The sequence below is a fragment of the Microcaecilia unicolor genome, chromosome 5 (assembly GCF_901765095.1).
Source record: "Microcaecilia unicolor chromosome 5, aMicUni1.1, whole genome shotgun sequence".
NCBI classification, from domain to species: domain Eukaryota; kingdom Metazoa; phylum Chordata; class Amphibia; order Gymnophiona; family Siphonopidae; genus Microcaecilia; species Microcaecilia unicolor.
The window spans coordinates 348,687,884-348,832,062 of NC_044035.1; the positions used below are offsets into that span (position 1 = coordinate 348,687,884).

Sequence of the window (144,179 nt, forward strand, 5' to 3'; positions counted from 1 at the left end):
TTCAGTGGCACTTTCTGTGGCAATGCCACTAAATACCAGCTCCTACCAGTGCAGCATTCTTTGGTTATTGCCGGGGTGGTCCGTGGGTAGAGCCAGCACTTAACTATTCATCAGTGTTGTTCAGTCTGCTAACCGGTTGAAGTTAGGACAGCAAAAAGACTGTCTCAACTTTATTTTCAGAACTGACCGGCCACCGATCTAAATATCACCTGGTTCCCAGTTCACTTCTGAGCGACCATGCTAACCTGGATGTTCAGTGCTGGAGCCCAGACATGGCCTGAGATTAATTCAGTTTAAAGACTGCTGACTGCCACGGGATGAGTATTATCCTGAATAATAACAATATAGCTGACCTTTATTATAATAAACCAAATTAGTATGTTATAAATGAAATCTTAAAGTACACTATAAGCAAGCATATCTCTCCGTATTTCTCTTAAACTGAGGAAAAGACTTCAGACACTCGGTACCTGTTGCTAATTTTTAGCTTAGCGGTCCGATTCGCTCAACGCACTAAATATATGCATTTCGCGAGTATCGTCACACGTCTAAAAAACCTCAATTTGATTTCTTTTTATTTTTGTGTTAAAGTATTCAACAAAACTGGTTCTTAGCTGCGGTCCATTCTGTGATTGCTGGGTACACCCAACAGCGAGCTCCTGTTTCGCTAGGTGCTTCGTAAGGAGCTGAACCCGAAGACTTTATCACAGGAATCTGAAAAACAGTACACAGTCTGTAGTATCATAAGAGATTAGAAAGTTATTGGGGAAAAATTCCCCTTAGATTTTTTTTCTCACCTATTACCACCGTTAGCTTTCTGATACGTGAATTCTCAAAATGGCGGCAGCTTTTTAAAGTTACCCTTACGTCAGAGAGCCAATCAGAGTGAGTCTATGATTTAAAGAGACCGATCTATACTATGCTCTTAGGAAAAACCTACACCTTGTTATTAAACTTCACAAAAAGGCTTTCCATTCGACTCGATTGTTTCATCCATTAGGTGTCAAGGATTTTAATCTGTAGATCCACCTTTGTTCCTTTTGAATTAAATATCTATCCCTATCGCCCCCTCTTATCAGTTCCGGAACATGGTCAATCACCACACATTAAAAGTCTTCAAACTTGTGTGATTTTTTCAATGCTATGTGTAACCACTGGTGCTTCCACTCGAGAGTATTTCAAATTATGTTTGTGGTCACTAAGTCTGTTCTTTAGGGAACGTGACGTCTTCCCAACATATATTTTAGGGCAGGAGCATATTAAGATGTATACTCGCGAAACGCATATATTTTCAAGAAAGAAACTTTTCTAATGTGCGTTGAGCGAATCGGACCGCTAAGCTAAAAATTAGCAACAGGTACCGAGTGTCTGAAGTCTTTTCCTCAGTTTAAGAGAAATATGGAGAGATGTGCTTGCTTATAGTGTAAGATTTCCTTTACTCATGCAAGTACCAAGTATGTTATAAATGAGGAATATTAATATTATTATCTCTTCCTGTTAGCAAAGATAGTGATATCAAATGAAGACACTATGTAATTAAAAAAACTAAAAATATTTATAATATAAAGTATGTCCTAAATATCATGCAAAATATTAAGATTTCAAAATAATGTTAACTGTAGGTGCTCACTTTTCAACTGTGATGTCAGCTAATGTTGCTCATAAGCGCTAAAGAGACTGATGACCCCTCATTCAATCATTGCACCAGCTATGGTTCTTAAATTTATATATATATACGTCAGTAAATGCCACTTATCTGATTGAGGAGCTTGTAAACACTTCAGCTGTTACGTAGATGTTTTGAAGAGACCACTATAATCAAAAATTCTCCATAAAGTGAAGAGAGTGCTTGAAAAATGTGCCTAGAAATAAATGTCCCCACTAAATCCATTAAAAATCTTAAGACTGAAGCCACAAAATAATATTAAAAAAAACATTGCTTGAAGAATCCTCAGAACGAGGATGTAGGAAAGTTTGTTGCAGACAGAGTGGGCATTCCACAGAGCACATGAAAAGGGCAGAGAAGAAGGGGAGAGGAGAGGAACAGCAATTAAATTGGAGACATCACAGTGTGACCTGCATGAATAGGATGAGAGCTGATGTGGAAGACCAGGATTGGGATTGATATCCCCAGTGGAGAGCAGGAGAAGAAGCAAGAGAGTACAGAGAAGAGTAGGAGATGCATGATGTCGGCAACGAAGATGAGACATACTCAGACAGAATGGAGATGGTTGAATGAAAGGAAGGAAATGTTGAAGGTTGAGAGATGAGAAGAAGGGAGAAGACAAAAGAGATGGTGAGATGATGAAAGGCGAAGATGGACAATGTGTTCCTGCAGTATACAGTGGTTTCAAATGGAAAAAGAGATTAGGAAGGGAAAGTATGAAGAACAGAAACTGTACTGGAGCCAAAAGAAATAGCAGAGAGAAAATACAAGGAGTTTAGAGAAGATGTAATGCTGCTTAGTAAACAGGGCCCTTAGTTTACACTGTCATAGTCGCCGTGAGGGGGGTAGGGGGGGCCCGGAGCTGCAGCCCCACCCGCCCTCCATCGTCGACCGTCTGCCACCGGGCCGGGCCCCCTGCATTGAAATCACAGTGCCTCTCACCTCTGTGAAAGTGCTGCAGGCAGCAGGGCAGCAGATTGCCTCCCTTCGGCCCTCCTTCCCTCCCTGTGTCCCACCCTCGTCTGACGTAACTTCCGCAAGGGTGGGATACAAGGAGGGAAGGAGGGCCAAAGGGAGGTGATCTGCTGCCTGCAGCGCTTTCACAGAGAGGTGAGAGGTGCTGTGATTTCAATGCGGGGGGCCCAGCCCGGTGGCGGACAGAGGGGGTCGGGGGGAGAGGTGGCGGCGACCCCTGAGGGGCGTCCTTACCCCAGGCCCAGCCCAGTCTCTCGGCGGCCCTGTGCACTGTCACTCCTGTAGCTAGAACAGGTGCACTTTTCACCTCCTCTAGAGGTGTGCTAATTGTGAACAGTCTTAACTTGTGATAAAAGAACTTTTCAGCACAGCAACTGCAGAGGACATACTGGACATAGCCTTTGCACAATACTCTCTGGTAATGTCTGCTATTTAAAAAATAATAACAGCAAGAACGTACTGTAATTTAATAAAAGGGCCACTTAGATAAGTAATCACACTCTAATCTTCTGTACTGCAGATCCATGTTCATTATATTTGTTGTTAATCGACATAGGGTGAAAGTTTGGAGAGTAGGTTGTAGGATATTTTGTTCGTGTTCATTTTCTGGACATATAGTTGTGTTTATGTTCTAGTTGGTGGATATGGAGCAAAATTTTAGAAATGTGTTTTTCATGGATCAGGTCATCTTTTATTTTCATTATTCTACTCTGATGTCTGTGAAAATTTCCTTTATCACGTCAAGTTGTGCTAAAAAACAATCTACCTGTAGATGGCGCCATTGTCTTTTTTAAATGAGCATATTATTAATATTTATTAACCTGTAATAGACTGCAGTAATGATGGGCTTTTTGTTATACACACCCACATTTTGTAAATATAGTAGCAGATCCCTTACTCAAATAAAAACAGGAACAAATTTTGTAATACATTGGATTGGGTCAACAGAGAGGTTGGTGGGCTGTTTTGGGAGAGGATTTAGTTTTACAAGACTCATTCATTACATGGACAGTTTTTCAGTAAGATTATACATGTGAGGCATTAGGGAGATTTTAACTACTTTAATTAAAGGGACTAGAAGGAACTTGGGTTCTAGCCAGGTGGCAGCATAGTGACAGAGGGACTGAGAGATGGAAGATCACACTTAGGTCTGGCAAAGCTGATTTAAGTGTGAATATGAAGAAAAATAACCATGAAATACAGGCCAAACTTAGGGACTTTATAAGTCAGAAATCAGCCTGTAGCTAAAATATTCAAATTAAGCTGGTTCTGTGCTAAAGAAATGTGTATTGTGACCACACCTCGAATATTGTGTTCAATTCTGGTTGCCACATCTCAAAAAAAGATATAGTGGAATTAGAAAAGGTACAGAGAAGGGCGACGAAAATGATAAAGGGGATGGGACAACTTCCCTATGATGAAAGGCTGAAGCGGCTAGGGCTCTTCAGCTTGGAGAAAAGACGGCTGAGGGGAGATACAATAGAGGACTATAAAATAATGAGTAGAGTGGAATGGGTAGATGTAAATTGTTTGTTTACTCTTTCCAAAAATACTAGCAATGAAGCTACAAAGTAGTAAATTTAAAACGAGTCAGAGAAAATATTTCTTCACTCAACGTGTAATTAAACTCTGGAATTCGTTGCCAGAGAATGTGGTAAAGGCAGTTAGCTTAGCGGGGTTTTAAAAAAGGTTTGGATGGCTTCCTAAAGGAAAAGTCCATAGACCATTATTAAATTGGACTTGAGGAAAATCCAATGCTTATTTCTGGGATAAGCAGCATAAAATGTATTGAGTTTTTTGGGGGGGGATCTTGCCAGGTATTTGTGACCTGGATTGGCCACTGGTGGAAACAGGATGCTGGGTTTGATGGACCTTTGGTCTGTCCCAGTGTGGCAATACTTTTGCACTTATAGATAGTCATTTAGATCCTCTGAAAGACAGACTCAGACTTATTTTAAGGTAGGGTTCTCTACCCAGACCTCAGGACATATTTGGCCAGTCAAATTTTCAGAATACCCACAATGAATACGTATGAAGTAGATTTCTATACAATGAATGTAGTGCATACAAATTTCCTCTTGCATATTCGTTGTGGAACTCCTGAACATCTGGCTGGCTGAATGTGTCCTGAGGACTTGGTCAAGACCCTCCGGTCTAGAATAACACCAGAGTATCTTACTTCACTGTAAACTGTTTAAGTGATAACAGACTCTTTCTGGGAAGCTAAATGCTGTCTTGTCTATTTTAAAGTGGTGGTTTTATTTATGTATTTAACACCTATTTGCATTCTATCATTTTCCAGGCATTGAATGAAAACGTTCAAAAGTTTAATTTTATAATGAAAAATTGGAAACTATAGGTATGTTCTAATATAATGCTTATTCCTGAATAACCCCAACACTGAATTTATCTAGCACGAGTTTTCTTTAGCATTCCATAAAGTTAAGAATATTGAAATGTTGACTAATTAATCTCAGTCTCCTGCTCCCCCTGCCTTCTACTAAAGAAAAAGAAATACATAAATAAAACAAATAAAGGAATATTGTTTATTGCAACTGGCCGTATCGGTCTTCCAATGCATGAAAACAAATTTAAAAGAAGTCACCAATTAAATAGCAGGTTGTCTCATTAAGACAGTGTCAAATTTCAGTGGGAAGCTGAAGCTATTCATGTGTACTGTCCCTTTAATGACAGGAAGCAGAATCTATTACCCCAGACAACATTCCACTAATAAAGGAGGACAGAGTCTGCACCAGACCGGAATTGAGGAAGGGAGAAGGGGGCATATTGGCCTTCTGAGATAAGCAGTCACAACCTGGACAGATATCAGGGACCACTTTGCACCCTGATTCCGAGCATTGAGGACATAACAGAATAAAGAAGACATTTGTAATCTTAATTGAGTCTTACACGTGATACACCGCTAAATTCCTCTAATGGGTCCAAAGCAATGTGCAATAAAATTACTCAAGTATACAACTGAATAATCATACATACAAAAAACATAATAAAATAAAAAAAATTGTCTGTATGACATTTAAAACTAGATATTTGTGGAATTGTAATGTTTTCAGGTTTTTATGAAATAAAAAACCTTTGTGGGTCTTTTACTAAGAAGCGCTGGCATTTTTAGTGTGCACTAAATTTATTTTTTTATTTTTGTTACACTTGTATCCTGCGCTTTCCCACTCATGGCAGGCTCAATGTGGCTTTCATGGGGTAATGGAGGGTTACGTGACTTGCCCAGAGTCACAAGGAGCTGCCTGTGCCTGAAGTGGAAATCGAACTCAGTTTCTCAGGACCAAAGTCCACCACCCTAACCACTAGGCCACTTCTCCACTGTTGCTACTATTTGAGATTCTACATGGAATGTTGCTATTCCACTAGCAACATTCCATGTAGAAGTCGGCCCTTGCAGATCACCAATGTGACCACGCAGGCTTCTGCTTCTGTGAGTCTGACGTCCTGCACGTACGTGCAGGACGTCAGACTCACAGAAGCAGAAGCCTGCACAGCCTTCTACATGGAATGTTGCTAGTGGAATAGCAACATTCCATGTAGAATCTCCAATAGTAGCAACATTCCATGTAGAATCTCCAATTGTATCTATTTTATTTTTGTTACATTTGTACCCTGCGCTTTCCCACTCATGGCAGGCTCAATGCGGCTTACATGGGGCAATGGAGGGTTAAGTGACTTGCCCAGAGTCACAAGGAGCTGCTTGTGCCTGAAGTGGGAATCGAACTCAGTTCCTCAGGACCAAAGTCCGCCACCCTAACCACTAGGCCACTCCTCCAAGTTGGGTCAGTGGGGTATGCCTTTTTGAACAAGATGGTCTTCAGTGATTTCCGGAAGCTAAGGTGGTCATGCATTGTCTTCACAGCTTTTGGGAGGCCATTCCATAGTTGTGCACTTACGTAGGAGAAGCCGGCTGCGTAAGTTGTTTTGTATTTCAAGCCTTTGCAATTTGGGTAGTGTAGGTTTAGGTATGATCTAGGAGAATCGACTCTGTTTCTTGTTGGTAGATCTATGAGATCCTGTTAAGCCAATTTAAGTTACACACATTTTTTACAGACTATGCCTAGATTTTGACGCAGATCTCTTAGTGACCTATATGCAATCTGGGGGATAGTAAATGTCGGCAGATAAAAGACCTTCGTGCTCCATCCAGTCTGCCCATCGAGGTTGCAAGAGTGGAGTCTGGCACTCTGCACAGGTTTCACTTCTTTGTGATTAAATACTGGTGTACTTTATCTCTGTCTCTCCCTGCCAGTTTTGGGGTAGAGACCGTAGAAGTCTGCCTGGCACCGGTCCTACTTCTCTACCACTGGAGTATGTCTGCCTCAGGGCTGAAGTTTAAATCCTGGTTTGAACTAGCTGAATGCTAGCAGCTGACAGTTTATTTCGTGAGCGAGGCATTTCTGTTAATCCACAAATAAAGTTGTGTGATTGCCCTGTTAGTCCACTTGAATGCAGGAGAAATAATGCCTTTTCTGGGACTAACTTGCTGTTTCATCTCCCAACTAGCTTTCAGGAGTTTATGCTCCCTTCCTCAAACCCATGGCAGCCACTCTGATCCAACAGTGCCTCATACAGTGTGTTTATCTTCTTCCCACTTTAGGACAGGGTCGTCACTATCTACTGTACTGGGTTACTCTGCAGTTCCTTGTGACCCTGGGCAAGTCATTCGACCCTCCAGTCCCCAGGTACAAAATTAGGTTAGGGATAGAGAAAGTGCCTGTTCAGAACTTAGTACAAGAAGAGTGCTGGGCAGACATCTACGGTCTGCGCCCTGAGAAAGGCAAGGACAAATCAAACTTGGGTATACATATAAAGTATCGCATACCATGCAAAATGAGTTTATCTTGTTGGGCAGACTGGATGGGTCATACAGGTCTTTATCTGCTGTCATTTACTATGTTACTCTTTGGGGTTCTACGTGGAATGTTGCTACTAATTGGGATTCCGGAATCTTGTAACTCTTTAGGATTCCAGAATCTTCAGAACGTTTAGTACAAGAACAGTGCTGGGCAGACTTCTACGGTCTGTGCCCTGAGAAAGGCAAGGACAAATCAAACTCGGGTATACATATAAAGTATCACATACCATGTAAAATGAGTTTATCTTGTTGGGCAGACTGGATGGACCGTACAGGTCTTTATCTGCCGTCATTTACTATGTTACTATGTATATGTAAACCGCTTTGGTTGTATTACAGAAAGGTGGTATATTTCAAATCCATAAAATTTAAATTTTAAATTTATAGTAGCATAGTAAATGATAGCAGAGCTGAAAGGTCCATCCAGCCTGCCCAACAGTTACACTCATTATCAATTCATGATTAAAACAACAGTGAGTGTGATATATAATATTTGGCAAAACCAAAGAAGTGGAAGTAAGCCAACCAAAATGTTCAGGACGACCAAAGTTTATTCTTCAAAAAACTGCTGATAGAACAACCCAACACGGGCCTTGTTTCGACAAACACAGTCTTCGTCAGGGGACTCTGCCAAATCAGTCAACAGTATGTTGACATATCAGAGTTGCCATAACAACATTCTCCTAATGGCCTCAACTTTTTGATGTCCAGCTACTTGTTCACGCAGCTGCCTCCCCAACTTGGCTGCAACAAAAAGGAAGCCGTGCACGGAGCCTTACATTCCAACTACTGGAGTTGCCTTCAAAGCCCACTCTGGCCTATCCGAGTCCATCTTGTCATTTGTGGGACACACAACTGTAAAAGTCTGCCTGGCATTATCCTCATTTCCAGCTGCTGGAGCTTACCAGGTACAGCACTGTCTGTTCTTACCTTTAAAAAAAGAGGTACTTTGAGAAAACTCTCTTGGACCAAGCCCTCATTAATTCAGTAATGCATAAATCGGTGGCTTGCGTTCTTTGGGTTGTGTAGAATCGAGTGCTAAGGAGACCATGTGCAAATGTTTCCTGTACTGTACAAAGTTGTATAATATGTTCCCTCCCCCCCCCCCCCCCCCCCCCCCCCCCCCCCAGCATTCTGAACAGGCACATGGAAATGAGTGTTTACTTCTCAGGATGAGAGGAAAACAAAGGCAGACAGCAGGAAATGGTCACCCATAGATACAGAGAAACAGACAACAAAGAGAAGGGAAGGCAGAAAAAGAACAGATATGAGGAGAACTCAGGGGGGTCTTTAAAAAGGCGTGCTAGCGTTTTTAGTGCAACTAATGATTAGCACGCGCTAAACACTAGAGACGTCCATAGGAATATATGGGCATCCAGTGGCGTAGCTACGTGGGGCCTGGGCCCCCATAGATTTGACCCTGGACCCCCCTGCTGATGACCCTCTGGATCCCCCCCTCCCGCCGTCACCTGCCTTCGCTGGCAGGGGACTCCAACCCCCGCCAGCCGAGGTCCTCTTCTTCTCGCAAAAGGCTTCCTTCTGTTTCTGACGTCCTGCACGTTGATGTCAGAAACAGAAGGAAGCCTTTTGCGAGAAGAAGAGGACCTCGGCTGGCAGGGGTTGGGGTCCCCCGCCAGCAAAGGTAGGCGACGGCGGGTTGGCGGCGGGAGGGGGGTCGAGAGAGTTGGCGGCAGAGGGGGCAAAGTTGGCAATGGCGGGGGGGGGGGGGGGGGTCGGCGGCTAAAATGTGCCCCCTCACCTCGGGCTCTGGACACCCCTCCTGCCGAAGTCTGGCTACGCCCCTGTGGGCATCGCTAACATTTAGCACATGCTTATTTTTACCACGCAGTAAAAACGCTAGTGCGCCTTTGTAAAAGAGGTCCTTAGTTATTAATTTGATTGCCCCTCATTGAACACATGTTCTGACAATGGTAAGACTGACTCCTTTCTCTCATTTCAGTGTCTTGTAGGACTCTTTACACCCTTGCACAAATCCTTGCTCAAAGCCCACCTCTTCAATGTCGCTTTCGGCACCTAACCATTGTACCTCTATCCAGGAGATCTAGACTGCCTCAATCTTGATTGACTGCACTTTTTGTCCTGTAGATTGTAAGCTCCTTTGAGCAGGGACTGTCCTTTGTTAATTGTACAGCGCTGCGCAACCCTGGTAGTGCTTTAGAAATGTTAAATAGTAGTAGTAGTAGTAGTAGTAGTTTTCACATTCTGCTGTCTAAAAATTACAATTAAAAATGTGTTGAATTAGAAGTTCATCTTTTACAGTGGTCTATAGAATATTGAGTGGAGTAGAACGGGTAGATGCGAATCGTTTGTTTACTCTTTCCAAAAATACTAGGACTAGGGGGCATGCGATGAAGCTACAAAGTAGTAAATTTAATATGAATCGGAGAAACTTTTTCTTCACTCAACCTGTAATTAAACTCTGGAATTCATTGCCAGAGAATGTTGTAAAGTGGTTAGTTTAGCAGAGTTTTTAAAAGGTCTGGACAGCTTCCTAAAGGAAAAGTCCATAGACCATTATTAAATTGACTTGGGGAAAATCCACTACTTATTTCTGGGATAAGCAGCATAAAATGTATTGAACTTTTTCAGGATCTTGCCAGGTATTTGTGACCTGTATTGGCCCCTGTTGGGAAGAGGAAGCTGGGCATGATGGACCTTTGGTCTGTCCCAGTTTGGCAATACTTATGTACTTATGTACACAACCTACTTGCAACAGGAAAGAGCTGATCCTTGGAGAGAGCTTGCATTTTAAAGGACATCCATAGCCCACCCGCCTCTACCCACCCCTATCTGGCGGGTTCCTGGGCAAGTTGCTTTCCTTCAAATATGCCCAGTAGCAGCTGCTCAGAACCCACTGGACCTGTTGCCCTCCTTTCTGGTCATTAGCCTCTTCCCGAGCCTGCTCAAACAGGCCCAGCCCTCATTTAAGTGGACCCATTGAGACAGGCTCTCGGACTTGTCTTTTCCTGGGGAGGGGGGGGGGGGGAGCTAAAATATTACCAACTGGGTGCTTAACCACTCTAAGCTAATAATACCATAAATTGTAAGTCATTATCTGTCTAAGTACATTTGTAGCTGACTTATTTTATTTTTGTTACATTTGTACCCTGCACTTTCCCACTCATGGCAGGCTCAATGTGGCTTACATGGGACAAGGGAGGGTTAAGTGACTTGCCCGGAGTCACAAAGAGCTGCCTGTGCCTGAAGTGGGAATTGAACTCAGTTCCTCAGGACCAAAGTCCACCACCCTAACCACTAGGCCACTCCTCCACTGTTGCTACTGTTTGAGATTCTACATGGAATGTTGCTATTCCACTAGCAACATTCCATGTAAAAGTCGGCCCTTGCAGATCACCAATGTGGCCACACAGGCTTCTGCTTCTGTGAGTCTGACGTCCTGCACGTACATGCAGGACGTCAGGCTCACAGAAACAGAAGCCTGCGCAGCCTTCTACATGGAATGTTGCTAGTGGAATAGTAACATTCCATGTAGAATCTCCAATAGTATCTATTTTATTTTTGTTACATTTGTACCCTGCGCTTTCCCACTGATGGCAGGCTCAATGTGGCTTACATGGGGCAATGCAGGGTTAAGTGACTTGCCCAGAGTCACAAGGAGCTGCCTGTGCCTGAAGTGGGAATCAAACTCAGTTCCCCAGGACCAAAAACCACTAGGCCACTCCTCCACTGTTGCTACTATTTGAGATTCTACATGGAATGTTGCTATTCCACTAGCAACATTCCATGTAAAAGTCGGCCCTTGCAGATCACCAATGTGGCCACGCAGGCTTCTGCTTCTGTGAGTCTGACGTCCTGCACGTACGTTCAGGACGTCAGACTCACAGAAACAGAAGCCTGCGCAGCCTTCTACATGGAATGTTGCTAGTGGAATAGCAACATTCCATGTAGAATCTCCAATAGTAGCAACATTCCATGTAGAAGTCGGCCCTTGCAGATCACCAATGTGGCTGCGCAGGCTTCTGCTTCTGTGAGTCTGACGTCCTGCACATACGTGCAGGACGTCAGACTCACAGAAACAGAAGCTTGTGCAGCCTTCTACATGGAATGTTGCTAGTGGAATAGCAACATTCCATATAGAATCTCCAATAGTAGCAACATTCCATGTAGAACCTCCAATAGTAGCAACATTCCATGTAGAATCTCCAATAGTATCTATTTTATTTTTGTGACATTTGTACCCCGCGCTTTCCCACTCATGGCAGGCTCAATGCGGCTTACATGGGGCAATGGAGGGTTAAGTGACTTGCCCAGAGTCACAAGGAGCTGCCTGTGCCTGAAGTGGGAATCAAACTCAGTTCCCCAGGACCAAAGTCCACCACCCTAACCACTAGGCCACTCCTCCACTTTTGCTACAATTTGAGATTCTACATGGAATGTTGCTATTCCACTAGTAACATTCCATGTAGAAGTCGGCCCTTGCAGATCACCAATGTGGCCGCGCAGGCTTCTGCTTCTGTGAGTCTGACGTCCTGCACGTACGTTCAGGACGTCAGACTCACAGAAACAGAAGCCTGCGCAGCCTTCTACATGGAATGTTGCTAGTGGAATAGCAACATTCCATGTAGAATCTCCAATAGTAGCAACATTCCATGTAGAAGTCGGCCCTTGCAGATCACCAATGTGGCTGCGCAGGCTTCTGCTTCTGTGAGTCTGACGTCCTGCACATACGTGCAGGACGTCAGACTCACAGAAACAGAAGCTTGTGCAGCCTTCTACATGGAATGTTGCTAGTGGAATAGCAACATTCCATGTAGAATCTCCAATAGTAGCAACATTCCATGTAAAAGTCGGCCCTTGCAGATCACCAATGTGGCCACGCAGGCTTCTGCTTCTGTGAGTCTGACGTCCTGCACGTACGTGCAGGACGTCAGACTCACAGAAACAGAAGCCTGCGCAGCCTTCTACATGGAATGTTGCTAGTGGAATAGTAACATTCCATGTAGAATCTCCAATAGTAGCAACATTCCATGTAGAACCTCCAATAGTATCTATTTTATTTTTGTTACATTTGTACCCTGCGCTTTCCCACTCATGGCAGGCTCAATGCGGCTTACATGGGGCAATGGAGGGTTAAGTGACTTGCCCAGAGTCACAAGGAGCTGCCTGTGCCTGAAGTGGGAATCGAACTCAGTTCCTCAGTTCCCCAGGACCAAATGTGGTAGTTGTGTTCGTGCACTTTAGATTTAGGAAATTTGTAATTCTGGAAATTCATTTGTAGGCAACTTTTGCCTGTGTGTGTTTTGTTTTGTTTTTTAAATACAAGTGTAACAGTGTTTCCCAGTGGGTATCTCAATACCGTGCTGTATGAATAAATCTGTACCCTCAAAGGCGAGGATCTGTAAACAGAGAGATCTTTTGATTCCTTGTGAAATGAGACTTAAAGATGCATGTAATATAAGTTTTTAAAGACTGCTGCAAGGAAAATCCCAGACGGGTGGCATTTCTTGTGCAGAAACAGTTTGCTAACAGATGACAGAAATAGTCATCAGTAATGTCAGGAAATGTTTTGGTTATAGGTTTTCAGCAGCATGAGATGACAGGTATGCAGGTCTTCAGCATGGTCCCCTCCAGTTCCTCTTCCCTTCAGGCAGAGCTGATGCAAAGCTATTTTGATTTAGCTCACATCTTTTTCAGTAGTAGATCAAGGTGAGTTACATTCAGGTACAGTAGATATCCCACTATCCCTTGAGGGTTCACAGTCTAAGATTGAACCTTAGGCAATGGAGGGTTAAGTGACTTAGGCCCAAACCTAAGAAACCTACGTCAGACGGGGGCGGGCCCAGGTCAGGGAAGACGAAGGAGAGACACGTCCTGAAGACTACGGCGATCTGATGGTCTTCTTGCCCGTGCAGCTCCTTCATACAGAGGTGAGAGGCGCTGCACGGGCCCGGTAATGCGGAGGGGGGGCCCGGTGGAGGGAGGGATCGGCAGCGACGACCTCAGGGGGGTGGCGGGGCACGGAGGTGGAGGATGGCGGGAGGCGGGGCTGTGTGGAGAAAGAGTTGAGAGACAGGAAGGGAGGGGGGCTGGGGCTCCTAAAGCTTTGATTTTTGTTTTGTTTTTTAATTTAATGCTGAGGGAGGAAGCGGGGAGCAGCGGCGAACACGGGCGGGGGGGGGGGAGCAAGGCCGTACATACAGGACGCTCCTGACGAGCGCCTTTGCCCCCTCCCGATCCACGTGTTTGTGTTTTGGGTTTTCTTTTTTTGTTTTTTTGACGTTTGTGGAATGCGCAGAGCAGCCAGCATAAGGCTTGGCTGCTCTGCGCATGCTTTAGGGGCCGATTACCAACGTGGATTCCACCAGTTTGATGCATTGTACTTTCAAATACCGCACCGAACATGTGCGACTTGTCTTTTTGGTGCATTGTTCGTTTTTTTAAATTCGTTAAGGACTTTACGTTTTTGATTTTTTAACGTTTGGTTGATGCATCTGGGCCTGAGTCAAGATAACAAGCAGCAGGATTTGAACCAGGCTTTCTAAACACACACGCATACACACACACAGGCAGCAACTAATTAGCATCAATATGGGTGGGCATTGTATTCTCAGCGCTTATTACCCACGAGACATTCTTCACCTTGTGACGTATTTTGCCTGTTGTAGGCTTCTTCATGAGTACATAAGTATTGCCATACTGGGACAGACCGAAGATCCATCGAGCCCAGTATCCTGTTTCCAACAATGGCCAATCCGGGTCACAAGTATCTCGCAAGATCCCAAAACAGTACAATACATTTTATGCTTCTTATCCTAAAAATAAGCAGCGGATTTTCCCCAAGTCCATTTTAATAATGGTCTATGAACTTTTCCTTTAGGAAACTAGCCAAATGTTGTTTAACCCCGCTAAGCTAACCACTTTTGCTACATTCTCTGGCAATGAAATCCAGAGTTTAATTACATGTTGAGTGAAGGAATATTTTCTCCGATTCTTTTTAAATTTACTACTTTCTAGCTTCATTGCCTGCCCCCTAGTCTAGTATTTTTGGAAAGAGTAAATAAGCAATTCACGCCTACCCGTTCAACTCCACTCATTATTTTATAGACCTCTATCATATCTCCCCTCAGCCGTCTTTTCTCCAAGCTGAAGAGCCCTAGCTGCTTTAGCCTTTCCTCATAGGGAAGACATCCCATCCCCTTTATCATTTTCGTCGCCCTTCTCTGTACCTTTTCTAATTCCACTATACCTTTTTTGAGATGCGGTGACCAGAATTGAACACAATATTTGAGGTGCAGTCGCACCATGGAGCAATACAAAGGCATCATAATGTTCTCATTTTTGTTTTCCATTCCTTTCCTAATAATACCTAACATTCTATTTGGTTTCTTAGCTGTCACCGCACACTGAGCAGAGGGTTTCAACGTATCATTAACAATGACGCCTAGATCCTTTTCCCAGTCGGTGTCTCCTAATGTGGAACCTTCCATTACATAACTATAATTCGGGTTCCTCTTTCCGACATGCATCACTTTGCACTTGCTCACATTAAACATCTTCTGCCATTTGAATGCCCAGTCTCATAAGATTCTCTTGTAATTTTTCACAATCCTCTTGTGATTTAACAAATTTTAATAAGTTTATGTCGTCAGCAAATTTAACTAACTCATTAGTTACTCCCATCTCTAGATCATTTATAAATATGTTAAAAAGCAGCGGTCCCAACACGTGGAAGGGCATAATCGAACGAAAACGTCTATCTCCATGGGCGTTTATCTCCGAGAACGGGTCCGTGAAGGGGCGGACCGAACCGTATTTTCAAAAAAAATAGACGTCCATGTTTTATTCGACAATTTGTGAGCTGGGCGTTTTTGTTTTTCAGCGATAATGGAAAATGAAAGCGCCCAGCTCAAAAATGAATAAATCCAAGGCATTTGTTCATGGGAGGGGCCAGGATTCGTAGTGCACTGGTCCCCCTCACATGCCAGGACACCAACCGGGCACCCTAGGGGGCACTTTTACAAAAACAACAAAAAAGGTCAAAGAGCTCCCAGGTGCATAGCACTCTTCCCTTTTGTGTTGAGCCCCCCAAATCCCCCTCAAAACCCACTGCCCACAAGTCTACACCATTACTATAGCCCTAAGGGGTGAAGGGGGGCACCTACATGTGGGTACAGTGGGTTTGGGGGGGGGTTGGACGACTAAGCATTAAGCAGCACAATTGTAACAGGTAGGGGGAGATGGGCCTGGGTCCACCTGCCTGAAGTCCACTGCACCCCCTAACAACTGCTCCAGGGACCTGCATACTGCTGCCAGGGAGGTGGGTATGACATTTGAGGGTGAAAATAAAAAGTTGTGAAACATCATGTTTTGTGGTGGGAGGGGGTTAGTGACCACTGGGGGAGTCAGGGGAGGTCATCCCCGATTCCCTCTGGTGGTAATCTGGTCATTTAGAGCACTTTTTGGGGCCTTATTCGTGAAAAAACAGGGTCCAGGAAAAGTGCCCTAAATTCTAGCTACAAACGCATACTTTTTTTCCATTATCGGCGAAAGGCGCCCATCTCTGTTCGGGTGATAACCATGCCCCAGTCCCGCCTTCACCACGCCTCCGACACGTCCCCGTCAACTTTGTACGCTTCCGCGATGGAGTGCAGTTGAAAAGTCCAAGTTCGGTTTTCGATTATACCGCGTTATTCGTTTTTGTGAGATAAACGTCCATCTCCCGATTTAGGTTGGAACTTGGGCGTTTTTCTCATTCAATTATAAGCAGGATAGTAACATAGTAACATGGAGGGGCATAATGGAACAGAAACGCCTATCTCCATGGGCGTTAATCTCCGAGAACGGGTCCGTGAAGGGGCGGACCGAACCGTATTATCGATAAAAAATAGACGCCCATGTTTTATTCGCCAATGTGTGAGCTGGGCGTTTTTGCTTTTCAGCGATAATGGAAAAGGAAAGTGCCCAGCTCAAAAACGAATAAATCCAAGGCATTTGTTCGTGGGAGGGGCCAGGATTCGTAGTGCACTGGTCCCCCTCACATGCCAGGACACCAACCGGGCACCCTAGGGGGCACTTTTACAAAAACAAAAAAACAGGTAAAAGAGCTCCCAGGTGCATAGCACCCTTCCATTGTGTGTTGAGCCCCCCAAATCCCCCTCAAAACCCACTGCCCACAAGTCTACACCATTACTATAGCCCTAAGGGGTGAAGAGGGGCACCTACATGTGGGTACAGTGGGTTTGGGGGGGTTGGACGACTAATAAGCATTAAGCAGCACAATTGTAACAGGTAGGGGGGATGGGCCTGGGTCCACCTGCCTGACGTCCACTGCACCCCCTAACAACTGCTCCAGGGACCTGCATACTGCTGCCTGGGAGGAGGGTATGACATTTGAGGGTGAAAATAAAAAGTTGTGAAACATCATTTTTTTGTGGTGGGAGGGGGTTAGTGACCACTGGGGGAGTCAGGGGAGGTCATCCCCGATTCCCTCTGGGGGTAATCTGGTCATTTAGGGCACTTTTTGGGGCCTTATTCGTGAAAAAACAGGGTCCAGGAAAAGTGCCCTAAATTCTAGCTACAAACGCATCCATTATCGGCGAAGGGCGCCCATCTCTGTTCGGGTGATAACCACGCCCCAGTTCCGCCTTCGACACGCCTTCGACACGCCCCCGTCCACTTTGTCCGCATCCGCGACGGAGTGCAGTTGAAAGCGTCCCAAATTCGGCTTTTGATTATACCGCGTTATTCGTTTTTGTGAGATAAACGCCCATCTCCCGATTTAGGTCGGAACTTGGGCGTTTTTCTCGTTCGATTATAAGCTGGATAGTAGATGATGGCAGAAAAAGACCTGCACAGTCCATCCAGTCTGCCCAACAAGATAACTCATATGTGCTACTTTTTGTGTATACCCTACTTTGATTTGTACCTGTGCTCTTCAGGGCACAGACCGTATAAGTCTGCCCAGCATTATCCCCGCCTCCCAACCACCAGCCCCGCCTCCCAACCACTGGCTCTGGCACAGACCGTATAAGTCTGCCCAGCTCTATCCTCGCCTCCCAACACAGACCCCTGCGGAACCCCACTATCTACCCTTCTCCATTGAGAATACTGACCATTTAACCCTAATCTCTGTTTTCTATCTTTGAACCAGTTTTTAATCCACAATAGGACCCTACCTTCTATCTCATGACTTTCCACATTGGGGTTGATTGGGGTTAATGTTTTTGAGCGGCATTTTGTGTGGCTTGTTTTGCTGCTCTATGAATGGACGACTTGGTACCACCTACTGCTCAGGTGTCACTGGACCTTTGTTTGGGACAAGTTTGGTTGTCGGCAGACATGGTCTGCATACAATGGCCAGATTTAAGGCAGATCAGTGTGGCAAGTGCCAGGATCTGGGTTTTGCACAGTTATGCTGGTCTGGGGATTTATCCTTAGCTTATCGTTCCTGGTTATGTGGGCCACTAACTTCTTGCCCCTTGTCCTTTGTTGGTGCGGGGGGACTGCTCACTGCTCTCCAGATACCAACTGCTGCCATGCTCCGTGGTGCTGTTTAATCTGTATGCTTTGATTCCCTGTGCTTTCTCACCACTCCTTGCCGGAGTGCCAAGGGATCGGGTGAAATGGCACATTGGCAGATCAAAGTCTGTCGCTTACCTGAGTCTGTCTGGGTGCAGTCAGCGATTTCTGGGTGCTTTAATCCTTTCTAGTATGAGGACAACATATTTTGGCTTTCGCTTCCTGTGTTTCTTATGTTCTTTCTTTCCTGCTGCAGGTCCGGAGGGCGGCCATATTTGGTTTGGATCCTGGGCACTTCTTCATACCTTGGCAGCTTGCAGGGCTATGGACAGACCGCTTGGGTTGCACCTGGAATTGCTGACCGGGAACTCATCCTTCCTTGATGGGGTATTTCAGGATAGAAGATGAAGCTCCAGCACTTTTGGTTCCACACCGTAGTGGGAGTGAGGAGTTGGTGCTCCCTTGCAAGCCTCTACTTCCCTTGGTCATGGGAGAGTTGGGGATTCTGTTGGACTGGGTCCCTTGTCCTATGTTTTGTGGTTGGTCATTGCCCCTCACTCCAAGATGTTCCAGATCGATTGGGACCGGGGTGTCAACGATGAATTGGCTTATAGTGTGATGGTTTACTGAATACGGTGGCCATCAGTTGAAGCACCCATGGGCTGTTGTCACATTCCCTGGTTTGTATGGGCGTGATAGTGTCCATTGTTTGATGTGGTGGAACTACTGTTTGGTACATTTGAATATATGAAGCTAGTTCTTTGGCCTGTAGCCTTGTTTTCTGGTGGGGGTGGACTGCCTTTCGGGTGTTCTCCCCAGCAGGGGGTACCCGAGCTGGAGCCAGTGCAGGAGGAGGTCCATCTGGACAGGGCCTAAATGTTCTCCTGGCAATGTACGTTGGGCCACAGTCATTGCACATGTGGAGGTCCATGTCTTGAGGGTTTAGCTGATATGGCGGGTTAAGGCATTGCTGTTAATACAGGGCCTAAATGTTCACCCAGCGGTAGACATTGGGCTCCAGATCAATACAGACATTGTGGTCTATGTCTTGAAGGTTTAGTCTTGCTGATATGTGGTTAAGGAAATTTAGTTTATAATTATTTGGATAAATAATGATACTTGTTTTATAGCTCAGATTCTCTATTTCACCAATAAGCAAAGCTGCGGCCTGTTTTATACCAAGCAAAATTCTGGCCTCAATTATTGATGTATTGGGTAGTATATATTTTTTTTTCTTACACTTGTACCCCGCGCTTTCCCACTCATAGCAGGTTCAATGTGGCTTACATATTATATACAGGTACTTATTTGTACCTGGGGCAATGGAGGGTTAAGTGACTTGCCCAGAGTCACAAGGAGCTGCCTGTGCCTGAAGTGGGAATTGAACTCAGTTCCTCAGGACAAAGTCCACCACCCTAACCACTAGGCCACTCCTCCACTGTTGCTACTATTGGAGATTCTACATGGAATGTTGCTATTCCACTAGCAACATACCATGTAGAAGTCAGCCCTTGCAGATCACCAATGGGCCGCGCAGGCTTCTGCTTCTGTGAGTCTGACGTCCTGCACGTCAGACTCACAGAAACAGAAGCCTGCGCAGCCTTCTACATGGAATGCTGCTTGGAATAGCAACATTCCATGTAGAATCTCCAATAGTATCTATTTTATTTTTGTTACATTTATACCCTGCGCTTTCCCACTCATGGCAGGCTCAATGCGGCTTACATGGGGCAATGGAGGGTTAAGTAACTTGCCCAGAGTCACAAGGAGCTGCCTGTGCCTGTAGTGGGAATCAAACCCAGTTCCGCAGGACCAAAGTCCACCACTCTAACCACTAGGCCACTACTCCACTTGCATGTCATAATTATGTGTGAAGGAAAGGGGGGGTGATTGGTCTCATATCCCCCGTTAGTACTTAGGGCAAACGGCAAGTACAGAGCCTGACCTTAATGGGGGGGAGGGGGGGAGAAGCCAACCCACCTTTTCTGGTGCTCTAGGCCTTCCGGTGGCAGGCAGGGAGGTGAGCCTTCACCGGGGCTGTGCCCGAGCGTAGGGACATGGTTATGTTTTAAAAATTTTGCCAGTGGCAATCAACTGCCAATGGGAGGTGGGTGCCTCCCAGAGGTGAGAGGGTAATATAAGGACAGCCACCTCCGAGGACCAGGATCCTTCCTGCTCCATGGAGGCGGCTTGCTCTCCTGCCCTTCCCACCCTTATTTGCTTTTCCGTGTGCCTGTAAGGCAGATAGTAATCAATACGGACGTCCAGGTCCACATCTTGCTGATATGTGGTTAAGTAATTTTAGGTTATAATTATTTGGATAAATAATGTTACTTATTTTACAACTCAGGCTCTATATTTCACCAATAAACAAAGCCGCAGCCTGTTTTATACCAAGCAAACTTCCGGTGTCAATTATTGATGTATTGGTGCTATATTTATCTGCATGTTATAATTATGTATGAATAGGTCTCATATCCCCTGTTAATAATTATTGCTATTTTGAAAATTGAAGTTTAGATGTGTTAAGTTCTTAAATGCCTCAACCCTGCAACACTTCACTATCAAAGATCGTACTGGACATTAACAAACCCTTTTACCTCAAACCGAACTTGATTGAATCTTATCGTCCCTATCCCACTATAACATTTTTTGTACTTATCCCCTACCGGACTTGGCGAATGCCTTTACGTTATTATAACGGAGTTCAAACATGCGTGGGATATGCATAGAGGACTCCTGTGCAGAAGGAATGGATCCTCAGAAGCTTAGCTGAAATTGGGTGGCGGAGCAGGTGGGGGGAAGAGGGGGTGGTGGTTGGGAGGCGGGAAATACTGCTGGGCAGACTTATATGGTCTGTGCCCTGAAAAGGACAGGTACAAATTCAAGGTAAGGTATACACATATGAGTTTGTCTTGGGCAGACTGGATGGACCATGCAGGTCTTTTTCTGCCGTCATCTACTATGTTACTATGTTTTACTATGTATTATGTAAGCCACATTGAGCCTGCAAATTGGTGGGAAAATGTGGGATACAAATGTAACAAACAAACAAATATATAAATAGCATAAGGATTCTTGGCCAGACCTATTTTCAGAAAAGATAGGTGCAAGAGCTATTTGATGACTTTATTAAATTAAAAAACTAACATCTTACCTTTAAAATATTATCTTTAAAAGCCCTGATGATCCCAATGTTTTGGGGGTTTAAACTGGAATCCACTCTGACTTATCAAATAGGGGGTTATCAGTGTCACTCTAATATGATCGAATTTACCAGCAGCAGTGCACATCAAGGAGAAACAGATTCCTTTACGAACACCATACCTGTGCTCTTTAAGACTCTGAAACTTTATACTCCATCACCCTTACTTGACAGCTAAGAGCAAACTGTGTCCATCAAACTAGCACAGCAGGCCGGAGGGGCAATGAAAGTGGTGATCTTGATCTTTTGCAGGGATCAATCAAGTCATCCTTTGCCTTCAGCAGTTCACAACCTCAACACACCTTAACACAAGAATCACATAACATACTGCACAATTACAAAATACACACATCCTATTCCCCCATTCTTAAAAGGAGTGGGTCCAAGAGAAAAGGATGTGCTTTTTTTTAATTATATGAATGCTTATTTTCCCTGTCCAAAATGTTTTTTTATTGTACATATCACCACTCATATCTTTTCTGTCATACAAAATCACTTCCGAGCACAAAAGGAACTATCCCACCGGATTCTATATAGCGTGGCGAAATCTAGGCGTATTCTATAACAGCGCACATAACTGAAATTGACTTATCAAGCTAATCAGCGTTAATAACAGCACTTAACAAGCAATAATGAGCACTAATTGGCAATAATCAGAATTTTACTCACACAACTCACTAAGCGTATTCTGTAATGAACTGCGCCTAAATTCTAACGCGCGCAGTTCAAAAGGGGCACAGCTATGGGCAGGGAAAAGGGTGTTTCATAGGCATTCCAGAATTTAGGCGTTCACTTATAGAATATGACCCAGTGTGCGTAAATCAATTCCGCGGGATTTATGCCGCATTTTCGCTGGCCTAAATGAACGTGATTTTCACCTGAGCGTATTCTACACACCGCATCTAAATCTAGGCGCCGCTTACAGAATACGCTTAGGCAGAAATCTTTACTGCGCAGACTTTTTCGACGCCATGTATAGTATCTGGCGCTATGTTGCTTCAGAAGTAGTGCTGTTTATGACAGAAAATATGTCAGTGATGATCTTTAAGGTTGATGCGCTGTGTGAAGGAGGGATATGAGTGACATTTGTGTATGTTAGCTTGTATGATAGAAAATGAATTTTATGTGATAGTATTGTACCATCATAAGTCATCACGAGTGAATGTTTTCTAATGTAGTATTGATTTATAACAACATTGATCTTCCCACAGCTCTGAGAATGTTTGCTGTGTGACAGACAAGAAAGGAGTGTATGTGAGAAAGTGTTTTTGCATGGATCTAGTAGATACAACGCAAGTATGAGTGCCTAGAGTCGAGAATAAATGTGTGAGGGGGGGGGGGAGGGTGGAAAACTCAACGAAAATGAAGCTTAGGTAGGATAAACAAGATCCTGTCAATACCGCCATTGGTGGTGATATAGATATGAGGGAGACAAGGAGAGTAATTACCCTCTCCAGTTGGAAAATATCATTGATATTTTGTTTTTATAGCGGCTTTGCACAGGAGCGGTTAAAATATTAACAGAGTGGCTATGTTTTAATATGATTATTTCAAAGGCTAAAAAAAAAAAAGTTTTAGATGGTTGGATTTTCAATAGGAGCTAAATGGGAGCTGAATGATGGCAGCATATCCCAGCCTTACTTGTTATTATTATTATTTGTAGCATTTGTATCCCACATTTTCCCACCAATTTGCAGGCTCATTTGCCGTAATGGCGAATGCCATTTCGGGTAGTAGAATTGCAAAGGTGCCTACATACATGATAACATACATGGAACATAACTTATATGGAACAGATCATGGTATATATATATACCATGTGCATACATACATGATATAGGAGAGTAAATATGGTATTGCCTGAAGGTTTCGGGGTGATACATTGCATTATAATCTACATTAGGTCATCGACTGTAGAGAGATCTTGTTTTGCATAAGGTTTAGGGTGGTGGTGGTGTCTGTCATGTGATAAGAGTTCGGTTTTGTATGGTTCGTGTGTAGTGTTATTATTTAGTATTTAAGATGGATGTTTATGGTATGCCTTCTTGAAAAAGCTCTGTTTTCATTAGTCTTCGGAAGATGGTTAGGTCTTGCGTTGTTTTTATGGCTTTCGGTAGTGCGTTCCATAGCTGCGTGCTGATGTACGAGAAGCTGGTCGCGTATGTGGATTTATACTTCAGCCCTTTGCAGCTAGGATAGTGGAGATTGAGGTATGTGCGTGATGATCTCTTTGCGTTTCTCCTAGGCAAGTCTATGAGGTCTACTACTACTACTACTACTTAGCATTTCTATAGCGCTGCCAGGGTTACGCAGCGCTGTACAAGTTTAAACATGGGGAAGGACAGTCCTTGCTCAAGAGAGCTTACAATCTAAAGGTTACAAACTATGTAGTCAGTGTAAGTATCATGAATAGAGAAGGTGGTTAGGTGCCAAAAGCAAGGGAGAAGAGATGGGCTTTGAGTAAGGACTTGAAAATGGGCAGGGAGGGTGACTAGATGGTTTTGGACATTAATGGTGAATGTGGCTCCTTTTACACATGTGGGATATCTCTTTGGTTATCGTTATGTCCTTTTGGCAAATATTTTACGGATCTCTCTTTTTATGACTAGTGCCAGGCATTAAAAAAAATTCCCTTCAATTAACCCTTCACGGGTCAAACAGAATATGGGTAGATTTATCCCTAGCTACAAAAGGGGGAAACGGGTGGCTCTGGAACAAATGATTAAAAAACGCATGGCCTCTTTTATTTTAGTTTTGTTATTATTATATCTTATTTCTCCCTTTGCTTGTTTTTAATCACTCTATTACTTTGACATCTGGTGTAAGATTGTCGTGCCAATAACCTTATTCTTACCCTATTTCCTCAAGAAAAACTGATCCCAGCATTTATGCTTTCCTTTTTCCCAATGATTTTGCATTTTTCCCGTGAAGATGGCTTGATTTCGAACTTTTTTACCATCCGATTCGGAAACGCTGATCGCTTTCTATCTGTCAGAATCAAAGAGGGAGTTCATCCTGCTATCTCCACCCTCCTTTTATGGGCCGCAGCTTGTGCATAATTGCTGAAATACAGTTTGTGGATGATTTAAATGTTACAGAGCTCCCAGTAAATTAGCCACAAGGTCCAAAATGTCAAGTTTGAAAAGAAGCAGCTTCAGGGCGGAGACCTCAGGAGACTACAGATGTGCGGTGTGTCCCCAGCAATGACTCCCCTTTCATTTGGCTGTGGGAGATTTCGCACTGTGCATTTTTCAACCATAAGCCTACCTGCTGAGCAATATTCCACAAATAACACAGAAAATCTATATCTATTTAAATACGATATGGATTTCACTCTAGACAGAGCTAGGGCAACTGCAACAGTCTTGTGCCTTTCCATGTTTGCAACACAAGATTTCAGCTATACAATTCCCATTATTTATAAAAAAAAATAAGCAACGCTGTAAAAACATTTGACGTATAATTACATTATTTGGCGCTTACATTAGTGCACTTCCAAATGTGTGTTGTTGAGGGGAGATGGGGTGTTAATGCAAAAATGACGGTCTATTGCTTTATTTCTTTAAAGCTGAAGGTGAGTTTATAGTTGAGATAAAATGCATTAGAAGTAAGCAACGCCCAAGACCATTCTCCAATACACCACTCTCTTGAAGTCAGATTAAACCTTCTTATCTTATTCTTCCTGGTTGGACAACTTTGTGCAGACGATGTACAAATAACATACATGTTTTATTTTCTTTCTTTGAAGAGGAAAATGTTTAAAAAGGTACACAACGGGGCAAAACCTAGTCAATAACATTTTCTACAGCATTAGAAGATCATTGTAAAGTTAACTTTGGTGTCAAGGCAGGGGATGGAGAGGAAGCAAAGTCCTTCATCATTATATATATATATATTTATATAAAACATAAGAAAGATTTATCTTTACACACAGGTCAGAATTTGCTTCCAATGTACATGAAATATATTTATATATATATAAAAATATATGTACAAGGCAAATGTTGCCGACAAGGTAGACCATTTAATACTGATAAATTGAGGACATGTACTGTTTCTGGATTATTAGGAAGAACCAGAAGGTGAAATAAATTACAACCTGTGATTTGCTGTTCAAAGTGCCTAAATATGTCTGTAAACTGCCATTCTGGATCCACCTGGTCTTAACCATTACAGCCCTTCTTTATATATAAAAATAAAAGGCTGACTAGCCCAAGCAATTTGGGAATATCACAAATAGGAAGAAAAGGTTAGGGGTATGAGAGAGAGAGAGAGAGAGAATGAATTAATTCCTTCCTTGTGGAAATTAGATAAATTGATTCCTTGTGGGTTCTTAACAGCACAGATAAAATTAGAGGGAAAAATAACTGGGCCAGAATTTAGTCAGTTAAAAAGACACAGACAGGTAGGTACCCCAACCATTTTTCAGGATGGGTATACCAGATACCTGTGGCCATTATTTCATGCACCAGGTTAAGAGCAACACTAGAGACATACAAAAAAATGTCAATTTTACCGATAAATACTAACGTGTGTGTGTGTGTATTTGTATATACATATAAAATTATTTTCTAGTTATTTATCAATGGCACAGTTTCTTGTTTCTGAAGAGTTGTTTAAAAAAAAAAAACAGGTAAAGGGAACCGTCCCCTCCCCCCCCCATTATACTTTAGACTTTTTTTTCAAATGCACAGCATGTGGTTCAGAAAAATAAAAAGTTGTTTAATTTAAAAGAAATTAAAAAAAGAAAGAATACCGCTTATTTAAAAAATAAAACAAAAACAAACCAAAAAAACCCCACCTTACAGTCTGGTTAAAGTAACAACGAAGAATTTTGAAAGAAAAACAGCACCCAGTGTTCTGTTTGCCCTTTCCAAGCAGGGATGCAGATCCTGAATCGGTTACTTTAGTGTTATCTTAAAAATCCTTCCCGGTCTGGGGTCCTTCCTTGCGGCCGACGTCTATATACCTCAAGCTTCAGACAGGTTTTGGGATAGGTCCCAGAGGAACTGGGTCCCTTTTGTGTCGTTCTTGGCCCTCGCTGGTGCCATCACATCACACAGGGCTTGATGTCCTGATAAGAGACTTGCTGGTGATAGTAAGACCCGCTGCCTGCCGAGTGCATGGAAGACGAGGCCATGGCGTTGAAAGAGAAAACGAATTCTTTCCTGTCACACATACTGGGAGACTGGGAATGATACCTCGGGATTCCTGAAATAAAAAGGGAACAACATTTAGCGAACTGGAACGGAGGCAAGTGCGGGAAGGTTTTCCTTCCCTGGAAGATTTGAGCTCTGCGGTGAAGGAAAATTGTTATCAGACGCGCGATATGGCCCACTAATTGTAAATCAAATGTCAGGTGTGAAGCAGGAATAAATTCAGCAGCTTGCTGGTGATAGATATGTTGGAAAATATGCCCTCTTACAAAAATATGGGGTTAGTGCTGGTTCTAACTTGCTTAAGAAAAGATTTGCGCAGACACAGAATGGAAAAACAAACCCCTCTGAAAATCAGAGGCCGGAAAGTTCCAAACTTTAATTTCAGCGGTTAAATGACCAATGAATTTAAAATGTTGCATGCATAATAAAAACGATGTATTTAGGGCAAGATTTAAGTTACAGGCACAAGTGGTGCAAAAACAAACAAACAAAAAACATGCAGAAAGGTAGCGGCTTTGCGCAATTTTGAACTGGCCAACTACAAATGTAGCCTTTTCAGGGAAAAATCGCAGCGGCGCGGTCTGCTTGTGCACAATTTTACGGTGATTTCCCCCTCTTCTCCAACCCTTTTGGAGTGGGAAGAAAGAAATCCTTATACAGAATATCCTTCTGCTATACATTTGTATTCCCTCTTTACCGAAAATTATGTTTTAATCTACATATGCCGAAAATAGCGGTCTCTAATCTCTACGTTCATGCCCAGTGCGTGTGCTGATCACACTGTTATTTTCGGCTTACATAAATTGGAGCACAATTTCTGCAGAGTGGAAATATATAAATCTGTTTATGGCCAGTTGCTTTAAAAAAAAATACAGTTTTACTAACACCCCCCCCCCCCCAAGACCTCATAGGAGAAACCTTTTTTTTAATAACATATCTGTGACCATCTTTTGGAAAAGGTGACCAAAAGTAGCAGATCCAAAATGCTGAGAATGGCTGAATTTTCATGTAAGCGGTCTGCAAACGGTGCATGTTTGAACTTCTGTAACTTTATTTATGTCACATAAAAAGAATGGGGGTTGGGCTGTTGTATTACCAAATTGTTTGCTCTAACAGAATTCATTAAATTTGTAGTCACTGTTCCTCAGAGATGGTCACATTTGTCTAGGAAAGCACTGCTAAGTAGGTCCGGCCTACTTGTTCAGAAATTAAATATTTTAAGACTAGTATTAAATATATTGCAGATGATTTTTGTTATAGTTTATTTCTTGCCGTGGAAGTGCAAAAAACGGGTTCTGCAAATGTATATTATAAATGATAAGCTGTTTCCCTATTGTATCAGTAATACTGCCTTTTCTATATGTCATTTCAAGGAGACCTATTGAGTTTTCCTACTCAACTTTGAGCAGACTAAAGACCTCTCCCTTAAAAAATGGTCATTAATTAGAAAATACATTGAAAAGGGTATTGCTCCTGATTTTAATTTTTCAGAGCGTACAGTACCCTCAATCTGCTTTTTCACTCTGGAATGTGCATGGTAGACGGATACGTTTCGATAGCTATAAAATTGGCATTCATTAGTGCCGTGAACACATCTGAAGAAAGAACCAGAGGGGCTCCCGAAACTGATGTGCAACAATGAAAGAGTCAGACCTTCCACAGTTCCTGGGCATTTCCCCCATAGGTGCAAAATAGTAGAAAACAAGTCGTTTAGTACATATGCACCACAGAACCTTACCCGATTGCTTCTTTCCATAGGTACAGCAAGAAGAATATATATTTTTTAAAGGGACCTGGAAATATATTAGGCCTTTTAGCTTCAGACAAGTCAAGCCCAGCTTTATAACATGTGCAGTCTGAAGGTCAGGCTGTCTTACATGAGCACCCAGATATGGAATGCACTACCTACAGACCTGAAATCAATTAACTTTCCCAAATCTCTGAAGACATATTTCTTCAACAAGGCCTACAAAGAGAACCCATAGCTTCACTAATCCACTTCACCAACCCACCCAGCTTTGAAAGTTCACCTTCTGTACTCAACCCTAATCACCCCCTTCTTTCTCCCCTTACTTAATCTCTGCACATCACTAATTGTATCTGATATCCTGGAATGACAATGTCATAACAAAACTATGTAAGCCACATTGAGCCTGCAAATAGTTGGGAAAATGTGGGATACACATGCAATAAATAATAATAATAATAACGCCCATAGTTTAAAACCAGGGCCTTTGCAATGTTTTAGTTGGAGTAATCTGAATATCACTGCTCTTCATCGTTGCATAACCGAATATCGAAAGGGGAAACATCCCAGGTCTACTTTCTTTCGCTGGGTGCACAGTTTGGGTAAAGCAGAGCTGGTGACAACGATTTCACGGGTTCTCACAAGTCCCTTTCTCAGAGGATATGTAACTACGTCGGCCTTGACTTGTTGGGAAGGTCCTTGTTAAAAATGGCTCTCCCAGTTTGTCAGCCTGGGAAAAGATTGCTTTTTCCAGTTCCATCCTGAGACTGGAGGGTAATAATCTGCGGGTTTAGCAGAAAGCCCTTTAGGGGGCTGCAATCCCCAGCGGGCCTCCAAACTACATCTCCCTCCCCCTGCCCCCCCCCCCCCTCCATATTACTCTGGCCGGCCCAGCGGCACCACACATAAATGCTCTCTCAAGATCTCAGAAGCTAGACACATATTTTCTTTAACTATCTCCAGAAATGTGTACGCATAAAAGCAGCCTTAGATCTCCCCCCCCCCCCCCGCCCCCCCCCCCCCCCGGCCACACACACTAGGCCAGTTCTTGCTCAGGAAGAAGAAACTCGTGTCTTTTTTTTTTTATTATTATTTATCTAGTCTTACGCAGTTTTACCATTTACTTTTCTGCTATATTATTTCAAGATAAAAATGTGAACCATTTTTCAATCAATGGTTTTTGTTCCTTGCTAATTAGTATCCTTTCTATATTTATGGAGAAATGTCCCTACGCTCCTTAACAGTAGATATTGAGCTATGATGAAGCTTTTCTTACCAACATCTTCTGGATTTACAGCCCTGCCTGTGGAGATCAGAGCTGGCAGAAATTGTACATTAATTTAAGTATTCTTAAGTTTCTTTTACATTTGCTCGCCCGGATTCCCTGTTGTCCCCTATATTCATGCTCACTCCCGCATTTCTATCAGTGCACTGGACACTGGTCCATAAGGGAAGGCAAACTTTGGGAAAAACTATGAATGGTGATGCTTGGACTGTACTCCTGCTGTTAACACTTCTGGGCTTTGCTTTCTGCCAGGTCCTACTCGGACTTTGAACTTATCTGTTTACCACAAAAGCAAGCCCGAACCTCACATCTTATGTACATGACTTATGACCCCAAGGCTGTGCTATTTTAGCCCGTATGATCACACCGATTTCTCATAACTTGCAAGCACAGTACCTTGTAAATCTGTCGCCGTGTTGTGACTGTTCTGGTGCAGGTAAGACTGGTCTAAGGAGTGAGCTGAGAGGTTGGAGGACAAAGGGTTGGCCGCAGGGTTACACGGGGACAGGGGTTGCTGCTTAATGTAGGGAGGACCACTAGATAAAGCAGCCGAGGCTGTAGGAGCCCAGGCCGAGGCCGAGCTGGAGTACACGGAGTGGGGCTCCATCACCCCGCCCCCAGTTAGCAGCGGAGAGCCGGATTCGTGGTGGGCATAATCTCCTCCAGAAGACCCCGTACAGCTCCCCATGAACGAGTGGCCATTGTTGGCAGCCAAGTGTGACACGGAATGTCCTGCCAAACCCATCCCTTCCACGTTACTTGGCAAATGTCCATTCATCATGCCGATGCCACTGTCCAAAGATAGACTGTTGGGTGGGCAGGAGATGGCCCCACTGGATCCCTGGAAACTGTAAGTCTCTGGAATGTGGTTGTAGCCCAGACCGTTCATCATGCTGTACATGGGCTTCAAGGCTTGGCATTTCCTTCTGAAGCCCCTTGGTCTTCTCCTGAAAGAACCTTCTTCAAACATAAACTCGCTGGCGGGGTCAATGGTCCAGTAATGGCCCTTGCCAGGTCTGCCCAGTCCTTTGGGAAGTTTAATAAAGCACTCGTTTAAGGACAAGTTGTGACGCACCGAGTTTTTCCATCCTTGGTAGGAGCCTCGGAAGAAAGGGAAGCGGCTTTGCAAGAACTGGTAGATCTCACTGAGGGTTAATCGCTTGGTGGGAGAGCTCTGGATGGCCATGACGATCAGGGCTATGTAAGAATAGGGCGGTTTCTCTGGCCGCCGGATGCCCGCGTTGGTTTTCTTGGTCTTGGTGGTGGAAGAGGCGGACTCCATGACCGAGGTCTGTCCACTGTGCTTGTCTGGGGCGGCGGACATGGGGCTGCTCTGCGCAGGGGGCTGAGACGAAGGCTGCTGGACCTCTGCCGTCATTGATCGAACTTGATGGAGCTGCCCTTTTCTTGCAACGGCCGATTCCTAAAAGCACCCGCTTTCCGGGTCTCGGAGAAGAGCGCAGCTCTTTGGAGGTCAAAGCCCCGAAGCAAAAGGCCGGTCCGCCAGTACTGTGTAAACTTCCCTCCCCCCGCAAAAAACTTGGATCAGATCTCAGCTGCCTCCTCCTCCTCCTCCCGATCTGGCCGCGGCTCCTTCTGGTTTCCTTCTCTGGGCTGCTGCTGGCGGGGAAGGGAGCTGCTTTTCATTGCAGTTGGTCTGACTTTCTGCCCCACCGAGGAGGACGGCCTTTTACTTATCTCTTGTCAGCGGCGTCTGTAGGCTCTTGACAGTTCAGACGTAAGAAGCAAAAGATGTTCTCCGCCCCCTCCCCTCACTCCCTTCCCCTCTCCTTACTTTTCCCTCCCTCCCTTCCCCTCCCCTTCTGTTGGATCACTACTGGTGGGCATTTTAAAGGGACCTTGGACACCACGCCTCTGCAACGATGGGATTTCACAACTAAATATACTCATATTAAAACTATTTTTACAACAGAATTTGCCTATTTGTTTCTGTACGGACAAAGTAAAAACAACGAGTAAATAAATAAAAAGTACCCGTATGTTATTCTGTTTTGCTTTTACGTGCTTTTCGTCTAGAACTTGTAAAATAATCTCTGTTCCAGTAAGATACCTTTGAACTTTCCTAGCCTTGTTCTAATCGTTAGAGAACAAATTGTGACTTTCTGTTTTGTTGGGGGGGGGGGGGGGTGATATCTCCTCCCTGGAGAGAAGACCTTAATGTTTATGACAAAGTGAAAAAGAGTTAAATTGTGGATGGGGTGGGGATGTGTGTGTGTGTGTGTGTGTGTGTGTGTTGTGCGAGGGGGAGGGGGATAGGCGACGGGGGGGGGTGTGTTTATATTTCATACCTTTAAAAATAAATGTCAGCAAAGTGGGTTAACAAAACAGATTATAGTGGCTGGTGCAGTTTGGTGATTCCTCACCTCATATACAACGGAGATTACACGCGTGTCTGTGTGTGTGTGTGTGTGTGTGGGGTGGTGGAGGGGTTGCGTGTGTGTGCTGGATTTAACTACAATTGGTGGCGTTATTAAAGACGTAAGGATTGGAAATTAATAACAACAAAAAAAATGAAACACAAGGACTAACAGCAGTTCCTTCTTTAAAAAAAAAAATCTGTTCAATAGAACTGAGGCTTACCCACTTTAAAATCTAGTGTCTGATTTCTTTTCAAGATAGACAGGAACACAGGCAGGATGTTTATATAGCTAAAATGTAAACATGTTCTCTGGGTTTCTTTTAATAAAATAAAAAAAATCGGCTAAAACTCATGCGAGTCTCCTAACGCCACTTTCTGCTATACGTATAAAATACTTCTTACGGCCTATCTGCTTCTAGTTTGGATTATTTGTTTTATAAACAAGGGCTCAGTGTTGTCGGTTTGTGCCCAGACTTTCTCCTTAACACTGGATGCCACACACATGCAGAGCAAAGCTCACAAGTTAAGTCACTCACACGCACACACGCACACACACGCCAGATCGCCCTTTCAACAGCAAAAGATGCCACTCGCCAATCAAGGTAAGTCACTCTACGTTTTTGTCACCCTCTTACAAAACCTTTTATTTTTTCTTGTATACGATCGCCAAGGAAGGTTTTGCAGGAACAGTGCAGCAGAGCGACGTGTCAGCCGTGGCCGTGATCAGCATCCGTCGGTATCGCGGGCTGCGCGCAGCGCACGGATTTTCTGAATAAGACGTAAAAAGTAGAGCCCGAGATCGGGGGGGGGGGGGGGGGAGGGTGGCGACTACCGTCCGCGTTCCCTAGCAAAAAAAAAAAAAAAAAAACATCCCCTTTTAAGGCTTTATGACAACCTAATACCTTTCAAAAGAGAGACAGTTACCTATCGAATTTCCCAAATGCCCTGGTCAGATTATTTGCAGTCAGACGTTACTCGCCTACTGGGCGCCTGGCACATTTGTGATAGGAACAAGGAGAGCTTTAAAGGCGGGGAGGGGGGTTGGGTGGGGGGTTCTAGCAAGAAGTAGATAAACTTAGATCAGACATGTCAGCTTTAAGCATGTAAGCAAACGCTTTCCATTTAATCACAGTGGATTTCAGGCGTTATCTGAACATCTTTACCTCACCCCCCCCCCCCCCCCCAGAGAGAACAGCGCCTTGCGCACCCCTCCCCCCAACACACTCGCCTTCAGATACTTTAACTTTTCACTTCTTTTCGTACTGACCAAAATCCTAAAATGATCTGGTGAGACTTCGGAAAGGGCGAAGGGATGTCCACAGATGCTCTTAATTCAGCGATCAGCAGCAAAATCAAAACAAGGGTTTTTTTTGTTTTTTTTTGGCATTTGTCGAGGACTGAAAGTAATCCTCACTTGAGAAGAGAGAACTCGAGCCTTGAATTTAGGACCAATATTTTCCCACACGGCAACCGCAGGAAAATACAGTTCTTCCAACAGTTTTTCATTGCAAATCCTATATCTACTGCGGTTGAAAAAAAAAATACACACACTCACACACACACACACGAGGCAAGTTCTTGAAAAAACTTTCAGGACAATTTGACCCTCAAGTTTTGACCTTTAAATGAGGTCTTTCCAGATGCCGGATACAAGACCTGCAATTCTGGTATAATTTTCACAGTCGGTTTTTGGAGACTTACTACCCCCTTGTGCTGGCTATTTTAGGATTTCATATCTGGTCGGAAAAGCAATCGAAGATTAAATTCTCCTTCTAGTATTCATTTAATTCAAGTAATTGAAGGCCACGGGCTTCAGGGAGAGAGAAAAACCCCCCAAAAGCAATGCTTATTCGCGTTTGTGAAAATAGCAATTTTTAAAAAAAAAAAAGTGCTACAATTTTATGTATATTAGTATTTTTTCCTCGTTGTTTCTCGCCCTACTACCGTGACTTTTCATCTGCCTAGTTCCAGATTATCAATTCTGTATGTTTGTTTGAAAATGCCTGTCTCAGGCGTCAGTATTTAAACATGCTCAGACAAAAAAAATTGTCATTCTAAACGGCTTCCTTGGTACGTATTATTTTCAAAGCACTTAGCCTTCCAAAGTTCCATAGAAACCTATGGAACTTTGGAAGGCTACGTGCTTTGAAAATATGATATTTTTAAAAAGGGCGTCCAGGATAATAATATCAAGAGTCCAGGTCATGAGTCCAGGTGCCCACACAAAAAGTATTTCTAATACTGGATTTAAATATTTACATCAACTAACTAAAAAAAAAAAAGTGCCCCTCCCCCATTCATTTAATCAAGAAAACAAAGTTCAGGTGTAAAGGACATTTCAGATTTAAGAGCTTGAGCAAAAAACACCACTTAAAACTGTTTCAGAGTTTCACAAAAACATATACCGGTATTTGTTTTATCGGATTTTTTTTTTCATTTCAGTGCCTTTTGATATTTGATGATATTAAGGAGGAGGGATATTATGTGATATGCATTGTTATAATATATTTGCATATTCTAGGCCCCTAGAAATAATGCATGTGAAAAATGAAAATTCTGTACCGGGCCGTATAATTTCCTGGAAGAAGAAAAAAATGCACGGCCTGGATTTACACAGTTGTAGTGAGTAAAACAGAATTACTAACGCACACGACGCAGGGTTGCTTCCAAAGTTGCCCATGAAATTAGCAAAAAAAAAAGGACCTGAATTCATGGATGTACAAAATTTCGGCTTGCAAACATAACCCGACCTTTCATGGGCTGCAACAACTTTACTTCCCTAGTTATATTTGCTGAAAAATGTGATTCAAGCAGAACAATAAGGATTATTATTATTGTTATTATTTAGAATTGCAGCTCACAGCAAACCTGGAAGATTGTGAAATGCACTTTATTTGTGTGTGTGTGTATTCATTTTTATTGGTTATTGTCCTTCCCCATAAAGTTTTAAACAATCCTCTAGACTGTCAACAACAAAGCAAAAATACATAGCTCTAGAGAACTATTCCTTTTTTTTTCCATGATAAAAGAAGTCTTAATAATGCATTTTTCTTGCTTATTATTTTAACTGCTTCAGACACACAGGTCTCATGTTAAAACTTTCTGTGCAAAACTGCAACAGATAAAACACAAGCATACCTTTAAAACAAATCTTCATGCCTAATGTTGTTTTTTTTTTTTTTATTATTCAATAATCTAGCAGTTTGTGCAAAGTGGACAGACCCCAGTCTTCTTCCTCTTCCCTAAGTAAAAGGTATTTTTACAAGCTAATTGCTTAAGCGGACGGGACTCTGCACCGTGCAGTGCTGTAATCCGAGCAGGGGGGGACGTGTATAGGCGCTATTGTGCTCTGCAGATGCTACAGTGGTGGGTGCCTCCTTTGGAAGGGGTCCATGTGTTTATCCCACCGCAGACCACCCATGGAGAGGGCAGAGACAGGCGTGCGTCCCTCTCCTCTCCCCCTGCTTTTAATTAACACGAGTGACTTCATTTAGAGAAGACTCCCCCTCCTCTTCTCTTTGGTTTTATAGACCTTTCCCCGCCAAATATTTCTGCCTATAAGATGTGGAGTCCTCTGCCTTAGTCCACTGCAAATTGATCCCTAAACGTTTACATAAGGGGAAGGAGAGACAGGACTAATTCAGCGAGAGAGAGAGAGAGAGAGAGAGAGAGAGAGAGAGAGAGAGAGAGAGAGAGAGAGAGAGAGAGAGAGAGACTGGCATTTTGTTAACTTGTAAATGTTCCAGTTTAAAGGTGTTGACAGGAAGGCGCAATATTTTAGGGACCTTTCGACAGCTTATTGGCATCTCCCTCCCCTGCTCAGTGCCCTTAAAAAAAGTGCAGCAATGGCTTTGATAGAGAAACAGACAATCTGTGTTGGTCACGTGAACCCTAAGTTGCCCATCCTCAGCTTTAGTCTGATTTCAGCTCGGTTTTCAAGGTATTAATTATATGAAGTGAAGATTATACGTACAAACCCCGACCCGAAATGAACGTGATGAGCAATGAGTCACTTTAGGGGATACCTAGGGGAAGGCTGCTTTGTCCTGTAAGAAACCGATTTCTTTTGCAAACAAAACCAGACTAAAAAGAGGTTGTGGGGGGGGGGGGGGGGGTGTCTGTTGATCTCAAGCTGAGTAACGTGGCGCTCAAACTTGTCCGTATAACGATGACCCTATAAGGCTTTCACAGCAGCCAGCAGGTAGAAAGAAAGCAGGTTTCTTCAATCTGTGACTTTTAGCCCGGGAAGAAGTGCTTTTTCTAATTTACAATAAACTTGGCCGAAGTAAAATAGACATTTTCCTCAAGAATTCGGCCAGATGATATTATGGTGATAACTGCTATCAGTTGTGTTTCATGCTTTTCCCGATTTTTTAAAGGAGGAATTTCCAATACATGTGATCAAAATCGTTGTTTTTTTTTTAGTGGTTGTTGTTAGGACCATTGATAAGCTTTATGGATCTGTGATGTGCATTCTGTGTCCACCCCAAATGGTCTGTACATGACCAAAATTATGTAGCTTTGTCAATGTTCTACTGGGGAAATTGTCGTTTTTGCAAGAGAGAGCAAATTGGGTCAAATTTTTAAATGTATTGTGGATACCCAAGAACAAATAGACAGTGACAGTGGTAGATAGGTTTTATGCTTTATTCCATAAATATTTTTTCCCATAGGGGAAAAAAAGTCCTTAATTAATGGCGGTCCTAGAGACTGGTGTAGAACACAGGCAGGTGTAAAGGGTGTAAACTGAAGAATTGGCTAGACCACCACAAAAATATTTTGCCTTTGTGGTTTTGTTGTTGTTTTTGTTTGTTGCTGTTACTTTTCTTTTGGATTACAAGGGTAGATACAGATTCAGTAAAAAAAAATATTGTATTGTGTATTACCTATTAGGTATTATGTAAAAAGTTTGACATTGGAAGTAGTTTACTATGCTATACTTTGTACTGTTATTTGAATATTTTTACTGCTGTAATTGTCTATTTTTTTAATGTTTGATCTATCCTTACTGTACACCACCTTGAGTGAATGCCTTCAAAAAGGCGGCAAATAAATTCTAATACATACATACATAAATAAGGAAGGAAGAAGGTTGAACTCCATGTGCCTGGGTTCTTCTTTCTCACTAACCAACTCCAGGGCTGGCACATCCACTAGGCAGTCTCCTAGGGCACAATTTCAAGTGAAGCAGCAAAATGCATGTTGCAAGCACAGCAGTAGGGTTCACACAGCCAGCAAAAGCCAACCCTCAGCGCCTACATTCAGCCATACAAGAAAGTGTAATAGTAAGGTGTCCAATTATGATTGTTAAAGAAAATTGTTGTAGGGTTTATTTATTTATTTATTGCATTTATATCCCACATTTTCCCACCTTTTTGCAGGCTCATTGTGATTTACATAATAGTGGATGATCGTAATAGTGGAGTTTAATTATCAAAGTCTAGAAGGAGGAGCTGACCAGCAGAGGACCTAAAAATGAATTGGCAGACTGAAGGTTGGCCTAGGATGCCCAATACACCAACCCTGATGAAATATGTTTTTTTTACAATACATTTGAACTGTCCAACCTATCAAATTCTCTTATGCACCATATCAAAAACCATAAATATTATGCCATACCATACTGAAGGAAGTAATGTATCTCCACTGTGACCCCCCCCCCCCCCCCAATAACTGGAATGGCGTTCGCCCATGGTTAAAAGGCACGTTGTTGGTTGTTTCCAAAGCCCCTGAACCCCCTCCTCCCCACTCCAACCTGTCCCTTTCTGCTGAAAAGTCACTTTTTTCCATGACGTTGTTGCAAGAAATATTGGATGTGGCTGGAATCGGCAATGCTGCAGCTCACTGAAAGAGTTTTTGGAGTCTTCTGACCTTCTCAGGTCAGCAGTACGGACACATAAGCATGAAAACAGAGACTGTGTTAATGCCATTCATACTAACCTCGCTATTCAATTTACGTTTGAAGTTCTAGCCTTGCTTCCTATAGATGGTACACGAATCATATTTATATCTATGGCTTACTTTCGTGTCGGATAAATATAGTAGCTATAATGCATGCCTTTAAGCTGTTTGTTTGTTTTTTTGTTTTGTTTTTGCCCCTAATCTTTGGAGGCATCAAGAGTTCCAGTTCAAAGGGAGTCAGAATGAACAGCCAAGAGCAGGCATCTTCTTTGGGGTGAGATGAGAAGAAAATCTTTGCTAATGTACTAAAACAAAACGGCCTAACTGAAAAGATGAAATAATAATAATAATAAAAGCCGGTTCCACAAACCAAAAGCAAAAAAAAAAAATATATATATTTTTTAAGGACTTTTCATGAAATGCAGTTACAAACACACGTGATAGGGGAATATAGTGATTAGATGCCCTGCAAGAAGCTTTAATTGGTGTTAATTAGTGCAACAAAGAAACATGGCTACACCATAGTTCAACACCATGGTTTAACACTGACCGACCTGTCATCCAAAAGCTAAAAATAATGTTTTTCGATATATTTGCATTTTATTTTTTTTATTGATCTTTTAATCATATTTTCTGCATGTAATTCCTAAATACGCTCTTTTTTCTTTCCATTTTTAGTATTATTGTGCGTTTTCATTTGTATTTTAGTCTCTTCTGGATTAGCAACATACTGGTTGGTCTTCTGCTAGAAATCCTGAGAATTATTTATTTTGGTGTCTGGATCTTCATGCTTCTGCCAACAATCCTTGCTCGCAGTATATTGTAAGCATTGGTTTTCCAAATGCAAAGAACAGTGAAAGAATACTCTGTTTTGAGAAACAGAAAGAGATCATGAGAGACGGTCTGCCTAGCTTTCTTTAAAACGTTCATAAATTGTATTCCTCGTTACATCTTTCCCACGGAGCAATATTTACAGTTTACCATAACAGGCTGGTGTTTACCGATTCCTGATCTAACCGAGACCTCGGGGGTTTCTACTGTATGATCCGACAGTACCCTGCTAAATCACCAAAGACTAAATTATCAGCCGGACCATTTATTTGAAAGTGTTGATAGGTGTAACAATCTGCCCATTTCACTGAAAAAAAGAAATCCTTAAGCATAAGAGGCACGAGAAAGAATGACAGATCATCTTATGTGGTGTAAGTGGCCGACTTGCATAGATGTTTTCACGAAAGTTGAGGGGAAGGGTCAAGATGTAAAAATTAAGCTATTTGGCAAAAGCATTTATTGCCACGACGCTTGGGCAAATGACGACCTGTCGACTTATAGTCAAAACAAAATCAGATTGTCCTTTTGCGTGAAAAAGAAGTCATAATAAGCCTTGTCCTTTTTGAAAATCATGAGCGAAAATAATACAATCATTACAGTTTCTAGTTAATAGTATGAAAAAGATGGCAAACGTTGCCTTATTCTTTTCCAAAATGATGTTTCTGCTTTTGATGACAACCTCTCTGAAGTTTAATGCTATGCCATAGAACGAGACTCCTAAAACCTGCAATTGAAAATGCCAGTCAACAAGGAAGGGAGTCTTGCAATGACCAGGAGAACCTGACATACAAGAGGAATTATGCTTCTTACATAGACCAGTCTGGCACACGTTTAGAGTAGGATGTATTTATTTATAGGGCAAGCCTGACACAGTACATTAAGCCAAGTAGTGAGGTATATATAGACAGAAGTCGAGTGCACACAACAGGAGTATGAGGGTTAGTTGTGTGCACCTTATGGCTCCATTATTTCTTCACGTTGTTACGATGGACATCATTTCTGGTTGAGGCTAATAAATACTCAAGTATATTAAAAAAAAAAAAAGCATAATATTTGTCCCATGGTACTTTGTAGTTTTGATTTTTTTTTTGCATTAATAGCATTCAATAAAAATGCAGAATTGGAAAAGATAGGCACACAAGGCAGGTATTCTTTGGTTTATATTAACCCAAACATTAAATCAAGTGACCCAGACATTTCAAAATGCTGCGTGTTTTGTAAAATCAGCTTAATAAATCCTGCCAGTGTTCAGATTTAATTGGTGTATTGCGATTTTCAGTATAACCGTTGTGTTCTTCTAAAATTATATTTGGCCTTATGCTTGTACATTGTAAAGTGGTTAATCAAGTCGAAGCAATAATTTTACAATTAAACTCGCCATGAATAAATAAATGAGAGGGGCAGAGGGAAGGGGGCAGGGGGAGCTATGTACAAATTACATGTCAATAACATTTTCTGAATTTGAGAAAGACACGTTCCTCTATCTTGTGCATGAGAAAACACACTATTTAGCATGGCCATGTGATAAAAAAAACGGATATTTATCAGATTATTATAAGGGTAATATTTATTGGTTATTTACCCTAATCATTTTGAAAAGTGGGCTCCTATGAAGTGATTTGGTTATGATGTTTCAAATATATTTATGTGCTAATTTCCAAAAAATCAGGGCGTGTGGACAGTCAGGCATAAGAACTTGTACAGAATTTCAGCTGCAAAAAAAATATCAATATGTGTTAAATAAAAGTTTTAGCCAGGCAGCTTGAAGGTGACTGTACAGTGGCAGCAAAATGCTGCAATTACACATTTTAACGCTAGAGGGTTGTAGACGTTTTAAACACCTGAAACTGTCATAGGAATGAACATTTAATCAACAATGTAAAAAGTGTATTTCCCAGGGCTAAGGACATTTCACTAGAAAGACTTGTACAGCAACCAGGGGTGTGCTGGTAAATTGTTAACAGGGGGCTCTCTCTCGCCAGCAAAGTAAAAGAGAATTCAGGAGGGGCCCAAGCCCACATTTTGGGATCCATTTGTTAAAGTAGCCATGGAGAACCGGCTCCCAAAATTCTTAAAAACTTAACAAACGGCTCTCCAGAGCCTGTGAGAGCCTGCTCCAGCACACCACTGACAGCAACCATCTGATTTAAAAAAAAAACCAAGAAAAATATTAAAAGAGGAGAAAATAGCAAGAGTAAACGATCTGAATTCATACACGAGAGAGAGAGAGAAACTATAGCCCCAAAATATTAAGATTCCCTTTAGGTATTGTGCGGAGTAAAAGGGCAGGGAATACGTCATTTTAAATTAAACTGAATAAAATTCTAATATCCACAAATGAAAAATTAAAAGGTCATGAATTTCATATACCGCCTTTCTGTGGTTACAACCAAAGCGGTTCACATGTATTATACTGTTTTTGATGGCTTATCAGAGATAGCCGTTTTCATACCCTACTACTACTACTACTACTATTTAGCATTTCTATAGCGCTACAAGGCGTACGCAGCGCTGCACAAACATAGAAGAAAGACAGTCCCTGCTCAAAGAGCTTACAATCTAATAGACAAAAAAATAAAGTAAGCAAATCAAATCAATTAATGTGAACGGGAAGGAAGAGAGGAGGGTAGGTGGAGGCGAGTGGTTACAAGTGGTTATGAGTCAAAAGCAATGTTAAAGAGGTGGGCTTTCAGTCTAGATTTAAAGGTGGCCAAGGATGGGGCAAGACGTAGGGGCTCAGGAAGTTTATTCCAGGCGTAGGGTGCAGCGAGACAGAAGGCGCGAAGTCTGGAGTTGGCAGTAGTGGAGAAGGGAACAGATAAGAAGGATTTATCCATGGAGCGGAGTGCACGGGAAGGGGTGTAGGGAAGGACGAGTGTGGAGAGATACTGGGGAGCAGCAGAGTGAGTACATTTATAGGTTAGTAGAAGAAGTTTGAACAGGATGCGAAAACGGATAGGGAGCCAGTGAAGGGTCTTGAGGAGAGGGGTAGTATGAGTATGGATTATGTGGTGGTTTCTTAAATATGCTCCATCCATAATTGTTCGTCTCCTTTTTTGGTCTATTTGAGAAAAGCCGCTTACATTTCAGTGGCAGTGTTTAAAGCACTCTTTTGAATACTATAAGAATGGTCTAATCTAGTTTTAGAGAAAGATTTGCCATTGACTGTTGTGGTGGAAATGTTACTGGGACGGCAATTAATTTTCTAACTAGGTTGCAAGACACATATTTATGTGTTGCTATGGTCTTGGTGACATCACTAAAATGGCCTTTGCACTGGATCAAAACTTACATAACTAATTAGAATATGATCTGATTATCCATCCTTCCCATTGAAACCCTTTAGCAGCCATCAGAAACACAGATTATGCAATTCAGGATGGGCGTCAGAACGTGAGTTTGCGATTATAGCAGGAGGTGAATTCTCTTACAGAAACTGCCATGTCCCCCTGAAGTTCTGCTCATGAGATTGCATCCTTGGAAGCAGGCTGAAGTTGCTGCCTGGCTGGCTTTTAAGGGGTCGTTACTACTACTACTGTTTAGCATTTCTATAGCGCTACAAGGCCTACGCAGCGCTGCACAAACATAGAAGAAAGACAGTCCCTGCTCAAAGAGCTTACAATCTAATAGACAAAAAATAAAGTAAGCAAATCAAATCAATGAATGTGTACAGGATGGAGGAGAGGAGGGTAGGTGGAGGCGAGTGGTTACAAGTGGTTACGAGTCAAAAGCAATGTTAAAGAGGTGGGCTTTCAGTCTAGATTTAAAGGTGGTCAAGGATGGGGCAAGACGTAGGGGCTCAGGAAGTTTATTCCAGGCGTAGGGTGCAGCGAGACAGAAGGCGCGAAGTCTGGAGTTGGCAGTAGTGGAGAAGGGAACAGATAAGAAGGATTTATCCATGGAGCGGAGTGCACGGGAAGGGGTGTAGGGAAGGACGAGTGTGGAGAGATACTGGGGAGCAGCAGAGTGAGTACATTTATAGGTTAGTAGAAGAAGTTTGAACAGGATGCGAAAACGGATAGGGAGCCAGTGAAGGGTCTTGAGGAGAGGGGTAGTATGAGTATGGATTATGTGGTGGTTTCTTAAATATGCTCCATCCATAATTGTTCGTCTCCTTTTTTGGTCTATTTGAGAAAAGCCGCTTACATTTCAGTGGCAGTGTTTAAAGCACTCTTTTGAATACTATAAGAATGGTCTAATCTAGTTTTAGAGAAAGATTTGCCATTGACTGTTGTGGTGGAAATGTTACTGGGACGGCAATTAATTTTCTAACTAGGTTGCAAGACATATTTATGTGTTGCTATGGTCTTGGTGACATCACTAAAATGGCCTATGCACTGGATCAAAACTTACATAACTAATTAGAATATGATCTGATTATCCATCCTTCCCATTGAAACCCTTTAGCAGCCATCAGAAACACAGATTATGCAATTCAGGATGGGCGTCAGAACGTGAGTTTGCGATTATAGCAGGAGGTGAATTCTCTTACAGAAACTGCCATGTCCCCCTGAAGTTATGCTCATGAGATTGCATCCTTGGAAGCAGGCTGAAGTTGCTGCCTGGCTGGCTTTTAAGGGGTCGTTACTACTACTACTGTTTAGCATTTCTATAGCGCTACAAGGCCTACGCAGCGCTGCACAAACATAGAAGAAAGACAGTCCCTGCTCAAAGAGCTTACAATCTAATAGACAAAAAATAAAGTAAGCAAATCAAATCAATGAATGTGTACAGGAAGGAGGAGAGGAGAGTAGGCGGAGGCGAGTGGTTACAAGTGGTTACGAGTCAAAAGCAATGTTAAAGAGGTGGGCTTTCAGTCTAGATTTAAAGGTGGCCAAGGATGGGGCAAGATGTAGGGGCTCAGGAAGTTTATTCCAGGCGTAGGGTGCAGCGAGACAGAAGGCGCGAAGTCTGGAGTTGGCAGTAGTGGAGAAGGGAACAGATAAGAAGGATTTATCCATGGAGCGGAGTGCACGGGAAGGGGTGTAGGGAAGGGTCGTTCTGTACAAGAGAGCTGTAGTGTTACTATTTCGACTGCTTTCTTGATATGATAATTGAGAAGATAAACAAGAACAAAAGAAAAACAAACAAAGAAAAGGAAACCCATAAGGTCATACAAGTACAGGACATGCAGATCTAGACACTTACAAGAATACTTTTACCTCTACATTGGCAACCTAGACAAAAACCTTTTCCCAATAAAATGTGACTTCATGGGCTCATTGGTAATGACTTCCATTGTGTTTCTTGACCTGTGTGCCTTGGAAAGGGCTTATGTACAAGCAGTACTGTTAGCCCAGGCATGAATCCTCCATTATGGTCAATGCTTCTTGTTCCAACCCTTCCATCATGTCTCTACATCACTGCAGAAGACAGGAGGGGAGGGACTAAAATAGGGAGTTCACACAGCAGCTGTGAATGAGAGACAAGAGCCTCTGCCTTTTCCTTCAGCTCCTCCTCTCCTGCCTGGAGTACAGAGGGATTCTCTTCACTGCTCTGTTTGATCCAACATGTCTGCCCTGCAGGGACTTGGTACTCAGTGAAAATATAGAGAAGGGGGGAGTCATTTGAACCACCAGTAAAGCAAGAAAGATTTATGAGGATGGAAGGAAGTGACTTGAAATGGGGGGGGGGGGGGGGGGAAGGGAGAAGAGGTGAATTCTGGTGGTGACAGTGGAGGTGAAAGTTTGAAGGGCCATTGCGAAAGATGTGGAGGTGAGAAGGGGTGTGACCACTTGAAGATGCTGTGGTACTTATACTGCTGCTCCTGTAGGCTGGATCTGAGGTGTTCCGTAGAAGTTGAACCATGTTGGCGATGGTGGTATAAAGCATAAAAAGAATCATGGGGGAATGTGTAGAAAAGAGACCAAGCCTTGTATAGGGGGGATGACAAGAGGACAGATATGGCAGAGAGGGCAGGAGAAGTGAGAGAGAGAGAGAGAGAGAGAGAGAGAAATTACTACTACTACTTAACATTTCTAGAGTGCTACTAGGGTTACGCAGCACTGTACAAATTAATAACTAAGGATGGTCCCTGCTCAGAAGAGCTTACAATCTAAAGGACGAAATGACCTGGATACAGGAGAGAAAGGAAAAAGGAGAAAGCACCCTGGATGAGGGAAAGAGAGAGAAGACCCAGGATGTAGGAAGAGAGGCAGTGAGGACTGGATTCTTGAAGAGAAAGATGGAGAAATTAATTTAGAAGAAAAAGATGGCGAGAGGAGTCTAGGAATAGAAGACGGGGGGGGGGGGGGGGAAATCTGTGGATAGAGGGGAAAGAGAGGTTAGGAGGACTGAGGAGCAGAAGTACCGTAGGAACACTGGATAGCATGAAAGCACGTGGGAAGAGGACCTAGGATGTAGGGAGTGGGTGAGAGAACTGTGAATGAAAGAGAAACAAAGACCGGAGAGGGAGAAGCCTGGATATGAGGTGTCTGTGTGTTGCATTTGCCACGGGGGGGGGGGGGGGGGGGGGGGGGGGACTCTGGATTTGAGGGTGAAAAAAAACTTTAAGACAATAGAGAAGAAAAGGGATATCTATGCAGGAGACACAGTATGAAAAAGACAAGAAGAAATGGAGAAAGGAGGATAGGTAGGGAATGGAAGAACAAGACAAGAAGGAAAAGAAGAAAGGAGAAAACCATGGGAAAAGAAGAAAAAGGAACGCAGCATAGAAGAAAAGCAGATACCAAAGAGGAAGGAGACAAACAAAGGAATAGAATCAGCCATATAAGAATAACAGATGACATTAAATGTGAGCAAGTGGAAAGTGATACGTGTAGGAAAGAGGAACAGAAATTGTAGCTAGGTGAGCCAAGGTTCCACATTAGAAGTCACCAACCACGAAAACGATCTAGGTGTTATCGTTGATGATACGTTGAAACCTTCTGCTCAGTGTGCAGCGGCAGCTAAGAAAGCAAATTGAATGTATTATTAGGAAAGGGATGGAAAACAAAAATGAGAATGTTAGAAAGCCTTTGTATCACCCCATGGTGCGACCTCACCTCGAATGCTGTGTTCAATTCTGGTCAGTGCATCTCAGGAAAGATATAACAGAATTAGAAAAGTTACAGAGAGGGGCAACAAAAATGATAAAGGGGATGGGATGGGGTGACTTCCCTATGAAGAAAGGCTAAAGAGGCTAGGGGTCTTCAATTTGGAGAAGAGACAGCTGAGAGGAGATATGATAGAGGTCTATAAAATACTGAGTGGAGTGGAACAGGCAGTCATGAATTGCTTATTTACCCTTTCCAAAAATGCTGGGACTAGGGGGCAAACAATGACAGTAAATTTAAAACAAACAGGAGAAAATATTTTTTTCACTCAATGTGTAATTACACTCTGGAATTCACTGTCAGAGAGTGGTAAAAGGAGTTAGCTCAGCAGGGTTTAAAAACAGTTTATATAATTTCCTAAAATAAAAGTCCAGAAGCCATTATTAAGATGGGCTTGGGGAAATCCACTGCTTACTTCTAGGATAACGCCAGCGCCATTTTTTCTGGCTTCTTGTTTGCACCGGCTGTTGTTAAAGTATATGCCAATTTCCCTTGACAAAGCGTTATATTGCGAAACAGGCTCCTGTCGGGTTGGTATGCACGCCGGAGATATAATCATACGCTGACAGGTGAAACTCTGGAAGCGTAAGAGGTTTAAAGCCAGAATTGAAAGACGATAAAGTGGCTTGTAGCTTCCAGCGATATTAAGATAAGTCAATTTTCTGCTTTATAATCAAGCTCATTGCAGCAGTGCTACAGATTTTTCTGAACTTTAGAATTTCAGCAGTAGTACACATAAAAAATATATAAAAATTTTTTTTACCTATGTGAGCACAATGATGTTTAAAGACATGTGTATATATAGAACACAGTAATAGGATATTTACAGCAAGCAAGTTGCGTGCACTACTGGAGGTTGGGGGCAGTCTATGATTATAAAAAGTCACAATTGCGGAGGCTTGATATAAGCATGACATTGAATGCCTGCGTGAAGGTATGAGACGTCCCCTTATAAATAGCACATTGCTGATTGAGTAATTTGCTCCTCATATATTGGGTTGTGTACTTCTAGGATAAGCAGCATAAAATCTGTTTTACTCTTTTGGGATCGTGCCAGGTACTTGTGACCTGGATTAGCCACTTTTGAAAACAAGATACTAGGCTTGATGGACCTTTGGTCTGTCCCAGTATGGCAACGCTTATGTTCTTAACAGAGACAGACTGAGCCAGAAGATCAAGTCAGAGACACCAAAGTCTAGAAATTGTATTTATTATTGATAGAGAATATGCTGGGACTCAGCTTGGTCTCTGACTGAATGGCTTTCCACATACAATTTGAATGCTAGAAATAGTTGGATTTTCTGGCAAATTTGAATTTTATGCTGCATAATTAATTCTTTTCAACGCCAAACCTATCCACTTGGGAGGAACAAGATGAGCAGCATCTCCTCTCCTGTGTCCAGCTTTTCCCCTATCTGCCCTGCTGCTACTGCTTTACTGCTCCACAACTCAAGTCGCAAGTGTCAGAGAGAGTATGAGCCTGTGCTGAAAGGTCCATTGAGTCTACTTGCAACTTGGTTGGGGAACAGGTAGGGAAGTGGTGATGGGACAGGGGAGGGGGGAGGGGGAGGGAGAATGCTGTAAACAGGATAGGAAGAAGGGTTGCTGAATGGGGTTGGGGTAGGGAGAAGAAAGAGGTATGCTGTCCACCTGGGAGGTGGGTAGGGAGAGGATGGGGAGACCCCAAACTATGGAGGTATAAGGGAAGGGAAGATGCTGGACTGCAGGGAATGTAGGGAAGGGGTGATGCTGGTTCAGGGGTAGTTTCTTGAGAGTGGAGGGTGAGGGTGCATCCTGCTGAAGGTTTGTCCATGGCATCAGTTACCTTTTGGGCCAGTCCTGCGTATCTACCAGCACTGAGGTTTCATACTGGGCTTCCTAATATTTTGTGGCAACCATTGCCAATTTAAAGAATGTGCTTTACTGTTATATGCTTGAGAGCAGCTTAGTATAATTTTCTATTAAAAACAAAACAGTCCATCAGACTTCACCTACTACAATCTGCTCACTCTCTACTAGCACTTCAGAGAACAAGTGTCTCAGATTTACCCACCAGAAATCTGGTAACTCAGTCATGGTCCTCCATCCCTTCCCCCCCCCCCCCCCCCCCCCCCCACCCCCCCCCCCCACCCCTCCCCCCCCCCCCCCCCCACACCCCCCCCCCCCCCATCTGACTGGTGGAAGAACAGCAGGTGTTTCTCACATCTTTATACCCGGAGGCTAAATGTAGTGCTCTGTTATCCTGTATGTTCAGACTAGAGGTCATAAACCTTGGAGCAGGGACCCGTTCTACCAGGCATGTCCCCACTTCCCCCCTGTACGCTTTCAATCAATAACTCTTTTGCACATAATTGTGGGATAACCATAGGCCGCAGCTTGATTTATTAACATTTAAACTTCCAATTAACATCCATATAGGATAACCCCCGAGCTACAGTTGTCATAACAAAAACACAAACAGTTGCCCCCTCCGCCGCTCGCCATGATAGCAAAGCAGCAACTTCCACTTCCGGCTGTCACCGCAACTCTTCACCTTTCCGACTCCGCCTTCACAGCAAGACCTCCACACATTCTTCCGGGTCACCCGACCCATCTTAATGAGCTGGCTCAGCCCCCCCCCCCCCCATGAGCCATTGCTCCTGTAGCTCGGGTTTTTTGCCACTGCGACAAACTCCAACGCCATTCCTGAAAAACAACATCTACAACACCACACAGATAAGCCTTCTCACATCCAGTACATGCGAGGGAGGGAGGGAGGGAAAACTGCCTCCGAGGATCAGACGACGCCCTGAGCCTCGGAGGAAGCAGAGCCCTTATTCCCTTTCCACTGCCCCCGCCCCCCCCGGCAACCTATTCTCCAATCAGCTGCCTGTATCGTGTCTGGGCTGTCACCTTCTATTGAGCTGACCAATCCCAGCTGCCCTCGTGCTCTCCATCCAAGCACAACCCCCCACCCCCATAACCACACACTCTTGTCCCCCCCTCTCCCCCGCCCTCAGAGCCTTTCCGAACGGGCCCAGCCCTCGTTTAACTGGGCCCGTCCAGACAAGCTCTCTGGCCTTTCAGACTGAAGGTAGCAGAGTGAGGTATTCACAGGTAAAACCCTGCTGCTGTCCTGCCAATGGAAGGGAGAAAGACAGTGGGGGGGAGGGAGGGGAGGAGGAAGATTGTGAAAATTTTGGTTCAGTGTACCACGAGGATTGTGCACACTTGAAAGCGTGTCAGGAAATTTAAAAGGGTTCAGAAGCACTGCACCATAAAGCTACTATTTCTCAAGCATGCTTTTGGTAGATACAGAAGTGCAGAAAAACACTTGCAAAGCAGGGACATAAGTCAGCTATGTTTCATAGTCAAAAATTAATTAGGTACTCAAAGAATTAATTACTTCAAGCAAGTACTCTTATCTTAAAGAGGAAAAAGGCCTCGAGAAACCCCTTGACAGCTAAAAAAGTCAAACTGGGGTTGGACTTCCTCATCATCGGCCCAAAAACCTCTACACACAAAACTTAGCTCAAGGACGAGTCAGTCTCTGTGCTCCCTTGTTGGTTAAGACAGTGATCAATGGCAGCCAGCGTTTCGAATTCGCGTTTTCTTCTTCAGGATCACTGGATAAATTTCCGCTCGATCCTTACGATGGATATCACAGTTGTCAAGGGGTTTCTCGAGGCCTTTTTCCTCTTTAAGATAAGAGTACTTGCTTGAAGTAATTAATTCTTTGAGTATCTAATTAATTGTATAGATTGAGATATGTTTCATAGACATTATGAAAACCCTTTTTTTTTTTCAAAACAGTAGAAGGCAGATATTACCTGCTAAATATCCTCTCCCTAATTCTATGAAATTGGGCACCCAACATAAGGTCAGTTGCATGCACAATGTAATTTAATGATTGCCTGTTAATTGGCAGCATTGGCAATTGTGCATCCAACTGACCTTAGTGGCTACTCTAGAAGCTGTGTATGCATTTTTGTGTTGTGTGCCACTTGTAGGGGGTGTGGCCATGGGAGGGGCATAGAAGGGTCAGGTTACAGAATACTAGGGATTATGGGCTACAGTCTATATACAGTATAGTGCCTGAAAATTCCACATGGAAAAAAAAATACACCAAGTCGGGTTCTCTAAACCAGGGGCGTAGCCAGCCTTCCGTGGGAGAGGGGTCCGAGCCCGGGGGGAGGGGGGCACATTTTAGCCCTCCCCCCGGCGCCGCCCCCCCCCCCCCCACCGCCGACATTGCCGCCCCCCCCTCCCGCCGCGAACCCGCCGCCGCTGCAGCCTACCTTTACTTTTGCTGGCGGGGGATCCCACTCCCCGCCAGCCGACGTCTTCTTCTTAGTCGCTTCCCGCTCTTCAATTTGTTTGCTGACGTCCTGCACGTTGTACGTGCAGGACGTCAGACTCAGAGACTGTTCTCTGAGTCTGACGTCCTGCACGTATAATTACGTGCAGGACGTCAGCAAACAAATTGAAGTGCAGGAAGGACTGAGAAGACGTCGGCTGGCGGGGAATGGGATCCCCCGCCAGCAAAAGTAAAGGTAGGCGGCGGCGGGGGCGGGTTCGCCGGGAGGGGGGTCCTGGGGTGAATCTGCGGGGGCCCAGGCCCCCTCAGGCCCCACGTAGCTACGCCACTGCTCTAAACTACGACTGAAGTTTATAGAATTGGCTTAAATTTCTGCATGGTATATAGAATACACCGAGCGCCTTTCCACAAGACCAAATTTTGTCATGGCCATTTACATCGTGTTTTACTTGGTGAAAATCCTGGTGTCTAAATTAGATGCAGACCCCCCAGGATTCTATATAGTGCCATAGAATCTCCTCCAAAGCGGGTGTATCTATAACAACATGCATAGATTTTAGAAACACCCATGCCCCGCCCATGGCCACGCCCCCTTTTCAACTTAGAATTTAAGTGCACCACATTACAGAATATGCTTAGCAAGTTGTGCACGTAAATCTGAATACCAATTAGCGCTGATAATTGCTCGTTAACATCCAATTAACAGCGCTGATTAGCTAGTTTACCAATTAAGCTACACGTGTTGTCATACAATACACTTCGATTTCCACGTGAAATTTTTTTTTTTAAATTTGTTACATTTATATGCCACATTTTCCCACCTGTTTGCAGGCTCAATGTGGCTTACAAAGTACCGTAATGGTGTTTGCCGTTTCGGTTGATGATAAATACAAGATTGTGTTGTGGTCAAAAGAGGTAGAAGTGAATCAGAGGTTAGGGGTCGAGGGGAAGGAGGATAGTAAATTGTCCAGTACAATCATTGATTATGTTGTGTTGCTGGGTGTGAGGATTTATGTTGGATCGGTGGGATATGCTTTTTTGAAAAGGTGGGTTTTTAATAATTTCCTGAAGTTTAGGTGGTCATGGATTGTTTTCACTGCATGCGGGAGTCCATTCCAAAGTTGTGCGCTTATGTAGGAGAAGCTAGATGCATAAGTTGTTTTGTATTTTTTGCCTTTTGCAGTTTGGGTAATGCAGGTTTAGGTATGATTGTGCTGATCCGAGTTTGTTTCTGGTTGGTAGGTCTATGAGGTCTATCATGTATCCTGGGACTACGCCGTAGATGATTTTGTGGACCAAAGTGCAGATTTTGAAGATGATCCGTTCTTTGATTGGGAGCCAATGCAGCTTTTCTCGAAGGAGTTTAGCGCTTTCGAATCATGTCTTACCATATATCAGTCTGGCTGCTGTGTTTTGGGCGGTCTGGAGTTTTTTTGTGGTTTGTTCTTTACATCCCGCATAGATTCCGTTGCAGTAGTCTGCATGGCTTAGGACTACTGATTGTATTATAGGATCCTGGGGTAGGTGTCTAACGGCCAACAGCTGGGACCCAGCACTTCCACAACCTTTCACATGGCAAAGTGAATCCACCTAGGGTTATGCTCAAAACTGTGGACTTCTGCTAATATTCTATCATCCCACTTCCACACAGAACTGTCATTATAGAATTTTAACTTCGTGTACATCATCCTGTCACCTACATTTTGGCGCCATTTATTGAATTTATCCCCCCATCCCCCAGATTCTATATAGCACTCCTAGTGATCGGTACTGAAGTCGGTGTGGATTCTGTAACAATGCGCACAATTTAATAAGCTAATGAGAGCTGATATTATTATTTTTACTAGTAAAAAAGGCCCGTTTCTGACAGAAATGAAACGGGCGCTAGCAAGGTTTTCCTTGGAGTGTGTATGTTTGAGAGAGTGTGTGTGAGAGTGACTGTGTGAGAGAGTGAATGTGCGAGTGTGTGTGTGTGACAGAGAGAGAGTGAGACTGGGTGCGAATGTGTCTGTGAGAGAGAGAGAGTGTATGTGATTCTCTTCTCTCCCCTGCCCCCCTCCAACCACCCAGTGATTCTCCTCTCTCCCTGCCCCCACTCAGCCACCCAGTGATTCTCCTCTCCCCCCTGCCCCCCCTCCAGCCACCCAGCGATTCTCCTCGCTCCCCTGCCCCCCCTCCAGCCACCCAGCGATTCTCCTCTCTCCCCTGATACCTCCGTCGAAGTGGCCGCGTCATTGAAAGCCCTGCTGTCTCTAGCCTTCCCTTCGAGTTCATTCCCTTGTGGAAAGAGGAAATGATGTCAGAAGGCGGGACTCTGAGGAGGAGGAGTGGCCTAGTGGTTAGGGTGGTGGACTTTGGTCCTGGGGAACTGAGGAACTGAGTTTGATTCCCACCTCAGGCACAGGCAGCAAGTCACTTAACCCTCCATTGCCCCATGTAAGCCGCATTGAGCCTGCATGAGTGGGAAATGCTAAGTAGTAGTAGTAGTAGTAGGTACAAATGTAACAAAATAAAATAGATACTATTGGAGATTCTACATGGAATGTTGCTACGATTGGAGATTCTACACGGAATGTTGCTACTATTGGAGATTCTACATGGAATGTTGCTATTCCACTAGCAACATTCCATGTAGAAGGCTGCGCAGGCTTCTGTTTCTGCAGGACGTCAGACTCACAGAAGCAGAAGCCTGCGCGGCCACATTGGTGATCTGCAAGGGCCGACTTCTACATGGAATGTTGCTAGTGGGACTCTGGGCAAGTCACTTAACCCTCCATTGCCCCATGTAAGCCGCATTGAGCCTGCCATGAGTGGGAAAGCACAGGGTACAAATGTAACAAAAATAAATAAATAAATAAATAAATATCAATTGAGCATAGTCTATAATCAACACCTAACTATAGGTACCAATTATAGAATATGCTTAGGATTTTTTAGGTGCCATATGAATAAATTATTATGAAACTCAACCTGAAACCCTGTAATTGATTTTAAAGGTCACTTTCCTGAAGACTGTTTTCTTTTGTTTTTTTTGCTATATTAACCCTGAAAAATCAGTTTACGTGAAATAGGATTCATTTTATCTTAATTTCCTGCTTTGCTTTTTAAAACTACAGACAAGTCTTCTGGGAGGTTAAGTACATGCTGTGAGGACCCCAAAAGTAGATTGGAGATGAATTTAGAGGATTTCTGGTAAAAGTCAGTCACCTGCTTCTGTTAACCCATGTTAAAACTCAAACTTTCTTTCCTAATGGGCAGAAATTGGAGAGTCATGGGATAGGAGGTAGTGTTCCATTGGGGATTAAAACTGGTTAAAAGATAGAAAACAGAGAGTAGGGTTAAATGGTCAGTCTTCCGATGGAGAAGGGTAGTTAATGGGGTTCCCTAGGGGCCTTTTTTAACATATTTATAAATGACCAAGAGATGGGAGTAACTAGTGAGGTAATTAAATTTGCTGATGACACAAAGTATTCAAAGTCGTTAAATCGCGGGAGGATTGTGAAAAATGACAAGAGGACCTTATGAGACCAGGAGACTGGGCATCCAAATGGCAGATGATGTTTAATGTGAGCAAGTACAAAGTGATGCATGTAGGAAGGAGGAGCCCAACTACAGCTACATAATACAAGATTCCACCTTAGGAGTCACGGACCAGAAAAGGGATCTAGGTGTCATCGTTGATGATACATTGAAACCCTCTGCTCAGTGTGCAGCGGCGGCTAAGAAAGCAAAGGAATGTTAGGTATTATTAGCAAAGAAATGGAAACAAAAATGAGGATGTTATAATGCCTTTGTATCGCTCCATGGTGCGACCGCACCTCGAATATTGTGTTCAATTCTGGTCACGCATCTCTAAAAAGATATAGTGGAATTAGAAAGGTACAGAGAAAATGATTAAAGGGGATGGGATGACTTCCCTATGAGAAAAGTCTAAAGCAGCTAGGGCTCTCAGCTTAGAGAAAAGACAGCTAAGGGGAGATATGATCGCGGTCTGTAAATAATGAGTGGAGTGGTTTGAATTGCTTGTTTACTCTTTCCAAAAATACTAGGACTAGGGGACACGCAATGAATCTGCAGATTAGTAAATTTAAAACAAGTTGGAGTAAATAATTTCTTCACTCAATGTGCAATTAAACTCTGGAATTCATTGGCAGAGAATGTAGTAAAAGCAGTTAGCTTAGCTGGGTTTAATAAAGGTTTGGACGGCTTCCTAAAAGAAAAGTCCATTAGCCATTATTAAAATGGACTTGGGGAAAATCCACTGCTTATTTCTAGGATAAGCAGCATAAAATATATTATACTGTTTTGGAATCTTGCCAGGTACTTGTGACCTGGATTGGCCACTCTTGGAAACAGAATGCTGGGCTTGATGGACCTCCAGTCTGTCCCAGTATGTTCTTTTGTGGTCTACACCACTGTAAAAAGAAAGCAAATGGACAGACTGGATAGAGATTGATTATATTTCTATGGCTTTTATTAGGTTCTAAGGACAAGTTGTTTTTTGGCTGCACCCTAAAGTTAGTATGATATGTAAAAGCAAATACTAGAATGCAGTGTATTAATAATATAGGTTGCAAAGGGAGAATTGATTTGGTTGCATGGAGGTTATGAGTAGGGGTTTCTGTGGTTATCTTTATTTATATTGAAATTAAGATTTAAAAAACACTAATTATGAGAAATAACATTCATTAGATCACTTGTTTCAGAAGCCAAAAACTTCACAAAGGTTCCTTCAAGGATAAAGAGAATTATATGTCCCACTAGACAAAAGACATATAGAAAACAAACACCATCCATATACAGTACACACATTAATGTAACAACTAAAAAGGAATGAGTGAGAAAGAGAGAGAGAGAGAGAGAGAGAGAGAGAGAGAGAGATGTACCAATTTTCATTATTACAATTATATTTGTGTTGCTTCCAATATTCTATACAGTAAGAACACCTTTTAGAAGATAAAAATAGTCTCCCCAATACATTTCATTCAGGGGCATAGCCAGACCTCAGCGGGAAGGGGGTCCAGAGCCCGAGGTGGGGGGCACAGTTTAACCCGCCTCCCCTAGCCGCTAACCCCCCTCTGCGCCACTTTCGACCTTCCCCTCCACCGACCCTCCCCCATCACCACCGCCGCCAGGTACCTTTGCTGGCGGGGGTCCCCAAACCCTGCCAGCCGAAGTCTTGTTCAGCGCAGGTCTTCGGCACCTTTGCTCATCTGTTTCTGATTCCTGACGTCCTGCACGCACGTCCTGCACGAGGCTACATACAGGATGTACACGCAGGACGTCAGGAGTCAGGACTGACAGGAACAGATCAGTGAAGGCTCTGGAGACCAGCGCTGAAGAAGACTTCGGCTGGTGGGGGTTGGGGACCCCCACCAGCAAAGGTACCTGGCGGCGGCAGGGGAGGGTCAGCGGCGGCGGGAGGGAGGATTGAAAGTGGTGGGGAGGGTCGGTGGTGCAGGGGGTCAAATGTAGAGGGGGCCAGGGCTAAATCTGTGGGAGCCCATGCCCCTGTGGCCCCTCCTAGCTACACCCCTGATTTCGTTTACATAGAACCACAGAAAAATAGAACATAACGGCAGATAACGGCCAAATGGCCCATCCAGTCTACCCATACTCAATAACCACTAACTCTTCCTTTTCCTAAGGGACCCCACGTGCTTGTCCCATGCTTTTTTAAATTCTGACACAGTCCTTGTCTTCACGACCTCCACCAAGAGGCCATTCCACGCATCCACCACCCTTTCAGTGAAAGAGTTTTTTCTTAGATTCTAAGGTAAGATATACACAAAAAGTAGCACATATGAGTTGATCTTGTTGGATGGACCGTGCAGGTCTTTTTCTGCCATCATCTACTATGTTACTATCCACCTTATAATTGAAAGAGAAAAACGCCTAGATTTCGACCCAAATCGGGAGATAGACGTTTATCTCACAAAAACGAATAAATCAGTATAATGGAAAGCCGATTTTGGACGTTTTCAACTGCACTCCATCGCGGAAGCGTACAAAGTTGACGGGGGCGTGTCGGAGGCGTGGCAAAGATGGAACTGGGGCGTGGTTATCGGCCGAGGAGAGATGGGCGCCTTTCGCCAATAATGGAAAAAAAGTATGCGTTTGTAGCTAGAATTTAGGGCACTTTTCCTGGACCCTGTTTTTTCACGAATAAGGCCCCAAAAAGTGCCCTAAATGACCAGATTACCACCAGAGGGAATCGGGGATGACCTCCCCTGACTCCCCCAGTGGTCACTAACCCCCTCCCACCACAAAAAATGATGTTTCACAACTTTTTATTTTCACCCTCAAATGTCATACCCACCTCCCTGGCAGCAGTATGCAGGTCCCTGGAGCAGTTGTTAGGGGTGCAGTGGACTTCAGGCAGGTGGACCCAGGCCCATCCCCCCCCACCTGTTACAATTGTGCTGCTTAATGCTTAGTCGTCCACTGTACCCACATGTAGGTTCCCCCCTTCACCCCTTAGGGCTATAGTAATGGTGTAGACTTGTGGGCAGTGGGTTTTGAGGGGGATTTGGGGGGCTCAACACACAAGGGAAGGGTGCTATGCACCTGGGAGCTCTTTTACCTTTTTTGTTGTTTTTGTAAAAGTGCCCCCTAGGGTGCCCGGTTGGTGTCCTGGCATGTGAGGGGGACCAGTGCACTACGACTCCTGGCCCCTCCCACGAACAAATGCTTTGGATTTATTCGTTTTTGAGCTGGGCGCTTTCATTTTCCATTATCACTGAAAAACAAAAACGCCCAGCTCAAAAATTGTCGAATAAAACATGGACGTTTATTTTTTTCGAAAATTACGGTTCAGTCCGCCCTTCACGGGACCCGTTCTCGGAGATAACGCCCATGGAGATAGACGTTTTTCGTCTCAATTAGCCCCTCCACGTTCTCCTAATTCTATTTTCTTCTTAACTTCATCGTATGTCCCTTCATTCCAGAGATTTCCTTCATTTGAAAAAGGCTCACCTCCTGTACATTGATGCCACTGAGGTATTTAAACGTCTGTCATATCGCATCTCTTTCGCCTCTCTTCCAACGTATATACAGGTTGAGGTTCATGAGCCTGTCCCTATATGTTTTATGACCGAGGCCACTTACTAATTTTGTAGCTGCCCTCTGGCCTGACTCTATCCTGTTTATATCTTTCCGTAGGTGCAGTCTCTATGATTGCACGCAGTTCTCTAAATGGGGCCTCACCAGAGTCTTATACAAGGACACTATCACCTCTTTTTTTCTGCTGGTTATCCCTCTCCTTATGTACCCAAGCATCTTTCTGGCTTTGACCCAGTGGCGTCCCTAGGGGGGCGGACACCCGGGGTGGCACCCCGCCCCCCCGGGTGCAGCACCCCCCCCAGATGCAACGCAGACCCCCCCCCGGGTGCAGCACCCCCCCGATGAAGCGCGGACCCCCCCTGGGTGCACGCCGCTGGGGGGGGGTGCCGCAGCGCACGCCTGCTCAGAGTTCCCTGACTTCACGCGTTCGCTGCAGCTCCCTCTGACCCGGAACAGGAAGTAACCTGTTCCAGGGCAGAGGGAGCTGCAGTGAACGCGCGAAGTCAGGAAACACTGAGCAGGCACGCGCCGCGGCACCCCCCAGCGGCGTGCACCTGAGGTGGACCACCCCCACCGCCCCCCCTTGGTATGCCACTGCTTTGACCGTCACCTTGTCTACCTGTTTGGCCACCTTAAGGTTATTATCCAACTCCTATAAATCCTTTATTCATAGCCCTTGCTGCACATATTTTCCTTATTCTATTAATAGTTAGGGTTTTTATAATTTTACAGTTAATATTATTAGGTGTATATGCCTTTCACACAAATTAATCTTCAAAAGTTGTCTTCTAGCTCTGTGATTCTAGTCCCTATCAATAGGTTCACACTGTCATTTTGCAATCTCAGAAACTATTTTCCTAAGCATTTATTCAATTCCCTGTGTCCAGCGAGATCATTTTTGAAAAAATGGGCCTCTAACTGGTAATGATTTGTGTTTGTTGTGGGCTACGGGGAACATGGGTGGGGATGCAAAATGTTTTTTCATTCTGTCACTTTTCATCTGGCCTAATGCATGTTTGTCTTATCCTCTTAGTCTGCTGCTAATGAGTTAGTCATCCTGTCCTTTGAAGCAGCACCACATCAGATTATGCCTCTCCTGCCACTCATCCCCCAAATAGTCTTGGTATGCAGTCTGTTCCTTGAGTTACATCCTGAAGCGCTGCCAAACCAGGATGGGGTGGAATGGAGGCACTGAAAATGCAGAAACTGAATCTGAAGTTTAACCCCATTTGTTTTCCCTTTTAATTCATCCTCTGATATACTTTGACAGAACAAAATTGTCCTTCTGCTAATTCATTAATTTACACATTTCTTTGCAAAACACAGTTGCACAGATAATCACTGGAAAGCTGGTCACAGGTGCATTTTTAACCCAATAAAAAGGCCTCAACTGCAGCTTGTATAGTGCATCACAGACACTTATCCAGCAATGTAAGAACATAAGAATAGCCATACTGAGTCAGACCAACGGTCCATCTAGCCCAGTATCTTGCTTCCAGCATGGCCAATCTAGGTCACAAGTCCCTGGCAGAAACCCAAATAGTAGCAACATTCCATTAGAACCCCAAAGGATAGCAAGATTCTGGAATCTTAAAGAGGAACAAGATTCCATGCAGAGTCTCAAAGAGTAGCAACATTCCATGTAGAACCTCAAAGAATATTAAGATTCTGGAATCCTAAAGAGTGACAAGATTCCATGCAGAACCTCAAAGAGTAGCAACATTCCATTAGAACCCCAAAGAATAGCAAGATTCTGGAATCCTAAAGAGTGACAAGAATCCATGCAGAACCTCAAAGAGTAGCAACATTCCATGCTACCAATCCTGGGGCAAGCAGTGGTTTCCCCATGTCCATCTCAATAACAGACTATGGACTTCTTTCCATGAAATTGTCCAAACCTTTTTAAAACCCAGATATATACTAATCGCTGTTACCACATCCTCTGGCAACAAGTTCCAGAGCTTAACTCTTTGTTGAGTGAAAAAACTATTCCTCCGATTTGTTTTAAAAGTATTTCCATGTAACTTCCTTGAGTGTCCCCCAGTCTTTGTACTCTTTGAAACAGTGAAAACTTGATCCACTTTTACCCATTCTACACCACTCAGGATTTTGTAGACCTCAATCATATCCCCTCTCAGCCTTCTCGTTTCCAAAGCTGAAGACCCTAACCTCTTTAGCCTTTCCTCATATAGGAGGAGTTCCATCCCCTTTATCGTTTTGGTGCTCTCTTTGAACCTTTTCTAATCCGCTATATCTGTTTTTTAAGATATGGCAACCAGAATTGAATGCAGTACTCAAGACGAGGTTGTACCATGGAAACAATACAGAGTAACATAATAACATAGTAGATGACGGCAGAAAAAGACCTGCACGGTCCATCCAGGCTGCCCAACAAGAGTAATTCATATGTGCTACTTTTTATTGTACCTGTCCTCTTCAGGCACAGACCGTATAAGTCTGCCCAGCACTATCCCCCCGCCTCCCAACACCAGCCCTGCCTCCCACCACCAGCTCTGGCACAGACCGTATAAGTCTGGCCCAGCACTATCACCGCCTCCCAACTACCAGTCCCCACCTCCCACCACCAGCTCTGGCACAGACCGTATAAGTCTGCCCAGCACTATCCCCGCCTCCCAACAGCCCCGCCTCCCACCACCAGCTCTGGCACAGACCGTATAAGTCTGCCCAGCACTATCCCCGCCTCCCAACACTATCCCCGCCTCCCATCACCGGCTCTGCCACCTAACTTGGCTAGCTCCCAAGGATACATTCCTTCTGAACAGGATTCCTTTATGTTTATCCCACGCATGTTTGAATTCTGTTACCGTTTCATCTCCACCACCTCCCGCAGGAGGGCATTCCAAGCATCCACACTCTCTCCGTGAAAAAGTACTTCCTGACATTTTTCCTGAGTCTGCCCCCCTTCAATCTCATTTCATGTCCTCTCGGTCTACTGCCTTCGCATCTCCGGAAAAGATTTGTTTGCGGATTAATACCTTTCAAATATTTGAACGTCGGTATCATATCACCCCTGTTTTTCTTTTTCCATGAGTATACATGTTCAGGTCCACAAGTCTCCTCTCATACGTCTTGTAACGCAATCCATACCATTCTCGTAGCTTTCTTTGCACCGCTTCAATTCTTTTTACATCCTTCGCAAGATACGGCCTCCATAACTGAACACAATACTCCAGGTGGGGCCTCACCAATGACTTATTCAGGGGCATCAACACCTCCTTTCTTCTGCTGGTCACACCTCTCTCTATACAGCCTAGCACCTTCTCGCTACGGCCACCGCCTTGTCACACTGTTTCGTCGCCTTCAGATCCTCAGATACTATCACCCCAAGATCCCTCTCCCCTTTTGTACCTATCAGACTCTCACCGCTTAAACACATACGTCTCCGTGGATTTCTCTTCCCTAAGTGCATCACTTTTGCATTTTTTCGCATTGAATTTTAATTGCCAAACCTTAGACCATTCTTCAAGCTTCCGCAGATCCTTTTTCATGTTTTCCACTCTCTCCCGGGTGTCCACTCTATTACAAATCTTAGTATTGTCCGCAAATAGGCAAACTTTACCTTCTAACCCCTCGGCAATGTCACTCACAAATATATTGAGCAGAATAGGTCCTAGCACTGATCCTTGAGGCACTCCACTACTCACCTTTCCCTCCTCCGAGCGAATTCCATTCACCACCACCTTCTGACGTCTGTCCGTCAACCAGTTCCTAATCCAGTTCACTACTTTGGGTCCCATCTTCAGCCCATCCAGTTTATTTAAGATCCTCCTGTGGGGAACTGTGTCAAAAGCTTTGCTGAAATCTAAGTAGATTACGTGTATAGCCCGTCCCTGATTTAATTCCCCTGTCACCCAATCAAAGAATTCAATGAGGTTCGTTTGGCACAATTTCCCTTTGGTAAAACAATAGTCGTCTAGATCTTTTTCTTGGGCGCTGCCAGACCCTAGCATCAGGTAACTATGATTCGGATTATTCTTCCCAATGTGCATCACTTTGCATTTGTCCACATTAAATTTCATCAGCCATTTGGATGCCCAGTTTTCCAATTTCCTAAGGTCTTTCTGCAATTTTTTACAGTCTGCATGTGTTTTAACAACCTTGAATAGTTTTGTGTCATCTGGAAATTTATCCCCAGTCCTTAACAACAACACCAACACCACCCATGATAATCATGATTTGATCTAAGGTTGTGTTTGAGACGTTGTGGAAGTGTTTAGTTGACTGTAATTGAGAGGGTGGTTTCAGAATTATTTAGTATGGAATAACTGGGGTAGACAATTTGGGGTTGGGGGTGGGGTGGGGATGATTTGGGAGGTGAATTGCTACTACTTATGGACTTCAATTGTTATCTGCTCTGCACAAAGTTGATGGTTGAAAGTAATGGAATATAAGTTTGAATATTAAATTAAATTAAACACAACTACCACCAAGAAGGTTAGATTGAGAACAGGAGACGGTGCAAGGCTATCTAGCCCATTAGATGGGTTGAAGCCAGTAGGCATAGCTTGTTGGCAGTAGGCGGAGTCACAAGTACACCCAAAACAATAACAAATGCTATTGAAAGCAATAGTAAAAGATTATTAGAAATAATGGACTGCCTCTGCTTTGACCATCTGTAAAAAGTCAGAAGCTGTTCCAGTTGGATAGGCAGTGCCTTAAAAGGTGGAGGACAAAAGATTATTTTTTTTTACTTATTTGACAGCCTTTTAATTTATTTTGAAAGTATCCCATATCTACTATAATAAAATGCACCCTCAACGTTCTGAGGACAAAGGTTCTGAACTCAGAGCACAACGATAAAGGGTTCGTAACTTCATGGTGGCGAAGCCATCCCACTATGACTTTGTGCCCCGCCCTCGCGTCAAACGTCATGATGACAAACGAACCCTTTAACGTTGTGCTGTGACTTCAGAAACTTTGCCCACAGAACATTAAGGGTGACAACGAACGAATCGCAAACAAGCAGGGGGATGTCCAACACCCACCCCCCTCGCCGCCCCCCACTCAAAGCCAACCACAAAAAACCACAAAAAACAAGAAGCCCCGCTCCAACATGCTGGAGGTGCAACACCCACCCCCGCGCCGCCCCTCCACCAACCCCACCCACGAACAACCAGGCAACAAAATAAGCAAAGCAACAACATGCAGATGAAGCAACACTGACCCCCCACCCCTACCCACCCACCGACGCGTAGCTTTGCCGCCGGGGAACCCGAAACCCCACAAGAACAAGTCCTGTCTTCGACTCGGTGTGATCTTCAGCATTACTAGACTCTGCAGGTAGGGCTTCTGTGCGTCTGACGTCCTGCACAGGCTAGCAATGCTGAAGATCACGTCGGAGTCAGCACAGCACACAACAGAGGACTTCTGCTGGCGGAATTTCGGGTCCCCCGCCAGCAAAACTACGAGACGGTAGGGTGGGATGGCGGGGGGGGGGGGGTGGCACATCGCGCAGCGGCGGCGGCGGGTGCCTCGCGCGGAGGAGAACACTCCGACGAAACCTTGCTAGCGCCCGTTTCATATGTGTCAGAAACGGGCCTTTTTTTACTAGTGTAGATATAAATATCAGGAAATCAAAACTGAATATCACTAAAACAGCTTCAAAAATTATTGTAGCTGGTGGAAACAGCTCTCATAAAGGCTGTATTTTGGGTTCATTTTTCTACACTGTTCTATACAATACAGTAATACAATGCCAAATTTCAGTGAGGATATCCTGTTTACTGATGGGTTCATCTTAAACTGTAATCTGCCTTGGGAAATCTGGTGTTATAACGATTGGAAGTAAATTAAACCCTCCTTTCACTGGGGACATGGAATCACATCTTCACCTCATCTCTTTTGTACAAATGGATTATTCTGTTTTGAGCATGTTTCAGGGACAAGTAGTTTTCATAAGTCCAAAATAATAAAAATAAATATTGTTTTAATGCAGATTTTCTTATTCGTTTAAAAATAACTAACTGGGCTAAAAAGCCCCTAATGCAGTCCATTGGTTTTCTTATATTTTGTCCTTGAGATGACTTACACTGTGCCAAAACTGGAATACAGTGAGACAGAATAATAGAATCAGTAACATCCAAAACTATTAACATTATAATTGTGTTTGCATTTGGGTAAAATGAGAAAATGCTGTTGAAAATTGACCTGAAAAAGAAATAAATATATATCACAGAACTGGAAAATGTTGGCACATTTAGACTGACTCTAGACTTTTGTATGGAGGTAGCTCTGCCCTCATTATTTAATATATTTCTTTTAAATAGTAGTAATAAACAATATAGTGCATTTTTATAATATACCACTGCATTCCACAAAACAAAAGGAGCAAGTTCCCGCAAACCATCTTTCTCTTTTGATCTAGGCACTGGAAAAATATTTTAAATACTACTACTACTTATCATTTCTATAGCGCTACTAGATGTACGCAGCGCTGTACACTTGAACATAAAGAGACAGTCTCTGCTCGACAGAGCTTACAATCTAATTAGGACAGACAAACGGAACAAATAAGGGATAAGGACAAAGAGTAGCAAGATTCCATGCAGAACCCCAAAGAGTAGCAAGATTCCGGAATCCCAAAGAGTAGCGAATAAGGGATAAGGACAAAGAGTTGCAAGATTCCAGAATGCCAAACACTACTACTTATCATTTCTATAGCGCTACTAGACATATGCAGCGCTGTACACTTGAACATGAAGAGACAGTCCCTGTTCAACAGATACTCCCAGGTTTCAACCTAATTCATGTTTAATGTGGGATACAACTGCCATAAATAAATAAATTGAATGTTGAGCACCTGATTCTCACAACATGATGTCTGTTTTAGTGGTCCTTTACCAGGAGAAAAAAAAATCTCTGCACAAGTACAACATATGCTGACATAGGTAATTACTACTCTACCTATGAAAAGTTATTCCGTTATTATACTACCTCTACGTACATTCATATGCTGCATAAGCTGGCATGTTTGAAAATATAAGTAAGATTAAATAAAAATGCTACCAACAATAAAGAACAACATGGATGCAGCAGCTCATAGGTTTCTTTGGCTTTATTTTGAGTGTACGCAGAATGACGGCTGCATGTGGAAGGGGAAACAGAGAGTACCCTAAATGTCTTTAAGTCTTTGACGTCATGCCGTCTCCTGTTCTCAATCAAACCTCCTTGACCACCACCAACAAAACCCACTCTAGTAACATAATAAGTAGAGAATGAGGGCAGATATAATCCAATTGGTCCATCCAGTCTGCCCAATTGTTCCTTCTCACACTGTTAAGTATATAACCCAACTGCTAGCCATGAGAGTATGACCACCTGTAGGACATGTCTCCTTATCCAGGTCACTTTCCCCCTGATTCTATAAAGGTGGCCAAAAATTGCGTGCACAAATTTAGGTGCATTCCTGATTTGCACAAGCAATATGATTGAATAACAAGCAATTAATGCCCGTAATTGACCTTTAACAAGCACATAGTGGAACTAATGAGATTTAATTGGGACTAAGGCAGGTAAAGTTAGGTGTGGGGTCTGCACCTAAAATTTATGCACCATCCAAAAAGGGGGCATGGAAATGGGAGGGCTATGGGTGTTTGGGGGCAGAACGGGGGTGTGGCTTTGAGTTACGTGTGCAATTACAGAATAACGGTGCTCTACGCATAAATTTAGGTGCAGGCGTTTGCACCACACTTCTGTTGGTGCAAATGGCCGCACCTAAATTTACACGTGACTCTCCACTTAAGCGTGTATCCTATATACAGTGCTGAACTTTAGGCACAGCTTAGAGAGTACTGCTTAAGTTGGGTGGGGGTGGTGAGGGGGGTTGGCACAGACTTTTAGGCACCATTTATAGAATCTAGCCCTTTATGTCCTTCCCTCATTTGTACTTCACCATCTTTAGAAAACGAGCATCAAATGCCCCCTATTTATCCAGCTTCTCTCCCTCTCCATATCTAACCATAGTAACATAGTAAATGATGGCAGATAAAGACCTGAACGGTCCATCCAGTCTGCCCAACAAGATAAACTCATTTTACATGGTATGTGATACTTTATATGTATACCCGAGTTTGCTTTGTCCTTGCCTTTCTCAGGGCACAGACCGTAGAAGTCTGCCCAGCACTGTTCCTGTACTAAACATTCTGAAGATTCTGGAATCCTAAAGAGTTACAACATTCCAGAATCCCAATTAGTAGCAACATTCCATGTAGAACCCCAAAGAGCAACGTGGTAACATAGTAAATGACGGCAGATAAAGACCTGTACGGTCCATCCAGTCTGCCCAACAAGATAAACTCATTTTACATGGTATGTGATACTTTATATGTATACCCGAGTTTGATTTGTCCTTGCCTTTCTCAGGGCACAGACCGTAGAAGTCTGCCCAGCACTCTTCTTGGACTAAAAGTTCTGAAGATTCTGGAATCCTAAAGAGTTACAAGATTCCGGAATCCCAATTAGTAGCAACATTCCATGTAGAACCCCAAAGAGCAACGTGGTAACATAGTAAATGACGGCAGATAAAGACCTGTACGGTCCATCCAGTCTGCCCCAACAAGATACAACTCATTTACATAGTATGTGATACTTTATATGTATACCCCGAGTTTGATTTGTCCTTGCCTTTCTCAGGGCACAGGACGTAGAAGTCTGCCAGCTCCCATTTTGTTTCCAATACCGGCGTCGCCACCCGATCTCCGCTAAGATTCCACGGAACCATTCCTTCTAAACAGGATTCTTTTGTGTTTATCCCACGCATGATTGAATTCCATTACCGTTTTCATCTCCACCACCTCCCACGGGTTCTGTTTTGCGCATCACCTTGAGCTCCTTGGAAAGACCATTTAAAGTGTCTGCAGATAAATAGCTTCCATAGCATTGCTAGCATGACTGTTGCTGAAGATCCATCCTAGGTACCTTATGAAGCCTGCCAGACAGACCCTGCTGCGTGACAACCTGTATTTGTCTAGGACCTCTAGTTGTTATATAGTTGCACCCCGCTAACAAACCAGATAGTAGTTAATTTTCTCAGTGCAGTTTTTCAGAAGACCAAACTGTAGGGCTGCCGGAGTGTCTGATAAAACCATTACAAAATGCCATTAAAGACCATGAAATGTAGGTAGTGATCAAATTTTAAAAGTGATAAAAATAAAAAGCACCTAGATCTGCTAGTCTGTCTGTCTGTCTGTCTATATCTATCAAACAGTGACTCTCAAACCCAGACACAATCTAGCCAGTCAGGTTTTAAGGATATCCACAATGAATATGCATGAGAGAGATTTTTATACAGTGAAGATAGAGCATGCAAAATTATCCCATGCACATTTACTGTGGATATCTTAAAAACCAGGCTGGCTTGGAGTGCGCCAAGAAATGGGTTGAAAAATTTTGCTGTAGAACAAGGGTTCTCAATCCATTGCTCGGGACCCACCTAGCCAGTCAGAATTTCAGGATACCCAGCCACAATGAATATTTATTTATTTATTTGCTGCATTTGTATCCCACATTTTCCCACCTCTTTGCAGGCTCGATGTGGCTTACACTATGCCGCAATGGCGATCGCCATTAACGGAATGAGAAGTACAGAGAATTAATACAATTAAGGTACATTGAGTATCAAGTAAATTAGAAGTAGATAAATAAATAATACATATCATGTATATGATAACAAGGATAAAGTATAACATTCAGTAATAACAATGTGATTAAGGAATTCAAATTAAAAGTTCAATATTGGCTTGAGCTGTACAGTTAACGTTATGCATAGGCAACAGCATTTCAAAACGATTGGGGGGCTCAGACACAACAGAGTTACCCCTCCCTGGACACACTGAAGGAGCTTACTCAATACTGGGGTGCTCAGTACCCACTAGCACTCGCATACCTAACTCCTATGAGCTGGGGGAGTTTTGAAATAGGGCTGAGAATCCCCTGGCAGCTGTGAATGAAGGCTCAAGGCACTAGATTCCAATCATTTTTGGAACTGAGCTGGAAACTCACAGGGACAGTAAAAACCAAAACAAATAACCACAACAACAAACAAAAACAAACACCCCTCTCCCCCCCCCCCCAAAAAAAAAAAATATGTTTCTGATTAAATCATCAGAAATGCCAAGCAGAGGACTTGGGTTTCCTGAGTTCTGTCTGAAGAGGCAGCATTCAATGTCCATGCAAAAGGAGGTCTCAGCCATGACTCAAGAGGGGAACTTAATAATGGAACTCAGGGTCCCCGTTTGACTTGTTCAGCACTGTGAATGCCATGGATGGACAGAGATAGTAACATAGTAACATAGTAGATGACGTCAGAAAAAGACCTGCATGGTCCATCCAGTCTGCCCAAGACAAACTCATGTGTATACCTTTTACCTTGATTTGCACCTGTCTCTCCCAGGGCCCAGACCGTACAAGTCTGCCCAGCAGTTTTTCCCGCCTCCCAACCACCTGTCCCGCCTCCCATCACCGGCTCTGGCACAGACCCCGTATAAGTCTGCCCTCCCCTATTCTCGCCTCCGAACCACCAACCCCTCTTCCCCCCACCTGCTCCGCCACCCAATTTTAGCTAAGCTTCTGAGGATCCATTCCTTCTGTACTTGATTCCTTTATGCATATCCCACGCATGTTTGAATTCTGTTACCGTTTTCATCTCCACCACCTCCCGTGGGAGGGCATTCCAAGCGTCCACCACTCTCTCCGTGAAAAAATACTTGGGAGTGACTATTAAATGGGGTGGGAACTAAATAGCTCCTAATGTACGGTCCTGGCTCAGAGTTTACAAAAGCAGGTTCCAGCTTATTTAAACGTATTACAATTTGTATTTGACATCTAAGTACTGACATATTTCAAAGGCATCTTCTTTGTCCCATGGAATACTGTAGTTTGGCCTTGTTCTAGTTTTTTCCATGAATTAAATGTGTTTACAAATGTGGAGCTGAAAACATGAAATGAAAGCCCACAAGAAGCATGAGACACCTGCCAGTCACAGGAAACAGAAAGGCTGACTTTATAATTTATGTATTTTATTTATGCACTTAAATTTGATTGTCCACCTACAGTATCACTAGTAGACTCAAAGCAGGCATAAGACATAAGCATCGCCACACTGGGACAGACCAAAGGTCCATCTAGCCCAGCACCCTGTCTCCGACAGTGACCAATCCAGGTCACAATCACCCGACAAGATCCACGGAGCAAAGCATTTTGTACTGCTTGTCCCAGGAATAGTGGATCTTCCCCTACGTTCCTTTAATAACATTCTATGGTCTTTTCCTTCAGGAAGCCGTCCAAACCTTTCTTAAACTCTGCTAAGCTAACCGCCTTAACCCTATTCTCCGGCAACGAATTCCAGAGTCGAATTACGCGCTGAGTAAAGAAAGATTTTCTCTTATTTGTTTTAAACTTACTGCACTCCAGCTTCATCGCATTCCCCCTTGTCCTAGTATTTTTGGAAAGCGTAAACAGACGCTCCATATCTATCTTTTCCACTCCACTCATTATTTTACAGACCTCTATCATATCACCCCTCAGCTGAAATACAACAGCAATGAATTAGTAAAATCACGCATCAGTACATAGAGAAAGCAATGCCTAGAGAAGCTGCTGGAACCAGGTGTAATGACTGAAGAAATGCTTGAAAGAAAGGTTAATAAAAATGAAACAAAACAAAGCCTCCAAAGAGGCTGATATTCAAAGGTACAGCACCTAGCTTTGAGACTCAGTTTCTAAACTGACCTCTGAAAATTTACGGTGGCTGAGGTGCGCTGAAAAATGGCCTGCGCTGGCGTAGACGTGTGTATTGGACATGTGCAGTTCCATTTTTTCAGCGCACCTGTAAAAAAGGCCTTTTTTTTTTGCCAAAAATGGATGTGCAGCAAAATAAAAATCAATGCATGTCCATTTTGGGCCTGAGACCTTACCACCACCCACTGACTTAGCGGTAAGGTCATAGGCGGTCGGTGGCCCAACTGTTTGGGGAGGCTAAAGGGGGCGGGGTTGGGGCGGAGCTTAAACCCATAATTGTCACCCAGCATCACGCACCCCTTCCTCCCACCCACCTAGCACCAGGGACTCCTTCCACCCAGCATCAGGCAGGCACCCCTCCCTCCCTCCCACCCACCCACCTACCCAGCATCAAGCACCAGGCACCCCACCCAGCATCAGGCCTGCCTGCCTGCCTGCCTTCCTTCCTCCTTCCCACCCACCCAGCATCAGGCCTTCCTCCTTCCCTCCCTCCCACCGAGCACTAGGTCCAGTTCCCGCCCCCCCTCCGAAATGTAAAACTTGATACCTGCTCGGGGTTAAGGGAAGGTGGCATCGGCAGCGACACAGCACGTCAGCACCAGTGAAACGCGTGCTAGCTCGGTGCGCCTTCAGCTTCCCTTCATTCTGTCTCTCAAGTGCTGGTCCCGTCCTTGAGGGTTGAGGGCACCTATGGGTAAGGTCTCATGCGTTAACTGGGCTGTAATCGTCAGCACGCGTACACTGACTATTACTGCCCAGTTAACGCCATGCGGTAGAAAATAGAAATTAATTTCTGCCATGCATATTGGACATGCATAGAAATTAGAATTACCGCCAGGGGCATGCGGTAGCCGGGCAGTAGTTCTAATTTGACGCAAGTTACACGCGCATAGGCGCCTACATGTCTTAGTAAAAAGTGCCCCTAAGGGACCCTTTTACTAAGCTGCATTAGACGTTAAAACGCACCTAACGCAGCTGAAAATGACAAACCATGGGATGTACTGGAGGCACTTGTGGTTTACTGCCAAATTGCACAGGCTAAACTGTGCACGAAACATATTTTTGGGGGGCATGTCAGGGTGGGGGCAGGAGCATATCTACGTGGCTGGCCCCACGGGGCCATGGGACCCCACAGATTAAGCCCCTGGCCCCTCTACATTTGACCCCCCGCCGGCCACTGCCCACCCCGCTGCCGTATCTAGGTACCTGTTTGCTGGCGGGGGTCCCTAATCCCCGCCAGCTGAACAGTCGTCTTCAGCGCCAGTCAACTCCGGCACCTTCGCTGTGTGATGGACTGTTTCTGACATCTTACGTCTTGCACGGGGCTACATACAGGACGTGCACAGTGCAGGATGTCAGGAGTTCGAAACAGATCATCACACAGCGAAGGCGCCAAAGTTGACAGGCGCTGAAGAAGACTCTTCGGCTGGTGGGGGTTGGGGACCCCCGCCAGCAAACAAGGTACCTGGTGGCAGCGGTGACGGGGGAGGACTTTTGCGGTGGCGGCAGCGGTGGGAGGGATCGACGGCAGGGAGAGGTGGCTAAACAGTGCCCCCCACCTCGGGCTCTGCCCCCCTCTCCTGCCGAGGTCTGGCTACGCCCCTGGGTGGCGGTAATTGTTGACACAGTTATTGTCTTGAAATGGTTGCATCCTAATGGCAACATTTATACATAATATCAAACTCAAAAGAGGAACCAACATCACACTGATATTAGGGAAAAATGCAAACACATTCGTCAAAGATCCCACAGAGAACCAATCGTAAATCAATATACAATAAAATGAAACTATATGATAATACCAAATATGCTACATAAGTGCATAAGTATTGCCACACTGGGACAGACCAAAGGTCCATCAAGCCCAGCATCCTGTGGCCAATCCAGGTCACAAATACCTGGCAATATCCCGAAAAAGTTCAATACATTTTATGCTGCTTATTCCAGAAATAAGCAGTGGATTTTCCCCAAGTCAATTTAATAATGGTCTATGGACTTTCCTTTAGGAAGCCGTCCAGACCCTTTTTTAAACCCCGCTAAGTTAACCACCTTTACCACATTCTCTGGCAACAAATTCCAGACTTTAATTACACGTTGAGTGAAGAAAAAGTTTCTCTGATTCGTATTAAATTTACTACTTTGTAGCTTCATCACATGCCCCCTAGTCCTAGTATTTTTGGAAAGAGTAAACAAAGCAGCGGTCCCACCCTACTTATTAATGGAGAACATGTGCGTGTGGCAAGTCCTTACCCACCTCCCTCTGTGGTTGACAACTTTAATTTCGTTGTAAAACAAAAACAAAAATCCTCATTCAGCACATCACTGTAATTATAAACAAAACCAGCAAGTGCAGAACCAACAAAGGTCAATCTTTACTCCACCACTCTTAAGCTCTAGATATTCTAAAGTTAAAACTTGACCATCACAGACCAAACAGGTCCATAAATTATCATATAATCTTTGCACATATGGTTTTCAATGTGACACACCCACATGCCTTATTCCAAATAATTGTGTCTACTCAAGATATTATCAATATATAGTTTTGTTTTTCTGTATATTGATTTATGATTGTTTAAACCTGGAAGCTGGGACCCATTCTCCACCAAGCCCCCCCACCCCCACCCCACCCCATCTTCCCCCCCCCCCCTCCCCTTCACCATAATAACTCTCTTGAAAACCATTGTTGGGAAAACTAGGCCGCAGCTTACTTTATTAACAATTCAAATTAGTTAACTTGTACAACTTATCATCCCCCCTTCACCCGAGCTACGTGGGTCCGGTCATGCCATAAGCCTGGACCCCCCACCCCCCCCATCCGCCCATCGGCACTCTTGTCTAAGCCCCGCCCTCGCAGCAGGGGCCGACTCTGTATGGACCTCCACACTTGTCTCCCGGGTCACCCGACCCGCCTTCCATGCTCCGGCTCAGCCCCCCCATGAGCCATGTCTTTTGTAGCTCGGGTTTTCGTTCTTTAATTTTGCCGCTGCGACATCACCTGCTCAACCTGAAAAACAAAAGACACACAGATCCCCCTACAGCACATCCCCCTCCCCCCGTCACCTGAGGGCGGGTGGGTGGGAAACAGCCTCCGCAGATCACCAGCACCCTGGTATCTGACGTCTCACTCCTCCCTTTATGTCCTCGCCCAGCCCTGCCCCCTTCCCGGCCAATCAGCAGCCTGCCCTGCCCCAGAACCCAACTGCATTCTTTGTCTTAGCCAATCCGAGCTGGCTGCTCTCCTGCATGACCCCTCTCCCTCCCAGTATGCCCATCGCTGGCTCGAACGGACCCAGCCCGCGTTTAACTGGGCCCTTCGAGACCAGCTCTCGGGCCTCTCATTCGTGGGATCTTTTGAAGAACATTATACATGGCCATTAATACACAAAAATGGAAAGTTGGCCCCATTACAGCTGCAGTAAAAATGGCCTTAATACATGTATAGACCTGCGTAAGGGCACCTGAAGGCAATTTTTTCTTTTACTGCAGTTTATTAGGGGGCCACTGCCAGCATTAAGAAATGGTTAGCTGCAGATTGCAAGCCCGGGTGTTAACATGTGTTCTAAACATTGTATTGGAATGTATTTAAATGGGTGTTAATGAGGTCACTAAGCATTCCTTCGAAGCACTGCAATGCAGAGAAAAAAAATGATGGCTTATTACACCAAAAGGTTCTCGCCAGGTCAGAGGCAGCATTGAAGCTTTTCAGGAGACTATTTCTTGTCAATTTTTCACATTGAACTGCGGGTTTTGTCTTTTTTATACAAGCGGAACGAAACCCATGCAAGTTTTAAGTGCTGGTTGTGAGAAATAAACACGTGTGCATATCTGAGCAAAACCAAAAGTTAAAGCACGCATCAGCGCCTATTTTTCTGTGCTTAAATATGAGCATTTCAAGAATTTAGAGTGAAAAACAATTTTTGAAAAGCTCATATTTAAAAGCACAGAACAGTGTCGATGTGTGTTTGCACTTCTGGTTTTGGGAAGGGGCATTGCCCGGTCTGGGGATCCACACAAGAGCCATACTTACTGCAAAACCCTTTATGTATATTTGTTTTGGTTTGTTAGTGCAAATTAATCACACAAATCATTTGCATAGATTTCTTTTGAGCAGTGCTTTGCTGTTTGTGTTGTCTGTGTTGCTGTTGTGTTACGGACTTTAGTGTTATGTGCTTTTGAGCCCGGCTTTGAGCCCGGCTTTGAGCCCCGACCACCTAGTTTCTCCAGATTAAATTTAAGATCCTAGTGGAGAAAATTTTGAACTGATTTTCAAGACTAGGCACCTAAATTTGAGTCCTAAATCTAGACAAATTTAGGAGTAGGGATTTTAGGCTTATAAATTAAAATCTTAGACTTAGGGTCCAAATCTTGTCTGAAAATAGGGGACACATGTAAGCACCTAAATAATATTTCTACAGTTAGGAGCTCAGCTTTTTTTCTTTTTTAAAAAATATGGTGTACAAAAAATATAAACCAAACAAACAAAAAAAAAACCCAAATAACATAATTACTGACATAGACCCTTTTAGTAAAGTGTGGTAAAATCTGGGTTTAAGACTTGCCCATGTGCTAAGCCCAGATTTAAAGCAGCACTAATGTTTTTTTTTTTTTAAGTATTTTATTGCAGCTTGTGCCCTAATGTTATATTAGTGCAAGAAACCCGCATAGAGTTAATGCAGGAACACATTAACTCTGGATTATCCAGTTAGGATGTGCTAACCATAATTCACTAGCTGGATAATACAGGAACACGTGGTCTCCTTTGAAAAATATTTTTTTAAAAACCAACAATGCACTGAATAGGACGCGCAAACAGGCAAAATACTGCATAATGCTGTAATACAGTTCTGCAAAGTCTTTTCTCATGTGCTAACCAGGGGGCATAGCCCAGACCCCGCAGTGGGAGAAGGCCAGAGCCCGAGGTGGGGGAGGGAACATTTTGGTCTGTCGCCTCGCCGCCATCCCCCCTGCCGCATCCCTGCCCTGCCGCTCCCTACCCACTGCCGCAGCAAATACTTTGGCTTGCGGGGGTCCGTAACCCCTGCCAGCTGAAGCCTTGTCCAACACCAGTCTCTGGCTCCGTTGCATTACCTGCCCTGCTCTGTCTTCCCCTACGTCCTACATGCTGCTTTTAGTAAAATTGAGTATGCAACAACACGCAGTACAGCAGAACAGAAAAATAGACCCACGTGAAGAAACAAAAACAACATTTATTCTATGCAGATATATAAAATCAGCATAAAACTTTCCTCCAACTGCCCAACATGACCTGTTTTGCCCTCTCAAGGGCTGCATCAGGGGCTTAATATGAAACCAGCAGGAACCGTCCAGTGTTTTCCCTGTCTGGTTAATCCAGTGCATTTGTGAGCAGCCTGTATGTCAGGCTGCAGCTGCTTGGGAAAGACAGCTCACTGCTTATGAGACTTATTCTTTGAGCTGCACTGCGCCAGGGGCGTAGCCAGACAGCCAATTTTGGGTGGGCCTGAGCCAAAAATGGATGGGCACGGAATTCAGCCCCTCCTGGCCGCCCTCAACTCTGCTCTCCCCCTACCCTCAAACACAAAATATTAAATACCCGAGCTGAAGATTTCCTCCTCCTCCTCAGGCAGCTAGTGCTCTTCCAAACAGCAGAAGCAAGACGTCGCTACCAGTACTCCGTACATGCTCAGCGCTTCCGCCTGGTGAAAACCGAGCACGTGCAGAGGGGCTGGTGTGTGGCAGAGCACTGGCTGCCTAACAAGGAGGAAATCTTTAGCTGGTGTTTGAGGATTCCCACCAGCCACACATCAAGAGAGCCACAATTTTGGGTGGGCCTGGGTGCAAATTGGGTGGGCCACAGCCCACCCAGGCCCACCTGTAGCTACGCCACTGCACTACACTAACCAGACAGGGAAAACATTGGACTGTTCCTGCTGGTTTCATATTAAGTTATTGATGCAGCCCTTGAGAGGACGAAACACGGCCATGTTGGGCGGTTATAGGAAAGTTTTATGCTGATGTTATGTATCTGCTTTGAATACATTTTGTTTTATTTTACCACGTGGGTCATCTTCTCTGCTGTTCTGGATCTTGCAGACCACCTGCTTGTGTTCTTTTTGGGATGTCAAAGGGTACATCATTGACATTTCATACGTTGCTGAAAATGACCCTATGAGGAAAGGCTAAGAAGGTTAGCGCTCTTCAGCTTGGAGAAAAGGCGGCTGAGGGGTAATATGATAGAAGTCTACAAGATAATGAGCGGAGTAGAGTGGACCAGTGGCATTCCTAGGGTGGCTGACACCTGGGGCGGATTGCCGATGCGCACCCCCCGGGTGCAGCGCCCCCCCAACCCCCGGCGAAAGGCCACCCCCCCCCCCCCCCCGTGAAAGGCCACCCCCCCCGGGTGCATTTTTACCTGCTGGGGGGGGGGGGGGGTGCCACGCGCCTGTCTGCTTCGCTCGTTCCGTGCTCCCTCTGCCCCGGAACAGGAAGTAACCTGTTCTGGGGCAAAGGGAGCACGGAACAAGGGGAGCAGACAGGCGCGCAGCCCCCCCCCCCCCCTAGCGGTGTGCACCCGGGGCTGCCCCCACCCCCACCCCCTAGGAACGCCACGGGAGTGGACAGATGTGAAGTGTTTGTTTACACTTTCAAACAACAATAGAACCAGGGGACACAAGATGAAGACAGAATATGGTAGATTTAAAACAAACAGGAGAAAGTTTTTCTTACTCAGCGGTAGTTGGACTCTGAAACTCGTTGCCGGTGAATGTGGTGGCAGCGGCTGGCCTTACGGAGTTTAAGGGGGGTTTGGACAGATTCCTGAAGGAAAAGTCCATTGAACATTATTAAAAATTATTATTATTATTTTTTTTTTTTTTTTTTGGGGGGGGGGTTTGCCATGTTCTTGAAGCCTGGATTGGCCGCTGTCAGAGACAGGATGCTGGGCTTGATGGACCCTTGGTCTTTTCCCAGTATGGCGGTGCTTATGTGCTTATCCCTAGTGGTCATGAATGAGAAATTTGCAGTGTCTGCTAATTACTTTAAAGCAATTTATTTATCATCTCTATATAATCTCAGAAAGGAAGCCAAGAACGTGATCTCTCATGGGGAGCCCTCTGTAGTCCAAAATCTCAGTTATTATTATTATTATTTATTGCATTTGTACCCCACATTATCCCACCTTTTTGCAGGCTCAATGTGGCTTACAGGATGTTAATATGATATAGTCATTACATGAACTTAGATACAGTCGATAATAAGCTGAAGGTAGATGAGGGTTTAGATGGAAAGGTATTAGGTAAAGTCATGTGAGAGATGGAGAGGTATTAGGTAAGGTCGTGTGAGAGGTGTTTTAAAGCACTTGGGTGGTAAAAGGAGTGATTTGTTTCATTAAGGATGTCTTTTGTTAAGCTTCCATACGCAATTTCTTATGATGAACAACAACAGTGCCTGTCAAGATTATAGAAACAGAGGAAATGAGGACTGGTCAATAAAGACCATATGGCCCATCCACACCATCTACTATACATTCCCACACAGATCCTACAAGCTTATCTCAAGCTTTCTTGAATTCAGATAGACTTTGCCTTGCCTTTACCACTTCCACCATTCCACGAATTCAGCATTCGTGAATTCAGTGTTAGACATGCAGGAACCCAGGACAGAAGCAGGGGAGGAGACTGTTCCTTCTTCAAACTAAGGAAGGCTTTGAGCCCTTCGTGGCATGGGGGCACTGGGCAATTGCCTTGGTTGCCACCCTGTAACGCCTGCCCTGACGCCCATAAATACAAATTATTAGACCACCATCTCCAGGTCATGATATTCTTTCTTTATGTATAAATTCATTTTACCTGCCCCTAAATCTGTTGTATTGCATGAATCACAAATATATTTATGAACCATAATACTAGATTAAAACTAGCTTATACATTTAATTACAATTATGTGGGTTAATATCCCAAAGCACTTATCCGGATAACAGCATCTACTATCCGGCTGAGTGCTGTGCAGACTTTCTTGACACTATCTCCTGGATTCTGTATAGGTCACCCAAATCTGGGTGCAGATCTCAGATCTGCGCATAAACAAATTAGTCAATTAGGTGATAACTAATTAGTTATAAACAAATTAATTATAAACAAATTAGTCAATTAGGTGCCCCCTCCATACCCATCTTCAAACCTCTGCTTAAAACTCACCTCTTCAATGCTGCCTTCGGCGCCTAACTGCTTGAGAAATATAGAATGCCCCAATCTATCCACCCTATCAGATTAACTGTTCACACGTCCTCTAGATTGTTCACTTGTCTTTAGATTGTTCTCTTGTCTTTTAGATTGTAAGCTCTTTGAGCAGGGACTGTCCTTCTATGTTTAAATTGTACAGCACTGCGTAACCCTAGTAGCGCTTTAGAAATGTTAGTAGTATTAGTAGTAGATAACAATCAGTTATGGGAGATAACAAACACTTAATTGGCAGTAATTAGGAGTTACACAAAGATCCGCCCTAAGCATCCACATCTAAATTTCATAGTGTGCAACTCCAAAGGGGTGTGGCCACAGGAGGGGCTTGGGCAGGTCAGGGGTATTCCCAGAAATGGAAGGGGGAAAGGGACTTGATATACTGCCTTTAGGTGTTTTGTAAGTACGTTCAAAGTGGTTTGCACAGTATATACAGGTACTTATTTGTACCTGGGGCAATGGAGGGTTAAGTGACTTGCCCAGAGTCACAAGGAGCTGTAGTGGGAATTGAACTCAGTTCCCCAGGATCACAGTCCACTGCACTAACCACTAGGCTACTCCTCCACTAGCAACAGTCTATGTAGAAGCCTGCCCTTGCAGATCAGCAATGCGGCCGCACAAGACGTCAGACTCACAGAAACAGAAGCCTGCGCGGCCGTGTTGCTGATCTGCAAGGGCAGGCTTCTACATGGAATGTTGCTAGTGGAATAGCAACATTCCAATGTAGAATCTCAAATAGTAGCAACAGAATCTCAATAGTAGCAACATCTAGATTCTCCAATAGTAGTAACATTCCATGTAGAATCTCAAATAGGGAAAGGGAAATGGGACTTGATATACCGCCTTTCTGAGGTTTTTGCAACTTCATTCAAAGCAGTTTACATATATTCAGGCACTTATTTGTACCTGGAGCACGTGGAGGGTTATACATGACTTGCCCAGAGTCACAAGGAGCTGCAGTGGGAATCGAGCTCAGTTCCCCAGGATCAAAGTCCACTGCACTAACCACTAGGCTACTCCTTCACTCCTGCATTTCTGTGCCTAACGTCCACTGCACTAACCACTAGGCTACTCCTCCACTCCTGCATTTCTGTGCCTAACGTCCACTGCACTAACCACTAGGCTACTCCTCCACTCCTGCATTTCTGTGCCTAACTGCCTTCAAGTGGACATGAGTATTTACACCAGCCTTTGGTGCCCAAAGGTAGGCACGGAATGCGTGCTAAGCTAGTATTCTGTAAACGTCATTCTGAGCTGAACGCCCTTTACAGGAATACTGAGTACGGATCTTCCCAGTACCTTGCTTTGGGTGACCTTTTCTGAATTCCCCTCTATGTGGATAGTGCCTGGACAGAGCACGGGTCATCCTGAAGCTTATCTAGGTAGTGTCAATATTTATTTATTTATTTATTTATTTATCACATTTATACCCCACATTTTCCAACATGTTTGCAGGCTCAATGTGGCTTACAATAAACCAAAATGGCTATCGCCAATCTAGTATTTATACAATTACAATATATTGTGGAAATCAGAGAGGATAGATAGAACAAGGTAAGAAGGGGAAAAGGGGAAAGAGGAAAGGTAAGAGAGTCTAAAATGGTCCGTTTATATTCTGTTTTGAGGGACTTTATGGTTTATGTTGGATCCCGGTGGTAGGCCTTCCCGAATAGGCTGATCTTGAGTAATTTCCTGAAGTTGAGATGGTTTCGAGTAGTTTTGACAGCTTTAGGCACTGCGTTCCATAATTGGGTGCTGATAAAGGAAAAGGAGGAAGCTTAGGTGGATTTACATTTAAGGCCGCTGCAGGTAGGATAATGGAGATTAAGGAATGAACGGGATGTGCTTGATGTATTCTACTACTACTACTACTACTTATCATTTCTATAGCGCTACAAGGCATACGCAGCGCAGTACACCATACACAAAAAAAGACAGTCCCTGCGAGCTCACAATCTAGATAAAACAGGCAGACAGACAGAACAATTAAGGGTAAGGGAATAAGGAGGTGAGGATAAGGACAGGGCAAGTGAGCAGTGCTTAGGAGTCAAAAGCAGTGGTAAAGAGGTGGGCTTTAAGTTTGGACTTGAAAACGGCCAAAGACGAGGCTAAACGTACAGGCTCGGGAAGTTTATTCCAGGTGTGAGGTGCAGCAAGATAAAAGGAACGGAGTTTGGAATTAGCAGTAGAGGAGAAGGGGACAGATAAGAGAGATTTATCAACAGAACGGAGTACCCGAGGGGGGGGGGGGACGTAGGGAGAGTCAAGAGTGTAGAGGTACTGGGGAGTGGCAGAGTGAATGCACTTATAGGTCAATAACAGAAGTTTGAATTGAATGCGGAAACGGAGAGGGAGCCAGTGAAGTGACTTAAGGAAAGGGCTAGTGTGAGCTAATGTATTCCTGGCTGGAAGATTGATTAGGATACTCATGTATCCTGGGACTTCTCCATAAAGAATTTTGTGGACTGGGGTGCAGCTTTTGAAGTTAATTCGTTCCTTTATTGGGAGCCAATGCAATTGCTCTCGAAGGGGCTTGGACCTTTCAAATTTGGATTTACCAAAGATTAGTCTTGCTGCTGTGTTTTGGGCAGTCTGAATAGCGTAGGATAGTAGGGTACTCTCCTAAGTTATTCGGACACGTTATCTGGATAGTGGACTAACTATAGCTGCTTACGGCATTCATCATGTTGTCTGGATAGTGACAATCGATATCCTGATATTTTTTTTGACTGCTGTAGCTTGTGCTTAAAAAATTGACCCGGTTGAAGGCTGCTGCGGCATCACAAGCGGGCAGAGGATAACGTGGCGATGGCTACGTGAAAGGATGCCACCATGCTGCCCGGCATCCCCCCCTGTGGCCGGCGGAGGGCCCTTTGTGTCAGGGATGATGTGAGCACACGTTGGCGTGGACACAGAGTTGCCGAGCTCAGGCGATTGGCTAAGCACCAGGTGGAAGGAAGGGTGAGGCGTGCACCCACGAATTTCAAATGCAGCAGGGGAAGCTGGGTCTTGTTTCCCTTGGCTGTGGATGTCGCACGTTCCCTCCCCTCTCTTTCCTTTATCAATACTGTTTAGTTAGTTTAGTTCATTAGGCGGGGTATAAATGATCTAAATAAATAAATAAAATATAAATTAACTGAGAACATTTTAGTTAGCGTTTATTGGTTTCCAATGTTGTCAATTGTTAGCAGCATGTACATGTCTAAAGGCTAATTATCTGTACCACCTAGCTTGTACGTTTAACTAGATATGTTTGAAATATTGTCCCAACTATATTTATGCCAATGATGTCGCAGCTAGTGGGAAGGGGAGAACCTGAGCCAATGAAGTGCCATCATAAAAATTGATTTGATAGCGTGCAGTATACACCGAGCACAGAAAATAGCAATGCACGCTCTGCAGAGTGAGTGCGCCCAGCTCGTGTGTATGACGGGCGTGGACTGAAAACACGGGCGATCTAGCTGGATTCTAATGGCGGGTCATTGCCCAACCATGGCAGGTCGAAGGCCCCAGCTGGCTGATGGTGGGGCAAGGCACAAGACTTAAAGGAACAGGGCTCGGCTGCTCCCCAGAATTAAATGATGTCAAGTTTTTCTTAAGCTGAGACCTTGTTTTCCCCCAATTGATCAATGTTTATTTATTTTATTTTAGTTACATTTGTACCCCGCACTTTCCCACTCAGGGCAGGCTCAATGTGGCTTACATATACAGGTACTTATTTGTACCTGAGGCAATGGAGGGTTAAATGACTTGCCCAGAGTCACAAGGAGCTGCCTGTGCCTGAAGTGGGAATCGAACTCAGTTCCTCAGGAGCAAAGTCCACCACCCTAACCACTAGGCCACTCCTCCACTGTTGCTACTGTTTGAGATTCTACATGGAATGTTGCTATTCCACTAGCAACATTCAATGTAGAAGTCGGCCCTTGCAGACCACCAATGTGGCCACACAGGCTTCTGCTTCTGTGAGTCTGACGTCCTGCACGTACATGCAGGACGTCAGACTCACAGAAACAGAAGCCTGCACAGCCTTCTACATGGAATGTTGCTAGTGGAATAGCAACATTCCATGTAGAATCTCCAATAGTATCTATTTTATTTTTGTTACATTTGTTCCCTGCACTTTCCCACTCATGGCAGGCTCAATGCGGCTTATATGGGGCAATGGAGGGTTAAGTGACTTGCCCAGAGTCACAAGGAGCTGCCTTTGCCTGAAGTGGGAATCGAACTCAGTTCCCCAGGACCAAAGTCCACCACCCTAACCACTAGGCCATTCCTCCACTCTTCTTGTTAAGTGTAATCAATAAAACTAGTGTTTGTTGTTCTGATCTCTACCTTGTTATCATGTTGTATGAAAGGGTGAATGGGTGCGTCCCTTGACATGTGTGCTGTCTGCCTATGTTATTTTTATTTATTTATTTGTTACATTTATATCTCACATTTTCCCACCTATTTGTAGGCTCAATGTGGCTTACATAGTACCGGAGAGGCGTTACAGACTCCGGTGTAAACAAATACAAAGTGATGTTGTGGTAAGATAAAGTTCATGTGGCCCAGCCACACTAGGGAATCGTATAACGGAAGAGTTGTGTTATGTCCATTACGTGCTTTAGTTTTGTTGTGTTGCAGATATCAAGCATTTATGTTGGATCGGTAGGATGTATGCCTTTTTAAACAGGTTAGTTTTTAGTGTTTTCCGGAAGTTTAGGTGATCGTACGTAGTTTTCAAGAGTTTTGGTAATGTGTTTCACAGTTGTGTGCTTATGTAGGAGAAACTGGACGCGTAAGTTGATTTGTATTTGAGTCCTTTGCAGCTTGGGTAGTGCAGATTTAGGTACGTTCGTGTTGATTCGGATGTGTTTCTAGTTGGTAGGTCGATCAAGTCTGTCATGTATCCCGGAGCTTCACCGTAGACAATTTTGTGAACCAGAGTGCAGATTTTGAAAGCAATGCGTTCTTTGATTGGGAGCCAGTGTAGTTTTTCGCGAAGGGGTTTTGCACTTTCAAATCGCATTTTTTCCGAAGATAAGCCTATTTAGCCGATAAACACTTATTGCATAATTTTATAACAGATGCGGCAGCTCCTTTGTTTGCACACTGACTTTTTGAATACAGTCTAGGACAGTGATGGCGAACCTTTTAGAGACCGAGTGCCCAAACAACAACCCAAAACCGAATTATTTATCGCAAAGTGCCGGTACTCATTATGGGCGGGGTCACCACATATGACTCCACCCCTATGATAGCCACGCCCCTTACACCAGCCATGGCGCATATAAACAGACATCATTGAAAATATTATACTAGTGTAGGAGAAAAAAATAACATGATTTTCTTCCATTATAAATCATTTCTGTAAGCTGTTACAGCTCCAGTATGCCCAGTGCAAAATAAGACAGCAGATGTAAATTCTCCAATTCGACATATTCCAAACACTAAAATGAAAATAAAATGATTTTTCCTACCTTTGTTGTCTGGTGATTTTGTTTTTCTATCCATATTGGTTCTAGTCGCTGATTCTGCTGCTCTCTATCTGTTCTCTTAACTCCGTTTCCAGGGCTTCCTTTCCATTGATTTCTTTACTTTCCTCCTTTCTTCTTCATTTCTTGCCCTCCATCCATGTCCAGCAACCATCCTCTCCCCTCCAGCCACAAATGTCCAGCAGCCCTCCTCTCCCCCCTGCCCTACCTCCCAGCACCCGGCAGCACCCAGCACCAGGCCTCCCTCCCACCCAGCACCCACCATCAGGCCTCCCTCCCACCAGCACCCACCATCAGGCCTCCCTCCCACCCAGCAGCACACAGACAGCACCAGGCCAGCCTCCTGCCCTCCCTCCAACCCAACGAGCATCAGGTCGCCCGGCCGCCCGTCCGTCCGTCCTCCCTCCCTCCCAGCACCAGGAACCCCCCTCCTCCTAAAATTTAAAAAGCGTACCTCCAACCTCCTCAGTCGGGGTTAAGGCGGCGTGCGTCGGCAGCGGCAGCAAAGCGCCTGTGCTTCGCTCGACGTGCCTTCGGCCTTCCCTGTCTCTCAAGCCTTAACCCCGACTGAGGAGGTACGCTTTTTAAATTTTAGGAGGAGGGGGGTTCCTGGTGCTGGGAGGGAGGGAAGGAAGGAGGGAGAGAGGACGGGCGGGCGGGCTGTTGCTCGTTGCGTTGGAGGGAGGGCGGGAGGAAGGCCGAACTGGGAGGGAGAGTGGGTGGACCAGCGATGGCGACGACGCGCGTGCCAAGGGAGAGGGCTCTGCGTGCCCTCTCTGGCACGCGTGCCATAGGTTCACCATCACTGGTCTAGGACATTTTTATGTTTTAAAGGGGTCCTTTTACTAAGGTGCACTGAAAAATGGCCTGCGGTAGTGTAGATGCGAGTTTTGGGCGCAAGTAGAATTATTTTTAGCACACCTACAAAAAAATGCCTTTTTAAATTTTTTGCCAAAAACAGATGTGTGGCAAAATGAAAAATTGCCATGCCTCCATTTTGGGTCTGAGACTTTACCGCAAGCCATTGACCTAGTGGTAAGGTCTCACGCGGTAACCGGGCGGTAATGGTCTATGCACATCAAATGTCACTTGACGCGCGTAGCTGCCGTGTGCCAGAAAATAAAAGATATTTTTCAGATGTGTGCCAAAATTGAAATTACCACAAGGCCCACACGGTAACCGAGCAGTAACTCCAATTTGGTGCGCGTTGGATGCGTGTAGGCGCTTTCTCAGCTTAGTAAAAGGGCCCCAAAGAGTTTTATCTGACTGCCTCTCCCTCTCTTTCAGGCTCATTTTCAATAGAAATCAAACAAAATAAAACATGGAAAAGAAAATAAGATGATACCTTTTTTATTGGACATAACTTAATACATTTCTTGATTAGCTTTCGAAGGTTGCCATTCTTCGTCAGATCGGAAATAAGCAAATGTGCTAGCTGACAGTGTATATAAGTGAAAACATTCAAGCATTACTATGACAGTCTGACAGGGTGGGAGGATGGGGGTGGGTCGGAGGTATGCATGGGGACATCAAAGCATATCATTGATATTCTAACAGGATGGGTGTGGATAGGTGAGGGGTGGGGTGATCAACAGAGACATACAGCTTTATGGTTTATAATGGGCTAGGAACCCCAGGTCCTTGTTAAGTCCTTTCTGTTGGGTGTTAAAATATTCAATCATTCTGACTTCAAAGGTCTTACGTTCTTGTATGGTTTTAAAGTTACCTTTGAGGATTCTCACTGTGAAGTCACTGGTACAGTGTCCTGGTCCTGTAAAATGTTGACCAACAGGCGTGGGAACCCTGCTGGCACCAGTATTGTTCATATGATGTCTATGTAAATTGAATCTTGTCTTAAGCATCTCTCCAATATAGCATCCTTCGTTACATTTTTTTACACTGAATGATATATACCACATGCAGTTTATAAAATACCACTATGTGCTCTTTTTTGGCATTGACTTTTTAAGTGTCATTTAAAGAATTTCCCCCTATGCGCTAACCGCAAATATTCAACAGAGATAGCCAGCTATCACTCCAGGATTCTCACTGTGAAGTCACTGGTACAGTGTCCTGGTCCTGTAAAATGTTGACCAACAGGCGTGGGAACCCTACTGGCACCAATATTGTTCATGTGATGTCTATGTAAATTGAATCTTGTCTTAAGCATCTGGCCTGTTTCTCCAATATAGCATCCTTTGTTACATTTTTTACACTGAATGATATATATCACATTGGAAGATGAGCAAGTGAAAGATCCCTTTATGTTGAATATCTTTCCTTTGTGGATGACTTTGGGGTCCTATGAAATATTTTGGCATAGTTTGCAACTGAATAAATTACAGGGACGTGTGCCCTTCTCATTTTCGAAAGAGAAGGACGCCCATCTTTCAACACAAATTGGATGGTGGGCATCCTTCTCACAAGGTTGCCCAAATCGGTATAATCAAAAGCCAATTTTGGGCGTCCCCAACTGTTTTCCGTCACAAGGACGACCAATGTTTACGGGGGCATGTCGGAGGCGTAGCGAAGGCTGGACTTGGGCGTGCCTAACACATGGACGTCCTCAACCCATAATAGAAAAAAAAGGGCATCCCTGATGAGCACTTGGATGACTTTACCTGGTCCTGTTTTTTTTACAACCAAGGCACAAAAAGGTGCCCGAACTGACCAGATGACAACCGGAGAGAATCAGGGATGACCTCTCCCTACTCCCCCATTGGTCACTAACCCCCTCCCACCCTAAAAAAATCTTTAAAAATATTTTTTGCCAGCCTCAAATGTCATACCCAGCTCCCTGACAGCAGTATTCAGGTCCCTGGAGCAGTTTTAGTAGGTACAGTACACTTCAGGCAGGCAGACCCAGGCCCACTCCCCCTGTTACACGTGTGGTGGTAAATGTGAGCCCTCCAAAGCCCACCAAAAACCCACTGTACCCACATCTAGGTGCCCCACTTCACCCGTAAGGGCTATGGTAGTGGTGTACAGTTGTGGGTAGTGGGTTTAGTGGGGGGATTTGGGAAGCCCAGCACACAAGGTAAGGGAGCTATGTACCTGGGAGCAATTTCTGAAGTCCACTGCAGTGCCCCCTAGGGTGCCTGGTTGGTGTCCTGGCTTGTCAGGGGGACCAATGCACTATGAATGCTGGCTCCTCCCACGGCCAAAGGGCTTGCATTTGGTCGTTTCTGAGATAGGCGTCCTTGGTTTCCATTATCGCCGAAAATCAGAAACGACCAAGTCTAGAGACGACCATCTCTAAGAACAACCTAAATGTAAGGATTTGGGCATCCCCGACCATATTATCGAAACAAAAGATGGACGTCCATCTTGTTTCGATAATACGGGTTTCCTCACCCCTCCATCGGGACATTTTGCGAGGACGTCCTCAGCAAAACTTGGGCGTCCCTTTCGATTATGCCCCTCTTTGTCTCTCTGTCTCTCATTCCTTGCACTCTTTCTCCCTACCTTACGCTTTCTCGCCCCTTCTCTCCCTCCCCTCTATTTTTCTATCTTCCTCATATCCCTACAATCACGCCACACACACACATAGGTTGCATGCCAAAGATTTGTTGATTCAAAACATTGAAAAAAAAAAGGACAGTAGATCATATTTTTAGTTGACGGACTCAAGCAAACCAGGCTCTTTCCCTGCCCCACCCCCCTCTCTAGCTGATGATGCCCATATGGGACAAAATGTTGTTTGGTCCACAGCCCTGGTGGCCTATCTCCTGCTGCCTATGAAACAGAATATATAGGAATCTCTCTCTTTATATAAAACCTCTCTCAACCTATCTTTTACCATTTTCTCTCCTGGCATATTGACAGAGTGTAGTTTGGAGGTAAATGGAGCCTTTTAGTGCCTTTGAAACTTAAATCCCATCACAATTTCAGAAAAAAAAAATCTTTATAAGCAGACTCATGTAAACACACTCCATCAGTCCGTTGAAAACAACCAGTAGAATCTTGGCAGCTAGCGACTCAACCTGAAAAAGTCCATATTTTAAAGAAAAGTGAAGGAGGTTTTTATTACCTGCTAGCTAACTATGGGGTCCTTTTTACAGCAGCAGGTAAAAAGGTCAAAAAAAGACATCGCCAAGTGCTAAGATCGTACCTGCCTGATTACCGCTAGGTAACCCCCTGCAGAAATATGTTTTTGAATTTTTATGCTACTGCCGGAAATGATGGATGGATCTACCGCTGGTGCCGGCATTGGACCGGCGGTAGCTCCAGATTGGCACATGGTAAACTTGCAGCGGGCTTACCACCAGGGGCGTAGCCAGACTTCGGCGGGAGGGGGGTCCAGAGCCCGAGGTGAGGGGGCACATTTTAGCCCCCCTGGCACTGCCAACCCTCCCCCCCCACACCATTTTTAACCACTCCCCACCATTTTTGACCTCCCCACTGCCACGACCACCGCCTTTGACCCCCCCAGCGCCAACCCTTTCAACCCCCTCTTCCCCCTGCTGCCAACCCTCCCATGCTGCCGGGTACCTTTGCTGGTGGGGGTCCCCAACCCCCGCCAGCCGGTCCTCTTCTCCGGCATGGCCGCGTTGCTGATCTGCAAGTGCAGGCTTCTGTTTCTGTGAGTCTGACGTCCTGCACGTACAACAGAAGCCTGCGTGGCCACATTGCTGATCTGCAAGTGCAGGCTTCTGTTTCTGTGAGTCTGACGTCCTGCACGTACAACAGAAGCCTGCGTGGCCACATTGCTGATCTGCAAGGGCAGGCTTCTGTTTCTGTGAGTCTGACGTCCTGCACGTACAACAGAAGCCTGCGTGGCCACATTGCTGATCTGCAAGTGCAGGCTTCTGTTTCTGTGAGTCTGACGTCCTGCACGTACAACAGAAGCCTGCGTGGCCACATTGCTGATCTGCAAGTGCAGGCTTCTGTTTCTGTGAGTCTGACGTCCTGCACGTACAACAGAAGCCTGCGTGGCCACATTGCTGATCTGCAAGGGCAGGCTTCTGTTTCTGTGAGTCTGACGTCCTGCACGTACAACAGAAGCCTGCGTGGCCACATTGCTGATCTGCAAGGGCAGGCTTCTGTTTCTGTGAGTCTGACGTCCTGCACGTACAACAGAAGCCTGCGTGGCCACATTGCTGATCTGCAAGTGCAGGCTTCTGTTTCTGTGAGTCTGACGTCCTGCACGTACAACAGAAGCCTGCGTGGCCACATTGCTGATCTGCAAGTGCAGGCTTCTGTTTCTGTGAGTCTGACGTCCTGCACGTACAACAGAAGCCTGCGTGGCCACATTGCTGATCTGCAAGTGCAGGCTTCTGTTTCTGTGAGTCTGACGTCCTGCACGTACAACAGAAGCCTGCGTGGCCACATTGCTGATCTGCAAGGGCAGGCTTCTGTTTCTGTGAGTCTGACGTCCTGCACGTACAACAGAAGCCTGCGTGGCCACATTGCTGATCTGCAAGGGCAGGCTTCTGTTTCTGTGAGTCTGATGTCCTGCACGTGCAGGACATCAGACTCACAGAAACAGAAGCCTGCCCTTGCAGATCAGCAACGCGACTGCGCCAGAGAAGAGGACTTTGGCTGGCAGGGGTTGGGGACCCCCGCCAGCAAAGGTACCTGACAGTGGCGGGGGCCCATGCCTCCGTGGACCCACATAGCTACACCCCTGCTTACCACCAGTTAGTAAAAGAGCCTCTAAATGATGACACCCATAAGAATAATGGGTGTCTTATCATTTAGTGCACATTAAATCCATTTGTACATTTTAGTAAAAGGATTCCTATATATCTGAGGCATTGTCCCCTAGGGGTCCTTTTACAAAGGCTCGCTGAAAAATGGTTTGCGGTAGTGTAGGCACGGGCTTTGGGCACGTGCCAATCCATTTTTTAGCATACTTGTAAAAAAGGCCCCCTTTTTTTTGCCGAAAATGGACGTGCAGCGAAATCAAAATTGTCGCTTGTCCATTTTGGGTCCGAGACCTTACTGCCAGCCATTGACCTAGCAGTAAAGAATCCTGGTGGCAATGAACTATGTGCGTCAATTGTCACTTGGCGTGTGTCTGTTACGTGTGCAAAAATAAAAACTATTTCCCTGACGCGTGCCAAAAACGAAATTACCACAAGAGCCACACGGTAGTTGGCCAGTAACTCCATTTTGGCGCAGGTTGAGCACGCATAGATGCTTACGCGGCTTAGTAAAATGGCCACCTAATTAGCCAGTCACTGTTTTTTGTTTGTGTTATGGTGGCATGATGCTAGAGATACAGATTTACATTTTTAATGAACGGTTCCTGAAAGTTAACAATGGAAAACAATTTAAAGATTCCAAAGTAAGAAAGATTAATTTTTGAAATTCACAGTACGGGTTTATATGTAGCAGCATGTCTAATCCTGCACTCATTCGTTCTCTTTAGCATTTTCTGCAAGAGATCATTTCTGGGATAGAGTTTTTGTGTATTTGAATTCACAAGATATTTGAAGATAGCGTATGGGCAATCTATTTTCTAGCACTGATCTTTTCACCCACCCCCAGTGTCAACTTTCTTCATGTAAGGGACCATAACGTATCTTTAATTCTGCAGTGTTAATTCTTCCAAAGCAATGGTCACATTCCCTCCACAAACTCTGGCAATCAGCGCAATGGTGCGATTGTTTAATTTAAAAAAAAAATGTTTTTTTTTCAGATACTCGAGAATTGAAACACTTTTTTTTCAACCTACAAATGGTTCTCCTGAAGTAAATTCTGCTCGTTAGAAATTCGAAAAGTTGTCACCAGCAGTACGAAGATTCGTTTAGTACAGAGAGAAACGAGAGCGGATAATTGGAGGAATCAGAGCGGAAAAACAATCGTTTAGCTATAAACTCAAAATTAAACTCTCTTATTTTGTTAAGAAATTCCTTTTCCGTTATTACCCAGAAAGGAGCTAATATGTCTACAAATTAAACTCCCAACTTAAGCAGAAAACGCAAAAAAGATTCTGGCACCATTAGCCACGTGCGAAAGATATAATAAATTCTGTTTTTCTAGTAAATTCCCAAGAAACGCAGCAAGAAGGACCGTGTAAATGAATCTGGTAAAAACCCAGCTACTTCTGTGCTGATCTCTCCGTAATGCTATGAAAGGATTTGTTTGTTTGTTTTAACAAATTCTAAACTTTTAGCTCGTATCTACATCTCCAAGCTGTTTTATTTTGCACTGCAGCAATAGTGAAACGAAAACAACAACAAAAAATGTTTTCTGTGGAGTTCAATTCTATTTCAAACCTGGACCTTTTAGAAAAAAAAAAAATGAGAAATCGCTTTCTTCAAGAGACTGGGTTGTTGCAACAATATTATTCCGGTATTTCCCCCTTTCCCCCTCTTCAAGTGTTTCTGGAAGAGATAACTTCCTGCCTGCCCTACAATGCCAGCACCAGAGGAGAGACTGAAGCAAAGAGGGCAGAAGGGAGATTTCCAAAGGGCACCTCAGCGCCTCCTAAATTGAACTTGCTAACATATTTTATTCCCGGTTGTAGCGGTTGCTTTTTTTCCTCGAGGCTGTGGTTTCCTTAATTTTGAGTTTTATCCTTGGTTTCTTTTATTTGAAATATAAGATTAAATCATTTTGTTAAGCGCAGCAGAGGGCAAAGCTTTATCCCCGAAGGCAGGAAAAAGAAGAAAGATCTTCTGATGATTTGTTTGCACACTTTCTTGTTTTATCAGCCCAACTAAAGCACGCAGAAATGAATTTCTTTATTTATCGAAGTGCAAATACCGCACGGAAGTTTTAAACTAAATCCACCTTCCAGTGGCGGACTAGTGTAATGAAAGATACAGGGGGATTAAACTGTGTATATCTGTGACAGATTTAGAAACGTTTCCATGTGATTAAAATAGTCTAGGCTTTTTGAAATCAGATTTCACCAGATTTTTAATTGGAACCACTTTTAAAATGCTGAACGAGTATAAAGTTCTAGGGTTATCCGTCATAAAAAGCGATTATATATATACACACACCATGATTTCAAAGTCACGAAGGAACATGCCTACATAATAGTTTCATCAATTGTATTGTATAAATGTCCCCAATCAGAAATTCTAAAGCAGGTCAAAGAAAGAAGCACTGACACGTGAAAATTAAACTTTGCTGTAATTCTAGTTTACCATTGGCGTCTCACTGTATTTAGAGTCCTTCCGTGAGGAATTGATTCTGCAGTGAACGAAAGAGTTAAAACAAAAATCAGATGAAATGATGCTTCTGTCCAATGTATATATTAATTGTCTGTGTTCACTGAAAGCTGCATAATGGATGATGCATTGACATTCAGTTTTACTAACTTTGTAGGTGGCCCGAGGAATATTTTTGTTCAAGTGCTGTTTATGTTAATGAAAAAGGATGCGATGGCAAACAGCCCACTGTGCTGATATATATAAATTAAATTAACTGCACTGTAATTGTGTGTGAGTGTGTGTGTGTGTGTATGTATGTATGTATGTATATATATATATAATTTTTAAATATATATAATATATTATATTTTATATATAATTTATAATATATAATTTTAATTATAAATTATCATTTATAATTTTTTTTTATAATTTTTTTAAACTATACTTAAGAACCGCCCTTTCACATAACCCAGGTTTACATGAGCAAATATGATGTACTTTGTTTTTTTCTATTTTTAAACAAAGACGCATTTTCATGCTTCGGGATTTTTAAAAAGCGTTGTCTGCCATCCTTCCTAGAAAAGATGGAATTCTGTTTCCTTGATTCTACCTTTAATCACTTGGGCAAGGTTAATTCGGAATAATTCATGTTCAAAACCGGTGGAGAGCTGTTGCCTGTTACTTTGACTTTTTTCTTGTGGAGTCGATGCCCCCTATATGACAATTTTTGTGATGATTAAAAGTTGTTTAGAGCACGTGCGTTAGGAAGAAAGTTCGAAGGTATACAGAGTGTTATGGCTTCGTGCTCTCAAATGTTGGGCTGGAGGGCTTTCTTATGCCATCTGCATTGGACAGGTGTCCAACCATTTTGCAAATAATAACAAATATTTTTTTTTGAAAAGCGATATAACAATTCTCAAATAGATAAAAATAATGGTGCTCTCTCTGTTGCAGCCCTTTTCTAGAAGATGTGACAGATCCGCTGTGAAAAAGCTCTTGATCAGAACTTTAAAACTTCAAAAAGATTGCCTCGTGTTTGGCCTTTTAAAATATATATATGTTTAGTTGCTCGATTTTTCTTCATTCAGCCGCCCATAACGAAAACCACTGTAAACAAAAGCCTTTTGGAAGAAAATAAGACACACTGGTTAATTCTAACGAAACTGGCGGCAAAGAGACTCTGCTAAGACCAGAGAGTTAAATTACTGAAGCCTTGTGGGCATACATTGTGCCATTCTTGTGGGAAATGAAAGAAATGATTCTGTATAATTCATCATTTACATTTTTTTTTCAACCATCGTGTGTCTCATGTTATTTAGAAGCCAAGTTTGTTCGGAATTTCAACCGAGATCAAAATAGCAGTTCTGTGTCTGTCTAGTTAAACAATAAACTCGACGTGTTTCCTCTGCAGAGAAACGTCATTATGGCCGCCAATTATGAATGCATTATGAATTATGAATGCATTGTGTTCAAGATCTGCACGATTGTACGCAAAATCATTCATGCAGACGCCCCAATCTACATGCTAAACCTTTTGGACATGCCTCCCAGAAACGCCACAAAATCGTCCCCAAGTTTATCAATCTGCACTTCCCCAACTGTAAAGGTCTAAAATACAAGCTGATGCATGCCACTACCTTCTCCTACATGAGCACGCAGCTAAGGAACCCATTACCCACAGTTTTGGAGGCTGTATCTTGCTAAGAATGTAAAAAGAATTGAAGCGGTGCAAAGAAAAGCTACGAGAATGGTATGGGATTTGCCTTACAAGACCTATGAGGAGAGACTTGCTGACCTGAACATGTATACTCTGGAGGAAAGGAGAAACAGGGGTGATATGATACAGACGTTCAAATATTTGAAAGGTATTAATCCGCAAATGAACCTTTTCCGGAGGTGCGAAGGCGGTAGAACGAGATGACATGAAATGAGATTGAAGGGGGGAAGACTCAAGAAAAATATCAGGAAGTAGTTTTTCACGGAGAGGGTGGTGAACGCTTGGAATGCCCTCCCGCGGGAGGTGGTGGAAATGAAAACGGTAACAGAATTCAAACACGCGTGGGATAAACATAAAGGAATCCTGTTCAGAAGGAATGGATCCTAAGGAGCTTAGCCGAGATTGGGTGGCAGAGCCACTGGCGGGAGGCGGGGATGGTGCTGGGCAGACTTATACGGTCTGTGCCAGAGCCGGTGGTGGGAGGCGGGACTGGTGGTTGGGAGGCGGGGATAGTGCTGGGCAGACTTATACAGTCTGTGCCCTGAAGAGGACAGGTACAAATCAAAGTAGGGTATACACAAAAAGTAGCACATATGAGTTTATCTTGTTGGGCAGACTGGATGGACCATGCAGGTCTTTTTCTGCCGTCATCTACTATGTTACTATGTTTGTTACTATGACCTAAAAATAATTGAGGAAATAATTAACTTTCGCAAATCTCTGAAAACATCTCTCTTCAACAAAGCCTACAAAGAGAACCCATAGCCCCAACAATCCACCTCACCAACCCATCCAGTTAGGAAAGTCCACCTTCTAAACCTACTCACCCAATCACGTCCTTCTTCTTCCCCTTACTTAACCTCTACATATTACTAATTGTACCTGATTTCCTGGAATGGCAATATCATAACTAAACTCTGTAAGCCACATTGAGCCTGCAAATAGGTGGGAAAATGTGGGATACAAATGCAATAAATAATAATAAAAAATGTATTGGTGAAAAAGTTTTCCAACCCGATTCTCTGCCATTTATTTCCCACTTGACAGGCTCCAGACAACGCATCAGGTGGCCCCTGAGGTTACCAATTGCAAGTAAAAAGTAGCTCAGAAATTGATAATTTATTTATTGCCACATTATCCCACCTCTTTGCAGGCTCAATGTGGCTTACAATACATCATGGATAGTGGAAATGAGAAGAGAATAGACAATTGGTGTTACAGAAGGATATTGGGTTACATGGTAATGGAATATATGATAGTGATAAAGGCATTCTTAACATTTCTGGATATATGTGGGAGTTTCACATGTTTTGATCTTTGTGGTATATCTTTTTTTTTTTTGTTACATTTGTACCCCGCACTTTCCCACTCATGGCAGGCTCAATGCAGGCAGGCTTACATGGGGCAATGGAGGGTTAAGTGACTTGCCCAGAGTCACATGGAGCTGCCTGTGCCTGAAGTGGGAATCCAACTCAGTTCCTCAGGACCAAAGTCCACCACCCTAACCACTAGGCCACTCCTCCACTGTTGCTACTATTTGAGATTCTACATGGGATGTTGCTATTCCACTAGCAACATTCCATGTAGAAGTCGGCCCTTGCAGATCACCAATGCGGCTGCGCAGGCTTCTGCTTCTGTGAGTCTGACGTCCTGCACGTACGTGCAGGACGTCAGACTCACAGAAACAGAAGCCTGCGCAGCCTTCTACATGGAATGTTGCTACTGGAATAGCAACATTCCATGTAGAATCTCCAAGAGTATCTATTTTATTTTTGTTACATTTGTACCCTGCGCTTTCCCACTCATGGCAGGCTCAATGCGGCTTACATGGGGCAATGGAGGGTTAAGTGACTTGCCCAGAGTCACAAGGAGCTGCCTGTGCCTGAAGTGGGAATCAAACTCAGTTCCTCAGTTCCCTAGGACCAAAGTCCACCACCCTAACCACTAGGCCACTCCTCCAGATGGGTCACTCCATTTATTTCTCTAGGTTGTTAATAAAACAGTTTTTGTTCCCTCCGAAAAAAAAAAAATCTTAGGTCTGACCTACTTCAGTGCAGGGTTAAAGAAAAAAAAAAAAGACACCTGGAGTTTAAATTATTCTGAAATCACATTTCAATGAGATAGATTGATGCACATTTTTGGGGGAGGGGAGGGGAGGGGTCCACTGGGCCCATCGCCTCCTTCTAGAGTCGCTGTAGGGTACTTCCCGAGTTTTTAAGGCTCAGCTCTCCCAGCTGTATGAAGCAAAACTGGATAAAAGCGATGTCACATTTATGTCAAGCCAACAGCTTCAGCCCACACAGCCCCGATGGCTCGTATCAACCCTGCCAATTTGTCTGTCAGCACTCGCCTGGCTCTTTAAAATAGCTCTTTAAGCAGGTGGGGCTTCCCTGGGCCAGTTCCCCTTCATCGGCTCGCCCCAAGCGGTGACAGTGACTTTCTCCTTTCGAAGTTCAGGATATTGTTTAGTCTGGGGGGGGGGGGGGGGGGGGGGGAAGGTGGTTTCACATGTTTCCCCAGAGGGAAGCCAGGGCTGAAGGAAAGAGGGGCTCGGGCTAGCCAGGGGGCTGCAGTCAGAAACGTTTCCAGGGTTTTCACCCTCTAGAAAACAAAAGGTTTTTGCTTTCACCGCACTCCAAGCAAGTTCAAAGGTAACCCGGGGGCTGCTAGAAAGTGCCCTTTCCTTCAGTCAGATTAGAGGTGTCAGGAAATCTGCTGGTGCTCCACAGTTATTAAAGAAGAAGCGAAACAACCGTATCTTCTGTTCACACTGCCTTGCCGAAATTTAAAAGGAATGGTGCAAGTCATTCAGGCTTTGCAACCTCATTCATTGCTCTCCTTATGTTTTAATAAATCACAAATCAGCCTCAATCGTCTACTGATACGTTCAAACAATACAAGTAGACTGCAGTATTCAATTCTACATATATGGGAGGATATTCAGGTAGGAGGAAAAGGTCTCATAAATCACAGGGACATGTCACTATTATAGTGAATTCGGTATCAGCAAATCCCTCTTGTGATTGAAATAATCATAGACCAAAAACCATGGGGTAGTTTGACTGTTTCATTTGGGGGGGGGGGGGCAAAGGATGGGGTGGAGCATATTCATTTGTATATATTGTATACAATATGTATACATATTGTGTGTGTGTGTGTGTGTGTGTGTATATATATATATATATATATATATATATATATATATATATATATATATATATATATACAAATGAATATGCTCCACCCCATCCTTTGCCCCCCCCCCAAATGAAACAGTCAAACTACGCCCATGGCTTTTGGTCTATAATTATATATATGCAAATGAATATGCTAATATGGAAGGAAGGGAAAAAGAGCTGGATTTTGGGGGGGAATATCAAGCCAGCTCTTCCTTCCTTCCTTCCTTCCTTCCTTACCCAGCACTCCCTCTTCCTCTTCAGTAGTATTTACCCACCCACTTTCTTGTTTCTATCCAATCCCCTTCCCCATTCTATCCAGCGTCTCCCCCCTCCCCCTTCGCAGCAATGACAACATGGATGCAGCAGCTCACAGGTTTGTTTGCTGTGTTTGAGTGAACGGCGACAGCTGCATGGGGGAGTGGAAGCAGAGACTTACCAAATGGCTTCCTTCCTTACCGTGGACTAGACAGGAGCCAGCATTTCCACTCCAGCGGCGAACGGGCGGGCTGCCGAGCGAGCAGAGGTTGTAAAAGCAGCAAGCAGGCATGCTCGTCTCCGTCCGCTTCCCTGCCCTCTCTGTGTCCCGCCTTCCTCTGATATCATTTCCTTTCGGGCGGGACGCTGAGAGGACAGGGAAGCAGACGGAGACGAGCGTGCCTGTTTGTTGCTTTTACTACTGGCACCCCGCCCGCCAGTTCACCGAAGCAACTTCCGGTAAGTCGTGATCGTTTGGGGGGCACTGCCCCCCTCGCCCCCTAGTCTATGCCCATGCCAAAAACCCCTCCTTCCTCAGGGGCCTTTTTACTAAATCGCGGTAAAAAAGTGGCCTGCAATGGTGTAGGCGCGGGTTATGGGCGTGCGCAGAATTATTTTTCAGTGTGCCTGTAAAAAAGGCCTCTTTTTCCCAGAAAATGGACGTGCGGCAGCAAAGTCTAAATTGCCATGCGTCCATTTTGGGTCTCAGACCTTACCGCCAGCCAGAGACCTGGCAGTAAAGAATTTGTGCGGTAATGACCTTCGCGTGTCAGATGCCACTTGACGCATGTCCGCTATGCGTGCCAGAAAATAAAAAATATTTTTCAGACATGCATAGCGGACGGGTGCCAAAAATTAAAATTACAGCAAAAGCCACATGGTAGTCGGGCGGTAAGTCCATTTTGGCACGTGTTGGGCGCGTGTAGACACTTATGCGGCTCAGTAAATAGGGGCCCTCAATTTGTGCTGCTATATGTGAAAAACTACTATACGTGAATACTACTACTACTTATCATTTCTAAAGCGCTACTAGATGTACGCAGTGCTGTACACTTGAACATGAAGAGACAGTCCCTGCTCAACAGAGCTTACAATCTAATTAGGACAGACAAACAGGACAAACAAGAGATAAGGGAATATTAAAGTGAGGATGATAAAATAAGGGTTCTGAACAAGTGAATAAGGGTTAGGAGTTAAAAGCTGCATCAAAAAGGTGGGCTTTTAGCTTAGATTTGAAGAAGGCCAGAGATGGAGCTTGACGGACCGGCTCAGGAAGTCTATTCCAGGCATATGGTGCAGCAAGGAAAAAGGAACGGAGTCTGGAGTTAGTGGTGCAGGAGAAGGGTGCAGATAAGAGAGATTTACCCAGTGAACAGAGATCCCGGGGAGGAATGTAGGGAGAGATGAGAGTGGAGAGGTACTGAGGAGCTGCAGATTGAATGCACATAAATGACAGAACCTTGTATGAGTAACCATACTGCAGAGCTCTAGGCCTATTGAAAAACAAGTGTCTTATCTATCTATCTATCTCCCGTTTACATGTTTGGAAACCTCACTAATTGGAGTGGAGGAGTGGCCTATTGGTTAGAGCACCGGACTTGCAATCCAGAGGTGGTTGGTTGAAATCCCGCTGCTGCTCCTTGTGATCTTGGGCAAGTCACTTAACCCTCCATTGCCTCAGGTACAAACTTAGATTGTGAGCCCTCCTGGGACAGAGAAATATCCAGAGTACCTGAATGTAACTCCCCTTGAGCAACTACTGAAAAAGGTGTGAGCAAAATCTAAATAAATATATGGAATGTTGCTACTATTGAAGATTCTACATGGAATGTTGCCACTTTTTGAGATTCTGGAATGTTGCTACTATTTGAGATTCTAGAGGGAATGCTGCCAGTGGAGGAGTGGCCTAGTGGTTAGAGTACTGGTCTTGCAATCCAGAGGTGGTCGGTTCAAATCTTGCTTCTGCTCCTTGTGATCTTGGGCAAGTCACTTAAGCCTCCATTGCCTCAGGTACAAACTTAGATTGTGAGCCCTCCTGCAACAGAGAAATATCCAGAGTACCTGAATGTAACTCACCTTGAGCTACTACTGAAAAAGGGGTGAGCAAAACCTAAATAAATAAAATAATTTTGATTCCACCTCCTGTGCCATCCTTCAAAGAGTTTCTTCAGCTGGGGTTCCAGAAGAAGGGAAGCCAAGTTTCATATGCAGCAGCCCTGTGTGTCATCCTGCAATTAAAGCTAAGGTCAAATATTCCCTTAACTACCGTGCTGTAGCAAAAAATGCCACCGGATTATTATAATGTATATTTAGCAGTAAAGTGGTGGTTGTTTCGCTTAGGAGATTCAAATTATTGTCTTTCAAAAGTGACACGTAAGCCTCCTGTCACGGAGCACACAACCTAAAGAGCAGGTTTCCACAGATAGACGACATGGGCTGAAGTTTCACACAAGGCCACTTCTGTGATCCTCACCAGCCTTTTTTTAAATTTTTTTTAATTTCAGGTTTTGGTCGCTGTGGGTATTTACCCTTTTGAAAGTTTTATAAAATGGGCTGAAATGCACAATAATAGCTTTACAGTACAGAAACAATAGAAATACCTTTTTTTTTTTTTTTACAGAAATGGGGCAATTAAAATTATTAACAGGGATAGGAGACTAATTACCCCCTTTTTCTCCCTCACAAAGAAACAAAACATAATTATAACATCAAAAATTGATAAGGAAATATCCGAGACCATGGAAACTTGCTTGGTATGAAACAGGCTGCAGCTTTGTTTTTCCTCCCCTCCCTTGTCCTTCCCCCACTTCATCAGCATTCGATATTATCTTAGTGTTGTGTAAACCGCTATGTCGCCTGTCCAGTATCAAGTTGGTGGTATATAAAATGGGTAATAAATAAATAAATAAATAAATATTGGTGAAAACTGTAGAACCCGAGCTAGAAAACAAGTGATTCAAAACGCAACAATGATTTTGCTACTGAGAGAAAAACGTGTGATTTATACTAAATTGAACCCGCCGATTGCCTGACATGTCTAGATTTTAAGTTATACATGCAAAGCTTATTCACTTATAATATTAATGCTTGGGATGCATTTGTGCTAGAAGTGCAGAACTTCCTTGGGAACAGACGAGCTGAAAACTATGCTGAACTAGTAGACAACATGCTTAAAGCATATGAACAACTTGGCTGCCGAATGTCGTTGAAAATGCATTTCTTACATTCCCATCTTTGACTTTTTCCCACCCAATTTGGGACACGTAAGTGACGAACATAGAGAGAGGTTCCATAAAGACATTTCTACAATGGAGAACAGATCTCAAGGTCGCTGGAATCCCAACATGATGGGGGACTATATGACCGGTCACAAACGCAAAAGCAGATGCCTGAAGCACTTTTAACAGTACTGGGCCTTGATTGCATAGATCAGAGACGCTGCTCCGATTTTCTCCGCTCGACTCTGTTTCGAGTACAATTGAGCGCTATAGCTTGAATTTATTGGTAAGACACACATATTGTTTTCACATTTGGATAGAATTAATAAACAACATACGGCAGAGAAGACTCCTGACGCAGGCCAGTACGGCCGAAACACAGCTGTGTCGAGTCCCTTTCTCCCTGCTACCGCTTGGCTAATAAAGTTGATTCTTCATTTTTACATCCAAAGTGTTGTCTTTTTTATGTAATTTTTGATCTTGATGGATTTATTTTTTAAATACATATTTTATGATTTTTTGATTTTTGTCATCTCCGCTGTTTTGTTTCTTGAGAGGTTCCATAAAGACATTTCTACAATGGAGAACAGATCTCAAGGCCGCTGGAATCCCAACACGATGGGGGACTATACGACCGGTCACAAATGCAAAAGCAGATGCCTGAAGCACTTTTAACAGTACTGGGCCTTGCTGAAGTAAGACTTTTAAACTGGAATACGAGACTTTTTTTGAAATTTTGTTATTCCATTACTTGTTCATATACTGTTTACTACGAAAACTTTGATGTGGATCAGGTAATTGTTGGAGTAAAACTCGTTCTGTAAAAAATTATTCAATGCTTTCCAAGTGCTTAATTCATTTGGGCATAACAAAATTTCCTGAGGTGTTACAACAATTCTGACTTCGGATTTGGAATACGCACACTGAATTTACGTGCAGGACGTCAGACTCACAGAAACAGAAGCCTGCGTTGCTGATCTGCAAGGGCAGGCTTCTACATGGAATGTTGCTAGTGAAATAGCAACATTAACATTCCATGTAGAATCTCAAATAGTAGCAACAGAATCTCAATAGTAGCAACATTCCATCTAGAATCTCAAATAGGGAAAGGGAAATGGGACTTGATATGCTGCTTTTCTGAGGTTTTTGCAACTACATTCAAAGCGGTTTACATATATTCAGGTACTTATTTTGTACCTGGGGCAATGGAGGGTTAAGTGATTTGCCCACAGTCACAAGGAGCTGCAGTGGGAATTGAACCCACTTCCCGAGGATCAAAGTCCACTGCATTAACCCCTAGGCTACTCCTCCACTGGTGTTGCCATACTGGGACAGACCGAAGGTCCATCAAGCCCAGTGTCCTGGGTACAACAGCGGCCGATCTAGGTCACAAGAACCTGGAAAGATTCCAGAAGAGTAAAACAGATTTTATTCTGTTTGTCCTAGAAATAAGCAGTGGATTTTCCCAAGCCCATCTTAATAATGGCTTAAGTACTTTTCTAGTAGGAAATTATCCAAATCTTTTTTAAAATCATGCTAAGCTAACTGCTTTTATCACATTCTCTGGCAACGTATTTCAGAATGTAATTGTGTGCTGAGTGAAGAAATATTTTCTCCATTTTGTTTTAAATTTACTACTTAGCAGCTTCATTGCTTGCCTCCCTAGTCCTAATATTTTTTGGAAAGAATGAACAAGCAATTCACATCCATCCGTTCCACCCTACTCATTATTTTATAAACCTCTATCATAGCTCCCCTCAGCCGTCTTTTCTCCAAGCTGAACAGCCCTAGCCACTTACTACTACTACTACTACTACTACTTAACATTTCTAGAGTGCTACTAGGGTTACACAGCGCTGTACAGTTTAACAAAGGACAGTCCCTGCTTGAAGGAGCTTATCATCTAAAGGACGAAATGTCAAGTTGGGGCAGTCAAGATTTCCTGAATAGAGGTGTAGTGGTTAGGTGCCGAAGGCGACATTGAAGAGGTGGGCTTTGAGCAAGGATTTGAAGATGGGCAGGAAGGGGGCTTGGCGTATGGGCTCAGGGAGTTTATTCCAAGCATGGGGTGAGGCGAGGCAGAAAGGGCGGAGCCTGGAGTTGGCGGTGGTGGAGAAGGGTACTGAACGGAGGGATTTGTCTTGAGAGCGGAGGTTATGGGTAGGAACGTAAGGGGAGATGAGGGTATAGAGGTAAGGAGGGGCTGTAGATTGAGTGTATTTGTAGGTTAGTAGGAGAAGCTTGAACTGTATGCGGTACCTGATCAGAAGCCAGTGAAGTGGACGCTACCAAAACCCTTACCCACACCCTTATCACCTCTCGCCTAGACTACTGCAATTTGCTTCTCGCTGGTCTCCCGCTCAGCCATCTATCTCCTCTTCAAACTGTCCAAAACTCTGCTGCGTGTCTTATATTCCGCCAGAGTCACTATACTCACGTTAGCCCTCTCCTCAAGTCGCTTCACTGGCTCCCTATCCACTTCCGCATACGGTTCAAACTTCTCCTTTTGACCTACAAGTGCATCCACTCCGCAGCTCCTCAGTACCTTTCCGCTCTCATCTCTCCCTACACTCCTCCCTGTGAACTCCGTTCGCTGGGTAAATGTCTCCTGTCGTCCCCCTTCTCCCCCACTGCTCCCGGCTCCGTTCCTTCTATCTCCCTGCTCCCTATGTCTGGAATAGACTCCCTGAGCCAGTAGGTCAGGCTCAGTCTCTGGCTGTCTTCAAGTCTAGGCTTAAAGCCCACCTCTTTGCTACTGCTTTGGACTCCTAACCATGACTCTCTTACTCAACACCCTCACTTATCACCCCTACCACTGCAATTTCCCCACCCCTAGCTGTCTGTTCGTCTGTCCAATTTAGATTGTAAGCTCTGTTGAGCAGGGACTGTCTTTTCATGTTGATTTGTACAGCGCTGCGTAAGTCTAGTAGCGCTATAGAAATGTTTAATAGTAGTAGTAGTAGTAGTTAGTGACTGTCTTTCCTCACAGGTAGGTTGTCCCATCCCCTTTATCATTTTCGTCACCCTTCTCTGTACCTCTTCTATTTCCACTATATCTCTTTTGAGAAGCGGTGACCAGAACTACATTATTTCAGGTGCAGGCGCACCATGGAGAAATTCAAAGGCATTATAACATCCCCATTTTTGTTTTCCATTCCTTTCCTAATATTTCCCAACATTCTATTTGCTCTTTCATTGACTTAAAGAGCTGGGAATAGGTGCCACCACCAATAAGGACCATCCAAATAGAAAAGTATTATGAAAAATCTTACTTCTAAAAAGAACTGGAAAGATTAATTTTTTTTTGGGGGGGGGGATTGTTTAATTTGGGTGCAATTCTATTAATTGGGGTCTCAATCCAGGTGCCCCAATGCTGTGTGCTTAGCTCCTTTCTATAATAAGAAGGCTTATTCCCCAGGTTAAACTTAATTTGAATTAACTCTTACCATTAATAAGATTCAAGGACACTAATTACCTGTTATTATCTCTTGCCTATTGCTGTTTAATTGTTATTTTATATCTTAGTATCAATTTGTATAACTGTTTTTTCTTGCACTGTAGCCTTATTACAGATTTATGTAAGCCACTTTGAGCCTGCGATCAGTGGGAAAATGTGGGATATAAATGTAATAATAAATAAATAAATAATAGAATCTTGGCATATATGATTCATTCAGTGAGATCATTATTTTCCCCTGAAACATTAAGAATAATGGCTCTCTCCATGATAATACCTAACAGAGATTATTGTAGCTCACTTTTGGCAGGTATTCGTTCTACAGATCTGCAAAGACCACAATACTGAAAAACACTGTACAAAGGGCCTCTTTTATCAGGGCGTTTAGCGGCTCCTGTGCGGCGATGCTGACGAAGCCCATTCAAAGTGTATCGCTGAATATTGCCGGTCAGCAGATAGTGAATAGCCAGTTATATAGAAACATGACGGCAGATAAAGGCCATATGACCCATCCAGTCTGCCCATCCTCTGTAACCCCTAATTCTTCCTGTTCCTAAGCGATCCCACATGCTTATCCCATGCCTTTTTACATTCTGGAACAGTCCTCAACTCCACCACCTCCACCGGGAGGCCATTCCACGCCTCCACCACCCTTTCTGTGAAATAATACTTCCTTAGGTTATTCCTAAGCCTATTCCCATTATGACATCACAATATGAGCTCTGGTTACCAGAGACTGAAACTCTTCACACTAAGAGGGGAAAGTAAGCCAAGAATAGGACAATTGAGCCATTGTGACATCACTGATGAGGTTGGCTCTTGGGCATTGGTGGAATGAGGCATTATGACATCACAATATCAGCTCTGGTTACCAGAGACTGACACTCTTCACACTAAGTGGGGAAAGTAAGCCAAGAATAGGACAATTGAGCCATTGTGACATCACTGATGAGGTTGGCTCTTAGGCATTGGTGGAATAGAAACATGACGGCAGATAAAGGCCATATGACCCATCCGGTCTGCCCATCCTCTGTAACCCCTAATTCTTCCTGTTCCTAAGCGATCCCACATGCTTATCCCATGCCTTTTTAAACTCTGGAACAGTCCTCGACTCCACCACCTCCACTGAGAGGCCATTCCACGCCTCCACCACCCTTTCTGTGAAATAATCCTTCCTTAGGTTAGCCTATTCCCTCTTAACTTTGTCATATGTCCCCTCATTCCAGAGCTCTCCTTCATTTGAAAAAGGCTCTCTTCCTGTACATAAATGCCCTTGAGATATTTAAACGTTTCTATCATGTCTCCTCTCTCCCTCCTGTCTTCCAGCATATACATGTTGAGGTTCATAACCCTGTCCCTATAATTTTTGCATTCAAGACCGCTTACTAATTTCGTAGCCGCCCTCTGGACCGACTCCATCCTGTTTATATCTTTCCGTAGGTGCGGTCTCAGGCGATATAACTGGCTATCCACTGATTTTTAAAGTCAGATTGGTCAAGTTTGGCAGCCATGTTTGATTGCATGAAGCCCTGGAATACCTTTGGCTGGTATGACTTTAAGCGGCCAGCGCTGAACGTTAAATCAGATATTCAATGCCAGTCACTGGAAATGGCCTGGCATTTAATATCGACTGTCAGCACTGACTGTTGGAGTTAACCAGTCGAACTCCCGCTGTCTGAAAATCGGCCTCATGGTGTCCGGAACTCAATGTAAATCAACCTATCACTGGTATAATATTGTATCTTGATATGAAATGGGCATATTTTTACAATCTGGATCTAATACTCGGAGATGAAAAGATTAAGGGCCATGTTTACTAAGCAGCGTTATAGGCGCGTTAACATTTTTAATGCACAATAACCATGTATGTGCATTAACCATGTACGTGCCTACAATATCCCTATAGGAAGCCGTCCAAACCTTTTAAAAACCCCGCTAAGCTAACAGCCTTTACCACGTACTCTGGCAATGAATTCCAGAGTTTAATTACACATCGTCACTCAATGTGTAATTAAACTCTGGAATTCATTGCCAGAGAATGTGGTAAAGGTGGTTAGCTTAGAGAGGTTTAAAAAAGGCTTGGATGGCTTCCTAAAGGAAAATTCCATAGGCCATTATTAAAATGGATTTGGGGGAAAATCCACTGCTTATTTCTGGGAATAGCAGCATAAAATGTTTTGTACTTTTTGGGGGTCTTGCCAGGTATTTGTGACCTGGATTGGCCACTGTTGGAAACAGGATGCTGGGCTTGATGGACCTTTGGTCTGTCCCAGTATGGCAACACATGTACTTACTAGTAAAAAAGGCCCATTTCTGACACAAATGAAATGGGGGCTAGCAAGGTTTTGCTCGGAGTGTGTATGTTTGAGAGAGTGTGTGTGAGAGTGACTCTGTGAGAGAGAGTGAGTGAATGTGCCAGTGTGTGTGTGTGACAGAGAGACAGTGAGACTGGGTGTGAGTGTGTCTGTGAGAGTGTGTGTGTGTGTGTGTGTGAGAATGAGAGTGTGTGCCAGGGGCCCCCCTCCCTCCCTCCCTCCCAGTTCCAGGGTCGTCCCTCCCTCCCTCCCTCTCTTTGAGTGCCAGGGTCATCCCCTCCCTCAGAGTTCCAGGGTTATCCTCTCCCTCCCTCCCTCCCTCCGAGTTTCAGGGTCGCCCCCTCCTGTGCACTAAGTGTAAGCACACTAAAAACGCTAACACACCTTAGTAAAGAGGGCCCTTAATCCCTTCTCAGAAGCTGTACATTGTTATCTCATGTAAGACAGATGTGTCTTTCCTAAGTTACCTCTCAGAGGCTACAAAGCTGCAAGCAGAGAGAAGAAAAACCTTCTTTGGAAGCTCCGAGCTCAGACAAAATAAGATTAATCCAGCCACAGACTGACTTGGCCGTATTGAAAGTTGGCTCATCCAAGCCCCAAAGCACTTAGATGGCCATGTCTTGGTGAAATACCACAGAAATGTGTGGTCTAGGATGGGTAATTATACTGGTTAATTTAAAGAAAGAAAGCAAATACTGATCTTTCCTATTTCTCCTGCTTCCAGTTGCCCTAAATCGGGGTCTAGAATGGGTTGAGATTGAAAACACCTGGATTATCAGCACAGCAGTACGGGTGATTCTGTTATGACACATATCCTCCTGCCCCCCCCCCTCCCTCTCTCCCCTCCACCCACAAATTATTTCAGAATAGCATCAGGATTTGCCTTATCTGGAAATCTCCTGAATCTCTTAAGTAAGTCTATTGTACCAGGAATGATATGGCTGGTGACCAAACATACTTCCCTTGCACAAGACGCTCTTTCAGAGGCAACTCAAACCTGTAGAGGATTTATTTATTTAATCAAATTTATGACTCCCCTTTATCAACAAACCCAAGGCAATTTACATACTTATAATAAAAATCTACATATCAGAACCCTACAGCAATCCACTTCCCAAGCTCCTAACAACTCTATTAACCCGCTGCTCTAAATCTCTGCAAAATATCATATCTCTGAGCATCTATGAAACCCCCACGATTTGTACACTTACAAATCCCTTCTACATCCCCTCTATTTAACCCTTTGAAATGAGATGTAATCATAAGGCTGGTTTTTTTTTTTTCATTCTTACATCTGTCATCTATCGGATATTCCCTAAGCAGTTATGTGTTTAGCTTGATGGGCATTGTAAATAATAACTATTATTTTTATAATTTTACACAGAACACGGAGACTGGACTTTAGATGTCCAAGTTGGGACACGGTCAGTCTGCTGATACAGAGCGTTTTTGGATACCACCTGCAGGGATGCACATGTATTTGTGGAATGTGAAGAGGGAACGGCCATTTTGCAAATATGCATGTTGAAAAAACGAATGGCATGAACCCAGCAGCTTCCACGTGGTATTGGTGCCACTTTTAGCTGTCACTGCTCGATTTTACAAACCTACAGGTAAAGTGCCATAAGGTAAGTAGGTGATGCCTTAATTTTAATTTGATTTCATTTTAGATGAACAAATAAACAATGAGGGATTAAGGAGAATGACTCTCTGGCTGAAACGAGGACTTTCTAAAATAAAAAAACTATGATGCCAATTTTATCAATTGGTGCCAAGATTTAGCTGCCCCGATGCCATGAGTTTGGTGCCAAATCTATAATGGCTTCTTGGCACCAAGATTCTGTTATAGAATGCTAGCTTAAACTGGGATTGGCACCAGAGGTTACGTCAAGTCAAAGGCAGTTGTAATTGTTGGTGGATAATCAGTGTTTTTTCTAGCAAAAAAAGGTGCCGGTACTCAAATGCTAGTCCACCCTTCAGGGGTGGAGAGATCACTGAGGGACCCACCCCACAATGGCCAGGCTCCCTGCAACCAGTCACAGAATCTATGGCAAGGCAGAATTGGTGTGTAGAGACTGAACTCGTTCATTAAAACTTGGGTTCTATAGGTCAGTTTAAGTAGACAATGGAAAAGGTGCCGGTACTCAGTACCACTACTACTTATCATTTCTATAGCGCTACTAGACGTACGCAGCGCTGTACACTTGAACATGAAGAGGCAGTCCCTGCTCGACAGAGCTTACAATCTAATCAGGACAGACAAACAGGACACATAAGGGATAAGGACAAAGAGTAGCAAGATCCCGGAATCCCAAAGAGTAGCAAGATTCCAGAATCCCAAAGAGTAGCAAGATTCCAGAATCCCAAAGAATAGCAACATTCTGTGCAGAATCCCAAAGAGTAGCAAGATTCCAGAATCCCAAACACTACTTCTACTTATCATTTCTATAGTGCTACTAGACGTACGCAGCGCTGTACACTTGAACATGAAGAGACAGTCCCTGCTCGACAGAGCTTACAATCTAATTAGGTCAGACAAACAGGACAAATAAGGGATAAGGACAAAGAGTAGCAAGATTCCGGAATCTCAAAGAGTAGCAAGATTCTGTGCAGAATCCCAAAGAGTACTAAGATTCCAGAATCCCAAATACTACTACTACTTATCATTTATATAGCGCTACTAGACATACAAAGCACCGTACACTTGAAGATGAAGAGACAGTCCCTGCTCGACAGACCTTACAATCTAATTAGGACAGACAAACAGGACAAACAAAAGATAAGGGAATATTAAAGTGAGGATGATAAAATAAGGGTTTTGAACAAGTGAATAAGGGTTAGGAGTTAAAAGCAGCATCAAAAAGGTGGGCTTTTAGTTTAGATTTGAAGACGACCAGAGATGGAGCTTGACATACCGGCTCAGGAAGTCTATTCCAGGCATATGGTGAAGCAAGATAAAAGGAACAGAGTCTGGAGTTAGCGGTGGAGGAGAAGGGTGCAGATAAGAGAGATTTACCAGTGAATGGAGTTCCCGGGGAGGACTGTAGGGAGAGATGAGAGCGGAGAGGTACTGAGGAGCTACCTAGAGCAGTCAATGAAATCACTAACTGAATTATCCAAACCTCAGTGTTCACTTGTTTCACACGAACACCACAGGCTCGTGATTCATCTGAACCGTCATCAGTTTCGTAATCATAAAGTCCAATCTTTAATTCAAACTTCATATGTAGTCGGCAATAAGGGCTACAAACACAGCACGCGTTTCGCAAATGCCCCATCAAGGAGGTCCCCTAAAAGGAATAAGGATAAAAGTATTAAACCAACCCTATTCATATTTAAAATCCCAAACATCAATTTTAATATTCCTTTTAGGACCCCCTCAAAAAAAGCCCTGATAATCGTGCTTTGAAGTGTGCATAACTTATTCTATAAATTATGCACATAGCTTAGAGAAGCATCCATGTCCCCCTCGCACTTATGCACCAAGCGATTTTGCAGCTTATGTTGTAGGATAGTGCCCCCAATTGGGTGGAGGTACACTGGTTCCTACGTAAAAGGTTGCAGAAGCAAGCAGTAGGAAAGGTAGGCTCTTCTAAAAACCGGAGGAGACGTCTATAAAGAAACAATTCTTTATTGCAAGCGAAGTGACAACGGCTCAACACAGCTGTGTTTTGGCGCTAGTTCGCGCCTTCTTCAGGAGTCTTATGACGTATAGCTGATTGTGTAAAGTCGATAGTTTGTTACAAAAAACCTTTCCTATAAGGTATAAACATCCGCTGTCGGAACAGAGAAGTGCATCGTAGTGTAGCAATCGCCTAGCAGTTTTGCACGTAATTGCCAATTAGTAGTGAAAATCACAGATGTGTTAGTATTCTGTAACGTTACATGCACTCAGATAGGCACAATTTATGGGTTGCTGCTCATGGGACCCTTTCAGCTAGTGCACACATTGACCTGAATCTTTCTCTTTGTTAAGGTTGCCAACTGGATCCAGGTTCACCCAACAGCACTGCGTGCAAATCAGGGCCGTAGCCAGACCTCGAGGTGGGAGGGGGCCAGAATCCAAAGTGAGGGGCACATTTTGGTCCGCCTCCCCGCCACGCCCCCACCGCCGCCTTCCTGCCCCCCCCCCCCCCCCCACTGTTGCCCTGCCGCCCCCCACTGACCCACCAACCGACCGTAGCTGCTGCAGCACATACCTTGGCTGGTGGGGGTCCCTAACCTCTTCCAACTGAAGCACCGCTGCCAAACGGTATTAATCCGCAAACAAACCTTTTCCGGAGATGCGAAGGCGGTAGAACGAGAGAACATGAAATGAGATTGAAGGGGGGCAGACTCAAGAAAAATGTCAGGAAGTATTTTTTCATGGAGAGAGTGCTGGATACTTGGAATGCCCTCCCGCGGGAGGTGGTGGAGATGAAAATGGTAACGGAATTCAAACATGCGTGGGATAAACATAAAGGTATCGTGTTCAGAAGGAATGGATCCTCAGGAGCTTAGCCGAGATTGGGTGGCAGAGCCGGTGATGGGAGGCGGGGCTGGTGGTTGGGAGGCGGGGATAGTGCTGGGCAGACTTATACGGTCTGTGCCAGAGCCGGTGGAGGGAGGCGGGACTGGTGGTTGGGAGGCGGGGATAGTGCTGGGCAGACTTATACGGTCTGTGCCAGAGCCGGTGGAGGGAGGCGGGACTGGTGGTTGGGAGGCGGGGATAGTGCTGGGCAGACTTATACGGTCTGTGCCAGAGCCGGTGGTGGGAGGCGGGGCTGGTGGTTGGGAGGCGGGGATAGTGCTGGGCAGACTTGTACGGTCTGTGCCCTGAAGAGGACAGGTACAAATCAAGATAGGGTATACACAAAAAGTAGCACATATGAGTTTGTCTGGATGGACCGTGCAGGTCTTTTTCTGCCGTCATCTACTATGTTACTATGTTAATAACAGTTTATGGACTTTACCTCAGGAATTGTCCAAACCTTTTTTTTTTAAACCCAGTGGTGGCAATGCTCCTGTAGCTGTCAAAAGCTGGAACCAGTGACGGTTACCCAGATCTAAAGCCAGTCCTGCATACCTGTGAATATTTATAAGTTGGGGAATACAGAGAGAATAAGCATTCTTTTTTTTTTTTTTAATTTTGAGAGGGAACAGTACTGTCATTGGTAATATGTCAATGGAAGTTATTGTTTTGATGAGGAGGTCTCAACTGTCCCCTCTGTCATACTACATGGGAAGGCTGCCACCTGGCTCCATGTCAGCAGGAATAGGCTAATCCAGCCCTGGTGGTACTGATAGGCATTAAATTAACCAAATTGGTGGTATGGATGTATAACAATATTCAAAAACAAAATATTCCACACGTTACAAAATGACTGAATTAACGCCTCAAAGAGCTCCAAGATCAAAGATTGGTCTCACGGAGCTTGAACAGATCAAATGATCTTCTCGTCATCATAGGCAAAAACCCCAAATATTGCAGTTTTAAAACTACTACTACTTAACATTTCTAGAGCGCTACTAGAGTTACGCAGCGCTGTACAGTTTAACAAAGAAGGACAGTCCCTGCTCGAAGGAGCTTACAATCTAAAGGACGAAATGTCAAGTTGGGGCAGTCTAGATTTCCTGAATAGAGGTGTAGTAGTTAGGTGCCGAAGGCGACATTGAAGAGGTGGGCTTTGAGCAAGGACTTGAAGATGGGCAGGGAGGGGGCCTGGCGTATGGGCTCAGGGAGTTTATTCCAAGCATGGGGTGAGGCGAGGCAGAAAGGGCGGAGCCTGGAGTTGGCAGTGGTGGAGAAGGGTACTGAGAGGAGGGATTTGTCTTGAGAGCGGAGGTTATGGGTAGGAACATAAGGGGAGGTGAGGGTAGAGAGGTAAGGAGGGGCTGCAGAACGAGTGCATATTTGGGGTTTTCACCTATAATGAAGAGAAGATCATTTGATCTGTTCAAGCTCCGTGAGACCAATCTTTGATCTTGGAGCTCTTTGAGGCTTTTCCCCGTTAATTCAGTCATTTTGTAACGTGTGGAATATTTTCTTTTTGGGTACTGATATGCATTACATGATTTGTAGATACCCATTAAAATGTTACTATTTGCATGTGGATATGTTTCTAACAGAATGGCCTAAAGGAGAACAATGCCGTGTGAGCTAATTAACGTAGCACACAAAACACAATTAGAAGGCTTCTTCAGAAAGGAAGTGTGATGAAGTGGAATCAGCCAGCAGGGGTTGTCTCGTTTTTCCAGGCAGCACTCATGCTTCAGATGAGCCAAGCTTTCGCTGACCTTGGATGTGTTAGAGGGTAATATGTTCTCAAGGATGAATTGCTCTTGAACAATTTCTTCACTGTACTAAACTCAAACATGGTTTCTGTCAAAATCAGGCATGCCTGCCATTTTTCCAGCTTTTTTTTTTTGTTAACATATTTATTGTGGGCCAATGTAAACACCATTCTGCCTTCTCCTTAGGTCTGGGTTCCCTTCTGCCTTCTCTTACATTACGCTGATGAAGCACAGAATCATCCGGAAAAGCCACATGTGCTTCTTTGGATCTACTTCGATATGTTCTGCTGCGGTGGAATAACAGGCAGTGTTTACCCACCTGTAGTACCTGCAGTTTTATCCTACCTTTAGTGATGCCAGAATACGAAGGTTCAAGGGATACCCTCTGATCTATTACCTGATTGTGTCTATTATTCTTGAGATCTTATAAATAGGAAATGCACCAGCTATTTATCTGCCTGCCTGCTTATCTATCATTTAATGGTAATCTTACATGCTCGATTCCTAACTGAAAATAATGGGATCAATATTTAGCAAGCAGCACTCAGTGTCTGCCAACCACCGCCGGTGTTAGGGTCAGAAATTCAATACCAGACCATGTCTGGACACCAGCAATGAATTTCAGGGTTTATGGAGCTGGCTATACCATAGCCAGTTAAGGGGGCCTTTTACTAAGGCACGCTGAAAAATGGCCTGTGCTTGTGTGGGTGGGTGGTTTGGATGCACGCAGGTCCATTTTTCAGTGTGCCTGCAAAGAGAGGCCTTTTTTTTTGTGGCCGAAAATGGACGTGCGGCAAAATTAAAACCAGCATGCGTCCGTTTTCAGCATGAAACCTTACCGCCTTAGCAGTAAGGTCTCGTGCATTAACCGGGTGGTAATCATCAGCACGCGTACCCTGCCGATTACCACCAGGTAAGCGCCACGCGGTAGAAAATTTCTACCACGTGTTTTGAATGCACATCAAAAATGGAATTACTGCCCAGGTGGTAGTTCCAATTTGATGTGCGTTGTACTTGCGTCAGGGGCGTAGCTACAGGGGGCCATGGGGGCCTGGGCCCCTGTAAATTTCATCCGGGACCCTGATTTGGCTGGTGGGGGTCCCCAACCCCCGCCAGCCGAAGCCTTCTTCAGCACCGGTCTCCGGCGCAGCCGCGTTCGCTGCCTGCCCTCTACTCTTCTTTCTTTTTGCTCCTCCTGTGCACGCTGATGCTGACACGCTCAGCGTCAGCGTGCGCAGGAGGAGCAAGAAGAAAGACGAGCAGGGGGCAGCCAGCGAACGTGGCTGCACCGGAGACCGGTGCTGAAGAAGGCTTCGGCTGGCAGGGGTTGGGGACCCCCACCAGCAAAGGTATTTGTTTGTGAGGGGAAGCGGTGAGGAGGCAAGGCGAGTTGGTAATGGGGGGGCGAGGAAGCGAGGCGGCAGGGGGGTGAGAAGGCGAGGTGAGGTGAGTCAAGGCGTGGCGGTGGGGGGGGCGGCACTCAAAATGTGCCTCAATCTCAGGCTCTGGCCCCCTTCCACTGTGAGGTCTGGCTACGCCCCTGACTTGCATAGGCGCCTACATACCTTAGTAAAAGGGCTCCTAAGTCCTATTTATGTGGTTACTTTGGCCAATAAAGTGCTGAATATTGGCACTTAACCGGCCAAGTGCTGATTCTGCCTCCCCCCCCCCAAAAAAAGCCGCACTAACCAGTTAAGTGTCACTGAACATGAGCAGTTGGCTCCAAACAAGTGATTTGACTGGCTAGAAGTTGTTTCTGGCCAGTTAAATTGCTTTGAATATTAATCCCAATAAAAACAAAAGAGTGAGGACAAATGTGGAGGAAATCCAAGGAACTTATTGGTAATCAACTGACGACCCGACACGGCCGTGTTTCAGCATCAAAGCCTGCATCAGGGGTCAAACAAATCTTGTATGGTTGTCTCTCGATTCAAAACCAGAAGGAAATACGATTGTCAGACTTCCTTTAAAACGCAGAGTGTGAACAAAGCTATAAAGCGCCTCAACGGCAATACACAGAAATGGCATCAATAGTGCATATCAATTTATCTTGTATTTCATCAAAGGTTTTAGATTTTCTTTATATGGAGATCAGAAAGTTCCATTGATCTAGTTATCTGGAATTTCTCTTCAATTCCTGTGTTAATAGATACCGTACTAAAAAAAAAGGTCAATCAGCTTTCATCCATATAAAGTATCCACAACATGTGAAGTTAATACAAAATACTTCCTCGGTTCATATTTTAAATGTACAATTTTAAATAGAAGGAATTTGCACCCATGGGTACCACCCCCATTTCTATCCAATAATACTCTTATCCAACAAACAGGCAAGACACATGATTAAAATACAATTTATTTTATACCATCAGGGTAGGTGTTAGGGCAATTCATTTAAGATAACTCATTCCTTCCCAGATGATGTGTTTAGGTGGCCATGATGAATTGATGAAATGGAAGTTCTGTTGTGGTAAGAGATGTTTGACGTTCTTGTTATTATGTTTCTGATATGTACTGTAATTAAACTCCTTTCTACATAGTTTTTGATGAACTTTTGGGAAGTTGGTATAAAACAAAAATCAAACAAAATAAAACATGGAAAAGAAAATAAGACGATACCTTTTTTATTGGACACTAGTAAAAGAAGCCCGTTTCAGAGCAAATGAAACGGGCGCTAGCAAGGTTTTCGTCGCCAACCCCTTCCTTGTTCTGCCATTGCTCTGCCCCCAACGTCATGACGTTTGACGCGAGGGCGGGGCCTGGAGCGATGTCCCACCCCCCCACCTCCTTCCCTCCCTCCCTCCCTCCCTGCCTGCCAACCCCTTCGTTGTTCTGCCATTGCTCCGCCCTCAAGGGCGGGGCCCGGAGCAATTTCCCACCCACCCCCCTCCTCCCTGCCTCCCTCCCTGCCAACCCCTTCATTGTTCTGCCATTGCTCCGCCCTCGAGGGCGGGGCCCAGAGCAATTTTCCCCCTGCCTCCCTCCCTGCCAAGCCCTTCAGGGCGGGGCCCGGAGCGATTTTGGTGGCTTCACCACCACGAACCTTCGAACCTTTTTGAAGGAAGTCAGAGCTTGGCTTCACTGACGTCAGTGTCCTCAGAACGTTGAGGGTGAGTTTTATTATAGTAGATAACTTAATACATGTCTTGATTAGCTTTCGAAGGTTGCCCTTCTTCGTCAGATCGGAAATAAGCAAATGAGGTAGCAGATAGTATATATGAGAGAAACATCAAAGCATTACTTTGACAGTCTGACAGAGTGGGAGGGTGGGGGTATGCATGGGGACATCAAAGCATTTCATTGATATTCTAACAGAATGGGTGTTGGTAGGTGAGAGGAGGGTAATAAACAGAGAAATACAACTTTATGGTTTATAATGGGTTAGAAAACCTAGATCCTTATTAAGTCCTGTTTGTTGGGTGTCAAAATATTCAATCATTCTTATTTCAAAGGTCTTACGTTCCTGTATTGTTTCAAAATTACCTTTCAGTATTCTTACTGTGAAATCACTGTGAAATTACAAATAGGAAGATATCAATTAAAAGATTCCAAAGGGCATCGATGGTCCAATCCATATTTGTTCATGTTGTACCTTCTTGGCAAATATCATGAAAGTTCACTACTGAAATATGAGTAACGATATTGAATACATACATAATGGATAATTGATGGAACTTTTTCCAGCCACTTCAAGCCTACAGATAAATCTAACTCATTTTTTTCAATAGATGCATCACTACATAAGACCTTGTACATAAGTACTTGCCAAAGTCTGGATTCTTTGTAGGTTGTGATAACTTCTACTGAACCACCATTACAATTATGAAAAGATTGTACACATGGGATTTGCAGATCACACAGTCTCATCTTCAGATGTCAACATTGCAAAATGGAAACACCTTAAGTACATAAGTAATGCCAATCTGGGAAAAGACCAAAAGTCCATCGAGCCCAGCATCCTGTCCACGGCAGCGGCCAATCCAGGCCAAGGGCACCTGGCGAGCTTCCCAAACGTACAATCATTCTATACATTGCAAAACGGAAACACCTTATATCATAACCTATCAATAGCCCAGGGGTCAATATTCAGAACTATTTAACCGGACATTAGAAGCTCCTACCTGGATAAATCGTGGTGAGCTGGCTATCCCTGGATTTTCAGTGACACTTAATTACACAGTGCTTCTGAACATGCAGTGTCATGACTGTGACGCCAGTTAGTGGCAGGGTGGGTTAGGGGCAGAGTCAGAGAGGAACTGGGAGTTATATGGGCACCAGTGATATTTAGTGTGGGCATGGATGGCTTTGCCTGAATAGCTATGCAGATAGGGCTTGACACTGAATATCAGGTAAAATAGCAGAACCTGCAAAATATACAGATGTATAAAATACATTAATAATTAATATTCAGATACTGTAGATATATCAATAACAAAAATACGTACCATAATCTTTGATTGATATTAAAGAAGGTCCAAAAGAATATTTTAACATAAAATGATTTCTTCCATCCATCTTCTATTCAGTGATAATTCTGTAATTTTAAAAAGGGAGACTACAGGACATACAGAAATAGTACATCAATGTTGAACTGTATATACTACAGAGTTAGCCCAGGAGCACGTTGTGCGCTAACGGAAAATTCTATAAAGGGAGTTTCATGCAGAACTGTCTTTATAGAATACTAGTAAAAAAAAAAGGCCCGTTTCTCACACAAATGAAACGGGCGCTTATGGCGCTTATGGCGATTATGTTTTTAAGGGAACCGTTTGGAGAAATGTTCTGTCATGATAAGTAATAATTGGGAAGGGTGTATAATGAGTAATATGCTCCAGGGGTATGAGATACGGATTGTTTTAATCTTTCTTTTTTTGTGATTTTTATTTATAGTATTTTTTAAAAGATAAAGAGTATGCAGACTTCCCTCCCCTCCATCCATCCATGTCCAGCAACTCTCCATTCTCCCCTGCCCTCTCCTCCATCCACCCATATCCAGCAAATTTCCTCTCTCCCCTGCCCCCTCGTTTCATCCATCCATGTTCAGCAATTTTCCTCTCTCCCCTGCCCTCCCCTCCCACCATGTCCAGGAACTCTCCATTTTCCCCTGCCCTCCCCTCCATCCATCCATGTCCAGCAACTCTCCATTCTCCCCTGCATTCTCCTCCATCCATCCATGTCCAGAAATTCTCCTCTCTCCCCTCCCCTCCCCTCCATCCATCCATGTCAGCAATTCTCTTCTCGCCCCTGCCCTCCCCTCCATCCATGTCCAGGAACTCTCCATTCTCCCCTGCCCTCTCCTCCATCCACCCATATCCAGCAAATTTCCTCTCTCCCCTGTTCCTCAATTCATCCATCCATATTCAGCAATTCTCCTCTCTCTCCTGCCCTCCCCTCCATCCATCCATGTCCAGCAACTCTCCATTCTCCCCTGCCCTCTCCTCCATCCATCTATGTCCAGAAATTCTCCTCTCTCCCCTCCCCTCCATCCATCCATGTCAGCAATTATCTTCTCGCCCCTGCCCTCCCCTCCTGTCCAGCGATCTCTTCTTTCCCCCTGCCCTCCCCTCCTTTCCAGCGATGTCTTCTCTCCCTCTGCCCTCCCATCCATGTCCAGCAATTCCCCCTGCCCTCCCTCAGCTCCCTGACAGCCCTCCTTTCCATTCCCCCCCCCCCCGCGTGTTTAACCCTTTTACTTTCAGGTGCAGCGACGGCAGTGAAGACGACAACACAGCTTCTCCCTTCCCTCACACAGTGTCCCGCCCTCGCAGAAACAGTAAATGCATCATCGCAGAAGGCGGGACACTGTATGAGGGAAGGGAGAAGCTGGAGGCGAGCCCGCTGTGTTGTCCTCTTCACTACTGTCGCTGCGCCTGAAAGTAAAAGGGTTAAACACACGCAAGGGGGGGGGGAGGAACGGAGAGGAAGGCTGTCGATCGGGGAGCTGAGGGCGGGAAGGAGTGGAGGGACCGTCCGAGTCCTGCCTGGCTGCTGTGCCAGGCAGCCCTGCGTTTGGGGGGTGCAGCAGCCAGAGGAAGGTCACGGTTGGGCTGGGGAGGCTTAGCCTCCCCAAGCCTCTTATACGGGGCGCCTATGACTGTCCTCCAATCCCATCCATGTCCATCAATTCTCCTCTGCCTTGTCCTCCCCTTCCCTTCCTCCCTCCCTCCCTCCCTCCCCTTGATGTCCCGCGATTCTCTCCTCCTGACATCATCTCACCTCTAGCGTTCCCTTCCCCCTCATTGTTCCGCCCTCTGACATCACTACATTTTGACGCGAGGGCGAGGCAATGAGTGGGAATGGATGTTACAAACCCAGGCATCCAGACGTAGAATGTTGGAGGTGCAAATTATTATATAGGACTAGCATGAGTCAGTTTCACACCTAACCTTAGGTGTGATCATTTATGCCTGCCAAAGGCTGGTGAAAATGTTTGCGCCTGACTACTCTCGGTTATAGAAACATAGAAACATGATGACAGATAAGTATCAAACGGTCCATCCAGTCTGCCCTTCCTCAGTAACCACTAACTCCACCTTTTCCTAAGGGATTCCACATGCCTGTCCCACATTTTTAAAAACTCTGACACAGTCCTTTTCTCCATGACCTCCTCCAGGAGGCCATTCCACTCGTCCACCAAAGAGTATTTCCTTAAATTCCTCCTAAGTCTATTTCCTCTTAACTTCATTGTATGCCCCCTCATTCCAGAGTTTTCCTTCATTTGAAAAAGGCTCCTGTACATTAACGCCTCTGAGGTATTTAAACATCTCTATCCCCGCTCTCCCACCTCTCTTCCAGTGTATACATGTTGAGGTTCATGAGCCTGTCCCTATATCTTTGGCATGGGAATGGAAGTATTCTGTAACTCCATCCCTAAATCCTGGGAATGCCCTTGATCTATCCTTGCCCTTCCATTGGCCACACCCCTTTTGAAGTTGTGCATGAGGTGAATTGGGCGTGCAGTTTATACAATAGCTGTGGATCCCAGACCTGCACATAACCAGTAACTGCCAATTATTGATTGTTATCAGCAATTTGGCCAATTATTTTAGGCGCGGATCTCAAATTGCACGCCAAATGCTAGGTGGACTATACAAGATTTGCGTGTTAGGAGCTCCTAAATAGGAAGTGGGAAGTGGTCCCACATTATGGTTACATTAGCGCATGACCTACCAAAAAAGTGGGCAAGCCTTCAAAGAGTGCTGCATAAAATTTGCAGTTATTGTACGGTAAAAACCAACATTCAAATGCGATAACTGCAAATCTTTAGTAAAAGGGCCCTTTGAGGGTGTCTTTAGGACGCTGCCCCTTTCCCTTAAGAATACTCCCTCATAGAGTCAGGACCACCTTAAGCCCCATAGTCCTGCTCAAAGAGGAAGTGACATGGGAGGAGGGGCGGAGCCAGGAGGACAGCTGCCGGGAAGTGAAAAAGACAGGGCGGCAGTTGTGTTAAGGAGGCCCAGGGAAGGAAGAACAGGGGGTTGGTGTTTCTTCAGATGGGAAATCAGTTTGAATTTTATTTCCTTCTTTCTCTAGAAAAAAAAACTCTATTCACGTGGGCTAATTTAAAAAGAAGAGGGAAGGAGAAGAAGCACCAGTGACATCAGAATAAATAAGCTCAGATATTCGAGGCAGAGTTCCCCGTTCCTGCCGTCCCCGGGAAAACCAGAGTTGTGCGTAGTGAACTCCAAGCAGGCAAGAGATAGCTGTATTTTACAGTGCATTAAGAGACGACAATGTTAGTCTTACTTCTCCTAAACAAGAAATGAGTGGAGGAGTGGCCTAGTGGTTAGGGTGGTGGACTTTGGTCCTGGGGAACTGAGGAACTGAGTTCGATTCCCAGCACAGGCAGCTCCTTGTGACTCTGGGCAAGTCACTTAACCCTCCATTGCCCCATGTAAGCCGCATTGAGCCTGCCATGAGTGGGAAAGCGTGGGGTACAAATGTAACAAAAATAAAATAGATACTATTGGAGATTCTGCATGGAATGTTGCTATTCCACTAGCAACATTCCATGTAGAAGGCTGCACAGGCTTCTGTTTCTGTGAGTCTGACGTCCTGCACGTACGTGCAGGATGTCAGACTCACAGAAGCAGAAGCCTGCGTGGTCACATTGGTGATCTGCAAGGGCCGACTTCTACATGGAATGTTGCTAGTGGAATAGCAACATTCCATGTAGAATCTCAAATAGTAGCAACAGTGGAGGAGTGGCCTAGTGGTTAGGGTGGTGGACTTTGGTCCTGAGGAACTGAGTTTGATTCCCACTTCAGGCACAGGCAGCTCCTTGTGACTCTGGGCAAGTCACTTAACCCTTCATTGCCCCATGTAAGCCGCATTGAGCCTGCCATGAGTTGGAAAGCGTGGGGTACAAATGTAACAAAAAAAAGAAGAATTGTAACTGCACAACGCGTGTGGTTACACACTGCTTTTACAGAGGGTCTTTCCTGAGCACTAATGGACGTTGCCTGTGTGTGGGAAGATCTACTGTGTAATTGCTTTCCACAGAATATTACTCTACTACCTAATTTAAAAAGTCTGGTGGGGGGGGGGGGGGGCTGGGGAGGCCGCCAGTCAGTTCCTCTGTTTTAAATGGTTCAATCTGTAGTTCTCCCATCATGTCCCCTGAGTTGTTTTCTATAAACAGTTGCTGTTATTTTCAGTATTGGGGGGGGGGGGGAAGGATTCCCAGAAGAAAAGAAAATATATAATTCTATTCTGCTTCTCATTCTTACACAAAACAGGAGATTCGGTCTCACTCTGAAACCTTCTCAGAGCTTTTCAGGTGTTGGGAAACCAGGCCTGGCTTCATCAACTAGAGCCAGGTGGTTACCCAGGAGAAGAGGATATGGTAGGACAAGTTTCCGTCTTTCCAGTTCCTGTTAATCATTTATTTAGATTTACTAGCCGTTAAGCCCGTTAAAATGGGCGAGATTTGTAATTCTCACCTCCATGTCCAGCAAACCTCCTCTCTCCCCCCCGCCCTTCCCCCATGTCCAGCAACCCTCCTCTCTCCCCTGCCCTCCCCCCATGTCCAGCAACCCTCCTCTCTGCCCTGCTCTCTCCCCATGTCCAGCAACCCTCCTCTCTCCCCTGCCCTCCCCCCATGACCAGCAACCCTCCTCTCTCCCCCCTGCCCTCCCCCCATGTCCAGCAACCCTCCTCTCTGCCCTGCTCTCTCCCCATGTCCAGCAAACCTCCTCTCTCCCCTGCCCTCCCCCCATGTCCAGCAACCCTCCTCTCTGCCCTGCTCTCTCCCCATGTCCAGCAACCCTCCTCTCTCCCCTGCCCTCCCCCCATGACCAGCAACCCTCCTCTCTCCCCCCTGCCCTCCCCCCATGTCCAGCAACCCTCCTCTCTGCCCTGCTCTCTCCCCATGTCCAGCAACCCTCCTCTCTCCCCTGCCCTCCCCCCATGTCCAGCAACCCTCCTCTGTCCCCTGCCTTCCCCCCATGTCCAGCAACCCTCCTCTGTCCCCTGCCTTCCCCCCATGTCCAGCAACCCTCCTCTCTCCCCTGCCCTCCCCCCATGTCCAGCAACCCTCCTCTCTCCCTCCCCGCCCTCCCCCCATGTCCAGCTACCCTCCTCACCGCCGCTCCCTCCCCCCTCCATGCCGGGCCCCCTGCACTGATATGAGAGCGCCTCTCAGCTCCATGTGAAAGCGCTACAGGCAGCAATAGATCGCTCTGCTGCTGCCTGCAGTGCTTCCACACGGAGTGAGAGGCACTGTCATGTCAGTGCAGGGGGCCTGATGTGGAGGGGAGCGGCGGTGGTGGCGACGTCGGGGATGGGGTTGCGTACATCAGCCCGCACTCCTGGAATGCTTTGCCGAGACTACTGAAAGAGACAACGGATCACCCGACATTTAAAAAATTACTAAAAACGTATTTGTTTAGTAAAGCCTATCCCCAAGACCTCCATACTCTTTAAACCCCTTTTTCCACTTTGTTTGATTTCCCGCTTTTTGCCTTTTGTCTGCTTCCCTTTTGTTGCTCCTGTTTTCCCATCCGTATTCTCTTATTTAGCTGCTTTTGTTACTGTATTTTATATAACTATTATATCCCCCTGTATTATGTAATTCTCTTGTAACTTTGTTAGCCACGTTGAGCCCGCACAAGCTGGGAAAATGTGGGATATAAGTGTACAAATAAATAAATAAATAAATAAATAAAAGTTTGCCTATTGGTCAATTTTTTACGATACAACGTATTTGTTCCCCCTTTTCTGATTTTGAAATGCAGACTTTAGATGTTCAGAAGAGATTTATGGATTGGAGATGTCCTCCTGTCATTGAAAGCAGCATACTGGAGAGCTAAGTGTGCCCTTAGAGCATGGAGAATTCACCATGCAGTATGTACAAAGACTGATAGACTAACTTGAGTTTTGCCTTCTATGACTGGGACTTCACGGATGGTTGAAACATTGAGACCATACTGGCTGGTTGTTTCTTCTCAGCCAGTATTTTCTGAACCCCCAAATACGCTATGTAAAACAGTTAAGAATTTGGGAGAAGCTTTAACTAAAAGGTCTGCACAGAGATCATCAGAATTAGCACAAGGACATCAGGCATAAAGCAGGCTGACTGCGGAGTGACAGGTTTGGTGTTTTCCATTCAATATGTTCACTGTTATGCTGTACATCAATACATTTTTAATTGCACAATTAATCACATATGGAGGGGCATAATTGAATGAAAACGTCTATCTCCATGGGCGTTTATCTCCGAGAACGGGTCCGTGAAGGGGCGGACCGAACCGTATTTTGGAAAAAAATAGACGTCCATGTTTTATTCGACAATGTGTGAGCTGGACGTTTTTGTTTTTCAGTGATAATGGAAAATGAAAGCGCCCAGCTCAAAAATGAATAAATCCAAGGCATTTGTTCGTGGGAGGGGCCAGGATTCGTAGTGCACTGGTCCCCCTCACATGCCAGGACATCAACCGGGCACCCTAGGGGGCACTTTACAAAAACAAAAAAAAAGGTAACAGAGCTCCCAGGTGCATAGCACCCTTCCCTTGTGTGTTGAGCCCCCCCAAATCCCCCTCAAAACCCACTGCCCACAAGTCTACACCATTACTATAGCCCTAAGGGGTGAAGGGGGGCACCTACATGTGGGTACAGTGGGTTTGGGGGGGTTGGACGACTAATAAGCATTAAGCAGCACAATTGTAACAGGTAGGGGGGATGGACCTGGGTCCACCTGCCTGAAGTCCACTAACAACTGCTCCAGTGACCTGCATACTGCTGTCAGGGAGCTGGGTATGACATTTGAGGGTGAAAATAAAAAGTTGTGAAACTTCATTTTTTGTGGTGGGAGGGGGTTAGTGACCACTGGGGGAGTCAGGGGAGGTCATCCCCAATTCCCTCCAGTGGTCATCTGGTCATTTAGGGCACTTTTTGGGGCCTTATTCGTGAAAAAACAGGGTCCAGGAAAAGTGTCCTAAATTCTAGCTAAAAACGCATACTTTTTTCCCATTATCGGTGAAATGCGCCCATCTCTGTTCGGCAGATTACCACGCCCCAGTTCCGCCTTCGCCACACCTCTGACATGCCCCCATCAACTTTGTCCGCATCCGCGACGGAGTGCAGTTGAAAACGTCCAAAATCGGCTTTCGATTATACCGCTTTATTCGTTTTTGTGAGATAAACGTCCATCTCCCGATTTAGGTCGGAACTTGGGCGTTTTTCTCGTTCGATTATAAGCAGGAAAGTGTCCCCCTAACATTTCATCCTGTACAGAACAAAATCTAGACAGCAGAATTAACTTCTCAGAACTGACATGGTTCAATTACTAAACGGAAAATAGAATCATTTTTCTTACCTTTGTTGTCCAGTGATATTGTTCTAATCATCTTGTTCCTTGTCTCTGGTTCTGCTTCCCTCTTTCTGTGCTCTGAACTATGTTTCAAGGGTTCTCCAGTCCATTCACTTTCTCTCCTCCTTTCTTCTTCACTCCCTGCCCTACATCCATCTTTTACATCCAACTTTCTTCCATTTTTCTGTCTCCTTCTCAAATCTATCCAGTTTCCAGCTCTTCCCGTTCTCGCCATTCGTGGGTTGCATCTCCTCCCTTCTCTCTTTTCTTCCATTCCCTGCTATCTATGTACATTTCCCCTCTCTTCCCTTCTCCTACCCTCTGTTCATGTCCACCATCTCTCTTCTTTTCTTTCTTCCATCCCCTCATTTCTAACATCTGTTCTTCTCTTCCCCTGCCATCCAGCATCACCCCTTTCTCTCTTCTTCAACCATCCCACAATGCTCCTCTCTCTCCATCATCCACCAACATAAGAGCATAAGAACATAAGCATTGCCATACTGGGACAGCCTGAAGGTGCATCAAGCCCAGTATCCAACAGTGACCAATCCAGGTCACAAGAACCAGGGAAGATCATCACATATGTCAAGGTGTCCAACAGTTCATCAAATGTTAAAAATTAATTCAATATATATATCTGTCCAGGATGACAAATAGAACAGCAAGATTATGTTTTGTACTCAGTGGTCTAGCAAATACTTTTCATGATATATAAAGAGAGTTACATATAGAACCTTTTTTTTAAACAACAAATATGCAATTTGTTAAAAATGCAAGGGAAATGCAATTTGAAGTATGAGAAAATCACATTTATAATGTTTGTGTGTCTTTTGCTATTGGCAGAAGGTTTACAACTAGCCTACATTTATCCTATTGTCTTTTACAACCTCATTGTTATAATTGTAATGAGTCACAAATGCTATTTTGATGGTTTTCTTTGAAACGAATACATTGAACAACTTTAATTAGAGATCGCCTGGTCTTTTTAATCAGGCCAGCCACAGATGATGGCATAGCCCTTTCATGTGGCAGCACACATACAAAACTCAACTTGAATTCCCATAAAACTAGACAACAGGCATTTCCAGTTTGATTCGTAATAAAACTGAGGTACACAAGAAAAAATGTATATTGCAAGAGAATAAACATACGATGATATTCGGTTGAAGGCGAGCTGGGAAGAGATTTCTTTTGAAAGAGGCCTTTTGGCATTGCAGTAGATGAATTTGCTTTAGTGTAGACACTCGGCAAAATGTTTGTTTTCAACCAGTGGCAAAAGTTTGCAAGTAACGCTATGTCAGGCAGGACAAGAGACATGTTGTTGTTGGGTTAGTTGAGTTAAGCTGTTGAGTTAGTCTAATCTTCAAAGGATAATTGGTTAGTTGAGTTAGTTGTTGAGTTAGTCTAATTCTCAAAGGCTAGTTGCAAAGATGTTGAATTAATCAAGTGGACAGGTTTTACCTATAGCTTGGTTGCTGACCTTCTTGTCTTCAGACCAATACAATGCTCTTCTATTACACCAAGAAAGGTTAGCATATAGGCCGTGATTAACACTTGTACTCAATCACCCTAATTCTATATATGGCACTCAAATTGCACATGTAGATAAGGATGTGTACCCAATTTGTGTGTGCAATTTAATTAATGAGCCAATTAGTGCCGATAATTGGGAGCACATAATCAATTATCAGCACTAATTGGCACTAATTAAAATTTGCACACATATCTATTCCCAGTATGGCATTACTTATGTACTTATGTACTTAATCTAAGTTTTTGTACCTGGGGCAATGGAGGGTTAAGGGGCCCTTTTAGCAAGCCAAAGTAGGTTTACTATGGGCTTGGCACGTGGCAATTTGGCTCTACTGCTGGGCTAAGCGAGAGCCCGGTGGTAGTACCGACTCTTGCCGCATAGTATTTCCGTCTTCAAAAAATTATTTTGAAATTTGTTTGTGCCGTTAATGCAGGAGCCCTTACCACCTAAACAGGAAGTGGTAAGGGCTCCTCCGGAAATGGCCATGACACAAGTGTTACACTTACTGCACTGCCATTTCCATTTTTTAAGTACTAAAAGGAGGCCTCGGAGTGAGGAAAACCCATGTGCCGACGCCACCTCAGGGACCCTTTTACCACCGCTTGGTATAGATGTCCCCTAAGTGACTTGCCCAAGGTCGCAGGTAGCTGCAGTGGGAATTGAATCCAGGTCAACAGGATCAAAACCCACTGCACTAACCATTAGGCTATTCCTCCACTCTCTGTAAGATTTTGTGACCACCCCCCCTGAGGCAAGCGACGTTCTCCGAAACATGGCTCTGTGTCGGATCTGCTCAATGTGGTGCTTTATCAATAAACCTCTTGTTTTGAACTGTGAGACTCCCTTTTGGCTTCTTGTGGATTTCTATTGTTCTACTTTATTCCTCTTCCTTTTGAGATGGTTCATAGCCAGGATGCTGGGGGGAAACAGTAATACTGACAAATGCAGATTCTGTAGCACTGAATTAGAATTGGTGTCACAGAGATCAGGAATTAGTAAATGAGCCCTTTTGCTGATCTGGAGACCAGCGGTCAAAAACCCAACACTTCACCTGCAGCGGCCACCGTTCCCCAGCGGTTGAGCCCCTGGGTTCGGGCGGACAGCAGGACTTAAGGAGTCAGGCAGTGAGACAGACTCAAGCTCAGACAAGAATAGGAGGTGAGCTCACAGCTGGCAGAAGTCAGGTCCAGGCAGTAGTCAGGTCAGGTGGCGATCCAGCAGAGGTCAGGTCCAGGCAGTAGTCAACAAGGAAAAACAGCAATGAGAAAAACACACCAGATACCAGGAAGGTAGTAGCTGAGGCAATGAAGTAGTGAGAAGTTCCTGGTTTTAAAGTGAAGGCATCTGACGTCAGAGTAGGCATACCCAGAGTGTAGGCGCACAGAGTGTAAACGCAATCAGACATAGGCACGCTAAAGTGTAGGCACGCCCAAACTAGAGATATTCAGAAGAGAGGTATTAAGCACATCGTAGGTGTGTACATCTGGCTCCATGTTTGATATTCCAGGTTTGTGACAATTGGGAGTGATGTGTTGGTGTCAAAAGCCTTGTATATATTAAAAAATCCAACAAAAAAGCATGTTCATCCACTGGAAAGTGTATAAACGCTATACATTGTGCCAGAAAAACTGTAGGACCACAAATCTGACAGAATTATGGAAACTAAAGATTCTGTGATTACCTGGGACATTTCCCTTCCAATCAATAAAACATTTACATAGTAACATAGTAGATGATGGTAGATAAAGACCTGTACAGTCCATCCAGTCTACATGAAGAGATTAATAAGGTATGAGGGTGATACAAGATGATACAACATATGTATATCTTAACTTGATTTGTCCGTGCTATTTTCAGGGCAAAGACCGTAGAAGTCTGCCTGGCACTGCCCTTGTTCAAAAACTGTTGAAGTTGTTATTGAAGTCCTTGATAAGCTCTATTCCAGCCCCCCTCAACCATCTCTGCTCCAAGCTGAAGAGCCCTAACCCCTTTAGCCTTTCCTCTTATGAGGTGAGTTCCATCCTCTTTATCATTTTGGTCACTCTTCTTGTAATTCCGCTATATCCTTTTTGAGATACGGCAACCAGAACTGAACACAATACTCAAGGCGAGGTCACACCATGGAGCAATGCAGAGGCATTGTAATATTCCTGGTCTTTTTTACCACCCCTTTCCTAATAATTCCTAGCATCCTTCTTGCTTTTTGTCCGCCATCGTGCACTGGGCAGATTTCACGGTATTGTCTACAATGACACTTAGATTCTCTTGGATGCTGACTCCTAAGGTAGACCCTAGCATCAGGTAACTATGATTCAGATTATTCTTCCCAATCTGCATCACTTTGTATTTGTCCACACTAAATTTCATCCGCCATTCGGATGCCCAGTCTTTCAGTTTCCTAAGGCATTCTTGCAATTTTTCACAGTCCGAATGTGTTTTGACAACTTTGAATAGTTTTGTGTCATCTGCAAATTTAATCACATCATTTGTAGTTCCAGTACCGGCCCCAGTACAGATCCCTGTGGCACTCCACTATTCACCTTCCTCCATTGAGAAAAATGGCAATTTAACCCTACCCTCTGTTTTCTGTCCAATAACCAATTCCTAATCCATAGAAGGACATTGCCTCCTATGCCATGAGCTTTTAATTTTCTTAGGAGTGCTTTCTGAATATCTAAATACACTACATCAACTGGCTCACCTTTCTCCACATGTTTATTGGTGCCTTCAAAGAATTGGTGTTACATTGGCCCCCTCCAATCTTCAGGTACTACAGACAATTTTAATGGCAGGCTACAGATCTATAATAGCAGATCAGCAATTTTGTATTTGAGTTCTTTCAGTACCCTGGGTTGTATACCATCTGATCCAGGAAACTTGTCACTCTTTACAGGGCCGTAGCAAGGGCGGCTGACACCCGGGGCAGGTCGCCGCTGCGCACCCCCCCCCCGGGTGCAGCACGGCGTGCACCCCCCCCCCCCCGGAGCGGCGCACCCCCCGGAGTGAATTCTTACTTGCGTGGGACGGGCGGGAGGGCCGATCCGCCCCAAGTGCACGTCGCTCGGAGCTGCGTCGGCTCCGCTGGCTCACTGCTCTCTCTGACCCGGAACAGCTGTTAGCGGAGATTGGGTGGTGACGCCAGTAATTGGAAACAAAACGGGAGCTGGGCAGACTTCTACGGTCTACGCCCTGATCGTGACTGAATAGATAGGGATGGGCTTGAGTGTAAATTTTAAGGGGCTTCGATGTTAGCTTTAGAACTTAGTACAAGAATAGTGCTGGGCAGACTTCAATGGTCTGTGCCCTGAGAAAGGCGAGGACAAATCAAACTCGGGTATACATATAAAGTATCACATACCATGTAAAAAGAGTTTATCTTGTTGGGCAGACTGGATGGACCATTCAGGTCTTTATTTGCCATCATTTACTGTGTTACTATGTTACTCTTTGGGGTTCTACATGGAATGTTGTTACTAATTGGGATTCCAGAATGTTGTAACTCTTTAGGATTCCAGAATCTTCAGAACGTTTACTACAAGAACAATGCTGGGCAGACTTTTACGGTCTGTGCCCTGAAAATGGTAAGGGCAACTCAAACTTGGGTATACATATAAAGTATCTCATACCATGTAAAATGAGTTTATCTTGTTGGGCAGACTGGATGGACCATTCAGGTCTTTATCTGCCATCATTTACTGTGTTACTATGTTATTCTTTGGGGTTCTACATGGAATGTTGTTACTAATTGGGATTCCGGAATGTTGTAACTCTTTAGGATTCCAGAATCTTCAGAACGTTTACTACAAGAACAATGCTGGGCAGACTTTTACGGTCTGTGCCCTGAAAATGGTAAGGGCAACTCAAACTTGGGTATACATATAAAGTATCTCATACCATGTAAAATGAGTTTATCTTGTTGGGCAGACTGGATGGACCATACAGGTCTTTATCTGCCGTCATTTACTATGTTACCCGCTTATTTACATCAATTACCTTTTGTCTTACCCATCTTGTCTGCCACATGTCCCAACTGTACTTGTTCCCTCTGCTGCCTATTAAGATGTTACATTGTATTGTTATTGAGGTGATTTCATATCACATCTGTTATTTAAATTTTGAATGTTCTACTACCCTCTGCCCTGGGTAGCTAGCCATAATACTGACAATTTAGGCTGGCTTTCACCTGCCTACTAAATGTTGTCCTGGAGGACACCTAGAGGGGCATAATTGAACGAAAACGTCTATCTCCATGGGCGTTTATCTCCGAGAACGGGTCCGTGAAGGGGTGGACCGAACCGTATTTTCGAAAAAAATAGACGTCCATGTTTTATTCGACAATTTGTGAGCTGGGCGTTTTTGTTTTTCAGTGATAATGGAAAATGAAAGCACCCAGCTCAAAAACGAATAAATCCAAGGCATTTGTTCGTGGGAGGGGCCAGGATTCATAGTGCACTGGCCCCCCTCACATGCCAGGACACCAATCGGGCACCCTAGGGGGCACTTTTACAAAAACAAAAAAAAAGGTAAAAGAGCTCCCAGGTGCAAAGTACCCTTCCCTTGTGTGTTGAGCCCCCCAAATCCCCCTCAAAACCCACTGCCCACAAGTCTACACCATTACTATAGCCCTAAGGGATGAAGGGGGGCACCTACATGTGGGTACAGTGGGTTTGGGGGGGTTGGACGACTAAGCATTAAGCAGCACAATTGTAACAGGTAGGGGGGGATGGGCCTGGGTCCACCTGCCTGAAGTCCACTGCACCCCCTAACAACTGCTCCAGGGACCTACATACTGCTGCCAGGGAGGTGGGTATGACATTTGAGGGTGAAAATAAAAAGTTGTGAAACATCATGTTTTGTGGTGGGAGGGGGTTAGTGACCACTGGGGGAGTCAGGGGAGGTCATCCCCGATTCCCTCTGGTGGTAATCTGGTCATTTAGGGCACTTTTTGGGGCCTTATTCATGAAAAAACAGGGTCCAGGAAAAGTGCCCTAAATTCTAGCTATAAACGCATACTTTTTTTCCATTATCGGCGAAAGGCGCCCATCTTTCCTCGGCCGATAACCACGGCCCAGTTCCACCTTTGCCACGCCTCTGACACGCCCCCGTCAACTTTGTACGCTTCCGCGATGGAGTGCAGTTGAAAACATCCAAAATTGGCTTTCCATTATACCGATTTATTCGTTTTTGTGAGATAAACGTCTATCTCCCGATTTGGGTCGAAATCTAGGCGTTTTTCTCTTTCAATTATAAGGTGGCTATTAACTGTGGGCTTGAAGATTCCATTTTATCTTCATTTGATTTAATACACTTATAATTTACCTATCTTTACATTCCTAGGAAGATTAAAGATTAACATTCATAATATAGAAATGATACATCATCTCTCGCCACCTGCAGCAGCTGAGGTATGTTAACTCTATACAGCTGTTATGACTTGGAAGGCACAATCACCCCTAGGTATCTAAAGGAGTCATCCACCCATTTTAAGGGAAAAGCAGGTTCCTACCATCACCCCAGGCCCCCAGCCATCTAAGTATCTAAAGGATCCATCCATCCATCCATCCATCCATCCATCCATTTTAACATAAATTCAGGTCCCCACTGTCTCCCAGATCACCACCCATATAGGTATCTAAAAAATCCATCTGCCCATTTTAAGGGAAAAGCATCCCCACCAGGTCACCACCCACCTAAGTATCTAAAGGATCCATCCATCCATCCATCCATCCATCCATCCATCCATCCATCCATCCATCCATCCATTTTAACATAAATCCAGGTCCCCACTGTCTCCAAGATCACACCCATATAGGTATCTAAAAAAATCCATCTGCCCATTTTAAGGGAAAAGCATCCCCACCAGGTCACCACCCACCTAAGTATCTAAAAGATCCATCCATCCATCCATTTTAACATAAATCCAGGTCCCCACTGTCTCCAAGATCACCACCCATATAGGTATCTAAAAAAATCCATCTGCCCATTTTAAGGGAAAAGCATCCCCACCAGGTCACCACCCACCTAAGTATCTAAAGGATCCATCCATCCATCCATCCATCCATTTTAACATAAATTCAGGTCCCCACTGTCTCCCAGATCACCACCCATATAGGTATCTAAAAAATCCACCTGCCAATTTTAAGGGAAAAGCATCCCCACCAGGTCACCACCCACCTAAGTATCTAAAGGATCCATCCATCCATTTTAAAAGAAATGCATGTCCCTACCATCTGCCTAGGTCACCACTCACCTAAATATGTAAAAGGTCCATTCATCCTATTTAAGAGAAATGCAGGTCCCCACAGTCTCCCCAGATCACTACCCATCTAGGTATTTAAAGGATTCATCCACCCATTTTAAGAGAAATGCAGGTCCCCACGGTCTCCCCAGATCACTACCCATCTAGGTATTTAAAGGATTCATCCACCCATTTTAAGAGAAATGCAGGTCCCCACCATCTCCTCAGGTCACTGCCTACCTCAGATTTTGTCAACTTAATTTTCAAATCTGCAAAAGTCCCAAAGTTTTGAATCTTTTCCACTTGGTTATACAGGGAATTCATCAGGTCAGTGACATGAAGGGGGTTTTGGGGGCCTGGGACCCCCCCAATTTGGGTTTGGGGCCCTCCAAGGTCTGCTGGTTTGGCTACCGGAGGTCCCCAACCCCCCCACTAGCAAACGTTTTCCTGTGGCAATGTTTGCTGCCCTGCTTCCCCCCTCCCCTGTGCACATGGAAAAGTGACTTTAGCACAATCAACAAAAAAAAAAACAAACACAGTTTTTCATATATGGTTAGTGCAGCAAATTGAGAACCAGTAGAACTAGGTTTGATTCCCACTGCAGTTCCTTGTGATTATCAACAAGTCATTTAACCCTCCATTGCCCAGGTGCAAAATAAGTACCTGTATATAATGTAAAATCCACTTTGGTTGTAACCACAGAAAGGTGGTATATCAAATCCCATCCTTGTTCCTCCATTGATTTTAGATCATTTAAAAGTGAGGCTTGTGCAGTGATTAATACGTGTTCAAGGACTCTGGTGCTTCTTGTCCTCACTTTGCGCTGATATCACCATGGGACTATGCTCACTTTGCTTCCTCAACCCAAGTTCAGATATGGGCAACAACAGAAAAACAGCTTTGCATGGTGGGAATGGAAAAGGAGGGCCACGTATCCTACAATGAAACTGATAACACGTGTCATGTTTCCAGGGGTTGGTTCTGGCCAAAAAAAATGGAGTAAAATGGTTATTCAGGTTTCCTCAAATACACAGGACCTCTGAGCCCTTAGGAGGAGTAGCCTGGTGAGTTGGGTTCAAATTCCACTGTAGCACCTTGTGACCTTGGGCAAGTCACAATTCTCCATTGTCCCAGCTACAAAATCTTAGATTGTGAGCCCTCTAGGGACAAAGTACTCGCATATGGGACTAGATTCTATATCATACCTAGAAATTCAGCACCAAAATGAATAAGTACATAAGTATTGCCACACCGGGACAGACAAAAGGTCCATCAAGCCCAGCTCCTGTTTCCAACAGTAGCCAATCCAGGTCACAAATACCTGGCAAGATCCCCCCAAAAGTTCCATACATTTTATGCTGCTTATCCCAGAAATAAACAGTGGATTTTTCCCAAGACAATTTAATAATGGTCTTTGGACTTTTCCTTTAGGAAGCCATCCAGACCTTTTTTAAACCCCGCTAAGCGATCCGCCTTTACCACATCCTCCGGCAATGAATTCCAGAGTTTAATTACACGTTGAGTGAAGAAAACGTTTCTCTGATTCGTATTAAATTTATTACTTTGTAGCTTCATTGCATGCCCTAAGTGCATTCTATAAAGAATACCTCAATTTAGGCATACTTCATAGAATAAGCTGAGAGCCTGTACGTGTGATTAAATTTAGTTGCGGGTAGTTACGCCAAGTAAAACCTGCTGTAAATGCTGACGCCTAAATTAGGCGCGGACGTGTGTAAAACATGCGGCTTAGAATTTACGTGCAGCATGTTATAGAATATGCCTAGACAGTTCTGCATGTAAAGTCTAATGAATGCCAATTAGTGTCAATAATTGTTTGTTAATTAGCAATTTTCAGCACTGATTGGCTAGTTAATCAATTAGGTTATATGCATGGTTATGGAATATGCTTCGATGTCAACGTGGAAACCTCAGCATTTATTTATTGATTCGTTGCATTTGTATCCCACATTTTCCCACCTACTTGCAGGCTCAATGTGGCTTACATTGTTCCGTCATGGCGATCGCCATTTCCGGAGTGAGAGATACAAGTGGTATTACATTAAAGATCATGATTGACATGAGTAGATTAAGCAGTCAAGTATAAAGAGTTCATATTCGGAATGCGAGATAAAGTGGTATTACGTTAAAGTTCATTCGTGGTAGAGTAGACCTTGGTAGTCGAGTTTAGAGAGTTAGGTTTTATCCAGTTCAGGCCTGGGTTTCGTTGTCTGGTAATTAGGATGGATCATTGTGGTATGCCTCGTTGAACAGACTGGTCTTCAGTGATCTCCGAAAGTTAGTTAGGTCGGGCATTTTTTTCACGGCGAGTGGTAACGCATTCCATAGCTGCGTGCTTATGTAGGAGAAGCTGGGTATATAGAATCCAGGGGATAATTTGTACAGTGCCGTGTACATCTAATAGTGCTATAAGAATGATTATTAGTAGGTTTCTACCCTCTTTCCCCATCTTCCAGCCTGTTGCTCCAATTAAGAAGTTAGGAAGAAAAGAAAATTTTTTTACAAATCAATTACAGACTCATCAACATTAGGTTAATTATAGTCTGAATTAATTATCAGATTAAATGTAAACAACCCTCCGCCAGTGGGGTTGATGAATAATAAGTTTGTTAAAGACATGATATACCGCGGGAGGTTGTGGAGATGAAAATGGTAACGGAATTCAAACATGCGTGGGATGTACATAAAGGAATCCTGTGCAGTAGGAATGGATCCTCAGAAGCTTAGCCGAAATTGGGTGGCGGAGCAGGTGGGGGAAGAGGGATTGGTGGTTGGGAGGCGAGGATAGTGGAGGGCAGACTTATACGGTCTGTGCCAGAGCCAGTGATGGGAGGCGGGACAGGTGGTTGGGAGGCGGGAAGTACTGCTGGGCAGACTTGTAGGGTCTGTGCCCTGAAAAAGGCAGGTACAAATCAAGGTAAGGTATACACATATGAGTTTATCTTGTTGGGCAGACTGGATGGACCATGCAGGTCTTTTTCTGCCGTCATCTACTATGTTACTATGTTACTCAATCAAAGAACTTTCTGGGCAGTTTATAATAATAAAGCAAGCATGTACAGGTATCGCAGCCGCAGACATCCACTGACACTCCCCAGGAACTGCAGAAAGCAGTCAATAGCAGGTTTTCCAAGTTGGGGTGACTTGCACCCCTACCTCTCGGCACTCGTTCTCTCCATTGTTCCTCTTGCATTGATGAACTAGTGCTGTTAAAAATAAATGAACATTTTTTTACCCCCACATCTGCTCTAAATTTGCATTTCATAAATTAGAGCGCTCAGTTATGCAGAACTGCATAGCAACTGTGCCGGGGCCTGCCTGGAACTGATTGGGTACTCAAACGAAATAAGAAGAGGTTAAAAATCTTTCCAGGAAATTGAGTGGAACGCCCAAACTGACGTTCAGCATTAACTACTCTGTTTGTATAGTTGTTCCTCATAGCTCTTTGGCAGGGGGAAGAACCAGGAGGGAAACGTAAAACATGGAAACTGAATACCTGCTTGGGATTATGTTCATCAGAACGAAGGAATTACAATATTGCAGAGCGGTCTCCAACTCCGTTATTTTATAAAGGTGCAGCCATTAAAATATGATTAGTTAGCCAGATCCACTCCCTGAAATGTCAAAAAGCATTAAAGCTGAGAAGACCTAAGTTACAAAGACCACTTGAGCCAAGCCTTCTGCTGGATCGCAGAAATGAGAGTGAAATCTTCTTTGGAATTAGTCACAAGACTATACCTTTCTCTGTTCAGAGAGCTGAGGTCAATTCTTCCGAAAACACATTTTCGGGCAATAGATCAATCACAGGCTTTTGAACATAAAACAGGGGTATGAACACGGGTTCAATGCATTCCTAAACTATGACCAATGGAAACAGGAAGGATCCGATTGGAAATACTTTAAAAACAAATAGGAGGAAATATATTTTTTCACTCAACGAATAGTTAAGCTATGGAACTCTTTGCCGGAGGATGGAGTAACAGCAGTTAGTGTATCTGGGTTTACTATTACTACTACTTATCATTTCTATAGCGCTACTAGACGTACGCAGTGACACCCAATCAGGAAGGATCCAATCGGATCCTTCCTGATTGGGTGGCAGAGCCGGTGGTGGGGGGCGGGGCTGGTGGTTGGGAGGCGGGACTAGTATCAGCCATAGACTTAGTGGAAAAGAATTTGGACGGTAATGACCTACGCGTGTCAGATGCCACTTGGTGTGCGTCCATTACGCAATCCAGAAAATAAAAAATATTTTTCGGGGGCACATATTGGACACGCGCGAAAATTGAAATTACTGCAAGGGCCACGCTGTAAACGGGCAAGTAACTCCAATCTGGCGCAAATAAGGCGTGCGTATGCACCTACGCGGCTTAGTAAAAGGACACCTCAATTTGGTCATTCCTACAGTATGTACATATTTACAACTCCTATCCTTTACCTATCCCTTCTGGGTGGAAAAATCAATGGCTGTGCCTGCCGCTCTGGTGCAACGAGTAATCTTCTCTCTGGACCAGGCTCCCTCATCCATTCACTCTTTCCCCCAAGGTAGATACCACCTTGAGCTCCAACATGGGATCCCCTACTTCCAACCTGGAGCGCTCCTCCACTTCACGGTTACTGCTTTGACTGGAAGAAACCTCTCCTTTAGTCAGCCATAGCTTCTTGAACCCATCCAGGAATCCCCTTCTCCTCAAGGCCCACCCAACAGCAGTACATATTTAGTGCTAGCTAGTGGGGATCCCAAGCTCCGTCAGCTGAAGACCTCCCCCTGATGCTGCTGAAAACACTGCTCTCCACTTCAGCAGTCTAAGCTTCCTAAGCGGCTGATACTGGCCTCATCGCATGGGGGGGGGGGGGGGAGAGGGGGAGAACACTTGGTGCCCACCCACTTCTTGACTAGGCCCACCCAAAATCTGCTGTCTGGCTACGCCCCTGCTACAACATTTATTAACTCTAAGCTCCTCTTCTACTGTCATTCTACAACCAGGAACATTTCCCTCGGCATTTCCCCCACAAATACTCTCCTTGAGGCTGGGTCACTCGTATCTCCATTACCAACCAATTTCCCTCCCCCCAGTGACACTGAAGCGGGTTACCATCACTTAGAAATCCCCATTATAATGGGGGATTACACAAGGATGTGTATAAATTATAGTATTTTATCATTTACTTGTGGATTCTTCACCTACACTCCTTCCAAACTTCCTTATGTGCAGATCCACCATCAGAGTATGCACCTCCACACTGGGAAAAGACCAAGGGTCCATCAAGCCCAGCATCCTGTCTCCGACAGTGGCCAATGCAGGCTTCAAGACCCCGGCAACCCCCTCCCCCCCAAAAAAAATAATGAATAATGTTCAATTGACTTTTCCTTCAGGAATCTGTCCAAACCCCCTTTCAATTCCTATTGGTTGTATTTTTCTATGAGGTCAGTTATGCTTGTATGTTACCACATCCAGGCATGTTAATAACTAAAATAACCCCCAATTAGACACATATTTCATGCCTAAAAATACATGCCCCACCCCCACACACACTTATAAAATTACCTCCCCTACTGATGCCGCTCTTAAGGATAAAATACTTGGTCAAAATGCTTTGACCCACTATGGGGCTCATTTTCGAAAGAGAAAAACATCCCAAAAGTGGCATAAATCTTCGATGTTTTTCTCCAAATTGGTATTTTCAAAACCAATTTTTAGACGTTTTTCTATGAAGTCTGTCAGAAGTGCGTTCAAATCATGAGGGGGCATGTCAGGGGTGTGTTAAGGGTGGGATCTGGGTGTTCCTAACACGGGGATGTTTTTCAGCCATAATGGAACAAAACAAAACCGTCCAAGACTAAAACTAAAACTTTTTGAGCTCTCTTTTTATAACAAATAAGGCATAAGAAGGTGCCCTAAATGTCCAGATGACCACTGGAGGGATTCAGGGATGACCCCCCCTTTACTCTCCCAGTGATCACTCACTCCCTCTCATCCCCCCCAAAATGTGAATAAAAACAATACTCACCAGCCTCTATGCCAGCCTCAGATATAATTCTCAGGTCAATTAGAGCAGCATGCAGGTCCCTGGAGTAGTCTAGTGGTGGGTGCAGTGCATTGCAGACAGATGGACCCAGGCCCATACCTCCTTCTACCTATTACACTTGTGGTGGTAACTGTGAGTCCTCCAAAACTCACCAGAAACCCACTGTACTCACATATAGGTGCCCCCTTCACGTGGGTAGTGGGCTTTGGGTGGGTTTTGGGGGGCTCAGAAGCAAGGACGTAGCCAGACAACAGATTTTAGGTGGGCCTAGGCAAGAAGTGGGTGGGCACCAAGTGTTCTCCCCTTCACCCACCGCCAAAAAATAGTCTCAGCTGGCGGGAAAATGCTTCTTTCCACCTTAGCAGTCTGCAGCAGGCACGCGCTGAAAACTGAGCATGCGCAGGTGCTGGTATCCTGGAGAATAACATTTTCATTACCATCAGGGGGAAGTCTTCTTCTGCTGGAGCTTGGGATCCCCACCTGCTTCTGCTAATACGTGTGCTGCTGTTGGGTTGGTCTGAGCCCTAATTGGGTGGGCCCCGGCCCACCCAGGCCCACCTGTGGCTACGCCACTGCTCAGAAGACAAGATAAGGGAACTATGGTGAGATTATTTGAAGTCCACAGCTATGCCTCCACAGGGTGCCCCATTGCTGTCCTGGGATGTCTGTGTGCCCAGTCTGCTAAGAATGCTGGCTCCTCCTACATCCCAATAGCTTGATTTTGTGCGTTTTTCGCTTAGACTTTTTTTTTTAATTGAAAGTTTAATATTACAGTTCAAAGGAGGAACAAGTCTCATACTCAAAGGAAAATCATTCACTAATACAAAATTAGAGACCTAAAGGGAGATTTGCAGGAGCATTTCTAATACAGATTAGGGTGTAGATTTTTTTTTGTTATATTTGTACCCTGCACTTTCCCACTCATGGCAGGCTCAATGCGGCTTACATGGGGCAATGGAGGGTTAAGTGACTTGCCCAGAGTCACAAGGAGCTGCCTGTGCCTGAAGTGGGAATCCCCAGGACCAGAGTCCACCACCCTAACCACTAGGCCACTCCTGTCAAGATAATTTCTGAATTTGGAGGTGGGGCTGCTACCCTCTTGGATTCCAAGTAGGAACTTAAGTGTAACGGGTCATAAAAAATATATTTCACAGAATTCAGTTTCACTACACACTTACATGGAAAATTCAACCAAAAAAGCCCTCCTAACTGATAAACAGAAGAACGGAACTTAAGAAAACTTTGACGCCGCTTCTGAGTTGCTTTAGATACATCAGGGAATATTCTAATTTTATAACCTAGAAAGGTCTCTTGTCTATGTCGGAAAAATTGTTTTAATATCCAGTCCCTATCTGGTTGTAACACAAAAGTCACAATAAGCGTTGCAGGTTTTAAACCCAAATTATCTTCTTCTAATATTTGTGTAAGATTTAATGTTTCAAAAACTGCCTCAGTTCCTTCAACTTAAAGTTGATCAGACGTTCTTTTTTTCTTATAAGGCATTAAATAGAAAATTTTTGAAACTGGTTGGCAAGCTTGTTCCGGTATTTTTAGTATTTCAAACATATATTTTTTAAAGGTCATTAAAGGTGCGACAGATTCCTGCCTTGGAAAATTTATTAGTCGTAGAGTTTTCGATCTCTGCTGGTTCTCCAAATTTTCAATTTTGGTCTGCAACCACTTGTTTTCCTTAATAATATTTGCTTGAAGCTGTTGGCAAAATTCTCTTCAATTGTTATAATTTTTTTCTCCAAGATAGAAATACTTTCATTAGGAATTTGAACTTTTTGTGAGACCAAAACCAATTTTTGAGGAAAAGATGTCTCTAGAGCCAAAAGTGCTTCCCATATAGTTTCCAAAGTTATAGTTGGCGGTTTAGAAGAAAAAAAAAGACTTACTTAGTGAAACTGATTCTATCTCGGAGTCTTCGGAGAGATTCAGCTCCCTCTCCGTAGATTTTACATCAGAAATGCCATCGCCATGCTGGATCACACCTGTCGTCATGGGGGTGTTCAGCAGTCGATTACTCGGGTCTGACCCCGCAGTAGGGAGTACTACCGCCCCTTCGGATTGCAGGAGTCCCTGTTAAAATGATCCTTGTTCGGCTGCAGGCATTGGCGGCGGTTTCCTTATCTCGGGGCTGAAAGCGATGCCGGCTTCTGGCTGCGGGAACGGTTCACCTCTCTCGCTCCCACTCGCAACGAAGATTCACAGCTTCCCGAAGTTCCCAGAATAGCGAAGCGATCCATGGGCCCTACTGTCGGCAAGACACGTACCGTGGGGCCTGGCCGCTGTCTGCCCCTCTGCTTAGGCATAAGCAAGGAAAACTTGTTTAAATTAGAATATAGTCAGCACGAGTCCCGGAACAGCTTCACGGTGCGCTCCCTTCAGACCGCCATCTTGTTCCTTTTTTTTTTTTAACGGACCAAAAATATAAACACACAGAGCACAAAAAAAAACATCCTTGAAAATGGCTATATTCCCCACTTGAAGTTTGGACAATTTTAGCAAAACGTCCAAAGTTGGAATTACTACTACTACTATTACTACTATTTAGCATTTCTATAGCGCTACAAGGCATACGCAGCGCAGCATATCCACAATGTGCCTCCATGGCACTGCTTGTATTCTTCACCTCATCCTCTGAGAATCTAAATGAGAAAACATTGACTTCATTTCACTTTCCCCTTCGCTCGGTTCTTCCGAGCAACTCTTGTCTCTTTTCCAAATGTTGTTTTCACTACCCCTTAGGTCAATTCCCTAAGTGCAAAGGCATAAAATACAAAGTACTGCACGGATCAACCTTCGCTTACATGAGCACACAATTCTGGAATACATTACCAAGCAACCTGAAAACGATCTACGAACTAACCGACTTCCGCAAACTACTGAAGACATATCTCTTTGAGAAAATCTACAGCAAGGATCAAAACACATGAAGTCCATACACACTAATAGATACGCATCAACACACTCTCTTCTGAATTCTCTTCCCCCGTATCCTCAACTCTCTTAAAACTCTACCCACAGATAAAATTGTTAGACCTTTATGTTCCCTTAATACTGTTTTATCGCCCCTCAACTCCCCATTGTTTTATTCCATTGTTCTATTCCCAAATGATATCCTGACTTTACTCTGTCTTCCCACAACTCTTCACAATGTAACCCATAAGCGTACTGTAACAAATTGTATTTCCATCACTCATAATGTGTTGTAAGCCACACTGAGCCCGCAAATAGGTGGGAAAATGTGGGATACAAATGCAAATAAATAAATAAATAAATAAATACCACCCAGTGGCATTACAAGTATATGTACTGCGTGGCAAATATGAGGAAGAATGCAGGTTTCTCAACCCTAAGTCAAAAATATGTTGGTAGTCTAAAAAAACGGTATCACCTACAACTTGTTTACTGATTTCTAAACACGCCCTACCAAAAGCACACAGCAGGTCAGGGACGTTGAGGTAGTGGAGAGATGCTAGATCACAGTTTCACACAGTTTTGCCCACCCGAACCCTCGTCCACTCGCTCGTTACCTCTCGTCTTGACTATTGCAACCTTCTTCTCGCTGGCCTCCCGCTTAGCCATCTATCCCCCCTTCAATCTGTCCAAAATTCCGCCGCACGTCTTGTCTACCGCGTGAACCGATACTCTCATATCACCCCTCTCCTCAAGTCGCTTCACTGGCTCCCGATCCGCTACCATATACAGTTCAAGCTTCTCCTATTGACCTTCAAGTGCACTCAATCTGCAGCCCCCCATTACCTCTCTACCCTCCTCTCCCCGTATGTTCCCACCCGTAACCTCCGCTCTCAGGACAAAGCACTCCTATCTGTACCCTTCTCCACCACCGCTAACTCCAGACTCCGCCCCTTCTGCCTCGCATCACCTTATGCCTGGAACAGACTTCCCGAGCCCATACGCCATGCGCCCTCCCTGCCCATTTTCAAGTCCTTACTCAAGGCCCATCTCTTCTCCCTTGCTTTTGGCGCCTAACCACCTTCCCCATTCCTGTTACCTACACTGACTACGTAGTCTGTTACCGTTAGATTGTAAGCTCTCTTGAGCAGGGACTGTCCCTCCCCATGCTTAAACTTGTACAGCGCTGCGTAACCCTGGCAGCGCTATAGAAATGCTAAGTAGTAGTAGTAGTAGTTTCACACAGTTTTGCCCACTAGCGCACAACAGAATGCACTGTTGCGGATGCAAAAAGTTATTCTTCAGAAATAAGCATCAGAAGGAAAATATCTTATCCTCCAACGTTCTGCAAATCTTCTCTGCATTTTTCATATGCTTTTGAAACTCCTGTGTCAGGTTTCTAATCCTTGCTGAACGCCTTGGGTGGCCGTGATTTGTTTTCAATTGCTGGCTAAAAGCTGTGGAGAATGGGACCAAATGCATGTTATGATGCAATTATCAAAACAGCGATAAAAATAGAAATATCTGATTATATCCTAATGAGATTGATTGAGCTAATCAGGTGGAATGGCAGAGCGTTAAGAACTGTAAACATTTTTGTGATAAAAATTGTAAGGGCAAATTATTCCATCAGCAGTAATCCAAAGAGAGTCATGTTTTTGTATGTCTTTAATTATAAGCTGCTGTATTTAGGAAACCGCAAACTGACTGTAGTGCTCGGGGGTCTTTGAAGTCCTGGTCGAGTTACCAGCCGGCCAACTGCACTGACTCAGGATCCCAGTGTATGAGAAAGTTTCTCAGCAAGATGGAACAGAAAGAAACGTGAAGAATGTACAGTAAACATGCCACCAAGTTTTCAGTTAACTATGTCTACCCACTTCTAATCAAGGCTTACTCTCACCGCATTCCTAAGATGAAAGACGCCCAAAAAAGAAAAAAAAAATAAACTTGAGTCCTGCACATACCTTCAAAAGAAAAGCAAATTAAAAAAAAAAAATTAAATGGGAAGACAGAACTAGGCAGCACTTGCTTCCAGTCTACAGAATAGCACGGACAAAGTTTGTCCCCGTCCCCGCCCTGTCCCATCCCTGTGAGCTCTGTCCTCATCTGCAGAAGCCTCGAACACTTATAATGTTATATTTAAATCTTTATTAAACTAGAAAAAGGAACAATATGCTGTGCAGCTATTTAGAAATCACAAATAGAAAACAATAATAACAATGTGCAACTATAATAACCCTCCCCCTTCCACCCTCTACCTTTCCAACCCCAACAATAGCTGACTTCTACTACCCCAAGAAATCCTAATCCACCCTGTTAAAATGTGCAGGGGTACAAAATACAGCCCTACCTCAATCCTATAGTGAATTGGAAGCCAGTGGTACAGTATTATTATTATTATTATTCGTTGCATTTGTATCCCACATTTTCCCACCAATTTGCAGGCTCAATGTGGCTTACATTATGCCATAATGGCGATCGCCATTTCCGGATGGAGAATTACAAGTGGTATTGCATTGAAGTTCCTAATGATAGAGTGAATTATAAAATAAGTTAGATAATCAACTATAGAAAGTTCATTTCCGGCTTAAGAAATAAAGTGGTAGTGCGAATTGCGTAACGTTCATTAGTAGCAGCGAAGGTTATCAGTCTAGTGTAAAGAGTTCGGTTTTGTCTAGTTCATGTAAAGTCTAGTTGTCTAGTATTTAGGATGGATCGTTATGGTATGGCTTCTTGAATAGGTTGGTTTTCAGTAGTTTTCAGAAGATTGCTAGGTCGTGCATTGTTTTTATGGCCTTTGGTAGTGCGTTCCACTGTTGCGCGCTTATGTAGGAGAAGCTGGATGCATATGTGGATTTATATTTAAGTCTTTTGCAGCTGGGGTAATGGAGATTCAGGAATGTGCGTGCTGATCTTTTTGTGTTCCTAGTTGGCAGGTCTATGAGGTCTGACATGTAGATCGGGGCTTCCCCGTGAACGATTTTGTGGACCAGGGTGCAAACTTTAAACGCAATTCGTTCTTTTAGTTTTTCTCTTAGGGGTTTGGCGCTTTCATATTTTGTTTTTCCAAATATGAGTCTGGCCAGTGGCGTTCCTGGCCTGGATGGCACCCGGGGCGGAGCGCCGATGCGCCCCCCCCCCGGGTGCAGCGCATCCCCCCACGCTAGATGACACCTCCCTCCCCTTCCGGCGAAATGACACCCCCCCGGGTGCACGCCGCTGGGGGGGCGGGGGGTGCCGCGGCGCGGTCCTGCTCCTCCGAGTTCGCTAAACTTCGTTCGTTCGCTGCAGCTCCCTCTGCCCCGGAACAGGAAGTAACCTGTTCCGGGGCAGAGGGAGCTGCAGCGAACGAGTGAAGTTTAGCGAACTCGGAGGAGCAGGCGCACGCTGCGGCACCCCCCAGTGGTGTGCACCGGGGGCGGACCGCCCCCACCGCCCCCCCCCCTTGGTACGCCACTGAGTCTGGCTGCTGTATTTTGAGCAGTTTGAAGTTTCTTGACGATTTGTTCTTTGCATCCGGCATAAATGGCATTGCGGTATCACTAGAGGAGTGACATAATTAATCAAACAAACTAGCTTTACAGAGCATTCTCTAATAGCAGTACTTTGAAGAGTGTACAGACTGCTTAAGATGGTCAGAAACATTCCTAGCACACACCACATTGCAATAGTCTAAGTTTGAAATTAACGAGGCTAAAGCAATATATGCAAAGAAGCATCAGTAAAAAAAAGTTCCGGAGAGATGGAGAACAAAAAATAACCCTTCTCGTAACGCAAACAGTCTCCTCTATAAAGGACAACCGATAGTTAACCACTATCCCTTGATAATTAAAAGACTGCACCCCTTTCGCAGGAAATCAAACAAGATCAGGACCAAATGTGGATTATTTTTGTTACACTTGTACCCTGCGCTTTCCCACTCATGGCAGGCTCAATGCGGCTTACATGGGGCAATGGAGGGTTAAGTGACTTTCCCAGAGTCACAAGGAGCTGCCTGTGCCTGAAGTGGGAATCCAACTCAGTTCCCCAGGACCAGAGTCGGCCCTTGCAGATCACCAATGTGGCCGTGCAGGCTTCTTCTTCTGTGAGTCTGACGTCCTGCACGTACGTGCAGGACGTCAGACTCACAGAAACATAAGCCTGCGCAGCCTTCTACATGGAATGTTGCTAGTGGAATAGCAACATTCCATGTAGAATCTCCAATAGTATCTATTTTATTTTTGTTACATTTGTACCCCGCGCTTTCCCACTCATGGCGGGCTCAATGCGGCTTACATGGGGCAATGGAGGGTTAAGTGACTTGCCCAGAGTCACAAGGAGCTGCCTGTGCCTGAAGTGGGAATTCAACTCAGTTCCTCAGTTCCCCAGGACCAAAGTCCACCACCCTAACCACTGGGCCACTCCACTGTTGCTACTATTTGAGATTCTACATGGAATGTTGCTATTCCACTAGCAACATTCCATGTACAGGTAGAAGTCCGCCCTTGCAGATCACCAATGTGGCCGCGCAGGCTTCTGCTTCTGTGAGTCTGATGTCAGACTCACAGAAACAGAAGCCTGTGCAGCAGCCTTCTACATGGAATGTTGCTAGTGGAATAGCAACATTTCATGTAGAATCTCCAATAGTAGCAACATTCCATGTAGAATCTCCAATAGTATCTATTTTATTTTTGTTACATTTGTATCCCGCGCTTTCCCACTCATGGCAGGC

General features: G+C 44.3%; 1 protein-coding gene and 1 long non-coding RNA gene across 2 annotated transcripts; one reads left to right on the top strand and one right to left on the bottom strand.

The window, feature by feature from the left end:
• Nucleotides 1-25,919: 25,919 nt before the first annotated feature.
• FOXF1 (forkhead box F1) lies at nt 25,920-31,261 on the bottom strand. Its single transcript, XM_030202701.1, has 2 exons — nt 29,813-31,261; nt 25,920-26,436 (listed from the first exon to the last, which is right to left on the bottom strand). Exons 1-2 carry the CDS (start codon nt 30,792-30,794, stop codon nt 26,276-26,278), a joined length of 1,143 nt encoding a protein of 380 aa, XP_030058561.1. The 5' UTR covers nt 30,795-31,261; the 3' UTR covers nt 25,920-26,275.
• Nucleotides 31,262-32,149: 888 nt separating this feature from the next.
• LOC115470921 lies at nt 32,150-111,593 on the top strand. The gene is made up of 4 exons (XR_003942259.1): nt 32,150-32,398; nt 106,029-106,257; nt 110,753-110,937; nt 111,104-111,593. It is a non-coding gene; the product is annotated as an uncharacterized LOC115470921 (long non-coding RNA).
• Nucleotides 111,594-144,179: the final 32,586 nt, after the last annotated feature.

Bases quoted from the DNA above. Each gene is read 5' to 3' on its own strand.
- FOXF1 (XM_030202701.1), bottom strand. From the start codon at position 30,794: ATGACGGCAGAGGTCCAGCAGCCTTCGTCTCAGCCCCCTGCGCAGAGC. The intron at 26,437-29,812 runs GTACTGTGCTTG...TTTTTATTTCAG, and splicing joins CACGGCGACAGATTTACAAG to GAATCCCGAGGTATCATTCC.